Here is a 106,531-nt window from a genome sequence, read left to right on the forward strand (position 1 = left end):
TGGCAACCCACTCCAGTGTTCTTGCCTAGAGAATCCCAGGGACGGGGGAGCCTGGTGGGCTGCCGTCTATGGGGTCGCACAGAGTTGGACATGACTGAAGTGACTTAGCAGCAGCAGTGAAAAAAAAAGTTGTTTAATCTCCTTCGGAATTATGTGAAAACAGGATTTTTCTATCCCTCTTATTCAAAAGCAGGCTTTCAATGGAGTAGGAGTCCCAGGGTCCATCATTTTGTCTGCCTGCTACGGGTGGGCCTTCTTTAATGAGAAGTGGCTAATTCTTACAGATGTGAAAGGACTTGTAAAGTGTCGAGGGTGTCAGACATGTCTTCTTTCTGAGGAACTGTGTGACCCTGAGCAAGTTACCTAGCCTCTCTGAGCTCCACTTTGAAAATAAAAGTGGAAATTACTAATAACTACTTCACGGTTGTGATGATTTGATGAACGTTCATGTAAAGTCAGTTGTTTCACCACCTTGGGAGAAAGTTACGCAGGAAGCATGGAAAAGTCTTTTCAAGACGAAGATAACTTCCATTTCTCCCATGTTTACCTATTTGGTACCAACTTAAACAACCTCAACTGGAGGAGAAGGGTCCGGAGGCTCTGCTTGCCAGGCAGTGCTTACTGCAGCATCCTAGAGACAGTCTAATAATTTTTGCTGTGTGTGAAGTACGTCCCCCTTGATCATCTCACCATTATGACTTTTCTAAAATTGTTTCGTTCATTGTGGAGTCATCTATTTGAATAGTATTGGCTCCAAGGTGAGAAGCCTCGCACCAGTGTACCTGTCCTCAGTAGGTTCTGTAGGGCATTTTGCTGATCTTTACTCAGCAAAGTCACTTGTAAAGTAAAGGGCTTTTCTTAGCCCATCTCTGAGTGCCTATTAAATGTCAAGCATCAAGCATTATTGTGCCTACTTGCGTCCTAAGTTGCTTCCGTTGAGTCTGACTCTACAGACCCCTATGGACTGTAGCCCACCAGGCTCTCTGTCCATTGAATTCTCCAGGCAGGAGTCATGGAATGGGTTGCTTTCCTCCTCCAGGAGATCTTCCCAACCAGGGATCGAACTGGCAGCTTTTTAGTCTCCTGCGTTAGCAGGCAGGTTCTTTTACCACCCGCGCCACCTGGGAAGCCATGATCTGGAAGAGATCATTATTAGTGATATCTAAATGTGCGGGGCTAGCAAACTTCAGGCTCCATTTTTTCATCTTAAAACAGTTTATCATTAAATACAGCCCTTTGAAGCAACAGGGCAGGTTCGCAGACTTGCTGTAGTTCACTATGATGAACTTAGGCAGGCGACCCCAGTGCCCAAACTCAGGCCAAGTTGGCTGAATTGTGAGCCTGGCTGCCGCTGCTGCTGCTGCTGCTTGCTAAGTCGCTTCAGTCGTGTCCGACTCTGTGCGACCCCATAGACGGCAGCCCACCAGGCTCCCCCGTCCCTGGGATTCTCCAGGCAAGAACACTGGGGTGGATTGCCATTTCCTTCTCCAACGCGTGTGTAAGTGAAAAGCGATAGTGAAGTCGCTCAGTCGTCTCCGACTCTTAGCGACCCCATGGACTGTAGCCTACCAGGCACCTCCGTCCATGGGATTTTCCAGACAAGAGTACTGGAGTGGGGTGCCATTGCCTTCTCCTGTGAGCCTGGAGCTGAGGGCAAAGGCCCTCTGGAGAAGCGCGCCTCCTCCCTATCCTGCGTGTCTTTCCACGCTTTCAGAACTACATTTCCCAGCGCCCCTTGCGGAGGAGGCGGGCTCCCTCCGGTTTGTACTACGTTTCCCATGGGGCCCTGCGACCCCGCTCTAGATTTCCTTATCTTCTTGGGACTGCGCCTCCGTCGGACTCCATTTCCCGGAGGCACGCGCGGCACGGCGCGGCGGGGCGGGGCGGGGCGGGGGGTGGCCCGAGGCTGGGGGCGGAGGGCCGCCCGGGGGTGGGGAGGCCGCTGCCTCCCTGGGCCTGCCCGGGCGGCCGCCTCCGCGATGCCGCTGCTCGTGGACGGGCGGCGAGTGCGGCTTCCGCAGTCCGCCGGGGACCTGGTCCGAGCCCACCCGCTTCTGGAGGTGAGCAGAGCCCGGGCGGGGGGCTACGAGGCGGGCCCGAGGGAACCCGCAGGCGGGCCAGAGCCCTCCTCAGCCCGCCAACGCCGGCACCACCAGCTCTTCCCGGAGTCAGGCTCGAAACTTGGCGCAGCCGAGGTGCTGTCGGCACATCCGGAGCCTGGGCTTGAGGCGTCTGTGGAGCTTTTACCTTCTTTGGACCTTACAGGGCATCTGCGGAGGCCCCACTCTTTTTCCAGAAGAGGGGACGGGGGCCCCGAGAGGTTAGGTGACTTGCCCAAGGTCGCCCAGCAGCTCGGCTGGAGGACACGCCGGGACCCCCTCTTCACACATAGGTCGGTCCCAGCCCCCCAACTTCGGATTTTGACCCGTTTAGGCGAATCTGGGCAGCGCCCTGGGTCGCTCCCTCGCCGCGCATCCCCACCCGCGGTGAGTGCAGCGCCCTCCTGGGGTTTTCAGGAAGCCGGAGGTTGTTCCGGGTGTGGGCAGGGGCATCCCGGCGGGTCCCCTGGGCATCTGGCCCTGGGGTGTGGGGCTCCCCGGTATTTTTAGACGGAAGAAAGGGCCCTCCGTGTTTTCCCCCCGCTGGGCTGTGTTGAGGACCACACCCTATGGGAGGTTTTTTTTGTTGTTTCCTGCTTTTGTCCTTAGACCTCTGAACCCTTATTCGATGCATAAGCGGACACTGTTTGGAAAACGGTTTTTACTGTTAAAAAAAAAAAATCGGAACCAAACCTCCCACTTGCCCCAGATCCAGTACAACCCATTTCATGGATTTAAGAGATGCCCGCTGAGCCCCTCATGTGCCTTGATTATGGCTTTTGCCTCTTTCCTTACAGTCAGGGTATGTATAGGGTGGGGATGGTTTTTATGTTTTTTAGCCATTGAGTGGCTCAAACACCATAACTGTTAATTAAGTGCCATACAGGGGAAAACGCCCCTTTTCACTCTGCAAAGTGAATCTCAGGAATCTGGCCAAGTCTGTGGGCTTAGGAAAGATATTCTTGAGGTTTCTTCTGTACCAGTTGGGCGGTGTGTAATGATTTTGTCCAGCAGGCTTGCTTTGTTTTCCTTGATCTCCGCCTCCCCTGGCGAGAACAAGCTTCCTGAAGGCAGAGTATGTGTCTTCCCTTTGTATCCTCAGAGCCTAGGGCAGACCCTGGCAGTGAATTTGTGCTTTGTAAATATGTGTTACACAAATGAGTGAGCAGAATGACCCCTGAAAAATGAGGCAATGTTAATGACAAGGGAAGAGGGGACAACTCTGTGTGATTCTCAACTTAGATTTCAAGAAAGCCATAGTAGTATCAGCCAGCACATACCGGCCGCCCAGCGGACACTGGTCATCGTGTTAAGCGCTTTCCTCCTCGTGCTCTGTCACTGCCACACCATTAACTGCTGAAGCTGGGACTGGGACTCACCAAGGGGAAAAAGTTGCAGCTGCCTAAAGAACGTAGTGACACTCTATATTTATGTCTGTTAGAAAGTTTCTATGAAAAAGTTAGTCCACGGCAGCACCCTAAGTGTGGAGAGAAGGGGAATGAGGTGAGATACCAGGAACCTCTAGAAGGGAGGTTTGGCCTCTGGGGAGACTCGGCCTAGAAAGGCTGTGGAGTGGGGACCAGTTTGCCTTACAGGAGTGTGGCTGGGGTGGGTGGCCTAAGGGGAGAGGGGAGGCATTCTTGCTGGGCCAACTGGACTGTGCCCCCGGCCCCTGGGCAGGGCAGGAGGGGCTCCGAGGGCGGGTGAACTGGCTGGTTTCCCTGGCACAGAGGGCAGGAGGGCAGAATGGGAGGCAAGCCGGAAGAGGTCGGTCATACTTAGGTTGCAGAGGTTTAGATGGGTCGATCAGCCGACACACAGTGTAGAGAAATGAAAGGTTTAATTATTATTTGTTTAATAGCAAGCAGTATCCCCTCGGTAAGAAAAAAGAAGGCTCAAAAAGAAGAAAAAAGAATCTGACTGCAGCCATGCTTCACACTTTGGTGAATAGCCTTACAGAGGTTTTTCTTTGTACATGACGCACTTTTTTACATGGTAGCGTACTGTATCTTCTGTTCTATAAGGTGTCTCTTTTCCTGTGACAGCAGGTTGTAAGTATGCAGTAGCAGCCGTTACTAGCCTGTCTACAGCTATGTTTAGCATAGGATCATAACAGCAGCAACAGTAAGAGCAGTGCTGTGGAGCTCGCCGGGCATCCCAGCCCTAGGAGGCAGGTACTACTGCTGTTCCCATTCTACAGGTGGGGACTCTGAGGCACGGAGGGTGGAGTAAGTTGCCCAAGGTTTTGCATGCTGCGAGAGGTGAACCCTGGCGGGTTTGCCTTTGCCTCTGGAGCAGTGCTGCTCAGTACGGTAGCCATTGGCCACAGGTGGCAGTTTACATTTAGTTAAAATTCAATAAAATTTAAAAATCAGCTCCTCAGTCACACTGGGCTTCCCAAGTGGCTCAGTGGTTAAAGAATCCCCCTGCAGTGCAGGAGACGCAGGAGATGCGGGTTCTATCGTGGGGTTGGGAAGATTCCCCTGGAGGAGGGCAAGGCAACCCCCTCCAGTATTCTTGCCTGGAGAATCCCATGGACAGAGGAGCCTGGCGGGCTACAGTCCATGGGGTCGCAAAGAGTTGGACACGACTGAAGCGACGTGAGCGCACACACAGTCACACTAGCCACGTTTCAAGTGCTCGACAGTCATGAGTGACAGCGGCTGCAGGATGAGACCGAGCGGGTGCAGATGCTGCCGTCCCCGCGGAGAGCGCCCTCGGCCCGTGCGGTCCAGAGCCTCCGCGCTTATCCAGCCTCTGGATGCTCAGGATCCAGTCCCTCAGCATCTTAGGACTTAATGGTCCCATGGAATTCCACATAACGTAGTTCCTGCTTTTAAGCATGCGAGACATTTCTGCTCTTTCCCCTTGAGGAACATTCACAGAGCTGAATCTTTATAAACCCCTGTAATTATCCCATGGAAGGGCTTTTTGAGCAGAAAAGCCCTGTAACAGAACCAGTGTTTTGAAGCAAGGATGTGGGCAGCCATCGCAAGGAGAGAGTGGGTAGGGGAGACCTCAGGGTCAGGACCGGGGAGCAGAGGTGGGGAGTAGGGACAGCCACTCCCCGCAGGCCTGCTCCCAGTTAATCCTCCCACAACCTAAGCAGTGGCCTCGTTTCCCAGAGGATGGGATGAAGCACAGGGGCTCAGGCTCTGCCCAGGTCACTCACTCCAGGACAGGGAGGGGTGCCCCCTACTCCCAGCATTGTCATGCCTTGTATCTTTTCTAGGGGCACAAGTTGCAGGAATTGAGGTGAGAGGTGCATGGGGTTCAGTGGAAGAATTCTCACCTCCCATACAGGAGACCCCGGGTCCTATTCTCAGCCACAGTATCATTGTGCTCCCGTTTCTTGGGCTTCCCAGGTGGCTCAGCAGTAAAGGAGCCACCTGCCAATGCAGGAGATGCAGGTTCGATCCCTGGCTCAGGAAGATCCCCTGGAGGAGGAAATGGCAACCCACTCCAGTAATCTTTGCTGGGAAATCCCATGGACAGAGAAGCCTGGCGGGCTACGGTCCATGGGGTCGCAAAGAGAGTCAGACACGACTGAGTGATTGAACAGCTACAACTGCAGGTGTAAGGGAAGACTGGCCGGAGACAGGGAGGCCCTGTGGAGGGAGCGAGGCTCAGTCCCGAGGGCCGGGCTGGGCGGCGCTTTCATACTTGCTTTCCCGTTTTTGAAGGAAGAACAGACAGAGTCTGGCAGAGGGCTGAGGGGGACTTAGTCGTCCTCTGGGGTGCACCTCAGTGATGGTTGAACGCAGGGACAGTCAGCTACAGCCATGGGCCGCGTTCTGTTGGCGGATGACCCACCAGCCCAGAGTGGTTTCTGCATTTTTAAACGATGAGGGGAAAGAAAGGAATGCTTCCTGACCCGTGAAATATGAACTCTCGTGAAATTCAGTGTTCGGTGTCACCCATGAATATTTTCTGGGGACACGGCCGTTTGTCACGTGTTCTCTGTTGATTTCACACTGAGAAGCTGAAACCGCACGGTCTGCTAAGCCCCAAATATTTACCGTCTGGCCCTTTTCTGAAACAAGTGCACTGACCCCGGGGATAAGAGGACAGTGCCCTCCGATAGGAACTGAGAAATGAGGGTGAGCAGTAGCAGGAGAGCCTGAGGGAAAGGTCTGGGGTTTTGTGTGTGTGTGTGAATCTGAGTGTTCAGAACATTCAAAAAAACTTGAGAAACCTGGGGCTGCTTTTATTTCAGAAAGGATATGAGTTTATATAGTAGGGCTGGGTGCTTTTTCTTAGAGGAGAACTTTGGCTAATCTTCTTTGAAAGTGACAGACCAAAGCAACGTCGCTGTTTTCCCTTTCAGGCCGTCCTCTCTCCTGATCAGTGCGCTTCTGTTTCTCTGGGAAACAGTAGGCGCTGTGTAAATCAGAGACGTTGTGATTTGGGGTTCTTAGGTAAACAAGTGATAATTCATTCCTCAGAAATAGCTTTGCTTTTGGGTGGTGACCCAGTTGTGAAAAGAAGCGGTAAAAATTTGCCTTGACTCCTCCCTCCCTCTCCCCGAAACGAACCAAAAGAGGTGAGTATTAAAGGAATGATTAAAAAAAAAAGGAAATTCTGCATTCTCCTTTATCTTACCTTGAATTGAGGTGAGAAGTGGTATGAAAAGGAAGAGCGCTCACTGCTCTGAGGTGTGAGTTTTTGCACAATCGGCTGCATTTCTTTCTCCTTGACTCGGCCATCGGATCGCACACTGTGCTTCATTCAGTCCTTCGTTCCTTTCTTTTTAGAAAAATATTTTAAATTGAAGTATAGTTAATTTGCGATGTGTTGATTCCTGCTGTATAGCAGTGATTCCATTTTATGTATTTATATTCTTTCTCATATTCTTTTCCATTGTCATTTATTACAGGATACTGACTGGTTCCCTGTGCTACATACAATTAGGACCTTATTTATCCATTCTGTATGTAATAGTGTGCATCTGCTAATCCCCAATTTAATTCCTTTCTGAAGTGGTTCCTCACTGTTTCTCACTGTACTTCCTCTCTGTGACTGCTGCCTCGCTTCTAATTAGTGGAGGTTTATTAGAAGAGAACTCTCTACAACTCATCGAATGGATTGTCATGTTCTGTTCTATCTCTTGTATTTTGTCCAGTAAGCCAGCACTAACCGAAATTAGCCCCAGCTGTGAGGAATGGCCGGCAGCCAGTGTAAGTCTATAAAAATGTTTCCTGGTCTAGACAAGTACCTACATGCTCTGTGTTTGCACACGTGGTTAGGAAATTGTTTATTGAGGAGTTTATTTTTTGTAAGTAAGAAGGAAATTAGGATACATTTTAGCAATGCATCAATTTGACATTTTTGGAAAAAAAAAAGTTTAATTCTCATTAAAGAATTAATTGGGCTTCCCTGGTGGCTCAGACAGTAAAGAATCTGCCTGCAATGCAGGCAATCTGGGTTTGATCTCTGGGTCGGGAAGATCCCCCAGAGGAGGGAATGGCAACCCACTCCAGTATTTTTGCCTGGGAAATCCCATGGACAGAGGAGCCTGGTGGGCTACAGTTCCGGGATTGCGAAGTCGGACACAACTGAGCAACTGAGCGAAGAATTAACTGGCCACCTGAGTTTTCCCTGCTCCAGATTTACTACATAAGAATTTATACAGATACTCGGTGGACACCTAATGTTACCCTACCTTTTCATTAGTTTGCTTATTTATGAGTTCTCTTTTTTGGTTCTCTACTGTAGCCTTTTTTTTTTCTTTTGGGCCACGCCATGTGGCATGTGGAATGTTCCCTAACCAGGGATTCAACCCGTGCCCCCAGCATGGGATGCTCAGCGTCCTAACACTGGACCACCAGGGAAATCCCCTGGTTTTCTACTTTAATAACATAATTACCTCATAGGGCACTTGGAGAATAGAGGAACGACAGCTGGGACAGTTAAATGCCGTGCGTTGGCCTTGTTCCAGCACCATCATGGTTATATTGGCGGCTCCTTCCAGTATTTTCCCCTATGTGTAGTAACATTTTCAGCATTGTCGTACTAATAGCATATTTACAGCTTAAATTTCTGTTTTCCCACTCTTGTGTCTCGCTCTTCAGTTTTACTTTTCTCAAAGCTCCTTTCCCGTAGTCTTCATTGTTGGCGACTGTGCAGTTAACAGCTGTGAGCCGGTTCTGCACAATGGCTTACCTTTTCTGTTGTCGTCCCCAGCTTCGTGCCGTTCCCGGTAACACAGGGATAAGCGCATGGGCATTTGGGGTTATTCCCACAGTACAGGTTTCCAGAGCGGGGATTACTAGGTTGGGGCATAGGGAAGGCTTGGACCCATCCTCATCTTTAAAGAGAGTGAAGAAGGGCTGTCATTTCTGAACCACTCACTCCACTAGTCCATCTGATCCGATTCTCTTTATAGTTGCAAAGAATTGTGGGAAAAGATCTTTGCATCTTATTTCATAGGTTTTAGAATGTTGTTCTCTAGGGTGAAAAAAACCCAGAACTTCCTTGCTTTCTTCATTGTTCCACATGGTAGTGTTTTTATTTATCCCACTGCGTTTTTATTTTAGCCTTTCTGTCAGATAATACACACACCTCAGACCTCACAAGGGTCTGTTTCCACCTAGGGCGCACTTTGGCTCTCTCCACCTATCTAGTTACTCAGTCCTCACTAATTTCCATCACTATTTTATTTTTTTTTTTAATTAAACAGGAAAGAGCCAGACTTCTCAGAGGTCAGTCTGTTCAACAAGTGGGACCCCAGGGCCTTCTGTATGTTCAGCAAAGAGAGCTTGCAGTGACCTCCCCAAAGGATGGTAGGTTAGGAACCAGTGAATTGGGCCTTCTCCCCAAAGGCTAGTGGATATTTTATTTTATTTCTTTTTTAAACAGGCTCCATCTCCATTCTGGGTTCTGATGATGCCACCACTTGTCACATTGTGGTCCTGAGGCACACAGGTATGACGAGAGACACCAGGAAACCGTTCCTTACCTGGACCCACCGCGTGGGACCACGAGCGTCTCGATTTGCGTTTCCTGGCTCCGCTCACCTCTCCTCCGTCTGCATGGCCCCTCCCCGAGGCCCTGGTCAGATGGGTTGGCTGGGCAGCCCAGACGTCTCTGTTTTTCCTTCTTGCAGGCTGTTCAAAGATGAGGCGGTCCGAATGGACAGGCGTAGACCTGGGCTGCGCCCCGTGTTCTCATCGGGAATAACATGAGCCGTTTCACCCTTGTTCTTCAGGTAATGGGGCTACCTGCTTGACACACTGTGACGGAAGCGACACCAAAGCTGAGGTCCCCTTGATCATGAACGCCATAAAATCCTTTTCCGACCACACTCAATGTGGAAGGTGAGCGCCCCGCTCCTGCGTTGCGGCCTGTGGGGAACTTGGCCCCGTCGTGTAGGGGAAGCTGCCGGGGCGCGCGCCCTCGCCTCAGCAGCTGCTCAGGGAAGAGTGGGCGACGGGACTCGGGGCCGGCCCCGGAAGGAGGGTCTGGCTTTGAACCTGCAGCTGTGTGCTCGGTGGCGCGCTCGGCCCTGTGTCCGCCCGTGCCTTGTGGGCCAGCAGTGGAACTCTCCCTTTCTTCAGGAGGTGTTTGTTGAACGTTTCCTGTGAACTAGAACTGGTCACAGGTGCCAGGGGCCTCGCAGTGAACGGGGGAGACAAAACCCTGCCCCGGGGCTCACAGTCCACGGGGAGGAGACGCCAGCAAAGCAGGATGTTAAGTAGCGGATGGGCTGCGAGGAAAAGGAGGGTGGGAACGAATGAAGGGCATCAGCGTTGCAGACTGTGTGCAAGACTGGCGCCCGCCTGGGCGCCCACCACAGCGCCCGCCTGCTCACCAGTGACAGACAGCGTGGTCCCCTCTGCTTCCCACGTGCGGCCCCCAGGCTGGGCTCTCAGGAGCCACGTGGCTACTTACGGGAGCCACGACCCCAGCCAGGCTGTCCGGCTGGTGCTCGCTGTCACCTCCCCTTTCTCTCTCATCGCCAGGCCTGGCAGGCATGGCTCTCATCTTATTTGAAGTCTGGGGCAGCAGTTCACTGGAATGAACTAGCCTAGTCATACACACGTTCTTCAAATCCCAGGGATTTAAGGAAGGCCTCCTCGCTGTCACAGTTCCCCTAGTGGAACACAGACCCTTGCTGGGTCTCTGAATGGCCTGGGCTGGCCTCAACCTTGTGTCCTGTCGGACGCTGAGCCCGGCAGGTTATATAGCTGGACTGGGCTCCAGGCCCAGGGCCGTGGTTCTCAGCACACGGTTATGAGAGAGGATTCGAGGCCACCAGATGCTTCGTGCTGAGCCGTTGACACGGAAGATTCTGGGGCCTTCCTCAGGAGGGTTCTGTCTGTCAGTTGAAGGGAGTGTGAAAGGTGGCTGCACTCTCTTGAGTTCGGGTCCCCAGGTCGAGGATGGGGGTTAGCAGAGAAGTGAGCCTGGGAAACACAGGGTTAACAGAGTTGATGCAGTTTTTCCAGCTATAGGGTTTCCTGGAGCTTTGCTCTGCTGCTGTGCGTGGTGTCTCCCCTGGGAGCGGGCGAGGCCTGCCAAGCTTATTTAACCCCAAGAACACTTTTCTGTCTCGTGCGGCCAGTGTTCAGGGGGACACACTGAGGAAAAAGCTGGTCTCATAGATAAGCATGCGCTTCAGACGCTGACCCGGTTTCCTTCTCTGTAAAATGGAGATGAGACCCCTGTCTCTCCAAGACGCTTGCCTCCTGGTGGCGGAGATGCCCTCGCGCAGGGCCGGGTCAGTCTCGTCCCTCCCCGACCCTGCTGAGACTTTTAAGAGGTTTCTGAAGCATCCCGCTCAGGGCGGGTGAGTAGTCATCTTCTAGACCAGCCTTTCTTACTCTTGCCTCCCGGTGGCATCATGTTTGAGACACAGCGCCCCTGGGCCCCCGGGCAGAACCCCAGTGTGTGCTCCATGGCGTGAACAGGGCCAGGAGCCAGGAGCTGAGGCTCGGGGCAGACCCAGGCCTGCCGGGCCGAGCTGAGCCGTCCCGCCTCTGAGCACACCCTCCCGTCTCTTTGCCAGGCTGGAAGCGCACCTCGTGGGAGGCTTCAATGACGACAGGCAGTTGTCACAGAAACTGACTCATCAGCTCCTTAGTAAGTTCACTTATCCCCTCAAATCTGATAAAAATGTGTACCTATTTTTGCTTAGATGAAAATCTCAATTAGTACAGAACCTGCGAGGGGCACACCTGCTGGGAGCCACCCAAACTGTTCAGCTTGGAATCTTCCATAAACACTGGAGAGCAAAGAGCTAAATGTTTAGAGCTCACAGGATGGGGACAAGGTTTTCCTTCAAAACAGTAGGTGATGCCTCACAGTAAGCCTGTGAATTGTGTGGGAAAAAAACAAACCACCCTCCTGCAGAAATGTTCATGTTAATCTGCAGAAAGTTAAAATAACCCTGATAATACTATTTTTTTCTTGGTTAAATTAGCAAATACCACCATGAGAAAAAACAACGTTGTTCTGTGATTAACCATGAAGCAGCAAGGTGGGCGTACTTCCATCCTGCAGTACTTTGGTGGAGCCTTTGGTGGAACCTGGAAAGCCTTTTGGCATCATGGTCCATCACAGACCCAGTAATTTCTCTTTTGAGAATCTTTTCTAAGAAAATTAATCTGAAATGTGCATAGAGATTTACACCTGAAGGTGGGCAGTACATTATTTACAATAGGAAATCTAAATGTCCATTAGTAGAGGCATAGTTATACATACCATTAAAAAATATTTAACGAAGAGGTTTGAATTGCATGGGAAAATACCATGTACACACAATCAGGATGTGAAACTGTCTGCACAGTGTCCGAGCTCAGCTGCGCACGGGCAGATGCGGCAGGAAGTCACTCACTGTTAGGTGCTAGGATTATTGGCAGGAGAAGCCCATTCACTTACACCTTTAAAAGCCACATACTCCTTATACTCTTCTGTATTTTCCAAATGTTTCATAATGGTCAAATTTTTTTATGACCCATCATCAGGGAAAAACGTTCTTTAGGAAAAGGTTAAAATCTTATGACTCAGTTTGTCCTGCCAGCCTCTCAGAATAGGGAGAAGGAAAGTCTCTGTGGAAGTTTTCTCTGGGCCCAATGCTGGGAGCGCGTCTGACCCTTGGCAGGCAGGGTGCTGGGTGTCCGCTCACAGGTATCTGCCTCCGATGGACAGGCCAGGCTGTGGTCTAAGGGTGGTGGATCCCACCCTCCATCCCCCTCTTGTTCAGTGTATGCTCTGCTACTTAAGGGAACTTTTTTGACATCAGTTTTAAAATTCTCATTGTAGGTGAATTTGACAGACAAGAAGATGACATTCATTTGGTGACATTGTGTGTGACAGGTGAGCTCTGCCATCCTTCCCAGAGCAAAGCTGTAGCTTTGGGGGATGTTTTGCCCTCGCCCTGAAGGCAGGACCTCGCGTCTGTGCCTCAGTTGCAGACGGCACCACGCGTCGTCGGACTGCTGCCCTCCTCCAGCTTTCCCTGTATCTGCTGGCATGGCCCTCCCTGCCCTCCCACATCCAGATCCCGTGCAGCGTCCGCTGAGATCCTGACCGCCCCACCCTCCAAGGGCTCTCCTCTGACCTCCTCGGATTCTCAGCAGCCTCTTCCGTTTTCTAGGAAGGGGTGGGGCCGGTCCTGAGGACCTGCCTCCACGCATGTGGGTGATCGGAGGCTCAGAGTCTGGAAGGGCAGTTTGTTCCAATAACCTGACCGCCCCGGGCTCAGCTGGGAAACGGGACACAGGCCCTTTCATGTTCTGATCCCCCTGCCTTTGCAGGCAGGGGGAGCTCCTTGGCCTCTGTTTATAGAAAATAAAAGCAATTATTTAGTATTTCTTAAAAATTAGATCTTAAAATTCCCTTTTTTTTTTTTAATGTGTTAGAATTAAATGACCGGGAAGAAAATGAAAGCCACTTTCCAATAATATACGGCATTGGTAAGTAGCGTGTTGGGCGGAGGGTCTGTGATCTTACGCTGGTTAAAGGCCGATTCTGCAGCTGGTGGGCCCGGGGCTTTGAGTGTGGCAGAGCCTTAGGCCCAGGTCCTGACTCCTCTCTGGATCTGCTGGGTGAGCCTGGGCAAGGAGCTTACCTTCTCTGACCTTATGTCTACGAGAGAAAAAATTGTCCACATCCTAGACTGTGAAGGGAAACAAGGCAGCGAATAGAAAGCCTGGGCCTTGCCTGGTTAGGGGACAGCTTGATGTCAGTGGGCTCTGCTCCCCCAAGAGGCCCCTCTGTTTTTCTCTAGCCAGAGCTCTAGGGGCTGGAATGGGGCGATTTGAATCTTCTTATACTCAGGGAACTAATTAAGGTTCTGATGGAGAATAAAGAGCCTACAAAGCAAAGTGAAACCATCAGGCTAAAGATGGTTAGCCTGAAAGAAAGCCAGAGTGTCCCTTCCTCCTGTGACAGCCCCTGGGACTCCTGCGGCATTAACAGGCTGGGAGTGGCTGTCTTTATGTATTTGCTGTAAGTATTTATTTGGCTGCATTGGGTCTCAGTTGTGGCACGTGGGGTTTTCTCTTGCGGTGCCTGGGCCTCTCTCTAGTTGAGGCACTACTGAGAGCTCAGTAGTTGAGGTGAGGGCTTAACTGCCCTGCTGCATGTGCGATCAGCACCAGGGACTGAACCCCTGCATTGGAAGGCAGATTTTGAACCACTGTACCACCAGGGAAGTCCTGAGACTGGCTGTCTCTACAGAGGGTTTCTGCCATATTCCTAACGTTCAGTTTATTTGGCAGGGTGTTCACTGCTTTATTCTCTATCCTTTGTATGTCAGAAACAGTCATAACCAACACACACCGCCAGCCCGGGCGCCGATCCCAGGCCACGTCCGCAGCCTTGTCTTGTCAAGGCTTGTCTTCCTTGTCACAGGGCTGAGCAGGGAGGCCTTGCCACGGGCTGCCTGAAGAGATGGCGCGTCTCCCGGGTGGGGGCGGCCCTTGGTCTGGAACCAGGTCTTACTGGGTCCAGCTCGGGCCTCAGCACTTCTCAGTGAGACGCCTGGCCAAAGGGTTGCATTCTCCCTTCCCAGAAAGGGAGACTACCGACACGTAACTTTGTTCAGTCCTATCACGGGCGATGGTATGCGTGTGAGACTTACCGGCTCCTTTTGCCAATTGGAGTCATCCTGTTGTCCCCACAGCTATCAACATCAAAACTGCGGAAATCTACAGAGCCTCCTTCCAAGACCGAGGTCCGGAGGAGGAGCTGCGGGCTGCCCGAGCTTTAACAGGAGGACCAGTGAGTCCGACAGCATCTTGTCTTAACAGGGTGAAGGGAAAAGGGGGGGCATCAAACTCTAAAGCCTTGAGCTTTATCCACCTTGGAAATGAAAAGTTTCTGACGGCTTCTGGAAAGCTGCCCACGATCAGGAACCACCACACACTCACAGCACGTAGAGAAGAAAGAATGTTTTAGGTTAGAAGTGCAAGACCCCAGTTCTCTGCCCTGAAGATGTTGGGGATATATGTGAATCCCCCTGCATCCAGATCCAAACAAAATGAACCCCTTGTACTTTGTAAGAACTTTGCCACTGAAGTTACTGCAAAGAAAGGAGAGCTAAGTGGGGAGAAGAGGCTTTTCTCTTCTGTACTGCAGGTGATGCTGTCCCCAGACGAGGTCACTGGAAAGCAGTTTGCTGGGATGAATTGATGCCCAAAGAATAATCAGATCAGTTTAAAAGTCTGATTGCCTTTCGGTCTTTTTAGTTAGCTAACACCTTCATTTTAAAAGTTAGGGGAAAAAAAATAAGACTTACATGCTGTTTGAGGAACAAGTGAAAAAATCCTTTAAAAACACGTAATGTGAAAAAAACAGAAATCGCATCAGAGCACCCAACAGAAGTCTGCTTGCTTAGGAAAAGCTGCCATTTTCACTGGAAACGTCTGGACCCAGTGGTCTGTTTTGCCAACCCTTTGACATTGTTAGGTTTCCTTTCTCAATGTCTCAGGGAGAACAGTCTTGATTTAGCTAAGATTCAGGACATATTTTAGTCTCAGTAACCGAAATTGAACATTGCTGGTTAAGCTGGAAACTACCATTGGCACATTTGAGAATTCAGGGAATTGATCATTCGGCAAATTTTTACGAGTTGGCTTTTCCCTTCTTTTGAGGGGGCAACAGGCATGTGTGGTTTTAAGCTCCAAGATGACGAGGGGTGTGGACAAGGAGGCGGCGAGGGCACGGGCTTGGGTCAGACACACGGGGTCTGCAGCCCAGCCCTGACACTACAGACACGTGACTTTGGGCAGCAGGCCCATCTCTCTAAGCCTCAGGTCTCCAACCAAAATGGAAAAAACACCAGCTTCCTGCAGGATTGTTGTCAGAACTAAACAAAATGATGTCTGTCGCCCACCAAGTGCAGTACCAGACCGGTGGGAAGTAGTTAAGCGGCAGCTTGTTTCAGTGAGACCAAACTTGAAAGACGCTTCTCTACCAGATAAATGCCTTAAGTTCAAGACACGGGAGCCTGCGTTAAAGGCAGCATTTCCACCGATAACACTCCTTAAATTCTGCCCCTGAAATGTTCTTTTTTTAGATGATTAGCATTTATGATGCAAAGACAGAGCAACTTCGTATAGGACCGTATTCCTGGACGCCATTTCCCCATGTGGATTTCTGGTTGCAGCAAGATGATAAGCAGATACTAGAGGTGAGCATCTACAGGCTGGGCATCTCTCTGGCCCCTGGTTTCCTCATCTGTGGAAGAAGAGTGTATAGACGAGACAACAGCAGCTTTCCCTTCGGTGTCTGTGGAGGGCGCCATTCGCAGACCCTGCTGAGCTGCTCCCAATGTTAGTCGGGGGTGAGTGGATCCTGGGTAGATGTCTACGCAGCATAGCAACAGGCAGCCATCTACTTTGTTCTCGTTAACCCAGCACACCTGTTCCTTATGTAACTTTACAAATTATATATATTTATACAGTGATCCGAGAACAGCCTGATGAATGTGTAAGGAGCACAGAGACTCTTGACAGCTTTATCAAAGTAGGGAACAGAGCAGGTTCTCCTCTCACACCCCAAATCTTGTTTTTCCAGAACCTTTCCACATCACCCCTGGCTGAGCCCCCCCACTTTGTTGAACATATTAGATCTACCTTGATGTTTTTAAAGAAACATCCTTCTCCAGCTAACACACTGTTTCCTGGGAACAAGGCTCTACTCTACAAAAAAAATGAAGATGGCTTATGGGAAAAGATCTCTTCCCCAGGAAGCTAAAAAATAGGAATTACCAAAGAAAGCACCTCTCTGATACAACAGAAGACACCTGCTGGGGGCAGGGAAGAGTGTGAACTTGGAAACTTCCTCCATTGAGTCTGAGGTCTCTCTCCTTACTCAGTGTTTTTCAGATGACTTTAAAATAAAATCTTATTTTGGCAAAGGCATTTGTTTAGGTTTTCTTCTTGGTTAGTATTGAGGCCAGAGGAGAAGCTGGCTTTCTCACTGTTCTATAAGCAGCTATTTCAGATACTTGGGTAAGTCTGGGTAAGTCTTCCTAATTCTGCTATATTAGTGAATAAAGGAAAAATTGTCGTTTAGTTTAAAATGCAGAGGTGAGAATTTATACATCTCAGATTTTTTTTAACCTCAAAATACTTTAGAAGCATCAAATCCAAGCTTGATATTATGTATTTTTAGAAACCTTTATTCTTTTGAAGTTGTTATCCAAAAGGAAGTCACCGTGCCCAATTAATGCTAAGATTTACAAAGTGAACTACTGGGAACAATTTCAAGAACCTTTATTGAAACCAACATTCAAATAGTATCTCAAGGGTGAAATTCTGTTTCAGCAAAACCAATTTAACAATTTCAAATATATATAAAAACATTTAAAAATTAATCTTGTTAAAGGTGATAATTTCCCTTTCCCCCATTTTATCTGCTATACTTCATTGCACCAAAGAAACAGGGAAGACTTGTTTAATCATTTGCACCAGGAAGAAAAAAGGAAAACTGCATTTTGACAAGTGCCAAATGTCAGAAATCACATCAAATCAGAGTGTAATTATAGGCTTAATATGGTATAACTAAGGCTTTCAATTCGACAGTGCCAAACCCCATGTGAATTGCCACCATATTAAGGTCTCCCATAGCTTCACTGCTGGACTAAAAGGCACAGGGGCTGCTGCCGATGGTAAAGGAAGTGACGCAGTACTTAGAAACAGGCCGAAGTTAAGGGTTTACTTCGGCAGTCTTCTGGCCTGATCAGCCTGAGAAAGACTGCCCCTCTGGATCTTGTTTCTGAGTTGGGCCCAAAGGGCTGAGCTGCTGTGAACAGACACTCCAGAAGCTCCCGTGAGAACAGGTCAGAGGTGGACTTAAATTTAGAATTTCAGCATAACGAGGTGCTACACAGCATATTTAATACGAGGCTCTTAAGAGCAGCATCTGTTGAGTTTTCAGATATTAAACATAGAAATAGAAATGAGTACAGTCTGTACTTCTGTGCCAATTTAAAAGCTTTACCGGTATTTAAAAATATACATATATATAATATGGTTGAGAAGAGTCTGTACAGTCACTCTGCATAGAGGAGTTTTAATTTGTTTACAAACAGCATATAAAGGGGACACGGGCTGGCGGCAGAGCAGAGCCAGCAGCGGTGCCGGGTCCAGCCTGAGCTGCCGCCGCCGAGCGGACACGGCCCTGACCCACGTCTCGGGGGCAGCAGCAGCCAGCGGGGGTGCAGGCCAGGGCTTCTGACGCTCCTGTGTACAAGCCCATCACACCCACTCTCCTTCAAGCCAGACAGTCCAGCTGCATACTGCGACCTGATCCAACTGAACACCAAGTAAGACAGACGGCAGAGATCGCCGTCTGTGCAGCAGGGCCCCAGGGAACCCAGAAAGTTCTAGAAAGCTGTCTCACCAAGAACCTACTATGTGCAACCTAGTAACGTCTTCCATGTGTCTGTTTAGAAAGAGAAGCGCAAGTATTTCAAGTGGCAGGCACTTGAAATTCTCGTGTTTTTTGTGAATAAAAAGTGTATGGTAACGGGGGGGAAATGGTATTACTACAGTTGGGTAGACAGAAACAGTAGTTGTTGGTTGTTGTACAACACCCACAAAATCAGACATGTCAACTGCCCTCCCCCTCCCGGAGGCCTGGCTCTCAGGCACGTATTTGTGCGACCATCCCAGTTAAGCACAAATAACAGTAATTTCTCTCACATCAGCATGTGGCACGGTTCACATTTTCAGAATAACTTCATCTTCCCTGAAACAATATTCAGTACAGTCTCCAAGCAAACACTGAGTTTTATCTTAAGCTCTCTGGCTCTTCTACCTGCGGGCGGTCATCTTGCAGGCCCTGGGCCCCGTCCTGGAGAGCTCCAGGCGGCTCGGCTTCCGGAGGGGCGGGCGCCCCTGGGTGTCGCTCATGGCTGTTAGCTTCTGAGGCCTCTTGCCCACCCGACGGTTGCTCCATCTTCTCCAAGTCTTCGATGTGACTGACTGAGCTGGTCTCGCTGATGGCATCCGAGCCACGCAGGGACCTTTTAAATGGCTTCTGGCCTAGAAGATCAATGAGCAGCACTGACGCTTCAGGAAAGGGCTCCCCTGCGGCAGGAGCCAGCTGTGCTCTAAGCGATGTGTGTTTAATCACAGCAGAAATCCCAGGGATCCCTGGCTCTGAAGCATTAAGTGATGAGGCGAGAAATGAGAGCCGATGTGACACTAACATGCCCCCAGCGCCAGGGACCATGAGGGGACCCCAGCTGGGAGAAACTCAGAGGAGTAGACACAGGTTAAACGTGACGCTCCACAGGTGACTCCCCAAGGCTCAGAGATGGCTGAAGGGGCAGAGACGTGTGTGCTCAGTCACTTCAGTCGTGTCTGACTCTGCGACCCCATGGCCTGTAGGCCGCCAGGCTCCTCTGTCCTTGGAATTTCCCAGGCAAGAATACTGGAGAGGGTTGTCATGCCCTCCTCCAGGGGATCTTCCTGACCCAGGGATTGAACCCGTGTCTCTTAAGTCTCCTGCATTGGCAGGTGGGTTCTTTACCACTAGTGCCACCTGGGAAGCCCAGGGGCAGGGACCACTGTTCTTAAATGAAGAGAAATAGAACTTTGGGTTGAAGAACCAAGAAGACAGGAATGCAGGTCCTAAAAGCACTATGGGAGGCCAAGGGCATTTCCCCAGGGAATACAAACACCGTTCTTCAGTGTCAGTGAACTCAGGCATGGGGACTGACGTACCTGGAAGCCTCTGTTTGGCGCGAGTGCCTGTGGGGGTCTGAGGCGGTGTGACCCCTGAGCCTTGCACTTTGTAGACGTATGTGTGTTCTGTGGACTCCAGGGAGCCTGCGGGAAGGGGGCAGGGAGGTGTGGGGTAAGCGCCCAGCGCAGGCGGCCCTGCGGAGGCCCGTCAGCCTCGTTCCCCACGAGCTTCCGGCCAAGGCTCCAGCTCCCCGAGCCAGCTGCTGGTGGCTGAGCTGTGAGTGCTGGCCCCGTGGGGTGTTCCAGCCTCGTCCCCCCGCCATCCTGTGTGCGTGTGAAAGCAGCCAGCCTGCAGTGTGGCCCGAGTGTGCCGGGAGAGCCAGGCCCTGATGGGAAATGTCTTTTAGCAACAAGGAGTGGACGCCTCTTGGCTAAAGGCGGAGGCCTGGCGGGTTGAGAGTCAGATTGTCCCCTGCTGCCCTGTGACTGCATAGTCATCATTTCCTGGGGAATGGCCCAGGTTCGGGGAGCCTAATCCACTGGCAGAACAGCAACTGGGAGTACTCGCTGTTTGAACTAAAATGGCTACAGACTACAGCCTTTCACTTGCCCCGTGCAAAAGCAGCCCTCGACTGGGGCAAAACACTCATGAGAGCTGCAAAGAATATTAACACTGATCGGAACAGAAAGCTGCGTGGGCTTGGACCCCAGAAAGGGAGTCTTCTGGGGCACGGGCACCTGCCTCCGTGCTGTTCCAACTGTTGGGACAGAAGAGGAGGATGAGAGTCCAGGCAGACAAACCTCGCCTCCTCTCCGGTCCTGGCCCAGCGCCTGGTGTGAAGCCTGGGACGCACACACGGCTCCTCATCCCAGGACACCTGGCCAAACACTCCAGATGCGAGAGATTGGGAGGAAGGTAGTCCTACCTGCCGTCAGGTTGAACGTCCTTCCTTTTTGTGATGCTTGTACTGGAGAAAACCAGTTCAGCACGGATCCAACCACGGGGATCTGCCGTAACACCCCCTGCAAAACACAAGCGTTGCTCAAGGCCATGGTCCGGAGGCCAGCTCCCAGCCCGAGTCCCGCCGGGGGCCCAGCCCGGAGCCTCACCTCTTCCAGAAGCCGCTCCTCGTTTGCCTTCTGCAGCTGAACCTGAGCTTCCTGAATTCCTTTCCGAACCACTTCTGTCATGTTTTCCAGAAGCTGTGTTAAGACCAAGAAAGGCGTTATCTGTCCAAGCTGCTTGCTGGGGTTCTAGATTTATAAACACAGCACTGGGGATATTTTTCAAAAGTGTGTTAGTAAATGGCACTTTAACATGTCAGTGTGAAAATATAGCAGAAAATCAAACAGAAGAGGTCAAGACGCTAAAGGAGGCCTAGTGTTAGGCACCGTGGTGACTGGCCGCATTTGCCAGGGAAGAGAACTGCCCCTATGATCTGAACGTCCTACCAACAGGAAACAGACACAACAGGGACTTCCCTGGTGGTCCAGTGGTTAAGAATCTGCCTTCCAATGGAGGGGACATGAGTTCCATCCCTGGTCTGGGAACTAAGATCCCACATGTCTTGGGGCAACTAAACACGTCTATGTGTCACAACTGGAGAGCCTGCACTGCAGGAGGACCCAGTGCAGGCAGAAGGAAAAAAACAAGACACAGTGCTCAACATTCATGGAAACGGAGGCAGAAGTGATACAGGCGGGGTCAGAAAACTTTAAGATGCCCACCCATGAACCAAGAAAGTTGGCTCCTAGGCTCCATTTCAAACCCCTTTTCTTCTGCACCCCTCCTACCAAACATGAGTCAGGCCAGCCTCGCGCTGCTCCCTTTTCCCTCCCTTTGAGGGATTCCTAATGACTCACATATCTGGTGTGGAGAGCGTCCCGTAAGCCTGACAGCCTGGTCCTCTGTGCCAACTGGCCAAGAGCAGCAGGTCTATTACGGGCGGGAAGTTCTGTTACCTGAAGCACCATCCCATCCAGCCCCAGGACCAGCTCTGACCAGCTCTCCCCTGGCCTTGCGGGGCAGAGGTGATGTGAACGCATCTTCCTGAATGTGCATGCACCACCTCACTTGCTCATATACGTCTTTCCCAGGCTGGCTCGTGAGTTCACTGAGGGCAGGAACTGCCCTGGTACCTGCTCAACGCCTGGCTCGCAGGCGGCCTTTAAATACTTGGGGAAAGAATGAATGGACAGACATCACCGAGGGAAGCTTCTTCCTTTGTGACTCCAGCTAGTTGCCCAGGGAAAACCCAAACAAGGAATGAGGCACAGATTACTCTTACAGACCCTTGAGTCCTCCTCGATTTCTCGGGCTGTGACTGCAATGGTCTCCACTAGTTCAGAAATATCGATGTCATCACTCGCCATGCCAATGTAAATACAGCTCTTCATGCTTTTATACTCAGGGCCTGTGGGCAGAAACAACAGACTAACTTGGTTCCCAAGTCCGCTGTCATGAGTCAGACACAGGCCATTCTGTGCACACCACGCGGCCAGGCACGGGGCAGCCTCCCCGAGGGGGTGAGGGCATGGATCTACTGTGGATTCAGGACCCAGCGAGGCTGCGGCAGGGGCAGGAAGCTCTCTCATGCTATGAAGAGCTACACCACTTAAGACAGCCCAACTCCCTTTAGGCCAGTTAGAAAACGACTTCCAAAGTCCATAGCTGACTTATAGGAGTAATTACCCATTTTAAATGTAAGGTCAGATTCCAGTTCATTTAACTTTTTCAGAAGCCCAGCATGGATTTTTTCCCCTTCTGGATCCAATTTCAAACTGCTCTTATCATCATTAGCGTGTTCATACCTATAAACAATATCACATAACAGCACTTCAGTAATCTAAAATAAGTGTCCCTCTAGACACAGGACAACAGGTGGAGTAGAAGCTGCTAGAAGTTACCAAGGGTGTGGAAGGAGACACAGGGCAAAGGAGCCGCTCAGAGGGTCTCAAGAGTGAACCTTAAGAATGTCCCAGGGGAGCCCAAGTCTCCAGGTACATGAAATGTACAAAGAGGGGCATGGTCAGGAAGCCCCATCACTCGTAAGAGGAACAGGAGGCTTCTCTCATCCTGAGAGGGGACAAAGGGACTCAAGACGCCCACTGAGTCAGAGGTTGGAGGGTCTGCCCGCACTGGGAAGTGGTTCTCCGGGGTCAGTGGTACACTAGTAACTTTCAAGTTGGAGCAGAAAGAACACACAGCAACTCCTGCTTCACTGAGCGCGTGCTGGGCCGCTTGCCAGCTGTGCTCTTTTAAATGCCCAGGTCTGGGTGAACTTGCATCAGACACGAGTGCTGTGACTACACATATTCACTTTAGATTTCTCAGCTGGTTCACAAAATGATTCGCCCTCGGTCTTACCATACCTGACAACTCCTATTCCAGGCCAGTTGGGGTCGTCAACGTATAAGAGGCCTGCCGTTGCCTCCACCTCCTGCTTGAACTCCTCTCGCAGCTGCAGTGTACAGGTCAGGACCGGCAGCTTGCTCTGGACGCAGGCCACCAGCTGATCCACATCCTCTCCCCGAGTCCCTAAAACTGGACATGTGCACAGAATGTCAGGGAATCGCTTAAGGAACGGCTGGAAAGGAGGGAACTGTGCTCTCAGTTCCACCATCAGAACATCAGCAGTTCTCAGTATAGCCAGTCAGTTGCAGCTGAGGACTCAAAAAAAAAACAACCACTAAACCCAGATACGTGAGGATATGAGATATCTATGGATGAGAGAGTTGCACCATAAAGAAGGCTAAGTGCCAAAGAATTGACGCTTTTGAATTGTGGTGTTGGAGAAGACTCTTAAGAGTCCCTTGGACTGCAAGGAGATCCAACCAGTCCATCCTAAAGGAAATCAACCCTGAATATTCATTGGAAGGACTGATGCTAAAGCTCCAATACTTTGGCCACCTGATGTAAAGAGTTGACTCACTGGAAAAGACCCTGATGCTGGGAAAAATTGAGGGCAGGAAGAGAAGGGGGTGACAGAGGATAAGACGGTTGGGTGGCATCATCGACTCAATGGACATGACTTTGAGCACACTCTGGGAGATAGTGAAGGACAGGGAAGCCTGGTGTGCTGCAGTTAATGGGGTCACAAAGAGTCGGACACGACTGAACTACAAACATGGATATGGAAGAAGCAGGTGTTAAAAATTCACATAGCCGATGGCCTAGGTGTAGACACATTTTGTTCTTACACAGAAGATAGCATTAGCCCCTCTGATTTAACACACAGTGAAATCCTACCATAGAAATCAAATTTCTTCTTGAAGAAAGACTCTGCTTAAGTCAAGTGATAAACGCTGTATCAGGTTGGAAACACGAAGACAGCCACACAGTTCTATTAACATGGAGGGGAGAGAGGTGTGGGGTGGGCGGAGGGGCAGCAGGCGGGGTGATGGCGGTGACAGCACCAAGTGCTTCTGAAGGTCAGAGCCTGAGGCCTCAGGGTTCACTGCGCCCTCGCTTCCACGATTCAAAAGCTTATGTGATCCAAGCCTCAATACGTGCAGCCTGGGGTGTCCACAGTTACTCTTTCCAGTTCCAGACCCCCTGCTCAGCAGGACCAAAGGCTCCCAGAATGTCCCGAGGCCTCTGGCCACAGTCATGACATGCGGGACAGGTGCCTGCACTTCCCTACTTTGAAGTCTGTGGGAAAAATACCTTTCCAAAGATGCCGAAAACACCTCATGAAAAACCATCAAGCGTTCTCTGAACGTATTTAGATCATCTCAGAAAAAAGCACAATCAGATTTCTGATGCATCTCTATACAGCTTATTTTGAACTGCCTCCTATAAAACATGCCAAGCACCACCCAAACCACTGCATGTTCACAGTCTCACAGTCAGATCTGCACATCACCTCTGTGAGGTGGTGGGGAACAGGTCTGGAGACAAGAAACTCGCTCCAGGCCCCACAGGTATGAAGTGGCCAAGGGGGGACAAGAGCCCCCAGGACTTTCTGTCATAAAAGTCCACGTGCTTTCAGCTCTGTTGCTCTCTAAGAGGTCTACAACAGTGATCTTGACCTTCACTGGCCTGTTTGATGCCCTGGCTCCATTCCAAGTACACTCAGTCAACCAGAATCTCTGAGGTGGGGCTGGGCACTGGGGGGTTTTCAGAGCTCTGCAGGGATTCTAAAGTCACTCTGGACTGAGAACCAGTGAACAGGAAACAAAAGGTCAGAGGACATCAAGACACAGGAATTCGAGTGACTTCACAGATCTCTCTTTGTGAGGAGGTACCCTGGAAAGGGGCTTGTCTACCTAAACTCAGCCAAATGAAAAGTAAAAGCCTCCCCAGGGAGAGAAGACAGCCTCATAGGGGAAAGCGATCAGTCCACAGCCTGGACTCTGACAACCTGGCACCGGTACCCTTGAACAACACCAAAGGTGCCCCACGGAGACCGCTTACCTGCCGCCGTCATCAGAGGGCTGAACCGCACACACGTGCCCTCAACCTCCAGATCCATGACCGTGAGGCCGCTCATGGGCACCAGCTGCTTCAGCTGTTCTCCCAGCTGCAGGGAAAGGGGCAGAATGAATGCACTGTGGCAAGGAGGGCACCCGTGTCTCCTTGTCCACTCAGCCCAGACCCAAGAGGTTCCTGGAGGTGAGTTTCCTTTCATCTGTAATTTTCTTTGAATACTTATGGCACCTTCATTTTAAAAATTGTAAATTTTACATTTTTTCTTACTACAAAAATGTTTGCTATAGAAAAATCTAGGCAATACAGGTAAACCAAACCAAAACAAACAAAACAAAAACGTACCCACAATACACCACTGAGAAACACCTACTGATTGTTGACATATGGTATAACCCTCCCCCATCTTCTGTGCATGGGAGTCTGTTTCTTCCGTTGCTGTTGTGAAACAGGATATACTACATGCTGCATAGTAAGCTGCATTTTTCCATGCAATTCACAGTGACCATTTCCCTTCTGCCATGAACATGCAGCTACACGGTTTATACTGGCTGTTCTGAACTTCACTGTATGGGTGTACCTTATTCACCCGAACACCTAGGTTCAATTCAGTTCAGTTGCTCAGTCGTGTCCGACTCTTTGCTACCCCATGAATCGCAGCACGCCAGGCCTCCCTGTCCATCACCAACTCTCGGAGTTCACCCAGACTCACGTCCATCGAGTCAGTGATGCCATCCAGCCATCTCATCCTCTGTCATCCCCTTCTCCTCCTGCCCCCAATCCCTCCCAACATCAGAGTCTTTTCCAATGAGTCAACTCTTTCAATTTTTTTTTTTTTAGGCTACCCTTTGCAGCATGCAGGATCTTAGCTTCCCATCCAGGGACTGAATGGGCCTGTGCAGTGGAAGCTCTTGAGTCCTAACCACTGGGGGCATGTCTGAGGTTTTGCTAGGGTTGGTGCTGCTCTGATGAACACCTTTACATTGTTTAGAATATTCTTTATACTGAAATCATCCCATGATTTCAGTGTCAAAAGACAGCCAAAGCAAAGTGCCCCACCGAAGGCATGCAGGGTAGGCTTCATGTGCCTTCTGGGATCAGCAGAGCTCCACAGTGCCTGGACCGCAGGCCAGGTTTGGCTTGCTGTCATTCACCCTTACAGGGAAGGAGAGAAACGGTTCCGTGAAGAACCTGTGGGAACAGTGCTGATAGGACCTGCCAGAACTTGTGCAGCCTCTGGGGCCATGGTTTTTGCTTAAGAAGCCCAGGACAAAGCCCCACGCTTCACAGGGGCTCCCCTGTGAATTTCTGCCTTCCTAGAGGTGACCATGCATTATCCCAACCATCCAGACGCAGCACGAAGGGCACGTGACAGCGTTCTTACCCAGCGGTTCAGGGCATCACAGGAGTGCCTCTCCCGGGCGACGGCTGAAGGGGCAGCGCTGGGCGCTGGGATGGCATTAAGTCCTGGGTCTGACACAAAACACAAAGGGGTTTGCCTCTCAGAAACACAGCCAACTACAGCAACCCCCCGCCCCGGCTCACTTAGTGCCCAACGTGAACCTGAGAGAAAAGTCTCAAGTCCTGTGAAGACCAACACGCTCACATCTATTTATACAAATGTAATTCTTAATTTCATTAACACATTTTCTCCCTCAAGGAATTCTGAGCAGAAATCAAAGCATAAAAATGATAAGTCACCAACTAGTCCACAAGCACTGAGCCCTGTGCAGGGGAGTCGGCCCAGCAGCACGCCAGGCCTCACAATGCAACGGGCCTCCTGCGATAAACGGTCAAGGTGCCTGCTCGTGCCAGGCGCTGTGCAGGGCCTGGGGTTAGGATATGAGGCAGACAAGGCTTTTGTCAGGCTGGCGCTTATGTTCTACAGGAGAAACAGCATAAAGAAATGAAATCACTAAATACTGTTGTCAGGGCCTTGAAAGAAGGTGAGGCTCTGAAACGACATGAGGGAGTCAGTCACCTCAGACAGGACAGGCAGGGAAGGCTCCACGAGGGGGTGGGCACTGCGGGGACCTGAAGGCGGGCAGGAGCCAGGAGGACGAGGGGGGCAGCGGTGCCTCAGAGGAGACCAGTCTGACCGAAGCACAGTGAGCAAGAAGAGGAAGGCGGAGAGAAGGGGAGGGCTTGGACTCGCAGGCTGCGTGAGGCCTGGTCCAGAGCCTGGACCTCATCCATTGGGCACGGGAAGACACGCAGGCTATGGGCAAGGGGGTGACAGGAAGTGGAGAACGGTCTGGAATGGGGTCCATGGCTGTTGGGTGACACCTGAGAGAGCCTTGGACTAAGCAGGGCACCTTTGGGACATTATTTACAAATAGAGATTCTTGAATCCGCTTACTGAATCAAAACACTTAGGAAGGAGGGCCCCAAATTCTGTTTTCAAGAGACTCTCTCTCCTTCATTCCAGCAGTGGTCCAGGGACTGGCGTTTGGAAACCACTGGTTTAATCACAGCAAACTGTCAGTAAAGTGCTAAGGCAAATAGGCCTGGAATTCTTGTGAACCTTATTACATTTTTTTGCAATGATGACAAAATTTTAGCAATAAAAATATTTTGGACTACCTAGTTAACTTGAAGTCATTTAACACTCAAAGCCCTTACACTCAGAAAAATAACCCTCATTTAAAAATCACCTACCAGAGCCCGGTAGTTCCTGGAAAAATCTGAATACCACCACTGGGGAACTGAGCTCATCTTCCACCTGAAACATGGAATCCAGTTATTACCAAGTGATAGTAAATTCCAAACACCTACAAAGTCAAACGGTGGGCCTGGAAATTTGGCTGCAGATGTTGCCCTTAGAAAGCATGCAAAAAGAATCCCCTGGTGGCCCAGTGGTTAGGGCTCAGCGCTCCCACTGCCAGGGCCTGGTTCAGTCTCTGATCAGGGAACTAAGATACCACAAGCTGCGCAGCAGGAAAAAAACCAAAACACCAAAACCAAGAAAACAAACCAAAAAACCCAACCACCACCACCGCCACAGCAAAAAAACCACATCAAGTTCAAAGGTTAATTTCAGTTGCTAGAGAAACAAAAATCAAAGGTTTAGTAAAATTCTTAGAAATAATTATAAGCCAGTCCTGAGAATACATTATAATATGTGCCACTGGTACACTGAGAAGCAAAAGGAAATTTTTGATGGTTATGGATAAACATGGGTCCAACACGAAAGATCAAGAAAGGCAAGAAAAAAGTGGCACTAGAATCAGTGAGAGAGTCCAAGCTTTCAAGAATCCAGAAGTGAGGCCACCGCAACCAGGACTGACTGGAGCCTTTCCTACTCATCCTGTACTCATCGTGTGAAACTTGCTGAACAGAAGGCAAGTCCTGCTGGCGTGTGGATAACCGCAGTCTAGAACTGAGGCTGTGTTTCTCTAAATCACCGAAGTGATACTTACATTCAGGACAGGCATCAGGCAACCATCTTCACTAACAGATTTCCTAACAGATGAAGACGGCCACTGCATTGACTGCCCAGCCCGAGGTTGCCTGTTCTCCACTGAACAAATGCACAGTCAGCCGTCAGCTTCCCCTTGGGGGCAGGACACAGAGGGAGCGTCAATGCCCTCGACAGACGGTCGTGTTGGAGGAGGGGGTGGGGGTAGAGGGAGAGGGGCTCCCCAAGCATTCAACAACTCCAGCACTACAATTCTAGTCTTGAAACCTATTTCCCAAGGCGCTGGTAGGGCCACGCCAGGACATGCTAACTGGGGAGACAGGCCCAAGACCTTCCCCACTAAGCTGTTCAAAGGGAAAATGTGTGTGAGTCCGATTAAGCAACAGGTAGATTTGAATCTGCCAATTATTTATGGAGTCAATTCTTGTGCTTTCATATCTACTATCTCTTTTAATTTTCACATAAACAAATAAATCTGTTATCTTTAAAGTCAGAGTGGTTTAATATTTATATAGAATGGAGTAAGCATAAAAAGTAAATGGTAACAAAGTGACAAAACTCTACATTCCTATTTTCAGAACAAGGTAGAGTTTGAGTGCCAAGACTTCTCTAGTCTTCTGTTTCTTACTTTTTTGAGCCCAGTGGCCTCAATGTCAGTGTGCATAAGAAATACTGTACAGGGCTATATATGTAGAATTCTGGTTCTGGCCACATGGTAGACCAAGCCAATACTGAAGTCATCAATTCTAAATACCTGAAATGCTTGATTAAATGTAATCAATAACCAAAAAAAGTTCAAATCATTGTTAGGCTCACAAAACAGGTGAATCCGGAAATAAGAGAAAACAGAAAGAATATTGTAAGCTGAGCTGCAGGGCCTGGGGGGAGGGGAGCACAGATGGGGCCTGGAACTTAGCATTAACATCTAAGGTCGTGGGTTTTTAAGCCCATGTGAGGGGTAGTGCTTAGTTTACATAAAGCCAGGACCCTTGAAAAATGCTCTTCACGAAAAGAGAGAAAAACTTCACCCACTGATCAGTAAGAAAGCTTCACTCTGCCTAAGGCTCTGCAGAGAGACACAAAAAATTCTTTCATGAGAAGAAAACATCAGGTGTGTTCTGCACCTGTGTGTGACGTCCCCTGTGGGACTCCTAAAGCTGGGAAACCAACATAAATAAATGGACCCTGGCAAGTCATACGAGAGAAAAAAATCTCACTTGTAACATAAAAATTATGTAACACAGGAAGCAAGAGTCAGCAGACACAACTGAGAGGACGATATGTGGCCCCAAAACCGAGACTGGAACAGCCATCGGAAACACATGGCGATCACGGTGTTTAAACACAGAGACAAAGGACCAGAATCCTTGCTTTAAAAGATGATTATAAAACAGAATAACTTGAAAAAGAACTGAAAAGAATATTGCAGAATGAAAGAGGTCACTGGAAGTAAAAAGCTCAGTGAATGGGTTACACAGCAGATGAGACGCTGCTCAAGAATAAATGACTGAACTCAAAGAAGGATCTGAAGGGAGGCACCAGAAGGCAGAGAGAGAGAGAGATGGAGGCGTCCAAGAGACTGATGGGGGTGGAGTGACAGGTTCAGTATGCAGCTCGCTGGTGTTCTCGAAGGGATGACATATCTGAAAAAATTAACTGTACGGGATTAAAAAAAAAGAAGAATCCTCATGTTAAATCAGCACAAGTCCCAAACAGGACTGAAAAAAAAAACCCTCACTTAGATGTATCATGGTCAAAGTGGCAGAACAATAAGGATATAAACATGAAACGATGCTCAGTCCCACGGAGGCATTCTGGAATTCTCGGGCGTAATGGTGGCAGTGTGAGAGTTTCCCCTCACAGGCCGACTTTAGAATCCACTCCAAGTGCTTGATAAGAGGCCAGTAAAACAGCAGCCTTATCAGAACGCAGTTGCCGAGGAGACTGAACTGGCACCCTGCAAAAGTGGGTTGCGAGTGCCACCCCTGGCCCTGGCGCTGGAGGTGCTGAGCTGGGGAAGTGGGTCCTTGTTTCTGCAATGGGAGAGGCTCCTAAAGGGCCCTCCAGATGGGAAGGAAGAAGGTCGTGGGCGCTGGGAGAAGGGAGCGGCTATGCAGCAGAGAAGCTTTCCTGAGATACCCTGGGGTCAAGTCCTGGCTTTGCCACATACTAGTTCTGGGACTCGACACACAGCTCATTTGAGCCACAGAAACAGACACTGCCGCTCGACCCCAGAGGCTTACTGTGAGGGTTCACGAGTCAGCACCTATGAAAGCACCAGACAAAGGCTGTAGCAAGGAGCAGAAGACAATAATCACTTCCACCTTATGGTGCCTGACGGCCTCCATTCTGCCTTCCCATACGTTAGCTGATACGCCCCTCCTAACGAGCCACCGAGGCAGACGAATCCATTCTCCTCTAACTACCCTGAGACAGAGGGTCCACTGGCGGAGGACACAGGCTTTGAGAGTGCACCCCAGCTCTACGCTGCTTCACCACTTCCTTATCCTGTCTGTGCTTTAGCTTCCTCCCCAGGTAAAAAAAAGGAATAACCACTGCGTCCAACTCACAGAGTCTGTGTATTTATCCACACTTGAACACCTATTGTATGCCAGGTACCACACTAGGCGTAGGATATAAAGTCATGAACAGACAAAAGTCTTTGCCTTTACAAGGCTTCTCCAGACAAAAACAGACAAGGAACAAACACAGCCCACAATTTCAGGCAGTAATAATGATGAAGGAGAAAACCCAGAGCACAGAGAGTGATGGATAGTGGTGGGTGTTACTCTGGTGGGGTGGGGTGAGCCTCTCTGAAGAGGTGATATTTGGGAACTAAGATCTGAAGGATAAGAAATTGGTAATGAGAAGAATTAAGGGGAATAGTGTTTCCAGGTATGGGGAACAGCATGTACAAAGGAGATCTGTGACAGTTAAATGAAACAGGCATGGAAGGGGGACTTAGTATCACGCGTGCTACACAGTAAGCATGTCACAAACAGGAGCTGCAGTGGTGCTGGTGACGATGACGACGGTGGATTACTGACAGGAAGATGATGACGGCGACGACGGTGGACTACTGACAGGCCACAGTGCCTCATGGTGTTTGCCAGTGACTGTCCCAGCCATTGGAAGGAGGAAAGGAACAGGGTTATGCCTGGGCTGTATGTGGCCTTACAAAGAAGTCCAAACCAGCTGGCAATTAGTGAGCAACATCAGCTCCTCCTGGTTTGCAGGAGAATGAGGAAGGAGAGGAGTGAGGAGGAGCCCAAGAGGGCTCAGCAAAGGAGCGACAGGAAATACACAGGCCCAGCACTGCCTGTAACCCACCAGCGTGCTCATTCCAGTCCATAATTTAGTCTCTCTGTTTGCAATCAAGAGTGTCCAACCAACATACCTTCACCGACAGCTGAGCTCACAGGCTTGGGAGGTTAACAGAATGAGTCAGTGTCACAGGGCCCCTGTGGCACGGCTGAAACTGGAACCCAAGTCTCCTGACTTACATTGATCCTCTGCTTCTCCGGTGGGGCCACTATCCCCTTCCAAGCTAGGACTGGAGTCACCTCAGGTCAAGTGAGTAGCTCCCAGCTCCTACTCAGAAGGCAGTGAGGGGAGCAGCCCCTGATCAGCACTCAAACCAAACCATGTACTAAAGTGGACACAAACTGCACTCACTTGAACCCCAAATAAACTCAAATGTTAGTTTTAAAGTTAACTATACCCTGTAGAATTGTCAAAGAAAAGCCCCTTCATGCAAATGCTCTCTGGGATCAGAGGGCTTCACAAAGAGTGGCCCAAAGCACTCTTGAGAGACAAAACGATTTTCCACTTGAGGAAGACGGGTGTTCTAAAAATCCCTGGACAGGTGAAATCAATGGTGCTTATTACATCTTTGTGCAATTTTAAATTTTAATAGAATAAAAACTGTGAATGGACTATTTGAAAAGCACTGTAGGTGTTCAAACAGTGTATGGGGCAAATTTCTAGGCTTTCTGCTAACTGCAGAATTAGGTCATCGGGACATGTATGACTTTCCCAAAGAATGGTGGTTAACTGGAGCTGCACAATTCCATGCACATGCACCAAATCTGGAGAAAATCATGCTAAGTCACTGAAGGTAAAAGTTACTGACTGTAAGAGACAGACCAAATTATATACTGTACCAAGATTTTGATGTGGTTCACTTTCTTCAAACTTTCTTGCAATCGTTGACTCTGCAAATGACAAAAAAAACAGTTTCATGTAATTTCATATTAAGAAGTAGTTTTCATAAGGGTCTTTGCAAGTCTGCAAATAAGGATCTTGGGCAGATAAAGCCATCTGCGACTTGATGATTTCTAAATTTGGCTGCCAATTTTTCCATTTCAACATCTGCAAATATTCCCCAATATGCCAGTTACAATTACATTTAGTGATTCCAGAAAAGCTTTTTCTAATTAGATATATGTGAATTTGTCATGTTAGCAACATAGAGGTCATTCATTCATTCAAAAAATACTGAGTGCAAGGCACCAAAAACAAAATTAAGCAAGCAGACTACATCAGACTAAAAAGCTTCTGCACAGCAAAGGAAGTCATCAACAAATGAAAAGGCAGCCTATGGAACGGGGGAAATATCTGCAAATCATTTACTTAATAAGGCGTTAAAATCCAAAGTGTATGAAGAACTCACACAACTCAATGGCAAAAACCCAAACTATCCCAATTAGAAAATGGACAGAAGACCTGAATAGACATTTTTCCAGGCAAGAGGCACATGGAAGGATAAAGATGCTCAACATCGCTAATCATCAGGGAAATGCAAATCAAAACCACAATGCGATGTCGCTGCACACCTGGGAGAACGGCTGTCATCAAAACGACAAGAAACGACAAGTGTTCACAAGAACATGGAGGAAAAGGAACCCTGTGCACCCTTGGTTGGAATGTAAATTGGCGCAGCCACCGTGGAAAACATATGGAGCTTCCGCAAAAAATGAGAAATAGAACCACCATATGATCCAGCAATTCCACGTGGGCTATCTGCACTGAAGAACAGGAAAATACTAATTTGACAAGGTATGTTCACTTCAGCATTATTTACAATAGCCAAGATATGTAAACAACCTAAGCATCCATCAAAGGATGAATGAGTTAAGATGTTACGGCATATAATAATACACACACACGCACACAACGGGAAATAATCAACCATAAAAAAAGAACTAAAGCTTGTCATTTGCAACAACATGGGTGGACCTTAGGGCTTCCCAGCTGGTGCTAGTGATAAAGGACCCACCTGCTAATGCAGGAGACATAAAGACAAGCGTTCAATCCCTGAGTTGGAAAGATCCCCTGGAGGAGGGCATGGCAACCCACTGCCACATTCTTACCTGGAGAGTTCCCATGACAGAGGAGCCTGAAGGGCTACAGTCCTTAGGGTCACAAAGAGTCGGACACAACTGAGCATCTTAGCATGCACACACGGGTGGGCCTTAAGGGCATTACTCCAAGTGAAATAATTCAAACAAAGACAAATACTGTATGATCTCACATGTAAAATCTAAAATGAAACAAAGCTGATAGAGAGAAGACTGGTCTCTGCTACAGGTGGTGGCTGGGGGAGGTCGGTGAAGGGACTCAAAAGGTAAAAAGTACAAACTTGCAATTGTTAAAAAATAAGTCATGGGGAATATAGTCAATATTACTGTAGCAATTTTTTTTTTTTTGCCATGCTGAGTGACATGCAGGATCTTAGTTCCCTGACCAGGGATCGAAACTGAGGCTCCTGCAGTGGAAGCGCAGAATCTTAACCACCAGACCACCAGGGAAGTCCTGGAAACTAATTCTTAATATGCTATCACTGGACCTTATATTTTGGGGGAGCTGCAGAGACCAAATGAGAGCCTGCATCCACGGTGCCCCCTGGTGCCACATAGTGGTTGGCACTGAGTGTAAACGCTCTGGAACTGCTTCCCATGAAGACAAAGAGGAGAAAAAGGAAGAAAAAGAGGAGGAGGACACTGATTTTTGCTCAGGGAATGTGAGGCCTGGTGTGGACTACAAGGCAGGACGGGACATGGGAGACCACACCTGCTGAACCTCTGTGGACTTTTCACACATGCGTTTTTAGCTACATGAGTCAGCAGCGGAGGCCAGGCCTCAGGAGGGTTTGCGACGCACTGTGGTGTCTGCTGGCAGGTAGATGCCAGAGTGCAGGGACCTCAAGTGTCTGGTGGCTAATGTCATCATTATTCTCTTGTACTCTGTAAACCAAAGGGAGCTGAACACCTCTCCCTGGAGTGCCCCAACCTTCCCCAAACTAAGTTACCATGGCAATGAAGGCTTCTCCTTCCGAAGAACCAAACCTCAAGATGAGAGCCAAGAGCCCCATGAGAAAATATTTTAAAAAATGGCTTCTGTAAACATAATGAGCATGAATCTTAATATTACTTAATGTAAAAATGAAACTACTTAATTTAGAATGTTTATATTTCATTAGAAACTCATGTTAAAATATCCTATTATAACAGGACCCCTATTACAGTAATATGAAAATACTAATTTTTCTTAAATATAAAAATGACACAAAGATGTACGAATTCCAATAATATATTTAAAAGAAAGATTTATTTTTTCCTGTTTTTGGCTGCACCCATGCAGCATGCAGGATCTTAGCTCCTCAACCAGGGAAAACAAAGATTTATTTTTAAAACTATCTGCATACCTTACCATATGATTAGGCCCTACTGTGAGAGCTTTACCTGTACGAACTCACTAAGTCCTCATGACAATCTTTCATTACATCATCACCTCTATTTTACAGGTGGGAAATCAGAGGGACAGAAAGGTGACATCATGCTGTAGACTTAGGTAGAACTCAGCTCTCAAAAACTGCGTACATAAGGCATTTTTTGTTTTCTGAACTGCAACATAATTATATAGCTTTCACAATTAGAACACCTCAAACAGAGAATTAGAACTGTCCCTAAAGCTTTGCAATTTGGGAGCCCAAGCCAGCGGGTGTTAAAAATATCCATGCCAGCCTTACTCCCCCAGCCATCCTATTCTTTTACCCTCAAGAGTCGGTCGGTCAAGTGGAATGCTTATCCCAGCCTCCGCATCCTCCTCCACTCCTTGGATGTCACCGTGACTTCTTTTCTCCCCCATGCTGACAGCGGCATTCATTTTAATCTGATTTCATTTGGACACAAATGCTGGGACAGCCCCAGCAGTCTCTCCCAGAACTTTGAACAAGAAACCTATATATGCAGGACAATTAGTCTGCTTGCTTATGAGAAGGGAAATCCAGACAATGAGGTATTGAAGGCAGGGTAAATCAGTGAAGGATTTTTCTGTTTCTGCCATGGAGCATCTGTGACTTGTGCGAACTTCAGGTTTCCACTCACCAGCTGACAGGCATGCTTGATCCTCTCCACAATCCCATCAAGTCCCAAGTACTGTAAAGACAACCACAGTGGCAGGGCACGGAGCTTGTCTGCTGGCTTATTTGATGTAAGACCGGAAACTAAAGTCTAAAAAAGTCAATATAGGTTTATTACTTCAAGCCAATGAAATCGCATAGCAGAACTAACCACTTTCCATTTACTACGTACTTAGTTTGTGTCAGATGCTATGCAGGCACTTGGCTTGCATTAGTCATTTGATCATCAAGCAACTCCATGAGCCAAGTATTCTAGGCAACTTGGCTCAGAGACCTTGCTTTTTTCAAGGGTCCGTGGCTAACATGTGGCAAAGCCGGGATGAGAATCCAGACAGGCTCATCCCAGAGCTGGGGCTCTTAGCCACTCAAGAGGCAGCCCCTTCCAAGGCTGTTCTGAGCATCCCCAAATACTTGGCCAGAAACACATGAGCAAGGCTTAACTGTTTAAGAATCACTGAAAACTTATTTCACAGTTGCCTATCACTAACTGGTTCACTAACAAGAACCATCACTACGCTTTTAAGAACTACATCATTTTGTAACTTTTTAGACAATGTGGAGGATCAAGAGCCTTAAAATAATCTTAATTCCACTGTGGGAATCCAGTCTAAGGAGTAATTTGAAACACGAGTGATGCTCATTATTTCAGTAACAAAAATTTGAAAACAGCCTAAAAGTTCACAAATGGAGGATGACTGTGGTACTTAAATGATGGAATATTATACAGTGATAAAAGTTTTTCATACACATGGGGAAGTATGGGGAGAATAAATAGAAAAAAAAATATATGGCATAGTTTCCCTTATGTAAAAAAAATTTTTTTAATGAAAAATCACAGATGTAGCATTAAGGAAGAGATGTACTTTTTCCTTTTTCTGTATTTTGCCCCCAGACTCAATGACTACTCGCCACTCCCTAGTCCCTCCCAGTGAGAGGAAGCTTACCAAGGCAGGATCGTCATGCTTATAGAGGGTCACGGCCGGAACAGCTGGCAGACCCAGCCACGGGCCCGGAGTCAGCGTCATGCTGCCACATTTGGTTGCAGCCTACCACAGAGAGAACAACTTCCTGTTAGACTACCAGGATCCAGTCAACCCAGCACCCTCTTCCATGCATGAAAACCATCCAGGGTTAAGTGATTTTAAATGCCTTCTTAAAAACACAGTATCTAGTAAATCAACAACATACCAGCACTGAAGACGAGACATAACCTAGAGCCAAGGTTGCCAGATTCACACTGGAAGAAAAAACACAGACCTGAGAACTAATTATTTACTGCTGCTTATTCACTAAGTATGTACTTATCCCCCACCCCCGCCCCAGAAAAAGAAAAACAAAACAGGGCTGTGCTGTTCCACGCTGACATTTACATGTCTTTCAGCTGTGTTGGTAGCATTTGCAATAGCAACATAAAATGTGGTACATATATCATACAAATTTCAGGAAAACCTGGAAAATGCATTTTAATTAAAATGTTTCAGGGGATGGTTTCTACTTATCTAGTGTAATAAGTGTCTTACTTTCTATCTTGGTAGGTATTATATCCAAGTCATCACGCTTCCCAGAGGGACAATATTAAGCAAAGCATCATGTACGTATGATGTGCTAGAAATGGACCCCCAGGGCTGCCCCACATCCTCCCCGCCTTTTGTCTTTGCAGCACTCCAGCAGCCTTCTGGGAATCCACTTTCCACCTCCTCTGTGAGACCTCAGCCTCGAAATCACCTAAACTATCAGAGAATTACATTTCCCTGGCCACAGCAACTGGCTCAGCATGAGACTCCTGGAAGGATTTCTGACCCTCTGGACGCAAAGCTGGAAAGCGGCTGGAGTTGCTGCAGCTACTCTGCACCAGAACAGGAAAGGCTATCTAGCTCCAGACGGAGCCACCACGGAGGAAGGTCAGCCAACGTGGTGCTACTGCTGATGCTAACATTGGTCTGAGTTATGGGAGCCAATAAGACCTCTTTATTATCTGCAACCCAAAGAGTCTTTGGGCTTCCCTGTGGCTCAGCTGGTAAAGAATATGCCTGCAAGGTGGGAGACCTGGGTTCAATCACTGGGTTGGGAAGATCCCCTGGAGAAGGGAACGGCTACCCACTAGAGTATTCTGGCCTGGAGAATTTCATGGGCTGTATAGACCATGGGATCGCAGAGTCGAACATGATTGAGTGACTTGCATCTTCACTTTCACTTCACCAAAGAGTCCTTAGAGATAAATGTGACAACAGAGTGAGCTCCTCCCAGGCACTCTGCAGGCCCACCGAGGACCCACACTCCCCTCCACTTACCCCTCCACGTGGAGCCATATGCCGTATTGCTCACAGAGCTCCTTCAAACGCCCGATCTTATCTGTGTGCCCCACTGCTGCAGTTCCTAGGATAAAACATCCAAGAAAGGACACAAATATTTCCTGAGTCTTTACAGCATGATAAAAGCTTCTATATACATTATCTCCCTTTGAGAGAAGTAATATATCTGTTTTGTTGAGATTTTCCTTGTAAACTGGCTTAAAATCAACCACTGCAAGCTGATTATGCAAGGATTATTCAAGTTTTGAAAAATAAAAAATCAAGCTTGCTGTCAATTTAAATCCTCTCTCTATATATCTATGTACACTAATTTTCTATGTACTTGATCTGTTGTTTCAGAATATATTCAAGTTTCCCACCAAGACTGTGGGTTTGTCAATTTGTACCAGTATTCTATCAACTTTTCCTTTATACATTTCAGTTATATTCATAAGCATTTATATGTATTATCTCTGAGTAGATGCCATGAATTATCACTATGGAGACTATTTCATCTCACAGCAACCCTGCTATAGTACTTTTGTTCTGTCAGCACTTGCCCAAGATGTGTGTGTGTGCTCAGTCGTGTCTGATTCTCTGTGACCCACAGGACTATAGCGCGCCAGGCTCCTCTCTCTGTTCATGGACTTCTCCAGGCAAGAATACTGGAGTGGGTTGCCATTTCCTACTCCAGGGCATCTTCCCAACTCAGGGACTGAACACTCGTCTCTTGTGTCTCCTGCATTGACTGGCAGATTCTTTACCGCTATGCCACCTGGAAAGCACTTGCCCGAGATACCCCTTACTTTTTGTCACTTTCTGGGTTATTTTTATTTAGATGTGTCCTCTATAAAAAATAGAGGGAGACCTCGGTTTGATCCCTGGGTTGGGAAGATCCTCTGGAGAAGGGAATGGCAACCCACTCTAGTATTCTTGCCTAGAGAATTTCATGGACAGAGGAGCCTGGCAGGCTACAGTCCATGGGGTCGCAAAGAATTGGACACGACTGAGCAACTTTCACTTTCTTTCCCTTTCTATAAAAAATAATATAATTTTTTTAACCCAGTATGAGGGGTTCTTTGTTTAAATTTAGAAAGCACTCTGAAGTCAGCTTAAACACATTACACATGTTGACCCACCCCTTTGGTGACATTTACATGGCAGGCTTTGCTGGGAAGACCCTCTTCACAGAACATGAGTAAAATGAAGAGTCAGCATGCTCCCAATTGTCCTAAATTTCCAATTAGCAGAAGCCACCTAGTAAGATTTCAGATCTTCACCAACTGATTCAAGGAACACAACTAAGACAAGTGCTTCTCTTGCAGGGGCTGTGCCAAGGAAAAGGCTGAAAACTCCACCTCCCAAACCCAAACCCATCTCAAATTAAAAAAAAAAATCTTAAATGACACATTTGGTTTAGCCAGAACAAAATCAAAGGCCAAGGCATGGGTTGGGTCACATGAGCCATCAAAACATAAGGCACAATGCTGTGTTTAAGCAACTGGAGGCCAGATTCACATTCTCTTCATCTTGTGGCAATGTCAGCTGGCTGACCGCTGGGATGCGGGGTCTGGGGAACGCAATGTGGTCCCACTGGTAAGTCACTCAACTGCATGTAAACTGAAGCCCCTCCCATTTGTTAAGTGATTGATAGTACATTGGTTCTGTTTCTATTTAAATATATATACACTAAATCAGGCAGAAGAGACAGTTTTTCTGGTGGCAACAAGGTGGATGGATGCTTTTTCTGTTTATTATTGTTTTTAAATAACCGACTTCACTGATTGAAGTATAATTTATGTACAATAAAATCCACTCATTTATGTGCGTGTGGTGTGCTGAGTTGCTTCAGTCGATTCAATGAATTTTGACAAATGTATACGGTGTGTAACCAGCATCACCCCAAAAGTTCCCTCATCTCCCCCTGAAGTTTCACTCTTCTCTCCACTCCTCACTGGCCCCAGACAACTGTGATCTGTTTTCTTTGCTGTCATTTTATCTTCTTAGAGTTTCATATAAATGGATCATACACTATGTAACTTCTTTTATGTCTGGATTTTGGCACTTAATTAGCATGCTTCTGAAATTCATCCATGTTGATATGTGTATCAGTAGTTATTTTCATTTACTGCTTAGTAACCCATGATTTGTTTATCCTACAATTTATTCATTCACCAAGGGAGGGGAATCTGGGCTGTTTTCAGGTAAGAACATTGCATCTCTTCAGCAGCCTAAGAGTTTCAGTTATTCTGCATTCTCACTAGTGTTTGGCACTGTATTATTTTATATTCTCCATTCTAACAGGTGTATAGTAGTAGCTCATTGTGGTTTTACTTTGCATTTCTCTAATGACTAATGATGTTAAGCATTTTTTTCGGCACTTATACATTCATATATTTCTTTGGTGAAGTGTCTACTCAAATCTCTTGTTCACTCTAAACACGGTATTATTTATATCTGTAATACTGAATTATAAAAACTTGTATATTTTGGATAGAGTCCTTTGCCAGGAAAATGTTTTGCCACTATTTTCTCCTAGTCTGTTACTTGCCTTTCCATTTTTTTAAACATGTTTTTTTGGATAGCAAAAGCTTTTTTTTCCCCCTTAATTAAATTATAGCTGATTTACAGTGTTGTGTTAGTTTCAGGTATTGTTCAGGCGCTAAGTCATGTCCGACTCTTTTGTGACCCTATGGACTGAAGCCCGCCAGGTTCCTCTGTCCATGGGATTTTCCAGGCAAGAATACTGGAGTGGGTTGCCATTTCCTTCTCCAGGGGATCTTTCTGACCCAGGGATCAAACCTGTCTCCTGCTTGGCATTCTTTGCCACTCAGCCACCTGACAGCAAAGTCATTCTTTTTCAGATTCTTCCATTAAGGTTATTACAAGATATTGAATATAGCTCCCTGGGCAGCAAAGCTTTTACTTTTTGATAAAGCCCAATTATGGTTCTGCCTTTTGTGTCCCTAGAAATCTGTCCTCAGTCAAGGTCATAAAGACTATGTTCTTCTAGAAATTTTACTGCTTTGGCTTTTATGTTCAGGCTTATGAACTATTTACAATTAACATCTGCATGTAGAGTGTGGTAAAGATTGAGGTTCAAGTTTTCCTATTTGATATCCAATTGTTCCAAAACCACTGATGGAAAAAGACTATCCTTTTCCTTTTCAATTACCTTTGGCATCTTTGTTAAAAAAAAAAAACTAAGTGACCATATTTCTATGGGTGAGTCTATTTCTGAACTCTATTTTCTTCGGTTAAGCTCACACTGTCTTATCTGCACCTGTATAGTAACTCTAAAAGTCAGACAAAGTAGGTCTTCCAGTGCTGTTCTTTTTCACAATGATTTTCATCATCTTAGACCATTTTATGTCCATATAAATTTTAGAATCAGCTTATCCATTTCTATCAGCAAGGAGATCCAACTGGTCCATCCTAAAGGAAATCAGTCTTGAATATTCATTGGAAGGACTGATGCTGAAGCTGAAACTCCAATACTTTGGCCACCTGATGTGAAGAGCTGACTCATTTGAAAAGACTCTGATGCTGGGAAATATTGAAGGTGGGAGGAGAAGGAGACAACAGAGGATGAGATGGTTGGATGGCATCACTAACTCAATGGACATGAGTTTGAGTAAGCTCCAGGAGTTGGTGATGGACAGGGAAGCCTGGCATACTGCAGTTCATGGGGTCGCAAAGAGTTAGACATGACTGAGCGACTGAACTGAATTGATCCATTTCTATAAGAAATTGGAAGTCTGCTACGGTTTTGATATGGATTGAGCTGAATATATAGATTAATTTGATAGATAATATCAAGTCATTCAACCCATGTTTATGGCACACTGTTCTATTTATTTGGGTCTTCTTCAATTTCTCTCAGCAACATTTTGTAGTTTTCAGTGTATATATCTTGCATTATTTTGTTACTTTTATCCATGAAGGGTTTTTTGATGCTATTATGAATGGCCTTTAAAATTCAATTTCATAGCAAATGAAGCAACTGACAAACAACTAATCTCGAGAATATACAAGCAACTCCTACAGCTCAACTCCAGAAAAATAAATGACCCAATCAAAAAATGGGCCAAAGAACTAAATAGACATTTCTCCAAAGAAGACATAAAGATGGCTAACAAACACATGAAAAGATGCTCAACATCACTCATTATCAGAGAAATGCAAATCAAAACCACTATGAGGTACCATTTCACGCCAGTCAGAATGGCTGCAATCCAAAAGTCTACAAGTAATAAATGCTGGAGAGGGTGTGGAGAAAAGGGAACCCTCTTACACTGTTGGTGGGAATGCAAACTAGTGCAGCCACTATGGAGAACAGTGTGGAGATTCCTTAAAAAACTGGAAATAGACATGCCTTATGATCCAGCAATCCCACTGCTGGGCATACACACTGAGAAAACCAGAAGGGAAAGAGACACGAGTACCCCAATGTTCATCGCAGCACTGTCTATAATAGCCAGGACATGGAAGCAACCTAGATGTCCATCAGCAGATGAATGGTTAAGAAAGCTGTGGTACATATACACAATGGAGTATTATTCAGCCATTAAAAAGAATACATTTGAATCAGTTCTAATGAGGTGGATGAAACTGGAGCCTATTATACAGAGTGAAGTAAGCCAGAAAGAAAAACACCAATACAGTATACTAACGCATATATATGGAATTTAGAAAGATGGTAACAATAACTCTGTGTACGAGACAGCAAAAGAGACAGTGATGTATAGAACAGTCTTATGGACTCTGTGGGAGAGGGAGAGGGTGGGAAGATTTGGGAGAATGGCATTGAAACATGTAAATATCATGTATGAAATGAGTTGCCAGTCCAGGTTCGATGCACGATACTGGATGCTTGGGGCTGGTGCACTGGGACAACCCAGAGGGATGGAATGGGGAGGGAGGAGGGAGGAGGGTTCAGGATGGGGAACACATGTATACCTGTGGCGGATTCATTTTGATATTTGGCAAATCTAATACAGTTATGTAAAGTTTAAAAATAAAATAAAATTAAAAAAAAAAAAAAAAAATAAAATTCAATTTCAATTGTTCATTGCAACCTTGATAGATTTGCTTATTAGTTCCAATGGCTGTTCTTCGTGGTTTCCTTAGGACTTTCTATCTTACAATCATGCCATCTATAAATAAAGACAGTTTATTTCTCCTCTCTAATCTGTCATGTAACTATTTTTGTCATGTCATGTATGTCATATAATTATTTTTCTTGCCTTACTGCACTGTCCAGAACGTGAAGTACAATGCTGAATAAAATTTGGTGAGCACAGCAGAAAGCGGTAGTTGACTTGCTATCTCAAATGTGGAGATTTAAGTGTGACATTTAAAAATTCAATTTAGAAAGGAAGCACATGATGGAGTAGAAAAGCACTTACATCCTAAATGAAAAAGTATATACACACAAACAAGAACTCCCAAAACAAACCAACATTTTACTATTATAATTCTCACCATGGTACCATCTACCTCACATTCTTAGGACTGGATCTCTCTAAGGCTAAGTACCAATCTTCTTTTTTTTTTCCAATCCTCTATCTTGTATGTTCAAAATGGAAGATTCAGGTTCATGACACCTACCAGCATTTGCAACCAGAAGCAAGGGCAGTTTTCCTCGTTCTATGTCATCTTTAATCAGTTTCTCCAGGAAGGCAACATCCTGGGATTGAAAGAAACGACAGAAACGTGAGGCAACCAGCATAAAAGCTGAACAAGGAAAAATGGCAACTTCTGAATGAAGCAGGTACTCTCACAATTTATCAGTTCTTTTGTACACAATTTTCCTTTTTATCCCTCTAATTATAGATGAGAAAACAAAATCATTTTACTTGAAGATTAACTAGAAAACTCAGTTAAATGAAATTAAAGTTAGAAACTACATACACAAAACCAACATTTCTCTACTTTAAAACATTTACGATTTTAAAAATTCTCTTAAACTGGCCACTTGCCACTACAAAAACAGCCAAAAATGTATCTCTAATGTTATGCCAACAAAGGTCCGTCTAGTCAAACCTATGGTTTTTCCAGTAGTCATGTATGGATATGAGAGTTGGACCATGAAGAAAGCTGAGTGCCGAAGAATTGATGCTTTTGAACTGTGTTGCTGGAAAAGCCTTTTTTTTTGCAACTCTTTGCCCCCCTTCCCCGCCTACAACTGTTTATTTTCTTTCCTGCAGTCTTGGTTGCAGCACGCGGTGTTTTTTTTTTTTTGCTGCAGCATAGGGATCTAGTTCCCTGACCAGGGATTGAACCCAGGCCACCTGCATTGGAAACATCAGTCTTAGCCACTGGACCACCAGGGAAGTCCCCTAGGGAAGACTCTTGAGAGTCCCTTGGACTGCAAGGAGATCAAATCAGTCCATCCTACAGGAAATCAGTCCTGAATATTCATTGGAAGGGCTGATGCTGAAGCTGAGACTCCAATACTTTGGCCACCTGATGCAAAGAACTGACTCACTGGAAAAGACCCTGATGCTGGGAAAGATTGAAGGTGGGAGAAGGGAATGACAGAGGATGAGGTGGATGAGGCACCACCGACTCAATGAACATGAGTTTGAGCAGGCTTCGGGAGTTGGTGATGAACAGGGAAGCCTGGCGTGCTGCAGTCCATGCAGTTACAAAGCATAGGACACAACTACGACTGAGTGACTGAACTGAACTGAATGTTATTCAGTGATGTATCTAAACCAGAAAACCTAACTACCTTGAAAAAGAAATGCAGAATCCTAAACCCATCCCTTCTGCTTCTGACTTCAGTATGGAAAGCCTTACCACCTGTATGTCTGAAAATAAGCAGAATCCAGTCCCAAGGATTATGATAAACAACCTTACTTTCAAAATCTGCCCATTCATAAATCCAGGTAACAGTGACAACCATTTGAAAGAATGGTTTAGAAGGAATTTCTGATGGTTAATTGAACTCCATGTTTCTACTTAAAGCAGGTGATACAGTGATTATAAGACTCTTTAAGAGCCAGGTGCCGCTCACCTTTCTGCCAGTCACCCTGTGTGGACATTCAAACCTGGAAGCATGTACTAGGCAATGGGAAGATCTAAGCAATCCATGAAAATGGTAATAATTATCTGGAGCCCAGCGAACAGAGCCACGATTGAAAGGAAGACACAGTTTCAAAACACAATTCTTTCTTATTTTATAAACTTATCATCAGAGCTTACCACTATATTTTACCATTATAAACTTTACCATCAGAGCTTACCATCTGATGCTGGGATCCAAACACAGTGTTACAGGGCACTCGACACAAGCAGGGAAAGGGCAAGCCAAGCTGTGGGAAGAAACATGCAACTTCACAAGAAGGACCTCTGTCTCCATCCCCTTACATCCCCAAAAGAATGTGGTTCTAAGTCACAATTATTCTTTTAAAACAATCCCTCCCTTAGGAACACTTAATATTATAAATATATAGATGTTAAAGTATATCTAGAGAGTCAAGCCAAAAAAATCATGTGGTGGAGGAGGGTGGGGTGGTAAATTTCCAGGAGCTGTCTTCTAAGAGCATACAGACAATGTAAAATTTTCTAAATGAGTCAATTGAATGAGTAACTATCAACTCATCTTCTAAATGAGTACCTAATCTTTGCTGTATTTTAGAATATGCCAAAAAAACAAAAAACTTTTCCAAATGGAGAAACAAGCTGAGCCTTTAGCATTTTGGGGGGTAATTTAGGATCTCCCCTCTAAGGATTAGTGGTAAATAACACTGCCTAAAGGTATTCAAAGAAAAAACGTATTTATGGGCCCACCCATTCCTAAAAAACAATAAATATGGACCAACAGATGTACATATCTCAAGAGAAATGAAGTCAGTGTTATAAAGACAGTAATTGTCAAATAAATTTTATATTCTTCATTTTTAGCTTCCAAATCCTTAAGGAGATTATGTTTTAGGAATTTTTTAACATTTGAGCATATTGCTCTATATAACTAAGACTTGTAAGCCTTTATAGACCAAAAATTTAATGAGCATTTTATTCACATTTTTTTTCCTGTAAAGAATCTTTGCTCTAAATTATGAAAGTGAAACCCAAGTAAAACACATGATAAATAATTACAGAAATTAAAAGTGAAAATGTCGTCTCATTCCCCCCACCCCTCAGACCCCCCAATTAAGCCACAATCTGTCACTGTTGGGCTTCCCTGATGGCTCAGACAGGAAAGAATCTGCCTGCAATGCAGGAGACCCAGGTTCAATCTCTGGGCTGGGATGATCCCCTGGAGAAGGGAATGGCAATCCACTCCAGTATCCTTGCCTGGAGAATCCCATGGACAGAGGAGCCTGGCGGGCTACAGTCCATAGAGTCACAGAGTTGGACACAACTGAGTGACTAACATTACCCCTGTTAATAGGTTAGTATAGAACTTTCCAGATATTTTCTAGGCAAAAATATAATGTATTTATATATATGTATTTTTCCAGGTATAAAAAAATATGCACATTAGCATGTACATACTTTTAAAACATGAGCGGCTGCCACCTGCCTTTCCCACTTTTCCTCACACATTTTTTTGAAGACTCGATTGCTGTCCCAAGATAGCTCTGAGCCCCTAAGAGCCTGGCTCACAGCAAGTATTCAATAAGTAATCTGTTTCATGTTTCTACAGAGGTATTATAAAATTCCTCATTTTGTATATCTTTAAGAAGAGGGCACGATTTCTTTTTTTTTTTTTTTTTGATGTGAAAACGGGTAAAAATACTCTGTATTGCCGACCTGATTTAGTCCACTTAGGTTAATATTTGTTGTTGCTGATTAGTCACCAAGTCGTGTCTAACTCTTTTTCAACCCCATGGACTATACCCCGTCAGGCTCCTCTGTTGATGGGATTCTCCAGGCAAGAATACTGCAGTGGGTTGCCATGCCCTCCTCCAGAGAAGAGGAGAACACAATTTCTTGCCACCAGTGACCAAGGTTCAGAATCAACTCAACTCCCGAGATTCCCCTATGTAACTTCCTGGGGACTTCTCCATCTTACAGAAGACAATCCCTCCAATTCTATGGGTTTTGCTTTAAAATGTTCTTGGCCAAGAGGCTTAACAAGTTCTTGACTCAAGGTAGCACCCTAATCAAGCTTTCATAAACTCCAAAAAAGGGTAATGCTCTTTGATCTAATAATTCTAGACTGGCTCTGAAAATCCATCTGAGGAATACAACTCAAAGTATAGAAAAAGCTTTATGCACAAAGATGTTCATAACAGCACTATACAAAGAGAATTTCCAAAAAATGGTCATAAAAAGCCAAAGAATACAAACACTCTAACTGCCCAAAAAGAAAAAACAAAAAATTGAAATACTATACACTCACTTGAAGGAATATCATGAAGGCATTAAAAATATACTTTACTTTGAAGAACTGATAAAACATGATACGCGCCTGTTACAACAGTAAGTGAAAAAAGCCATGTATAGCCATGTAAAAACACACATGCCCCCTGACTGATCCAAGTCTGAAAAGAAATAAAGTAAAATGTTGACTGTGGTTGCCTTTGGGCAACTAAAAAAGACATATACATCTCTCTAAATTTATTAATACACATTTACATATAAAAATGATAAAAGCATGTAAGAAAATCATCTTTCTTTTCACTCGAAAAAAAAGCGGCTAAAGAAATAGGTCAACACACTTGAAAAACTTCTAGGACAGAATAAAGCATCGTTTCTTTAAACGCTCGCCCTTATGCCACATTACCTGATTACAGAGGTACTGGCCCAGGCCAGGCCTAGCAGCAGCACTTAGATAGATCACAGGCTTCCTGTTGTATAACACGTTGAACCCATCCACTACGAAGTCTTCATAACGGGAATGGATGGCAAGCCTACAGATCTTTGCGAGTCCTTCTCTTTCTTCTTCGTGGAAATAAGCACAGCCATTTTCATACCTGTTAAGAGACACTCACATGTCAGTATGTTCTTACCTCTGATTTTATAAGTCCCAGTCTTATAACCATGGAAGTAAATCTTTTCTCAACCTAGAAACTGTCACCCAGATCAGTCAAAGGAGATAGGAATCACCCTCGTCTCAGGAGGGCTGAAAACTCACGGCAGCTGGAGGTTATAAAGAACAAAGGCAATGACCCTTCATCCACGCTGAGCTCCTGCAAGATAGGAACTAAGAAAACCAGTAGGAAATAGGAATGCCTCAGATATAAAAAGGCTGAAGATCATGGATTAGCTTACTTCACCAGAAAATCAGCACTGGATAATGTAGGCATGGTTTTTAGTAGTGTCAGCCCTAAAACGTCCAAAGTAAGTAAAACTGTCAATAACGCTAGTCAGGCTAAGTTTTGCTTTTGCTATTATCTGCTTGGAAACTTTTATTCTTCTCCATCTCTAAAGAGAAAGAGAGAGAATTACCATTACAGGTGTTGGATTGTTATTAGAAGAAAATTTCTCCTTTGCCACACAGGCAAACTCATACTCTGCCAGGCCAAGCGCCTTTCCACCATCTGAAAATCAGTCTCCCAAGTTATTAAACGTTCCAATGTTAGGTAAACATTCCTTTTCCATAAAAGTAACAGCATAAATAAACACAAAATACCACTGGTCTCGTATCTTCTACTGACTCCTTACTCTGCTAGAATTCCTTAATAATGACTATTTACCACTGTATAAAGCAAATTTAAATTTCCCAACACATACTCATCTTCCTCATGACAGCATTTCCTTTCTACTAAAACACAGCTAATACTTTAAATAAAAATACTCGAATCCAGGGACCTCCCTGGTGGTCCAGTAGTTCAGACTGGGGGCATGGGTTCAATCCTGGCTTGAGGAACTAAGATCCAGCATGCCACACAGCATGGCAAAAAAGAGAGAAAAACTCCCCCAAACTTGCCTCCATTTCACTGCTACATCTTCTATCAACAGGTGCCAACCAGGAATCTTCTTTCTCTTTCCATATTTTTATTTTTTTTAAATCATGGAAGTATGATAACACATTTACAGGAGACTTAGAAAACACAGAGCAAAGTTACATATAGTTCTACTATATATGGTAACAAATAAGAAACTGTGGACATTATTCAACAGTACAGGCTCATGTTCTCAGCTCTTCACACGTATTAATTCATTGGTTCATTTAATCCTCACAACAATGTCATCAAATGGATATTAAGGCTATCTCCATTGCACAGATAGGGAAACTGAGGCATGCAATGTTTAAGTAACTCTTCCGAAAGGAAAGGGAAGAGGCAGATCTGAATCTAGGTAGCACAGCTCCAAAAAAGAGACTTCTCACAGTCTATATCCAACTCATAAATGTCTTTACCGGAAACTAAAAACTTATTACCTGAAAATTCTGCAGAGCCATAAGGTAGTGTCTGAAAGTATCCTAGTAGTAAGTTTTCTCAGCTTCTCCTTATCCAGAGTTGAAATGTAAGCTCCCAGACTATGCCCCAGCAAAGATATATGACCTTGTTCTCCAATATTCTGAATTCTGTTAATCAAAAATATTAGATTTAAAAAAAGGTATTAGTCTAAGCATAAATAAATAAAACTTAGAGACACAGTATTCCACAAAAATTTCTGTCACATTTGAAATGCACTTAATGGCCTAGCAGGCAGAAATTGAGACAAATTTAGAAAATACAATGTGTAATAAGGTATTAATAGCTTAGGGGGAAATTTTCCTTCTGAATTCAAGTCCTAGGAGATGAATATCCTTTTTATTGAATACCAACTAAATACACAAACTGTTTTTAAATAATTTTCTCCAAATAAGTTTTTTAAATTAAATACTGGCTGTAAGAACTATAGAGAGTAGAGCTGAGATAAAATGTGCAGAAAACAATTTAAGAATCAATAGATGAAGATCAATTCCCGGCATTAAACAGCTATTTATAACAGTTCAGCAAATTCAAGGGGAACTAGGTATTGCTTTGCATACAATTAAAGTGGATAGACTAATTTCCCTTATAAAAAATAAATGTAATAATGAAAATGACAAAGAATCAACAGGATTCTGGGCAGAGACAGTTCCTAGAAAAGGAAATATAAATGGGTCTTAAAACATACAAAAAAGACACTTAACCTGATTTCTTAAGAAAAATGCAAACTAAAACTATGCTGAAATATCATTTCTTACCTATCAGACTGGCAACAATCCTTAAGTTTGCTAATACCCTTGTAGGCAAGCGTGTGGGGGAAAAGGTCCTCTCAAATACAGAGTGGGAATGTGAATAGGCACAAGTCCATGAAGGGAAATTTGGCAATATCTGTCACATTTATAAATACACAAACTTATTCAGTCTAGCAATCTCACTTCTAGGACTTCAATCTCCAGAAACACTACTTTGAGGAAATAACATATGTACAAAGTTACTAGCTGCAGGAATGTCTGTAAGGGTAAAACATGAATGAGAGACTAGTTAAATAAAATATGGCTCATGCATTAAGACTGTGTGCATTTTCGGTCATATCCAACTCTTTGCGACCCCAAGGACCATAGCCCACCAGGCTCCTCTGTCCATGGGATTTTCCAGGCAAGACTACTGGAGTAGGTTTCCACTTTCTCCTGCAGGGGATCTTCCCGACCCAGGGATCAAACCCACGTATCCTGCACTGCAGGTGGATTCTTTACTGCTGAGCTACCAGGGAAGGCCCAGAGCAACATTGCTGCCAAGTCGCTTCAGTCGTGTCTGACTCTGTGCGACCCCATGGACTGCAGCCCACCAGGCTCCTCTGCCCATGGGATTTTCCAGGCAAGAGTACTGGAGTGGGGTGCCATTGCCTTCTCCCAGAGCAACATTAAACAGCTCTTAAAGGAGAAAGGGCCTTGTGTACTGCTATTCCAGGAACTTCAAGACATAAATGAAAAAAGCAAGACACAGAACAACGTGCAGAGTATTTAGGTCCTGGAAGCAGTAAGCATAAACATCTGGCTTGGGTGTACGTATACATGAAGTATCTCTGAAGAATACACAAGAAACTGGCAACTTATCTCTAGGAAGCAGAAAAGCTAGGGAGGGAGAGGTAAGAAGGAATACTGCCTTTGCATATATACCTTTTCTATCTTTTGAAATCTGAACCAGAAGAATGCATTACTTATTCTAAAAAACACTGTATTTAAAACACTTAAAGAGAAAATAAAACTAGATAAATTGCTTGATAGATGCATAAATGGAATTAAGATAAACAGATGATTCACAGATGGTGTGGCTTGCCACCAATGAATTCAGCTGCAGTACTTCTCAGCAATCAAAAGCTCAGGAACAGAAACAGCCAGAAACAGAAGCACACAGCAGTTACCCTCTGGCCCCTGCGCCAGCCCCTCCCTAAGACACAAGACCATAAAAATGACAAGGTTTTAGTAAATGATTTCCTTTTACAAAATACATTATCTAAAACACGTCAACGTCTCCCTGAAGGAAGTGAATGTTGCTGTAAGTTTATATACAATCTGGAATGAAATAAGGCTTATTATTGCAGCAACTTGTATGAATGTAATCAGTATCAAACCCAAGAACACATGCACTTTCAAAGAGAAGCTGCCAAGCGTTCTCCATTACCGGGTGCTCTGGGGCTGCTCGTCTTCATCTCCGTGCATCAGATTCTGAACCAACTGGAGGATGCTCACCATGTCCTGTCCGCTGCGGGACAGAAAAGCAGCTGATAGACGGGGAACAGCACACACCACCCCCTCCCCTCACCACAGTCTCCCACTATTTCTCTTGTCCAAACTAGCTTTGATGTCTTTCTGATACAACAGAAATAATGTGTTTTGCGATACAGTATACACCATCTTCTTTTTTAAAAATAAACCCTAAGTTATCAACTGAATTCTGAATATAACCATACATATATTAAAGTATTAGTTGCTTAGTTGTGTCTGACTCTTTGCAATCCCATGGACTGCAGCCCGCCAGGCTCCTTTGTCCATGGAATTCTCCAGGCAGGAATCCTGGAGTGGGTAGCCATTCCCTTCTTCAGGAGATCTTCCCAACCCAGGGATTGAACCTGGGTCTACTGCACTGCAGGCAGATTCTTGATCATCTGAGCCACCACGGAAGCTCCTTACTTGTGACTAATATTCTACCTGAATGTAAATTTAATTTTTAAAAATTTCACTAGCTTTAGCAGTATTTCTCTACCAGTTCATCTGAGTCTTGGAGACTACTTACTAAGCATATTATAAAGGTCAAAATAGTCCTTATAAGCTGCTGGAAGATCACAAAAGCAGCAAGAATACTCCAATACCACTGGGAGTATCTAAGTTTCCCTCCATGTGGGATTCTTGTCTGTTTGTTCTTACAGAGTTAAACATGAAATGCAGGCATCGCTTATTACCACCTCTTCCCCAAACTGGAGCAACTGGAGATTTGCTTAGAGTATAAACAGACTTACTTCTGTCCAAGATACGTTTTTAAATGCTCGTTACATGAGGAGGTGGAAACATATGAGAAGAATGTGAGTGGTGCAGTCGTTAGCAATGACAAGGTGACTTGCAAAACATGTGATGTCAAAATGCTACCACTCTATTAATGAGAAGGTGACATAAAAAGTTCTTCCTTTTGAAAGACAATGTCCCCAAACCCATCTTCCTCAAGGTGCTGACCTTCACATGTGAGGGACTCTGGTCCTTAGACTTTATGTGGAGATGAAGCCAGGTGGTCTTCAGGAAACCCTATGTTACAGAGCTGTGAGGACGTCATTAGTCCATGAAAAGCACTGAACTCTGCGCCTGGGAAGTGGGATCTCGGGTGCGGCCATCAGCATCATTAGTGTGAGCACCCTGGACTGGCGTCACTGATGCACTCCCACTCAGAATTACAGATGCTCCTGGCAGCATCTCTTCTAGGGAAACTTATGCAGGATGAGTAGAACCCTGTAATTCCCTTCAGCAGGCCTGGGTGAGGAGACTCAGAAGATCTGGTTCCTGTTCTCAGCTGGAAAATGAACCTCACTCACAAAGGACTTCCAGTCGGCACCCTCCATCCACTGGGATCCTTCCTCTGTTCTTTTGCAGCCCTGAACGTCTTTACGTTCAGGTCAAAGGACGACTTAAGGGAGTTGCACTGTTTACCTGTGCACAGTTTCCTGGTTATAAAAAAATAATAAGTTTGTCCGAAGGAAACTGGGCCAGGACTTACATTCCAAATTAAGCGCTAACATCCTGTACAAACTGTTGGCTGGACAACTACTTATTTTCCTGATATTTTCCCTGCTACTTCAAACCACAAACATTTGACAGATTTCCTTTAGCTGCCAAAAAATAAATCACTCTACTAATAAATGAGCTGATGCTTTCCTTTCATTTTCCTTTCCTTACTATATAATACAATGGTAAATCTTATCAAGTTAGAACAATTCTCACAATAAAGCTCAGTCTACCAAACAGATTGCTGGTTTCAAGGATGAAACAAGTATGGTAGTTGAGTTATATTATGAGTCTGTATATGCTTCTAAGAGGTTGTATTAAACTCTGAACGGGGAAGGGGGAGAAACAGTAGGTATAGCAGCATCACCAACCAGCCAACAGCATTTCACTTTTCTGATGTTACACTGCATAGAACTCTCAATTTGCTTTGTGTTCATTAAAATTGTAAATCAGTGATGGCAAAATCTTGGTTTAAAGAAAATGTACACCCCACGTAAAGGTGCTTATCTGTTGGGTTTTTTTAAACCTTTTATTTACTACTGGAGTACAGCTGATTAACAATGGTGTGATAACTTCAGGTGGACAGCAAAGGGGCTCAGCCATACATATACATGTATCCATTCTGCCCCAAACTCCCTTCCCATAACACTGAGCAGAAGTTCCCTGTGCTAAACAGTAGGAAAACGTGCTTCTCTTCCTTGCCACCTACCTGCCTTGCAGTGGCCCTGGAATATCCCCTGATAGGAGCTTCTTTCCATTTTCCTCCTCTGTTCTTCTAATTTAAAGGAAATAAAAAATTGTTATATTTCTAACATTGGAGCATGAACATGTGACAATGTTGCTCATAAGCTCTAGTAACTGATGTGGGATTTGAAACACACATTCCCCTACCCCCACCCCACCCCAGCCCCCCAGGCTGGGCTATAGTTTAATTTCAGGAAAAGAATACAAAAAAAATAATAATACTTCAACCCATTTCTTGTTTACTTAACGTACTATATGACCTGAATATACAGTAAGAAGCATTTCTAGAGTCAAGTTAATATATTAAGTAAATTTTAATAGGCCAAAGTGAAAATTTTAAGTCCTGCCTCTCAATTTCAAAATCCTTTAATGATAAAGCACCGTCCACTCAAGACAAACACCAATTTTAAAGTCAGCTGCAGCTAAGCATGACGTTCTGAGAGCAAGAGGTGTCTTCAACAGCAGGAAACCAGTGCCGCCAGTTTCGCAGCAGGTTGAGCACGTTTAATGGGGTCACGTCCGTTCCGCAGGCTCACCTCTGACTGTCCTCGAGCATCTTCATGGCCTCCTTCAAGTTTTTCCCCATTTCAGCTAGAGTAGGGTCTGCTATCTGGAAAAACATTTTTCAAAAGGTTAAATGTTAACAACCTTCTATTACTTCCACAACAGAGTTAATCAAGAAAAAAACTAAATTTTAAGTCCATTTTCTTCTGGATTTATGATAACATACTTGGGTTATGAAGCACATGCTTGATGTCAAAATTCCAACAGTACAAAAGTCCCAGCCCCCGGGAGGCCGCTCTTGGCACGTGCCTCTCCAAGCCTCCCTCTCCTCACACACGCTCCTCCACACTGCTTTTTTCCTGCTTTACAGTGAGCACGGTTCCACATCAGTAGGTCTGCTTCACTCTCTTTAGCGGTTACACCTTTTTGCATCTGATGGATGTATTACAGTTTAACAGTCCTGAATTAATGGACCTTTGGGGTTACTCGAGTTTTTCACTATTAGAAGAAAGTCCAGAGAAGTACAAATAGCATACTATTTGTTTTACGGCTGAAAAATGGGGCTTCCCTGGTGGCCCAGTGGTAAAAACCTGCTTGCAATGCAGGAGATGTGGGTTCGATCCCTGGGTTGGAAGATCCCCTGGAGAAGGAAATGGCAACCCATGCCAGTGTTTCTGCCAGGGAAAGCCCATAGACACAGGAGCCTGGAGGGCTATAGTCCACAGGGTCGCAAGGATCGGATACTGCTCAGCGACTAAACCACCACCACCAAGCTGAAAACTAGTCCCCCAAAAGATGTTCATATCCTAATCCCTAGAACTTGTGAATGTGTCCCTTCTGTGATGAAGTTGTGCAGATGTGATTCAACTGTGGTCATCCAGGCGAGCCCTAAGTGCAACAGCGTGAACCAACACGAGAGAACTGGAAGGAGACCACACGTAAACCCAGAGAGCAGGCGATGTGCTGCCAGAGCAGAGAGAGCTGAAGACGCTGCCCTTAAAGCTGGAGTGATGGCGCCACCAATAAAGGCAGGGTGGCTGGCAAGCAGCAAGCTGGGGCAAGAGAGCAAGGGGCACCCCAGGGCCTCTGGAGGAGTGCGCCCCGCCATCCCTTGATGTCAGTTCAACAACAATGATTTCAAACTCTGGCCTCCAGAACTGAGAGAGAATACATTTCTGTTGTTCCGAGCTACCCAGTTTGTATTAACAGGTTACAGCAATCACATGAAACGCTTACATTCAAGAATTTGCAAGTGCTTCTAAAACCTCCGGACACTTACACAAACTCGTAATAGTGACGTCTCCAAAGAATTTATCATTCATATCCTTTTGGATTTTAGTACCAAGTGTACATCTACCTCCCATCCAAAACATAGATGGAACTAAATTTTTAAAATTCTCACAGAATTAAAACATTCACTCTTTCTTCTTACATCTCCGTAACAATTTTTAGGGAGACAGCCTTGTTGCCATGAATCTCTATGTAGTATGAGTTGTTATAAACAATTATAGAAGCTCTCTTTTGTTCCCCTCTTAATCAAGTGTACTTCAAGTGTATTTATCTGCATTTTCTTCCTATTGTCTACTGTACCTAGTAATACTTCATCTTACGTAGATGTGCAATGAGTATTACCTTCAGTATTGCATTACCTCCTCAAAATTGTGTTCTTTTTCTTAAAGAAATGCTACTGTTTACCAGTGTGAGAATACCGGGGTGGGTAGTCATTCCCTTCTCCAGGGGTTTTTCCCAACCCACGGATCAAACCTGAGTCTCTCACATTGCAGGCGGATTCCTTACCATCTGAGGCACCAGGGAAGCCCCAGTATAAGTATCAGAAAATGTTAAATCAAGAAGGGACCTTAGGGGTCTAGTCTAGGAATCGCCAACCTGCATTCTTTTGAGCCTTAAGACTCTTGGGAAGAATTTAGGGAGAAGGGGCTCGGCAGCCACCTGGAGCTTCCAGCTCTGCTCCCCTTTAAGGAGATCAGCTCTGTTCTTAACAACAGGGTTTTGAGTCAAGTTTTCAAAAAAGGAAAAGTATAGCATGAAAGCCTCTGTTTCCAGTCTAACATTTTAATTACTTATAAAACTTACTCGTTTTTGCCTGCACTGCTCGGCAAGTGGGATCTTAGTTCCCCAACCAAGGACTGAACCAGTGCCCCTGCAGTGGACGTGCAGAGTCCTAACTACTTGAGCGCCAGGCCAGGGGAGTCCTGGTGTCATATTTCAGAGAGGGAACTAAGGCTTAGAGAGAAGGACAGTGACTTGCCTAGGCTCATGGAACTAATAAAGACGGAGAGCTGCCAGAACCCTGGTTTCCTGATCTGTTTCTGCCTCTATTACATCACACTGATTCTACAACAGGTTAGAAAAGAATCACATAGCCACATCTGACCTGATTTTTACAAAAGAGAAAAAGCACTTAAAAACAAAAGGCATTTCCAATAAAAATCACAATTTAAATGTAACCACAAGGTGGGTGACAGAGCAATCTAAAAGGGTCTCCTTGTTCTTCCTTAACAATTCTGAGTAGGAGGAGGAACAAGATAATGGTCAAGAGAAGTGATCTTGCTCCCCGGTCTGCTGGTCAAGGTCCTTACCACCCACATCTCCTGTGACACTCCAATCTTTGAGCATCTGGCCAAATGCAAAGACAAACAGTTTTCTTGATCAATCACTCTTCCCTGTTTCATGCTTATAACATCTGTCCTGTCTGAAATGTCCCTGTGCCTTTTATCTACCACTGCTGCTGTTAAGTCATTTCAGTCGTGTCCAACTCTGTGTGACCCCATAGACAGCAGCCCACCAGGCTCCCCCATCCCTGGGATTCTCCAGGCAAGAACACTGGAGTGGGTTGCCATTTCCTTCTCTAATGCATGAAAGTGTAAAGTGAAAAGTGAAAGTGAAGTCGCTCAGCCATGTCCGACTCTTAGCCACCCCATGGACTGCAGCCTACCAGGCTCCTCCGTCCATGGGATTTTCCAGGCAAGAGTATTGGAGTGGGGTGCCATTGCCTGATAACCACCTGTTAAATCAGGATCCACTACTTTCAAGAAACCCTTATGGATAAAATCACTTTCACTTTTTCACATTCCCTCTAATGATATCGATACCATTTTTTCCTAAATCAAACATCCGGACTCACTGCCTGACAAATGACTGTACTAATATTTATGGGGACAGCAGGATGAAAGGCTTGAACCTAAGGCCATTCTAATATGTAACTGCCCAATTTCTCACATCCCTCACTGTGAACTGTGTTCCAGGTGGTCTTCCCAGCACAGGTATTCTCAGCCATTCAGACTCCCACTGATTTTGCCTTCTCTTATAGGCCTCAAGGGCTTCCCTGGTGGCTCATTGGTAAAGAATCTGTCTGCAAGGCAGGAGATGCAGATTTTATCCTAGGGTTAGGAAGATCCCTAGGAGAAGGAAATGGCAACCCACTCCAGAATTCTTGCCTGGAGAATCCCATGGATAGAGGAGCCTGGAGGGCTAAAGTCCACGAGGTCACAAGAGTCAGACACAACTGAGTAGCTAAACAACAATAGGCCTAAAATGTCTAAAGTCAGCCTGAGTCTTGGATTGCCATATTGCCTCTGAAACCCGTCAGGAAGGCACAGCATACTGGATATCAACATATTGGCTCTAAGTTCAACACAGCTAACTTTTCCTATAAGATTGAACAGATTTTTCAGTTAAGAATAGACAAAGTAGTTGACTTAAGAAGCTGCTTCATATGAAAATACTTATTTTTAAACACCAGAGTCACATGTGATGATAAGACACCGACACTAAAAGAGGCAGGAGGGAAGTGCAGCTTCATATTTCCCCATCTGAGTCTCTCTCTCAAGAACACACACTCATTGAGTGGAAAGGCTGACATTTAAATTGTTCTTGCTCCTACTCTCTTTTAGGGAGTGAAGTGGGGGCAGGGGGTGGGGTAGCAGATGGGTAAGGAAAATAGCACGTTTAGTTAAATGTGAATAGAATGTGACTCCAATGCTATAGACCTGCATGGGCTTGTTCTGTTAAGAGGATAATCCAAAATTTTAAATGTTACCCAGCTGCAGGATATCGGGCCTTAAGTCAAAGAATGCTCTAAGAAAAATATTTATCAATTGGTTACTCAAAACTAAAAGCCATGCCTCCATACACTTCTACTGAGGACAGTGACTACTTTCTTCTTCCCATTTCCCAACCTCAATACCTGTTACAGGGCCAGACAAAGGACTTGTGTGATAAATGTTAATAAACAATAGCAGGGCAACAGCCAGACAAAACCAAAATGAGTGAAGAATTAAGTTGAATAAAGATGTCCATCATTCAGTATTTGGAAGAAGACTGTTTTACACTATTCAGGGAAGAAAAAAATAGTATTCTATGCCAGGTTCCTGGGGAAAATGTCATATTTTTCAACCCTTAGCACCTAACACAGGGTCTGGCGCAGAAAAAGGACTCAATGAGATTTGTGATCCTTAATTTACTGAGATCCCTCATTATTAACACTTACTGAATTGCTCTCTATATTCCGGGCATCATCTAATTAACACCTTTATATACACTGTTTTTGTTTATTCGCTAAGTCAGTTTGACTCTGTGACCCAATGAACTGCAGCACGCCAGGCTTTTGTGTACTTCACTACCTCCTAGAGTTTGCTTAAACTCATGTCCATTGAGTTGGTGATGTCATCCAACCATCTCATCCTCTGTTGTCCCCCTTTTCCTCCTGACCTCAGTCTTTCCCAGCATCAGGGTCTTTTCCAATGAGTCAGCTCTTCATATCAGGTGGCCAAAGTATTGGAGCTTCAGCATCAGTCCTTCCAATGAATATTCAGAGTTGATTTCCTTTCGGATTGACTAGTTTGATATCCTTGCTGTCCAAGGGACTCTCAAGAGTCTTCACCACCACCACAGTTCAGAAGCGTCAATTCTTCAGCACTCAGTCTTCTTTATGGTCCACATATGGTCCTGACATCCATATATGACTATTAGGAAAACCATTTATCATTGACTATACGGACCTTCATTAGCAAAGGGATGTCTTTGCTTTTCAATATGCTGTCTAAGTTTGTCATAGGTTTCCTTCCAAGGAGCAAGCATCTTTTAATTTCATGGCTGAAGTTACCATATGCAGTGATTTTGGAGCCCAAGAAATTAAAATCTGTCACTGCTTCCATTTCTTCTCCATCGATTTGCCATGAAGTGATTACATACTTTACTTCCTAGCAAACTCAAAGTTACAGAGTTAGCAGGCTACAGAGCCAGAATTTAAAACAAGGTCCGAGGATTTCCCTGGCACTCCAGTGGTTAAGACCCCAAGCTTTCGATGCAGGAGGTGCAGATTTGATCCCTGGTCAGAGAACTAAGATCCCATATGCCTTGAGGTGTGGCCAAAACAAAAATTTTTTTAAAATATAACAAGGTCTGAATTACTCTAGAACCAGTGCTCTTAACCACTAGGCAATACTGCCCCTCAATTTCATCAAATAAGAAAACAAAGCAACTTGCACTTTGAAAAAGCTCTTGTCTCAAAATCATAATTAGAGTTAAGTAAGGTCTCATTTTAAACGTAATCCTTGTTTGATTGATGTTTTCACTTAGATAAATGTTAGTTTATCAGAAGACTCTCCCTATGGGTAAAATTTCTAATCTACAACAGCCTCAACTAGATGATCATAAACTTATTACCCAAACCAGAGCATACTTAAGAGTCAAGGCAGTACTATTAATAATTAAGCCAGGACAGCAGGTACAAACTGGGACAGTCCTGGGCAAACCAGGATGTACAGTTACCCCAGCCTTCACTACACTATTTACTTCCCATCTTAAATCAGTATTCCACCTAGTAAAGGCCAGGCCAATGTTTGCCGTGCCGGCTGTTCATGAGTTACAAGGTAAAACCAAAGACAACATACAATTCAAAAGCAGCGCACTGCAGTGCAGGTACTCCCCATGGCACTCTTCTCAATGCTCAAGATCGCACAGTATTGTTACGAGACATCTTTTCCTACCTATAAACAATATATTTTCCCTCATTTAAATCTTGAGTACAGGGGCCTGATTAAAAATTGGGGGCCAACTAGAAACAATTCCTGAAAAAAAGCCCCTTTATTAACAAAAAAAGCAACAGAGTCTAACCACCCCCCCCTTTTTTTTTTAACACAAAGGGGCTGCTTCCTCCAAAACTTTATTACGTAGATGAACTTACTGGACAAGATAGGGATATCTTTGACTCTAAGACAGAGTTCAGGATGAAGGAGGTTAGTAGGCAAGAAGACACTTGAGGTTTTTTAGACTCCTTATTGTTGCTGTTCAGTCGCTCAGTCATGTCCAACTCTTTGCGACCCCATGGGCTGCAGCATGCCAGGCTTCCCTGTCCTTAACTCTTTCAAACTCATGACCATCAAATCAGTGATGCCAGCCAACCATCTCATCCTCCATCATCCCCTTCTCTTCCTGCCTTCAATCTTATCTAACCATCAGGGTTTTTTCCAATGAGTCAGCTCTTCACATCAGGTAGCCAAATTATTGGAGCTTCAGCATCAGTACTTCCACAGAATATTCAGGGTTGATTTCCCTTAGGCTTGACTGGTTTATCTCCTTGCTGTCCAAGGGACTCTCAAGAGTCTTAGGGTGGCAGTGGTGGTTCAGTCGCTAAGTCGTGTCCAACTCTTGCGACCCCACAGACTGTAGCCCGCCAGGCTCCTCTGTCCATGGGGATTCTCCAGGCAAGAATACTGGAGTGGGTTGCCATTTCCTTCTCCAGGGCAAGAGTCTTATACAGCACCACAATTCAAAAGAACCAGTTCTTTGGGGCTCAGCTTTCTTTACAGTCCAACTCTCATATCCATACGTGAAAGTGAAGTCTCTCAGTCCTGTCCAACTCTTTGCGACCCATGGACAATCTAATCATCCCTTTTGAAGTCAGTTGGCGTTTAGTCTGCTTCCTTTCCATCATCTTTTCTGCGGTCTTGAAGCAAGCCAACCCAGGCTGAACATGAATGTGGTGTTTCAAGATGCTTTTCTAGGAAAGGGCCCTGGGGCCAACATGCACTTCTGCGTTGGATTCCTAGGGTCTCCACTCAACTGGTGTCCTTCAGCCCTCAAGAGGCTTGAAGCAATTATACTGTTTAAAAACAGAGCCCAAATGTGCAACAAAGCATATACAGAGTGTGTATATCCACTGGTTCACTTTCTAATTACAAAACCACCACATGTACACTATTGAAAATTCAGAATCCGTTATTAAACTGTTACCCATTAGACTGCAAATTTGTAAATTATATTTCAGCTACGGCTGATTCTGTGTAATGAAGTGGATTCCATATTTTTGCTTCAATTATGTCTAACAGAGATGCATGGCATGGCTTAATGCAATTTCAAAGCTCCTAAGGAGAACCATTTAATTGCTCATGTGGTAACTGTCAGAGAACCAGACAGCTCATTTTGTAAAACAAGCCCTGCCATTCATTCTTTTATAAGCATTTTTTAACAATGACTTTTATACTGGTGGATTTCCATCACTCTCAGTGTGGGATATTAAAATAGTCTGCCACTATCAAAAGAAGAAATAGTATATATGTAATGTTAAAATATCACTAAAATTCTCACAACTTAAATGTTAGAGGGAAAAAAAATTGAAAGTCAAATGCAAGATAAAATAGTAAAGGAGGTCTGTAAGTAACTCTCAACTTTTCAAAGTTGTAGGAAACCAAATTTATTTGGAAGATAAATTATTTGAATTAACAGGGAAAAAAATACTTATTTTTGCCTCTGGCTAGAATTATATCAACTCAGTTATGAGGTAATACTCCTATTATTTGGAATATGTTATATTTTTCATTTTATTCTATTTCATTTTTCTGAAAAACTGCTGGTCATGATCTGCTAAATTGATCTGACATCTCATATATAGGATGTAACCTGCAGTTTAGGGGATGGGGACTCACACCATTTTAATGGATGTCACTGAAAATTCATATCTGGTAATTAGTAACAGAATAAACAATCATTTGTTAATAGACAAATTTTATTAACTGAGAAGTTGTTTGTAATAACCTTTCAAAAATGGACACTAGAGCAGAAGAAGAATAAAATCCCAGGGCCAAAGATTTGGGAACCACTGCTCTCCAGGGCTTCCCTGATGGCTCAGAAGTTAAAGAATCTGCCTGCAATGTGGGAGACATGGGTTCGATCCCTGGGTTGGGAAGATCCACTGGAGGAGGGCATGGCAACCCACTCCAGTATTATTGCCTGGAGAATCCCCATGGATAGAGGAGCTTGGTGGGCTACACTCCATGGAGTTGCAAAGAGTCAGACATAACTGAGCAACTAAGCACAGCACAGCTCTACATAAAATTTTTTCAGCTTTCAAGGTGCTTAATTGAGGCCTTGAACACATTTTGTTCAATTAAACCAGCCCACCAAAGTGTGACCCAAAATTATATTATTCACTTTCACATGAAGGACAGAAATAAAGGACAGAAATGATATGGACTTAACAGAAGCAGAAGAATACACAGAAGAACTATACAAAGATCTTAACGACCCAGATAACCATGATGGTGTGATCACTCACCTAGAGCCAGATATCCTGGCGTCCGAAGTCAAGTGGGCCTTAGAAAGCATCACTACGAACAAAGCTAGTAGAGGTGACGGAATTCCAGCTGAGCTATTTCAAATCCTAAAAGATGATGCTGTGAAAGTGCTGCACTCAATATGCCAGCAAATTTGGAAAACTCAGCAATGGCCACAGGGCTTAAATGTCAGTTTTCATTCCAATCCCAAAGAAAAGCAATGTCAAAGAATGTTTAAACTACTGCACAACTGCACTCATCTCACATGCTAACAAAGTAATGCTCAAAATTCTCCAAGCCAGGCTTCAACAGTATGTGAACCATGAACTTCCAGATGTTCAAGCTGGATTTAGAAAGGCAGAGGAACCAGAGATCAAATTGCCAACATCTGCTGGATCACTGAAAAAGTGAGAGAGTTCCAGAAAAACATCTATTTTGCCTTACTGACTATGCCAAAGCCTTTGACTGTGTGGATCACAACAAACTGTGGAAAATTCTGAAAGAGATGGGAATACCAGATCACCTGACCTGCCTCCTGAGAAATCCGTATGCAAGTCAATAAGCAACAGTTAGAACTGGACATGGAACAACAGACTGGTTCCAAATCAGGAAAGGAGTACGTCAAGGCTGTATATCGTCACCCTGTTTATTTAACTTATATGCAGAGTACATCATGCGAAATGCCAGGCTAGATGAAGCACAAGCTGGAATCAAGATTTCCAGGAAAAATATCAATAACCTCAGATATGCAGATGACACCACCATTATGGCAGAAAGCAAAGAAGTAAAGAGCCTCTTAATGAAAGTGAAAGAGAAGAGTGAAAAAGTTGGCTTAAAACTCAACATTCAGAAAAGTAAGGTCATGACATGTGGTCCCATCATGGCAAACAGATGGGGAAACAGTGGAAACAGTGACAGACTTTATTTTCTTGGGTTCCAAAATCACTGCAGATGGTTGACTGCAGCCATGAAATTAAAAGATGCCTGCTCCTTGAAAGAAACACTATGACCAATCTAGATGGCATATTAAAAAGCAGAGACATTACTTTGCCGACAAAGGTCCACCTAGTTAAAGTTATGGTTTTTCCTGTAGTCATGTTTGGATGTGAGAGTTGGACTGTAAAGAAGGCTGGGCACCGAAGAATTGATGCTTTTGAACTGTGTTAGAGGAGACTCTTGAGAGTCTCTTGGACTGCAAGGAGATCCAACCAGTCCATCCATCAGAAATTAGTACTGAATATTCATTGGAAGGACTGATGCTCAAGTTGAAACTCCAATACTTTGTCCACCTGATGTGAAGAACTGACTCATTTGAAAAGACGCTGATGCTGGGAAAGACTGAAGGCAGGAGGAGAAGGGGATGACAGAAGATAAGATGGTTGGATGGCATCACCAACTCAATGGACATGATGAGTAAGCTCTGGGAGTTGGTGATGGACAGGGTGGCCTGGCGTGCTGCAGTCCACGGGGTTGCAAAAATCAGACATGACTGCATGACTGAACTGAACTGATGTGACTATACACAACTGCCAAAACTCAAACTGTGTGTTTTTAGTGCATATAAATTGTTCCTTAATTTTTAAAAAAGGAGGGCAAATTGAATGAGTTGACTGAAAAGAAATATTCAGCAAATAACAATACAAGTGGTGACAAAGTTCACAAATGGTGTATGAATAATGGCTATTTTATAAATGCAGACCGAAACCTTCAACATTTGCATTAGACACTTTAGTGACTTTTTTAAGTCACTACACAGACATTACCACAACTAAGTCAAGCGTGGTGGTGGTGGTGTAGTCCCTCAGTCATGTCCAACTCTTGCAATCCCACGGACTGTAGCCTGCCAAGCTCCTCTGTCCATGAAATTCTCCAGGCAAGAATACTGGAGTGGATACTCAATCCCTTCTCCAGGGGATCTTCTTGACCCAGGGATCAAACCTGGGTCTCGTGCATTGCAGGCTGATTCTTTACTGCTGAGCCACCAGGGAAACCCAAATCTACTATATTTCAATTAAAAACAAACAAATCACTACCTTTCTTCACTACTCTTCCTCAAGGCAATCAGATAAAGCTCTGAATTAATGTTTTTAACATTCCACCTACTCTTCAGCTTTCCACAGCTTTCTAAGCAGGTTTAATTCTGGATAGTGATAATCATGCAAGTATCAACTCTCCAAACACCATATATTTTCCTCCCAGGTGAAAACATAAGAGATAAACATAAAGAATGCCTGCTGTCTAGCACTAAACAAGTACCCCAAATACTACACATCTCTGAGAAGCAGAGTTTCTCAGCAGCAGCAGCTGCTCCACGAACACAGCTGTTCCTTACGGGTTAACCATGAGAGATGACAGGGACCCTCCAAGAGGACAGAGCCCCTTGCAAACCTGACTTTCTCACTGGGGCCTCAGTTTCTACATTTCTAAATACTTTTATGTAGTGCCAACAGAAAAGAATTTAATTAAGAACCAGGTACTTTCATCTGTTTGTCTTTTAAAAATTGGACACTCTTGGAAAATCTTTTCTTTTTAACTATCACAGACTCTATGCCTGAGTGTGTGAGAACATGAAGACATCCTGTACTTACTGGCTCATTAAGCAAAATACTTTAGTTGAAAAGGGATATACAAATGTTGCATAAGGTGTTAGTATGTAACCTTACAAATCCCTCAAGAAAAGAGGCAGAAAAGAACAGATAGAAAAAAGAAGGGGGCAAAAATACACAAATAAGAGGGAAAAAATCTGGTATCAGTAGGGATGAAATACAGTGACACCAGATCAAATCTGGCATCAACAGATGTATGCACAAGGAAAAAGGGCCATCAATTCACTGCCATAAGATACATGCTGGGCAGGCTTCCCTCGTGGTTCAATGGTAAAGAATCTCCCAGCTAATGCAGAAGACACCGGTTTGATTCCTGGTCTGGGAAGATCCCACATGCCACAGAGCGACTAAGCCCGTGAGCCACTGCTGAAGCCTGTGCGCCAAGGGCCCGTGCTCTGCAACAACAGAAGCCACTGGGTAAGAAGCCCGCACAGAACAGCTAGAGAGCAGCCCCCTATCGGCGCAACTAGAGAAAAGTCCGCTCAGCAAGAAGACCCAGCACAGCCAAAAATAAATACATAACTAAATTAAAAAAAATTTTTTTTAAGATACATGCTGGGAAGACCAGGGATCCAAAAATTTCAAAAACTGTATTCCAAGAGACTACTACTTCTGGAGAATCAATTCACTTAGACATTTTATCATGAGTGCCAATAACTACAAGGAAGGAAAAATACCACAACAAGCAAGCTCTAGTTCTAAAAAGTTTACTAGTTGGAATCACACAGAATCACATACTTAACTCTGGAACAAACAAGAAAACCGCCTGAAGAAAAGCATGCTACAGTCACCTGAAAAAATAAGTCACTGAGACATGCTTCTTTAAGACAGTGTTTCCTAGGACTTGGTGGGGGGATCACTTCAGAAAGATAAAGATATCCATTGCCCTTATCAATACAATTACTTCCAAAACTGAATTGGAATTAGGCAGATTTAATGTTGTCAACCTTATCTTACTAAGAATTCTCAGGAAAGGAAACCATCAATTCTTGAAACCTCTATGTATCTTTAGGCCTTTACTCAGTAAAACTGTGACTCTGTGAATCTGCTAATATTCAGCTATTTCCAGGGGCCAAAACCAGCAGTTTCATAGGACTCCACCCAATACAATGCCTAGTCTAATAAGCAATTCAGTCTCACTAGGTTATGGAAAGCCTTAGAGCAGCAACATGTTCAGTGTCACCGAGTTGCACCTTCAAATTGAAGGGTTTAGCTTGCTGTTTCTACTTTTTATGCATATAGCAAAAAGATCTTAGAAAAGTTTACTGCCCCTCAGTTATTTGAAACTCAATGCCTTTTCCACAGGCATTAGAAAACATTTTTTAAAAAGTAGATAGGGCCCCAGGCTGGACTCAAGAACTATCTAACATTAAGGCAGCTAAACACTTAACATTTGCCACAGAGGAAACAACAAAAACAAAAACTATTGTGATAGTAACAGAAATTAAACAAATATTAAACTCAGAATAATTTTATAGCCCTTAAATATTGTTTGGAGAGAATGCATTTGATTTTAGCTAGATAAATTTCTGAAAGGAAGTTCTGGATATTTTCAATGTGATTGGAAGCATACAAATATATATATATATATATTTATATATATATGTATCTTTTAATATCTGATTTAACCTCAAGAGACAAAATGGCTTCTTTTCTCTTAATTTATATTCTACCAGCACTAACATTGGGAGCTTCCCTGGTAAAGAATCTGCCTGCAAAGCAGGAGACCCGGGTTCAATCCCTGGGTAAGGAAGATCCCCTGGAGAACGGAATGGCAACCCACTCCAGTATTCTTGCCTGGAGAATCCCATGGACAGAGTCTGGCAGACTACAGTCTGTGGGACTGCAAACAGTCAGACACAACTGAGTGACTAACACACACTTAAGCAGTAACATTAGGCACAAATATAAAGGAAAAAATTGCATTATATTTACATTTAGAACAAACCTAGAAAAGTCGTGATTCTGAACTAAGTATTCTACCTAAAGAATCTCTTCCACATAAACTTTCCGGCCACTCACTCAATGCCCTTTGTTTCTTAATTCCTGTGCTTCTTTTCATCCCTCTTCGCTATACAAAGTGCTTCCCTGATAAATCAGTTGGTAAAGAATCCGCCTGCAACGCAGGAGACCCCGGTTTGATTTCTGGGTCAGGAAGATCCCCCGGAGAAGAGATAGGCTACCCACCCCAGGATTCTTGGGCTTCCCTTGTGGCTCAGCTGGTAAAGAATCTGCCTGCAATGCAGGAGACCTGGGTTCGATCCCTGGGTTGGGAAGATCCCCTGGAGGAGGGAAAGGCTACCCACTCCAGTATTCTGGCATGGAGAATTCCATGGACTGTATAGTCCATGGGGTCACAAAGAGTCAGACATGACTGAGCAAACTTTGACTTGCTATACAAGGCTTTGCCTAAACTTGTATGTCCCTTACTGTAACCTCTTCCAGAGATCATATCTTATGCATCTTGTGTCTCTTTCTGAACTCAGCACAGAGCTTTGACTGTAGATGACCAGCAATAAAAAACCTGAAGTCAAAGTAGGTTTCTGCTCTGGGTGAAAACATACGACATTAAGCTCAAGCAACTGCTATCTATAATTATAACTCAAAGTCCTAGATAAGGTGGAATACCCAGGCCTGGGAACCATCAATAGCTCTACTGCTAACTATTGCACATCTTGAATAAATTGCATCTGAAATCTTGAATAAGCCAACAGATGTCACAAATGTATAGGATCAGGAACTCTGCGCCATGTTTCCTTGATACCCAGCATTTAATAATCATTTACTGCCCTAGGCACCATGCACCTACATGCAAAACCCTCCATCACAATAATGCGGAGGTCCGCTTTAAATGAACATTATAGGTGATCATCTCCTCACGGAAGTCTTCCTTTTCTCTGTAAGAGTGGGATCCACAAAGGCATATCACAGAAACTGCTCATTTCAAGTTTGGGTCACGGGGGGCTCTTTCTGTGAGCATTTAAGTAAAGAGCAGGGATAAAAATTCCGATAGTTCTTATCAGTAATGATCAGCAATGTTCCCACCATGCAGCTCCTGCTGCTCCTCATAAACAGTGAGGCGGGAACAGAATTTTCCACAATCAAGTCCAAGGGGTAGGGGGCACTTAGCTCTGGATGAGCACAACGATCAAAAATGGGCTTGGTAGTAATTATTTAGGTTAGAAACAGGCTCCAAGTTGCCTCTCTTAGAACCAAGAGTTAGATATACAATAAATAAATTGGCCCCACTCTACCCCACTGTCCAACAGAACTTTTCTGTGGCAATGGAAATGTGCTATTGTCTGTGCTGCGCTACAAACCACGTTGTGACTGCTGAACGCTTGAAATGTGGCTCGTGTGACTGAGGAACTGAATTTTAAACTTACTCAATTTTAATTAATTAGATTTAAATTTAAATAGCCAAATATGGACGGTGCAGCTCTAGATTCTCTAAGTCAGTGGTTCTCAACCAGAAGGGATCTCTCACCCCCAGGGGACAACTGCCTCGATTTGAGATGTTTTTGGTTGTCACACTGCGGGGGAGGAGATGCTCCTGGCATCGAGTGGGTAGAGGCCAGGAATGCAGCTGAACATCCTACAGTGCACAGAATGGCCCCCATGGCAGGCAATGACCCAGCCCAGCGTCGGGGTGTCAAGGAGGAGACGTCTGCTCTAAGTTTACTCGAGGCTGGAACTAAAGTAAATGCAAAACAAACTGCAATACACCTTCTCTAAACATAATACCCAGGAAGAATGAGTTTTTTTCCCAAGCAACAGGAAAAGGTCTGGGCTGTTCTACAAGTTTAAAGTAGCAGGTTTTTACTAACAGGTGTATGTAGGTGTGCTGAATACCTCATTAAGATCTTCAGCATCCGTGTTATTACTTCCTGTGGCATTTTTTAAACTTGGACCAACATTTTACTTAAACATAAGTAAACACTGTGACACTCGCTCCTTATGAGTTCGACATACAGTATTGACAGTTTGAGGCTCCTGCTCTTCTAGTTTGAATTTCTTGCCCCTTGAATTACACTGGGCTTCCCTTGTGGCTCAGTTGGTAAAGAATCCGCCTGCAATGCGGGAGACCTGGGTTTGACCCTGGGTTGGGAAGATCCCCTGGAGAAGAGAAAGGCTACCCACTCCAGTATTCTGGCCTGGAGAATTCCATGGACCATACAGTCCATGGGGTCGCAAAGAGTTGGACATGACTAAGCGGCTTTCACTTTCACTTTAATTACCCTATCTCTAGTTTTTCTGGACATCGGTAATTTCGAATACAAAAAGACAACTGATATATTGTGAAAGAAAAATCAAGGCAAGGAAAAGGCTCTGTCATCACAGGTTTGCAGTCTGAATATTACTTAAAGAAAAAGCAAGGGTACAAAATTACATTTGGACCAAAGGAATGTACTGAGTGATCCTATTAAACAATGATAGCACAGTACAGTGTACAGTGAGAGAGATTACTTGAAATTTTAGAGGATGGGTATTAAATAACATTGTGGTTTCTGTAGCTAGTATTAATTATGCAGGGATCAGTTTAAAGGGGATCATTCAGAACTGCTCAAAAAGTTATTTAATTTACACATACTAGCAATGTAGAATTTAACACAGAATCCTCTGTTCCTCAAAGAAACCAGAATAATGTGCACAATGCAATGTTTTACTTTGATGCAAACTATTTTTCAGAACACAAAATCCTCAACATTCATATTACAGCAATGCTTTTTCTTTTCTGCCCACTTAGCACCAAGAGAAATTGTTCATTACAAGGAAAGCCCTCTATCGTTTCAAGGAATATAAAAATAAGACACAGTACTAGTTCTGAAAAACTTACATTCAGAATTTCCACACTGGCCAAAGGCAGAGACTTCCAGCCCACACATTCTGAATTCCTAAAAGATCACTGTTTAATTGTTGTGAATGTGCCAGGCTTAAGCATGTTGGAGTTTCAGTACCTCTTCAGATATTCATTTGAAGAGCTTAGATCTTTTATCGTCAATTAACACTTAGGGAGCAAACACTGCAATAAACTGATCAAATACCAAAAGAGTAGTACGTAAAGCAGGATTCCAACTCACTCTTTCCTAGATTTGCCTGTAATGAACTATTCCTGGAGGAAAACACTCCAGTTCTTTCGGTTTCTAGCTGAAATGACACAAAGCTGCTCCCATCTTCTTTATGAAATTGGAAAGGAAACAACACTGAGGGGACATTGTTAGCATCATTTGGTATTCACCCACTGGCGTTTGTATTCAACTACTGGTCCACATATGCTGTAGACCTGGGGGTTCTCGGTCTCGCCGGGGTTCTCGGTCTGGGCACTACTGATAGTCTCTGGCATGGTGTCTGTCGGGAGCAATGTCGCATGTTAGCGGATTCCCTGGCCTCTACTCACTAGGAACCAGCAGCCCCTCCCTAATTCCTGGTTGTGACAACCAAAATATGTATCCAAACGTTGACCAAATATCCCCCAGGGTGGGGAAAACTGCCTGGTGGTTGAGAAACACTGATTTAGACTGAAAACTCCAAAAAAGGTAGACACTGTGTTCATCAAAAGCCTGGAAAGACTTTGTTCCTAGCCAGAAACATTCACCACAGAGGCAGTGGAAGAAAAACATATTATCTTTGCCCTTTCTTGATTCCTTCCACCCAATTTATGAAAAATAACCAACGTGTAGGCTAAATCACAGTGGGCACGTGAAGACCTCTGGCTCAACTTGTAGTTAACTCCCTTCAACTCGTCAGTGACAAGTGAACAAATCTACAGCAGCTGCTGCATTGAAAAAAATGACCAAATATTTGCCAGTTCAAAATTAAAATAAAGCAGTCTTAAAACACTACCATCGCTCCTGAACCCCACATCACTGAAAAACCCGGTCAGGACAAGCAGACTCCCAAGCTTAGTAGACAGAAGGACTTCGGAGGCGGGGAGAAAGTCAAGGTCTGAAGGTAGGGATCCGTGAAGAAACCCAAGCTCTGGTTCTCGTTTACCCGCCCTAAATTCGGGACAATTAGAATCCATTTCACATGCCAGAGCGGTCAGCCAGGTATACCACGCTGCTGTTCTCCCAAGAGGAGACCAAAGGAAAACGCTCCTTCCAGTGGTTTTCCGACTGACCCCAGGGTCTCCCTTGGCCACAAAAAGGGGGAACCAGAAAGTTGCGCGGCAGCAGCATCGCCCCAAACGAAATTCACCATCTGCAGAAGCCCCACCCCTTTCTGGACCTCAGGGGTCTTTAAACTACTGCATCAGAATCACGTGGGGACCTTGTTTAACCCACAAATCCCAGTCCCGCCCCCCTGAGGTTCGGACTTCGGGGCTGAAAATCTGGATTTTTTTTTTCTTAACCAAGGGCCCCAGGTGATTCCAAGGCACGCTAAAGAAGGCAAACTCGGAGACCGCAGACAACCTACAGGTTTGCAGTTGGCTCCGAAACAACTGGGGCTTCATTCCAGGCGCTTCTGGGGCCGCAGACTGCTGGCTCTGTCATTCGAGAGGGCGAGCCGAGCTGAGGCAGGCCCCAAGGTCGGCCCCGAGGCCCCCGACTGGGCTCCGGGTCGCTCGCAGCCCCCGCACAGAACCCGGCCCCGAAGACCCCTCCCGGTCCACGGGGACCCTAGAGACCCCCGGGCTCCGTGACGTGACCAGGCCCCAGCCGCGAGGGCCGAGACGGACGCCCTCGCAGCCAGGCCACCTCAGGCGGGCCCGTTGGCCCACGGCCCCCTCCTGGGTCACAATGGCAGCTCCCGAGCGGCAAACAGTCGCCCCAGAGGAGGGGGTCTCGGGCCGCCGCGCCACGTCCACCCCCAAGCTACGGACCTTCTTCTCCAGGGACGCGTCCATGGCTGAGGCGGCCGGTGGAGCCCGAAGGAGGCCCGGCAGTCCCAGGCGCTACTTCCGCCTCCCGCGCCCCGCCGCCGTTTCCACGCTGGCAGCGCTGACGTCCAGCGCGCCCGCGGCGGGTAGGGCCGAGATGAGGTGGAGCTGCCCGGCAGCGCCGCCGGGAGGGGAATGCGGGTCTCGGGGTGCAGGGGTGGGGCGGGGGCGGGGCGCGGCCTGCGTGGGGCGGGACGCGGCGAAAAGGGGTGTAGGGGCGGGGCGCGGCGCGGAGGGGCGTGGCCTGTGGGGCGGGGCGAGGCGCGGAAGGGCGGGGGCTGCGTGGGGGCGGGGCCGTCCAGGCTTCCGTTCCTGGCCGTCACGCCGGCTAGCCCAAATGGTCCCAGGTGAGAGACTGTGGCGCCGTTCCAAACGCTCCTCAAAAAGCCTGTCGGAGGCGTCAGGGTAGAAGTGTGATAATTACAAGATATCAGTCAAGTAGAAAATGCTGGAGATGCTAGTAAACTCACCGGCCCTTCCGGGCTTAGTCTTCCAAGCTCCCCTACTATCAACATCCCTCAGGAATGGAACAGGCCATTCCACCACAGTTGGGCGCAGCATCGGTGGTTTCCTAGGTGCTAAGGGCTTCCGCGGGTTTCAAGTATAGGACTCCATCGAGAGTGCCGGCTGCTCTGAAAAGGCCCTCCCTGGTCAGAGCTGTGGAATTTGTCTCAGATCTTGCCGCAGAATTTTAGACGGGAACGACTTTTGAGACAACCGGCACAGTCTTTTTCTTCATGTCGGGCCACAATTATGACTTGTGAGATAATGATAATAATAGACCAGCGGCTGCTCTTCCATTTTATGCTACATCAGCCTTGTGATGTAGAGATCATCATTATCCCGGTTTTACAGTGCCAATCTAGGTAGGATCCCAGCGCCTGTATGCTACACGTATGCTGCCTCTATAACCGCTCCCACCCCTGCTGTATAATCATAAGGTATTTCCAGGGAATGATGGAGGACATGCTGCTGCTGCTGCTGCTGCTAAGTCGCTTCAGTCGTGTCCGACTCTGTGCGACCCCATAGACGGCGGCCCACCAGGCTCCCCCGTCCCTGGGATTCTCCAGGCAAGAACACTGGAGTGGGTGATGGAGGACATAAATGTCCTTATTTTTCCCTGAAAACGAGAGAAACTGAAATGAACTAGTCTATCGCTGTTGCAGTCCGGAAAAGCAATTCAACACTAGAACACCGATGATATTACGACCACAGAAACATTCATTTTCTCTCGTTTTGTGCACCTCTTCTGAAATATGTGTAAATGACTGGGTCGCATTCAGTGTAGTAATTACATTGTTTGAGCTCTCTAACTTGCATCAGATAAATTGCCCAGTTAATAAAATTATGTTCTACCAAAAGAAGGCTTGTGTGTAGATTTAGAGTGTACAGTGGGAACCATTAAGGTTCTCTAGACAGCTCTGCCTGAGAAGGCAATGGCACCCACTCCAGTATTCTTGCCTGGAAAATCCATGGACGGAGGAGCCTGGTAGGCTGCAGTCCATGAGGTCGCTAAAAGTCGGACAGGACTGAGCGACTTCACTTACACTTTTCACTTTCATGCATTGGAGAAGGAAATGGCAACCCACTCCAGTGTTCTTGCCTGGAGAATCCCAGGGTCGGGGAAGCCTGGTGGCTGCTGTCTATGGGGCCGCACAGAGTCGGACACTGAAGCAACTTAGCAGCAGCAGCAGACAGCTCTGCAAACAAAAAAAAAATGATAGATTTATGTCTTCCAAGATTTAAAAGTGGAATGTACCTCTGCTTGAGCTAAACAACTCTCCTTTTCAAACGTGTTATCAAACAGAAAAGTTGTTATACCATGAACACCTATATGCCTATTCTACAGTGAACATTTACCTATATTTGCTTTATAAATATTGTATTTACATCAGTATCCATCTGGGGCTTCTCCAGTGCCTCAGTGGTAAAGAATTTGCCTGCAGTGTTGGAGACACAGGAGATGGGAGTGATCCCTGGGTTGGAAAGTTCCCCTGGAGGAGATCATGGCAACCCACTCCAGTATTCTTGCCTGGACAGATGAGCCTGGCTGGCCTCAGTCTCAAGCAGTCTGAAGTAAGCAAACAGACTGAGTAAGCAATTCATCTTTCTATCCATCAGTGCATCTTATGTTTTGATACATTCCAAAGTTGCAGACCTCAATACATTTCACCCTTTAACACCTCATCCTTTGGATATCATTAAAAACTCCTAATTTTTAAAGCCACCTCCAAGTATCTGGATTATATTAAAAAGTAGATTCTACAAAACAAATAATAGAGATGTGAAATTTATTGATACATTATCTGTTTTAAAAGTAGACTTTAAAACTCAACATGAAAAAGTGGGAATAATTGGTTCATTCAATATTTACCCAAATACTTATTGACTACCATCTTGGACAGTCAGGGGCTAGACATACAAGAATAAGGCAAGATCCTGCTGTTAAGAAAATACAAAGGCAGAGGTTTTTACTTTGGGACCTAGGAGGAGGTCTGTGAAATTCCGGAAACTATGCCCCAAATTTTGCACCAGTGCATTTTTCTGGAGAGAATGAGCATAGCTTTCATTTTATACTCAAGTCACACACACACACACACACACACACACCTGGAAAAACAAATTAAAACCATTTGGCCTATAGATAGACAGATAAATTATAATACAGCATTCTATGGGCTAGTATGAAGAAAGGGTACAATGAGAAAAATATTGTAGGAAGTGAGAACATGAAACCACTCACTGTGTGGAAAACTGAGCTTATACATTCTGATATAGACTTTTCCTGATTAATAGACAAAAAGCAAATCAAATAAAAGAAGTTTGTGGTTATTTTTCCCTTTGGATCCATTCATATGGTTTTTGTTATACCCTGAATAATATTTACATACCCACAATATGGGTTTCCCTGGTGGCTCAGATGGTAAAGAATCTGCCTGCAACACAGGAGACCGGGGTTCAGTCCCTGGGTTGGGAAGATCCCCTGGAGAAGGGAATGGCAACCCACTCCAGTATTATTACCTGGAGAATTCCATGGACAGAAGAGCCTGACAAGCCCATGACTGTCAATAAAGTCCATGACTATTTGCAAAGGGTTGCAAATAGAAACGACTGAGCAACTAACACACATTATACTGTAGTTTTTAAGTCTTTAAGTTTTAGAATCAACCAAGTTTCATATATGGAATATATATTTATTATTCATCATTGTTGTTCAGTTGCTCAGTCATGTCCAGCTCTTTGTGACCCCAGGGACTCCAGCACTCCAAACTTCGCTGTCCTTCACCATCTCCTGGAGTTTGCTCAAACTCATGTCCATTGAGTCATTGATGCCATCCAACCATATCATCCTCTGTCACCCCCTTCTTATTCTGCCCTCAGTCTTGCCCAGCATCAGGGTCTTTTCCAGTGAGTCGGCTTTTTGCATCAGGTGTCCAAAGTATTGGAGCTTCAGCTTCAGCACCAGTCCTTCCAATAAACATTCATGGTTGATTTTGTTTAGGATTGACTGGTTTGGTCTCCTTGCAATCCAAAGACTGCAATCCAAGGGACTCTCAAGAGTCTTCTCCAGAACCACAGTTCGAAAGCATCAATTCTTCAGAGCTTAGCCTTCTTTATGGTCCAACTCTCACATCCATATATGACTACTGGAAAAACCATAGCTTTGAATATGTCAAAAGTCATAGACCTTTGTCTATAGACTTTTGTCTTTGGACCTTTGTTGGAAAAATGGCATCTCTGCTTTTTAACATGCTGTCTAGGTTGGTCATAGCTTTTCTTCCAAGGAGCAAGCGTCTTTTAATTTCATGGCTGCAATCACCATCTGCGGTGATTTTGGAGCCCAAGAAAATACAGTCTGTCACTGTTTCCATTGTTTCTCCATCTGTTTGCCATGAAAGTGATGGGACCGGATGCCATGATCTTTGTTTTCTGAATGTTGAGTTTTAAGCCAACTTTTTACTCTCCTCTTTCACCTTCATCAAGAGGCTCTTTAGTTCTTCTTTGCTTTCTGCCATTAGGGTGCTGTCATCTGCGTATCTGAGGTTATTGATATTTCTCCCAACAATCTTGATTCCAGCTGTGCTTCATCCAGCCTGGCATTTTGCATGATGTACTCTGCATTTAAGTTAAATAATCAGGATGACAATATACAGCCTTGATGTACTCCTTTCCCAATTTGGAACCAGTCTGTTGTTCCGTATCCAGTTCCAACTGTTGCTTCTTGACCTGCATACAGGTTTCTCAGGATGCAGGTAAGATGGTCTGGTGTTCCCATCTCTTGAAGAATTTTCCACAGCTTATTGTGATCCACACAGGCAAAGGCTTTAGTCTAGGCAATGGCACCCCACTCCAGTACTCTTGCTTGGAAAATCCCATGGATGGAGGAGCCTGTTAGGCTGCAGTCCATGGGGTCGCTAAGAGTCGGACACGATTGAGCGACTTCACTTTCACTTTTCACTGTCATGCATTGGAGAAGGAAATGGCAGCCCACTCCAGTGTTCTTGCCTGGAGAATGCCAGGGATAGGGGAGCCTGGTGGGCTGCCGTCTATGGGGTCGCACAGAGTCGGACACGACTGAAGTGACTTAGCATAGCATAGCATAGCATAGGCAATGAAGCAGTAGATATTTTTCTGGATTTCCCTTGCTTTTTCTATGATCCAACAGATGTTGGCAATTTGATCTCTGGTTCCTCTGCCTTTTCTAAAACCAGCTTGTACATCTGGAAGTTCTTGGTTGACGTACTGTTGAAGCCTAGCTTGAAGGATCTTGAGCATTACCTTCCTAGCATATGAAACGAGTGCAATTTTACAGTAATTTGAACATTCTTTGGCATTGCCCTTCTTTGGGATTGAAATGAAAACTGATCTTTTCCAGTCCTTTGGCCACTGCTAAGTTTTCCAAATTTGCTGGCATATTGAGTGCAGCACTTTAACAGCATCATCTTTTAGGATTTGAAAGCTCAGCTGGAATTCCATCACCTCCACTAGCTTTGTTCATAGTGATGCTTCCTAAGGCCCACTCGACTTCATACTCTAGGGTGTCTGGCTCTATGTGAGGGATCACACCATCATGGTTATTCAGATCATTAAGACCTTTTTTGTATTGTTCTTCTGTGTATTGCTGCTACCTCTTAATATCTTCTGCTTCTGTTAGGTCCATATGGTTTCTGTCCTTTATTGTGCCCATCTTTGCATGAAATGTTCCCTTGGTATCTCTAATTTTCTTGAAGAGATCTCTAGTCTTTTGTATGCTATTTTCCTCTACTTCTTTGCACTGTTCACTTATGAAGACTTTCTTATCTCTCATTATTCTTTGGAACTCTGCATTCAGATGAGCATATCTTTCCTTTTCTCCTTTTCCTTTAGCTTCTCTTCTTTTCTCAGCTATTTGTGAGGCTTCCTCAGACAACCATTTTGCCTTGTTGCGTTTTTTTTTTCCTTGGGGATGGTTTTGGTCACTGCCTCCTGTACATGTTACAAACGTCCATCCATAGTTCTTTAGGCATTCTGTCTTTCAGATCTAATCCCTTGAATCTATTTGTCACTTCCACTGTATAATCATAAGGGATTTGATTTAGATCATACCTGAATGGCCTAGGAATTGAAGGCAGGAGGAGAAGGGGACGACAGAGGATGAGAGATGGTTGGATGGCACCACCGACTTGATGGACATGAGTTTGAGTAGGCTCCAGGAATTGGTGACGGACAGGGAAGCCCAGCATGCGGAAGTCCATGGGGTTGCAAAGAGTCGTACATGACTGATTGACTGAACTGAAATTGCCTGTAAAAAATAGATTGAATCATTTTTACTACTTTAAAAATTTGAGAGAAGCCTGCAGTCCCTAAAGGTGACTTGAGGTGGCGACCCTGAGACTATTTGTATCCCAACTTACTTCGTTAGTTATACCAAGTTCACTAACAAAGTTTTTCTTTAAAAACTCTTATTGTTAAAATGTAGAAAACAACTTAAAAGAAATTAATTGTCATTGACTTAAAGTTATTACCAACCTAGATAGCATATTCAAAAGCAGAGACATTACTTTGCCAACAAAGGTCCGTCTAGTCAAGGCTATGGTTTTTCCAGTGGTCATGTGTGGATGTGAGAGTTGGACTGTGAAGAAGGCTGAGCGCCGAGGAATTGATGCTTTTGAACTGTGGTGTTGGAGAAGACTCTTGAGAGTCACTTGGACTGCAAGGAGATCCAACCAGTCCATTCTAAAGGAAATCAGCCCTGGGATTTCTTTGGAAGGAATGATGCTAAAGGTGAAACTCCAGTACTTTGGCCACCTCATGTGAAGAGTTGACTCATTGGAAAAGACTGATGCTGGGAGGGATTGGGGGCAGGAGAAAAAGGGGACGACAGAGGATGAGATGGCTGGATGGTATCACTGACTCGATGGACGTGAGTCTGAGTGAACTCCGGGAGTTGGTGATGGACAGGGAGGCCTGGCGTGCTGCGCTTCATGGGGTTGCAAAGAGTCGGACACGACTGAGCGACTGAACTGAACTGAACTGAATACCCTGTAAGCTTTACCCCCAATGAAAGGAGCCTTCTCAGACACCCTATAAACAATCACACCTTCTCAAACAATCCTAGTTCCCTCCCAAGAAAAAATAGCCATTTCCCATATTTATAGTAATCATTCACTTACATTTTCTTTGCAGTTTTATCACCCAAAGATGCACTCCTAACCATTGTAGTTTAGCTTCATCTTTAAAAACAAAAACAAAAAACACCTATTCATATCTGTATCTTTTTATCTCTTTTAATCTACAGGTTTTCCTATATATTTTTCCTCCTTTGCAATTTAATTGTTGAAGACCCAGATTATTGTTCCAGATTTTCCTTAGCCTGGATTTTCCTCTGTTCAGTATATTTCCTGCAGCTTAGCTGTTGAATGTAGGTTTAATCAGATTCAGATTTGAAATCTGCAGAAAGAATTCAAAGACGGTGTTGTTCTCTTCACCAAGAGGCACTCAGTATCTGGTTTTCTGTCTTTTTGTGTTGTTAGAAGGCTCTCAGTCATGTCCGAATCTTTGCAACCCCATGGACTGTAGCCTTCGAACCTCCTCCATCCATGGAATTTTCCAGGCAAGAGTACTGGAATGGGTTGCCATTTCCTTCTCCAGGGGATTGTCCTGACCCAGGGATCGAACCTGATTCTCCCGCATTGCAGGCAGACGCTTTTACTGGCTGAGCCATGATTCTTTAACTTACAGTAATTCTGACCTCAATGGAAGAGCTGTGAATTTTTAAAATACCATATACATTTTTACATCTGAGGAAGGTTTTTCAAGAGTATAAATCCAAGCTATGATTTCATGTCACCGTACTTTCCATTTTTAAGATTCTTGTCTTTTTGTTTTATTTTTAAATTTTATTTAATTTTTTGGCTGCACTGGGTCTTCATTGCTGTACGTGGCCTTTCTGTAGTTGCGACAAGCTGAGACTACTCTAGTTGTTGGGTGAGGACTTTGCTTGCTGGAGGACTTCTCCAGCTCTAGAGTGCAGGCTCAGGACTTGTGATGCCCGAGATTAGTTGCCCTGAGAAATGTGGGATCTTCCTGGACCAGGGATCGAACCTGTGTCCCCTGCATTGGCAGGTGAATTCTTAACCTCTGGACCATCAGGGAAGTCTGTCATGTTTGTTTTGACATAACTTCAGACTTATGTACAAGAAGAGTACAAAGAATTTTTGAAAACTCTTCACCCAAATCCCCCAAATGTTAACATTTTACCATACTTGCTTCACTGTTCTCTCTTAAACCCACACATTTTTTTTCCCTGAATCATTTCATAGTCAGTTGCAGATGCTACCCTTGGTTTCTCAACAATTTGATGTATATTTGTGAAGGACATCCTCCTTCACGACCACAATATAAGCACCAAAATTAGGAAATTAACATTGATACTACAATATTTTCTAATCAATAAACTCTATTCAGATCTTGACAATTGTCCCAGTAAAGTCCAGGAAGGCAGAAGTCTAGAATAATGCATTCTAGAATAGTTCCTCCGACTTTGTGTTTCACAACAGTGAAGGGTATAGGCCAGATACTTTGCAGAATGTCCATCAATGTGAGGTTTCCATCTACTTTTAGAAGGTCCTTATGTTGATATTTCAAATGCGTAGTGACTTTCTTCGTACAAATGTCCAGAGCCTCACCTGATATAAAAATAGATTAATGTCTTATTATTCACAAATCTCAGGTAATGAATAATCATGTTTTCTTCCCCAGAAGCTTGCAAAAGATTATAAACTATTCTTTCAATGGTAGACTTTTAAATCAAAGGTGTAAATATTGAATTATGCCCAGACCAGCTTTTCCTTGGTTAGTTCTATAGCATATTTTCACAGCTCATATTCTAGACCCAAGTCAATTGGGGTCTTAAAGCTGTGCAAGTGAAAGCTCCTTGGACGAGTTGCTTAAGCTCATGATGTTTTGGTTTACTGATCTGTAAAATCCAGGTTATAGTTAACCTTCCAGTGTGCTTTAGCATACATTTGTATGCTTTTTTTTTTTTTCATCAGAGAACCACGTCAACAAGAACTTCTCCTTGGACTCCCATGCCTTCCAGTTACTCTCATGGTCTCAGTTTTCATGACACAAGCACCACCAACTCATTTCTTTTTTTTGTTTGTTTGTTTGTTTATTTTTGGCTGCACGGGATCTTACGTTGCTGCATGAGGGCTTTAACTGCGGTGCATGGGCTTCTCATTGCGGTGGCTTCTCTTGTTCTGGCTTGTGGGCCATAGAGCATGGACTCGATAGTTGTGGCCCACGGGCTTATTTGCTCTGCAGCCTGAGGGATCTTCCTGCACCAGGGATGGAACCCATGTCATCTGCATTGGCAGGTGGATTCTTAAACACTGGACTAACAGGGAAGTCCAACCAACTCATTTCAATCTAGTTTCAGCTCCCTTCACCCAAGCAAATCTCATCCACCCATAGAATCTTCTCAATCCATTTTACCTCATGTCTCAGCTACATCGGATCCAGATAATCACCCTCCTTTTGCAACTGAGACTTTTCTTGCTTCCTAAAGTATCAAACTCTTGGTTGTCCTCTCCTCTCTGCCCTTTCTCAGTCCTTCTTCCTCTACCTAACATATAATCATTGGATTTCCTCAGCATTCATCCCTAAAGTCCTTTTCTTACTCTATACATTCTCATCCTCCATTATTCACTTAATATCTCAACAGCTTGTTTTTCAAACTGAGAGTCACCTCATTAATGGGTTGTGAAATCAGTTCACTGGGTCATATCTAGCAAAAAATCAAATGGAATAAAAAACATCAGAACACGTGGTATATGGAATAAGAATAGTTAGGAGAAACTCCAAATATCCATCAACAGAAATAAATTGTGGTCTGGCCATACAATGGAGTGGAATATTATACAATAGTAAAAGGGAATAAAGCACTGGTGTATGGAATAGCACATAGTAGGAATCAGCAAACTTTTCTGTCAAGTGCCAGACAAAGTATTTTAGGCTTTGTGGACCATTTGTCTCTGTTGCAGCTACTCAACTCTGTGTAGCATGAATGTAGCCATAGATAATACATAAAGAAATGAGTCATGACAGTGTCCCAATAAAACTTTATTTATAGGCACTGAATTTTGAATTTAATTATTCTGATTTGTTAAAGTTGTTTGAAAATATAAAGCCATTCTTAGCTCTTGGGTCTTTAAATAAACAGGCAGTAGGCAAGATTTGGCCCTTAGGGTATAGTTTGCTGATCACTGTCATAAATGAATCTCAAAAACATGAAGCTGAGTGAAAGAAGCTAAACACAAATTAATACAGATTTATATATATTAATATATTATTATTTATAATATAATAAATATATTATATTTATGAATATATCCTTTGTGATTTCATTTATATGAAATTCTAGACAATGCAAACTCATCTATAATGACAGAAAGTCTGGGGCCAAGGGTCAAAGTGTTTCCCCAGCGTCTCAGGGGTAAAAGAATCTGCCTGCCAGTGCAGGAGACTCAGGTTTGATCCCTGGGTCAGGAATATCCTCTGGAGAAGGAAATGGCAACCCACTCCAGTATTCTTGCCTGGGAAATCCCATGGACAGAGGAACCTGGGGGGTTTAAGTCCATGGGGTCACAAGAGTCAGACACGACTAAGCGACTAAATAACAACACGGGGTCAAAGGGAATTGAATGCATGGGGTACTAGGGGACTTTTGAGGGTGGTAGAAATGTTCTGTATTTTTAAAATGTCTATTTATTTGGCTGTGCCAGGTCTTAGTTGCAGCACTCCAAATATTTTCACTTGCAGCATGCTGAATATTTTTACTTGCAGCTTGCAGGATCGTTAGTGTGGCATTCAGGATCTAGTTCTCTGACCAGAGATCAAACCCTGGGCCTCTGCATTGGTAGTGAGGCGTCTTAGCCTATGGGCCACCAGGGAAGTCCTCAGTGTGCCTTTAAAAAGGCTTTACTGAGGGATTTTCCTGTTGGTCTAGTGGTTAGGACTCCACACTTTCACTGCTGAGGGCCAGGGTTCAATCCTTCATCTGGAAACTAAGATCCTGCAAGCTGAATGGTGTTGGGTGGGGTGGGGTGGGGTGGATGGGGTGGGTGAGGGGGGTGAGGGGAGTAGGGGCGGGGACTTCCCTGAACCCTTTGGGGAACTCAGGTTTTGAGGGAGGACATGAGCCACCTGGTCTCCAAGCTTGGCCCTGCAGTAGACTTTTCTCTGATCTAAACTCTGAAGTTGATGTTTGTTTGGCCTCACCATGCAGCAGGTACTCAAACTTGCCATCAGGAACAATCAAGTTCTCTGTTAACAACTCTGTTCTCTGTTCAACAGAGAAACTGGATCCTCTGCTTATAAGCCTTCCTTGCTGCTAGAATAAAGCGTATGTCCTTCACATGGCCCATAGGTGTGGTATTACCCTTTTCAACCTCTTTGGTCTCAGCTGTCATTCTTTGGGCAATACTTACAAGTCGTCAGTACTTATAGGCACCTATGTGTTTCCTTCAATGTACTTAGCATAACTGTAATTAATTAGTTATTTAATGACTGTCTCCCCTCATAGACTACGAATGCAATTTCTGTAAAGATGGAGTCTGTCTTAATCTTATTTTGTCCCTAAGGATTAGCAGATAAGCTCTAAAAAAAAGTTGTGGAATGAATGGATGAATGAATGAATGATGAATCTATATGGCATGATGTGCAGATTTTATTTCTAGACATTTCCATTATTTTCAATCTGGTTTTAATGGGTTTATTTATTGCTCAGTTGCTAAGTTGTGTGCAACTCTTTGCACCCCATGGATTGCAGAATGCCAGGCTTCCCTGTCCTTCACTGTCCCCTGGAGCTTAAAGACACTTCATCTTCCAAGTGGCGATTTTTACCTCCCAAGTCTGGGCAGGCCAATGTCTAGGATGGAGTGGGTGTTCAATGAGTAGTTACTGAATGCCTTGATTCAACAAATATTTTCTGAGAGTCCACTATATGCCAGGCAGTATTCCAGGAACTGGGAATACAATGACTGAAAGAGATTTTTAAAATATATTTCTTTATTTTTGGTTGCACTCAGTCTTCGTTGCTGTGAGTGGGCTTTCTCTAGTTGCAGCAAGTGGGACCTCTCTTGTGGAGCACAGGCTGCAGGCACAGGGGCTTCAGTAGTTGTGGCTTTCAGGCTTTGTAGTTGTGGAGCACGGGTGTAGTTGTTCTGGGGCATGTGGAATCTTCCTGGACCAGGGATCAAACCCGTGTCCCCTGCATTGTGGGTAGATTCTTATCCACTGTACCACCAGGAAGTCCTTAAAAGAGATTAAGCCTCTGCATTTGTGGATCTTAACATTCTTTAGGAATGGGATAATAACAAATGGCTCTATAATATATTTATTTTAGGTATCATAAAAGTAAATTATGAATGAATTCATGCCTCAGGCTTTAAATTTGAAATCTTTGTTCTAAAACATTGGAAATACCTATTCAGTGATAACTAGCTGGAAATAAAAGAAAATTAAGCAAAAACCAACTTACTACTACCAACAGTTTACTAATTGTTAAGACCCTAAGGAAGATGTTTCCAAGCGTTTCTGTTACTTAAAGGACTTTTCTTTGATGTTTGAGCATCTCTGGAAATTCACATTTGACCATCAGCTAATTATCACCGGAGAAGCATTCGGCATGAAGTCTTAGAAAATTTGAAGCAGATATTTTAACATTGATGCAGCCATAAGAAAAAAAATTTACTAACATTGTATGTAATCTTGTTTTAAATATTTATTTATTTATTTTGATTATGCTGGGTCTTGGTTATAGCACTTGGGATCTTCAATCGCAGCATACGAACTGTTTAATTGGAGCATGTGGGGTCTAGTTCCCTGATCAGGGATCCAGCCTGGGTCCCCTGCATTGGGAGCATGCAATTTTAGCCACTGGACCACCAGGGAAATCCCTTTACTAAGATTTTAAACTATGTTAAAAGAACATTTAAGATGTTCTTTTCTTTTTGTTTAAGATGTTCCAAGTAGGATTTTAGAGTATATTGAAATTTTAGGTGACATTGTAAAAAGGTGAAATAGTATAAAATGGTAATTTTACCTTTCATGTGTCTCAGATTTATATTTTATGAAAGAATTCAGTCTTCTCTAACATTTGTTATTGCTGTTCACTCGCTAAGTCATGTCTGACTCTTTCATTGTATGCCCCAAAAGAATAATGAACAATGACATTAACAGACAATATAAAAAAAGAAAAATGTGTGTAGATGATGATACACATGAAAAAGTGTCAACATTACTAGTGATTAAAGAGTGCAAAAATCAAGTGAGATTTTTGCCTGTCAAATTAAGTGGGGTTTTTTTTTGTTTTTTGTTTTGCTAATAATGTTAATCTGCTGCTACTTAGAGTAGAAGAAATACTCTCATGCATTGCTGGTTGAATTTCAAATTTTTATGACACCTTTTATAGATTTCAGTTACATTCAACTGAGTGCAGTTTGCAATTCACTAATAACAGAAAACAGAGAAGGCAATGGCAACCCACTCCAGTACTCTTGCCTGGAAAATTCCATGGACAGAGGAGCCTGGTGGGCTGCAGTCCATGGGGTCGCGAAGAGTTGGACACAACTGAGCGACTTCACTTTCACTTTTCACTTTCATGCATTGGAGAAGAAAATGGCAACCCACTCCAGTGTTCTTGCCTGGAGAATCCCAGGGACAGCGGAGCCTGGTGGGCTGCCGTCTATGGGGCCGCACAGAGTCGGACACGACTGAAGCGACTTAGTAGTAGTAGTAGTAACAACAGAAAAACCTAAAATATACATATCTTTTGTCCCCCAAATTCTGCTCCCAGAATTTTAAACTAAAAAATCATTAAGTTAAAGGCTTAGCTATAAGAATGTCATATCAGCATTGTTTATAATGATGAAATATTTTAAACAATCTATATATTCGATAATATAATGAAAGATTGGTCATTATGGTAAACTTGGTCGAAACACACCTTTCCAAACAATGATGTAGATAACCTACTTATTGACATGGAGAGATGATATGTTGACTCAAAAAGATATCTAAGAAAATATCATGTATATTATAAACCTATTTTTTTAAGGAAAAGTATATGAATACATGGGCTTCCCTGGTGGCTCAGTGGAAAAAAACCCACTTGCCAATGCAGGAGACGTAAGAGATGTGGGTTCGATCCCTGGGTTGTGCAGATCCCCTGGAGAAGGAGATGGCAGCCCACTCCAGGATTCTTGCCTGGTAAATCCCATGGACAGAGGAGCCTGGTGGGCTACAGTCCATGGGGTTTAAAAAGACTTGGACACGACTTAGCAACTAAACAACAGCCGCAACATATGAATACATAGAAAAGGCTATTAAAATCAATTAAAATTGGAAACTGCTTAGCTGTAGAATGTTAATTTTCTTAATTTGATTTTTTTCCCACACATGTTGTAGAGTCACTTAAAAGGAGAACATTAAATAGTACTTGTGGTGGTGGTGGTGGTTTAGTCGCTAAGTTGTGTCCGACTCCTTCGATTTCATGGACTGTAGCCCGCCAGGCTCCTCTGTCCATGGAATTCTTCAGGCAAGACTACAGGATTGGGTTGCCATTTCCTTCTCCAGAGGATCTTCCCGACCCAGAAATCGAACCCTGGTCTCCTGCATTGAAGGCAGATTCTTTACCGACTGAGCTATGAGGGAAGCCCAAATATTTGTGCTATTTGTTAATTTATAATCTCCTTACTCCAAATCCATTCTTTTTGCCTGGTTTGCAAAGATGAATCTGGGCCCTTTATAAATATGTGTCCTTTGACAGCTTGGCACGATGTTATGTTACATTTTGTCAGTAGAGGGCGCCGGAGAGACATTACAGGAAGAAAGAGTTTTGCTTCTAGGTTCTTACTGGTGGCCTCTCTAGTGCTGGGAGCAGCTTTTCTTGCTGCTGCTGCTGCTGCTGCTGCTGCTGCTGCTGCTGCTGCTGCGTCACTTCAGTCGTGTCTGACTCTGTGCGACCCCGTACACGGCAGCCCACCAGGCTCCCCCGTGCCTGGGATTCTCCAGGCAAGAACACTGGAGTGGGTTGCCATTTCCTTCTCCAATGTATGAAAGTGAAAAGTGAAAGTGAAGTCGCTCAGTCGTGTCCGACTCTTGGCGACCCCATGGACTTCAGCCTTCCAGGCTCCTTTGTCCATGGGATTTTCCAGGCAAGAGTACTGGAGTGGGGTGCCATCGCCTTCTCCACAGCTTTCCTTAGATGTAAGGAAAAACTCACTCCTATGTCTCCTACTCTCAATACTTTACTGTTGATACAACACGACTCCACTTCTAACAGATGAGAGGGTTTTCCACTTACCTAGCAGTTCTGTGACGTCAGCTGGGTGTGATGTCCAATAATTTAATTCTGACACTACCTGGGCAAGTATCAGATCCCGTAGGTTAAGGCCTCAGTCCCACAAGACTTCTTCCCACTTCAGACACCAACCACGAATGTAGGTTGTTTCCCTATGTTCCTGACCAACCGGATATAAATCGGAGTTTCTCACAACCTCCTCCTTGGATCTGATTTATTTGCTAGAGTGACTTATAGAACTCAGAGAAACATTTTACTTACTAGGTTACCAGTTTATTATAAAAGGATATAATTCAGAAATCAGTTCAGTTCAGTCGCTCAGTTGCTCAGTCGCATCCGACTGTTTGTGACCCCATGGACTGTAACATGCCAGGGTTCCCCTTCCATCACCAATTCCTGGAGCCTACTCAAATTCATGTCCACCGAGTTGGTGATGTCATTCAACCATCTTATCCTCTGTCGTCCCCTTCTCCACCTGCCTTCAGTCTTGCCCAGCATCAGGGTCTTTTCCAAAGAGTCAGTTCTTTGCAGCAGGTGGACAAAGGATTGGAGCTTCAGCTTCAGCATCAGTCCTTCCAATGAATATTCAGGACCGATTTCCTTTAGGATGGACTGGTTGGATCTCCTTACTGTCCAAGGGACTCTCAAGAGTCTTCTCCAAAACCACAGTTCAAAAGCATCAATTCTTCAGTGCTCACCTTTCTTTATGGTCCAACTCTCACATCCATACATGACTACTGGAAAAACCATATCTTTGAGTAGACAGACCTTGGTCGGCAAAGTAATGTCTCTGCTTTTTAATATGCCATGTAGGTTTGTCATAGCTCAGGAATAGCCGGATGGAAAAGGTTCATAGGGCAGGGTATGTGAGATGGGGCTTGAAGCTTCCATGCCCTGGGAAGGGACGCACTCTTCCCCAGATCGCCACATGTCCACCACCCAAAAGCTCTCTGAATCCCATCCTCTCGGGGTTCTATGGAAGCATCATTACAAAGGCACGATTGATTAAATCACTGGTGATTGCTTCAATCTCCAGCCCTCAGCCCTGGAGGTGAGGCGGGACTAAAAGTCCCAACCCTCTAATGTTGCAATTGGTTTCCCCTGGCAACAAGTCCGGCCTTAAAGGCAGTCCAAAAGTTGCCTCATTAACATAAACTCAGTTGTAGTTGAAAGGGGCTTGTTGCAAGGAAATGGCAACCCACTCCAGTATCCTTGCCTGGAAAATCTCAGACAGAGGCGCCTGGACAGAGGAGCCTGGTGGGCTGCAGTCCATGGGGTCACAAAGAGTCTGAGCGACTAACACACTTGTTGCAAATAACTAGACACTCTTCCTTTCAGTTTGAGGACTCGGAAGCTATTTCAGGCACAAAGTACAAAACTGTAGACCAAATATTATAACAAAGTGATGCTCCCATTGCTCTTATCACTCAGAAAATCCAAGCATTTTAGGAACTCTGTGCCAGAAATTGGACACAAATCAAATAAATATTTCTTATTATAAATCACAAAATCGTTGGGACTTCCCTGGAGGTCTGTGATTAAGACTCCGCTCATCCAGTGAAGGGGGTGGGGTTCAATCTCTGTTTGGGGAACTAAGATCCCATATGCTGCACAGGCAAATTACATAAATCATTTTTTTTAATGCTTAAGAAAATCACTGTATCACACCCTGGTACTCACTCTGGTGGTTTTCCTGGTGGTTCAGCAGTAAAGAATCTGCCTGCAATGTAGGAGATGTGGATTCCATCCCTGGATCAGGAAGATCCTCTGGAGAAGGAAATGGCAACCCACTCCAATATTTTCGCCTGGAAAATCCCATGGACAGAGGAGCCTGGCAGTCTACAGTCCATGGGGTTGCAAAGATTCAGACACGACTGAGCAGCTAAACAACAAACTTCCAATGAGGTCCCACAACAGTTTACCCTAGAAGGCAGATCTCCAGCAAATTCCACTGGCTGGCAGGTCCTTAGAGCAACTGATTTCTCTGCCATTGGATTTCAGCCCTAAAGGGTAGGAAGGGTTCTTCTTGGCTGTTTTATCTCAGTCCTAGGAGTAGTGGCTGGTCCTTATATCTGCTATTTCTGTATTCTTTAGGGTTCTCTTGTATTCAATCCCTCATCATTTGAATTTACCATTAACAATTCTTTATACAGTTGATAGTCATATTTGGTGATTCTGTATTTGCAAATTCACCTACTTGCTAAAATTTGTTTGAAAACCCCACAACCAATACTCTTGATGCTTTTGCTATCATTTGAAGACATGCACGTGCTCAGAGAAGCAAAAAATTTGAATCTTCTAACTTGCACATTCCCAGCTACAGTCAAACAAGGCGATGCTTGACCTTTTTGTTCTCTCCTACTGCAGGTATCCTTTTCACAATGATTCCTACATTTTTATGCTTTTTGTTAGGAATTTCACTGTTTTAAATGGCTGAGCTTAATTCTACAGTGCTGTCTAGTGTTCCTAAATGCAAAAAGGCCATGATGTGCCTTCTGTAGAGAATACCTAGTTTTGTTCAGGCAGGAGTTATAAAGCTGTTGGGTTGAGAGTTCAGTGTTAACACATCCACAATGCATATTCAATAAAGTGTCCTTTGTGTTTCAACAGAAACACAAAGCAAGACTTTGTATTGATCAATTGGTGAAATGTGACCAGAGGCTGAAAGGAACCTAACCCTGTAATTCCTCTAGGAGAAAGGGTTAGCATTTGCTAGTTTAGTGCTTATAGCAACTTTATAGAATGTAACTAATTCGAGTAATAAAAATCGACTATATCAAACTTTCCCTGTTCTAATTACAATGTGATTTCTCTCTCCTGATTGGATCGTTCAGAACACTAACATCATCTTTAAACCATTATTCCACTAATTAATTATTTCTTCCACATATTAGTAGAGTCATACCTTTCTTTTGAAAGTAATTGAAGTTTCAGAGGTTCAAAAAAGCATAATTGGAGGAGACAACTCTCTGAAATGAATTCCACCTTTTATGTGGAAATTCTTAATTGCATATTTGAATATGCACTATCATTAAAGCTGCCTCTAGTGTTGGGTTTTTCATAATTTCAGATTTAAAAACATCTCTTCTTGACATATTTTAGGAGAACTAAAAAGGTATTTCTTTCCCCAAAGCTTAACAATAAAAAATTAGTGATATAAATTTAATTGGCTGCCCTATTATTCCACACCAACGTGGGCAGAATAGCCACTGAAAACAAAGCTGGTGAAACTGTGCCAGAGAAACCCTCTATTTCAAATATTTCTTTCAAATGGCACAAAGTACCAAGTCTCAGGTGAACTCTCTGATGTCCATCATTCCTATTAAGAAATCCATGGCCCCATTTTCATATTCTCTTGAGGTTAGGATGGAAAGTGGAAGGTGTTCCAAACTTCTCAACAAGAGCAAGGGATGGATACAACTCTCACCTTAGCACTTTATTTTACTTCCACCCAGACCAAGCCACCAGCTTCCCTGGTGGCTCAGTGGTAAAGAATCCCCCTGCCAATGCAGGAGACATGGGTTCGATTCCTGGGTCAGGAAGATTCCCTGGAGAAGGAAATGGCAACCCACTCTAGTATTCTTGTGAGGAGAATTCTATGGACAGAGGAGCCTGGCAGGCTACCGTCCATGGGAACACAAAAGAGTTAGACATGACTGAGCAACTGAACAACACCAACAACGTTCATTTCAGTTCAGTTCAGGCACTCAGTCGTGTCCGACTCTTTGCAACCCCACGGGCTGCAGCACGCCAGGCCTCCCTGTCCATCACCAACTCCTGGAGTTTACTCAAACTCATGTCCATTGAGTCGGTGATGCCATCCAACCATCTCATCCTCTGTCCTTCTCCTCCCGCCTTCAGTCTTTCCCAGCATCAGGGTCTTTTCTAATGAGTCATTTCTTTGCATCAGGTGGCCAAAGTATTGGAGCTTCAGCTTCAGCATCCATCCTTCCAAAGAATATTCAGGACTGATCTCCTTTAGGATGGACTGGCTGGATCTCTTTGCAGTCCAAGGAACTCTCAAGAGTCTTCTCCGACACCACAGTTCAAAAGCATCAATTCTTAGGCACTCAGTTTTCTTTATAGTCCAACTCTCATATCCATCCGTACAACAACGTTAAGAGGGTCTGAAAACAAGCATATGGAACTAAGCACTTTCAGATAACTGGTGCCAATGTCAAGGAAGTAAGAGCTGCCTAGGTCATAGAGACAGAATTCTTTTTATGCATATATGAATTTATTTATTTTTGGTTGTTTTGGGTCTCCGTTGCTGGATATGGGGTTTCTCTAGTTGCAGCAAGCAGGGGCAACTCTCCTTTGCGGTACATGGGCTTCTCATTGCAGTGGCTTCTCTAGTTGTGGGGCATAGACTTTAGAATGCATGAGTTTCAGTAGTTGGAGTGCATGGGCTCAGTAGTTGTGGAGCACTGGGCTTAGTTGCCCTGAGGCATATGGGATTTTCCCAGACCAGGTATCGAACCCACATCCCCTGCATTGGTAGGCGGATTCTTAACCACCGGACCACCAGGGAAGTCCGAGACAGATTTCTTAGGTGTGGTTTTTCCACATTAGAGCTGACATGCAATGATTTCATGGTGGGATTGCTTCATATCATTTCTGCTAAGAGGAGAAATTAAGGCTCTGGTTGGAACTAGGCTTGTATCTTCTTCTTTCTAACCTCCTCTCTGGAACTTTTTCAGCTAGAGTACCCATTCTTTCTCTCCTATGGACATTCATGTAGTGAAACAGAGCAGGACTCTATGATCCTTGCCCCCCACCCTGTCTTCTGCCTGCCTTTTGCCTGTGGAAAACTTGAATCAAAGAACAAGTTTAATCAGAGAAGTGAGAAATGCTGAAACAAAAACAGTCAAAGGAGACTAAGTAATAATAACATTCTCATTAAGTATAGTCAAGGACCTTTAGTTCTTTCTCAAGGGCTATAGATAATATTCTGAGCCATATCCTGTGAGCTGTCTTATAGATACCAGAATACCAGGTGGAGAAGTTAACTACATGATGACCAGACTGTACCCAGGACTTGAGCTGCACAATTCTGAGAACTGGCCAGAGAGAAATGGGAACAAGTGCACCCCGAAACTGAAGATTAACTGTACCTAAGGCAACCAAGGTGATGCTAGTCAGGCCACTGATGGCCAATTGAACATGACTGCTAGAGATGACTGTGCTGTTTCTGCATGTACGCTCTGCCCCACCCACCAAATCTGTCTATGAAAGCTCTTACCCTCTGCTTTTTGGGGTTGATGGGGGAATCAGCCTTTGGACAGATGTCTGCCACCCTCTCCCTCCTCCTCCCCCACCGCAATTGCCAGCATCTGAAATAAAACAAAATTTCCTTTCCATCAACCTGGCCTGTTTACTGGCTTTTGAGTGGTCAGCAGCCAGACCCCCATGCATACCTTTCAGAAATAGGGCATCAGCAGTGGTGGTACCTCCTCCCCCACCTCCATCATTTCAACCCCACCCGCTGGAACCCATCCAAAGAAAAGTAATTTTTAGAAAAGAAAATGATATTAACATTTACATAAAGCATAGCTCTTTTTATTCATCTGTAATCACACTAAACAAAAACCTTGTGTTTACTGGGCATACCCAGCTTCAAATCAAAGCACCCCCTTCCATTCAGATCAAGGCTGGAGAAATTCCATTAAGAAAGAAGACCTCTGGGGGTACTTCCCTGGTGGTCCAGTGGCTAAGACTCTGTGCTCCCAATGCAGGGGGCCTGGGTTCAATCCCTGGTTGGGGAACTAGACCCTGCATGCCTCAGCTAAGAGATCCCGCGTGACACAAGGAAGACCGATGATCCCGTGTGCCGCAACTAAGACTTGTTGCAGCCGAAGAAATAAATAAAAATAAATATTAAAGAAAAAAGAATGGACTTCTCTGGGGGTCCAGTGGTTAAGAACTCACCTGCCAATGTAGGGGACATGTGCTCCATCCCTGATCTGGGGAGATGCCACGTGCCTCCAGTAACTAATCCCTCGAGCCACAACCAATGAAGCCCACCCACCCTAGAGCCCTTGCAGCACAACAAAAGTCACCTCAAGGAGAAGCCCTCGCATGGCAACTAGAGCGTAGCCCCTGCTTGCCACGACTGGAGAAAGCCCAAAGCAATGAAGACCCAGTGCAGCCAAAAATAGATAAATAATAATTTTTAAGAATGAAGGGGTCTGGGCTGAAGGGGTGGGTGGGTGAGAAAATGTTGAGAGAAAGAGGATTAGATTAGAGTTTTTGTTGCCAACCTCATTTCAGGTGACAAGGAGTCAGTCTCTGGCTTAGTAGCCACACCCTCAGAAACAAAAGATGTCTCAGAGGTGATATTGAAGGGACTGGAGGAGCTTCCATGACCTTTTCTGAAGGTCATGGTTTTTTTTTTTTTTTTTTTGAAGCTGATTGCTTCCTTCGTTTGTTGGAAAACAGACCTGTTGGTCTTGGAGCCTATTCAGCACAGTAAACTTTTGTCAGCAGAAATTTCCAGATTAGTGAAACAAGATAGAAGATTTTAGACATTGCAGCCCAGTTGATGGTTCTTATTAAGTCCTCATTCATTTAAATATAATGAAATAATAATGGTTACAATAAGCTTCCCTGTAATCATCTTAATGTGTATTTAATGTGATCCTTAGTTGTAAATTGAAGCTCAGTTCCCACATCAGTACTTTACTCCCTGCTGAAAGAGCTCCTAACAAAACTCTTTTCCATTTTAACTCAGCACTACATTCCCTGGTTATCCTCCACTGTTCAGGGATATTAATGTCCCGTAAACCTGTTAATTCATTATTGCCAGAGGGCTCGGAATCACAGCTTGCACAGATGATGAAGCATCAATGGAATGAATGAATTTATCTCACAGCATCTCTTCTCCTTTGAAGGCCAGGCAAGTTCTTTAGCATTTTTACCTAATTAGATTGTCTTTAACTGCTGCATTTTTTTTTTTTATTGCTTTTAAGAAGAGACAAGTATATACTGATCTACATAAAACCATCTCAACTTTCAAAATATTCATTGCTCTTCCTTTCAACTCCCATTAAGTAAATATGTTGAGCTCTTTCATAAACATCACCATAGATTTTTGAGGATATTTGCCTCTCTCTATATAGGTTGTTACCAATCCTCAGCCTCACTGGCTTTCTGTGAGGAGAAAAAGAATTCATGTATTAAAGTGGTTAGTAGAAAATTGACACATGCAGCGAACTCTCCAAGAATGTCAATCCCAATAGCTGTGTTTTAAAAATACAGGGTGCCTGGACTTCCCTGCTGGTCCGATGGCTAAGACTCTGCACTCCCAGTGCAGGGAGCCCACGTTCAATCCCTGGTCAGAGAACTGGATCCCACATACCACGACTAAGCACAGTCAAATAAATATTTTAAAAAACAAAGCAGGATGCCCTTGAGAGTTCCCTGGAGGGCCAGTGGTTAGGACTCAGCACTTTCACTTCCCAGGCCTGGGTTCAATCCCTGGGCAGGGAATTAAGATCCCATAAGCCACAGGGTGTGGCCCAAAAAAAAAAAAATTAAAAATAAAGGTACAGGCTGCTCAATTCACTTCAAATTTCAGATGAACAGTTAAAATTTTTTAGTGTAAGCATGCCCAAATACTGCACCAGGGTATATACGTACACGAAAAATTATTCATTGTTCATATGAAATTCAAAATTAAATCTGCATCCTACACAGAAGAACTATACAAAAGATCTTCATGACCGAGATAATCACGATGGTGTGATCACTCACCTAGAGCCAGATATCCTGGAATGTGAAGTCAAGTGGGCCTTAGAAAGCATCACTACGAACAAAGCTAGTGGAGGTGATGGAATTCCAGTTGAGCTATTTCAAATCCTGAAAGACGATGCTGTGAAAGTGCTGCACTCAATATGTCAGCAAATTTGGAAAACTCAGCAGTGGCCACAGGACTGGAAAAGGTCAGTTTTTATTCCAATCCCAAAGAAAGGCAATGCCAAAGAATGCTCAAACTAACGCACAATTGCACCCATCTCAAAAGCTAGTAAAGTAATGCTCAAAATTCTCCAAGCCAGGCTTCAGCAATATGTGAGCCGTGAACTTCCAGATGTTCAAGCTGGTTTTAGAAAAGGCAGAGGAACCAGAGACCAAATTGCCAACATCTGCTGGATCATGGAAAAAGCAAGAGAGTTCCAGAAAAACATCTATTTCTGCTTTATTGACTATGCCAAAGCCTTTAACTGTGTGGATCACAATAAACTGGAAAATTCTGAAAGAGATGGGAATACCAGACCACCTGACTTGCCTCTTAAGAAACCTATATGCAGGTCAGGAAGCAACAGTTAGAACTGGATGTGAAACAACAGACTGGTTCCAAATAGGAAAAGGAGTACGTCAAGGCTGTATATTGTCACCCTGCTTATTTAATTTACATGCAGAGTACATCATGAGAAATGCTGGGCTGGAGGAAGCACAAGCTGGAATCAAGATTGCTGGGAGAAATATCAATAACCTCAGATATGCAGATGAAACCACCCTTATGGCAGAAAGTGAAGAGGAACTAAAAAGCCTCTTGAAAGTGAAAGAGGAGCATGAAAAAGTTGGCTTAAAGCTCAACATTCAGAAACTAAGATCATGGCATCTGATCCCATCACTTTATGGGCAATAGATGGGGAAACAGTGGAAACAGTGTCAGACTTAATTTTTGGGGGGTCCAAAATCACTGCAGATGGTGATTGCAGCCATGAAATGAAAAGATGCTTACTCCTTGAAAAGAAAGTTGTGACCAACTTAGATAGCATATTGAAAAGCAGAGAAATTACTTTATCATCAAAGGTCTGTCTAGTCAAGGCTATGGTTTTTCCTGTGGTCATGTATGGATGTGAGAATTGGACTATGAAGAAAGCTGAGTGCCGAAAATTGATGCTTTTGAACTGTGGTGTTGGAGAAGACTCTTGAGAGTCCCTTGGACTGCAAGGAGATCCAACCAGTCCATTCTGAAGGAGATTAGTCCTGGGTGTTCTTTGGAAGGAATGATGCTAAAGCTGAAACTCCAGTACTTGGGCCACCTCACACGAAGAGTTGACTCATTGGAAAAGACCCTGATGCTGGGAGGGATTGGGGGCAGGAGGAAAAGGGGATGACAGAGGATGAGATGGCAGGATGGCATCACCAACTCGATGGACAAGAGTTTGGGTGAACTCCAGGAGTTGGTGATAGACAGGGAGGCCTGGTGTGCTGCAATTCATGGGGTTGCAAAGAGTCAGACATGACTGAGTGACTGAACTGAACTGGACATTCTACCCGGAAACCCTAATCCCTCCCCTACCCTGCTTTTCAGAAAATTTCCCAAATTTTGCTCTATTTTTCTCTCTAACAAATTTGGTTAAGAGAATTATGTAGGAGTCATTAGGATGATTCCCTTTTTTTTTCTTAACGAAGACCACAATTTCCTCTAATTTAGGCAGGAATTAGATTTTTTTTTTCCAGAAAAAAATCATTGTGAACACAAATCCATGCCACAAGCACATAGTTTAGTGCCTGGCCCATAACTGTGCTCAATAAATACTGATCAACTGAATGAATGAATGAAAGATTGCCTGGGTTAACAGCTGGTCCTATCGCAGTTTGTTGAGATATGGGTCCTTTGATTTCAGCTGATGTGATCAATTGCTGTTAGCAATTGAAAGGATTACAGAGAAGTAAGACATGAATAATAGCCCTCCAAAGATGTCCCAGGTGTTGCAGTGGTAAAGCATCCGCCTGCCAATTCAGGACAAAAGAGACAAGGGTTTGATCCCTGGATCAGTAAGATTCCCTGGAGTAGGAAATAGCAACCCACTTTAGTATTCTTGCCTGGGAAATCCAATGGACAGAGGAGCCTGGCAGGCTACAGTCTCTAAGGTTGCAAAGAGTCAAACAGGTAAGATCTCAAGATGTGGAGGTTAAACTGCATTATCCAGGTAGGATGAATGTGATCACAGGGGGTCCTTCTAAGAGGAAGAACAGATGAGTTGGAGTCAGAAAAGACTATGTGATGATAGAATGACAGAGAGAGAGACTGGAAGATGCTTCGAAACTGACTTTGAAGACAGAGGAAGGAGCCATCCAGGAATGCAGAGGGCCTCTAGAAGCTGGAAAAGGGAAGGAGATGGATTCTCTTCTAGGGCCTCTGAAGGGAAGGCAGTCCATGGGTCCATTTTAGACTTCTGACTTCCAAACCTCTAAGACAACAGATTTGTGGTAACTTGTCACAGCAACAATAGGAAAAGAATAATACAAGGGGGATTTAAGTAATAAACAAAGGTGTGTGCCAGGAACCTGCCTAGTGGAGACAAGTTTGACAAAAGATTTACTTGGAACCAGTAACAAGGAGGAGGAGTGTGAAGGGATGAAGATCAGTACATGAGCAAATAGCAAAGGTCAAAGGACACAGAAATTGGCAGAGTCCCCCAAACTGAAGAGAATGGGTGGATTAGTCGGCTAGGGCTGCCAGAACAAAATACCACAGACTACGTGGGTTAAACAATTTATTTTCTCACAGATCTGGAGGCTGGAAGCCCAAGGTCAAAGTGTCAGCTGCCTTAGTTTTTTCTGAAGCCTGTCTCCTTTGCTTGTAGGTGGCCCCCTTCTCACCCTGTCCTTACATGACCTTTCCTCTGTGCATGCACTGCTCTCATGTCTCTTCCTATGTCCAAATTCCCTCCTCTTATTAGGACATCAGTCAGATTGGATTGGGGCCTAGCCGAAGGGCCTCATTTCAACTTAACCATCTCTTTTAAGTAGCAATTCCCTGGTGGCTCAGATGGTAAAGCGTCTGCTCACAATGCGGGAGACCCGGGTTCGATCCCTGGGTTGGGAAGATCCCCTGGAGAAGGAAATGGCAATCCACTCCAGTACTCTTGCCTAGAAAATTCTGCGGATGGAGGAGCCTGGTGGGCTACAGTCCATGGGGTCACAAAGAGTCTGACACTACTGAGTGACTTCACAACTTCACAACCTCTCTTAAAGCCCTTTCTCCAAAGACAGCCACATTCCGAGGTACTAGGGGTTAGGGCCTCAACCTATGAATTTTGTGGGGACACAATTCAGCCCACAAAGTAGGGCTGACAAATTGAGGAACAAACTGTAAAATAACTGGTTAATGCTCCTAGTTGGCAACTAAGGTGCTCTGTAACAATTCAATGCAATGCAAAGTGATCCAGGATTAAATGCTAGTCCTCGTAAAAGGACTTTAGTGGGACTGCTGCTGCTGCTGCTAAGTCGTTTCAGTCGTGTCAGACTCTGTGAGACCCCATAGACAGCAGCCCACCAGGCTCCCCTGTCCCTGGGATTCTCCAGGCAAGAACACGAGTGGGTTGCTGTTTCCTTCTGCAATGCATGAAAGTGAAATCCCACAATTGGCAGTAATTTGAATATGGTCTCTAGGCAGTTTATTACATCAGTGCCTGTTTCCTTGTTCTGACGATTGATTGTGCTATGGTTATGTAAGATGTCAATATCTGGGGAAGCCTGGGTGAAGAGTATAGGGGAACTCTGTACTACTTTTGCAACATTTCAAAAGGTCTGGCATTATTTCAAAATGAAAAGTTAAAAATCAAAAATTAATAATTAACCAAAATAGGGTAAACAGAAGAGAGAAAGAGAGAAAATGAGAATGGAATTGGATGTGACCATGGAGGAAGGAAAAATGGAGAAAAAGAAGCAAAGAGAAAGTGACTTCCATGAGGTCAGAGGTTACACCTGCTGTTTGGGTTTCCAACGACCCCTTGCTTCTGGGAACTCAGCATATGTTTTGGGAGGTAATATTGAGGCATAGCCTCTGAAGAGGATTGAATCCCACCTCACATTCAGAAAAGGCCTCAGAGGTTAATTTCTGACATTGTCTCCAAAGACTGGTACATAGTCAGTGCTCTGTATGTGTTGAAACTGTGAATCTCTTGCATGTAAAAACATTTAAAATACACTACCACCTTGGTAATCGAGTTTTGGTATGCCCACTTTTCCCCAAGCTTTTCCTTTTTTAGACTTTTTTTTGGGGGGGGGGTTTGTTTTTGAGGGATAATTCACATACCACACAGTTCACGATTCATTCAATGGTTTCGTTACCATGCAATCGCTGCTGCTACTGCTGCTGCTAAGTCGCTTCAGTCGTGTCCGACTCTGTGCGACCCCATAGACGGCAGCCCACCAGGCTCCCCCATCCCTGGGATTCTCCAGGCAAGAACACTGGAGTGGATTGCCATTTCCTTCTCCAATATGCTATCGCTACCATTACCTAATTACTAGATATTTCATCACGCCACAAAAGAACCCCACACCCGGTTAGCAGTCACTTCGCACCCCCACCCGCCCCGCTTCATCGCCCAGCCCCTGACTAGTCTACTGTCCGAATGGATTTGCCTGTTCTGGGCATTTCTTGCAAGGTATCAAGCATTTGCGGACCCACCAAACATCAAAAGCTCAGCCCCAGGATCGCCAGGGGCCACGGGATTGGCCGGCGAGGGTTGGGTGTGCGCGGGGCGCCCAATCGCCTTCGAGCATCGGAAGGAGGTAGGTGCAAGTGGCTGGAGGCGGCGCGCCGGCTGCCCGGGCGGAGGGCGGAGGCGCGGGAGCCAGCGGCCTGCGTTCTTGGGGTGCCTTGGGAACCGGCATGGTGAGCTGGTGGCAGGCGCTCACGCGCGCCGCCGGGCGTTACCCTTGGCCAGCGAACGTACTGCTTTACGCCGGCTTCTTCTCGGGCGGCGACGCGCTACAGCAGGTGCTGCGGGGCGGCCCGGCCGACTGGCAACATACGCGGCACGTGGCTACCGTGGCCGTGGCCTTCCACGCGAACTTAAACTATGTGTGGCTGAGCCTGCTGGAGCGCGCGCTGCCTGGGCGCGCGCCGCGCACCATCCTGGCCAAGGTGCTGTGCGACCAGGCTTTGGGCGGGCCGGTGTACGTCTCTACCTTCTACGCCGGTGAGGAGCCGGGCGGGGACCTGGAGGCGGAGCTGGGGGACCGGGTCGGATCTGGAATTGGGGGACTGGAGGCAGGGGCTTCCTGGGGCTGGGACGGAGCAGGAGCCTGGGGCTCTGTGGGGACGGGGCATGGGCTGGAAACCCTCCCGTGGGGACCAAGGGTTAGGAGACCGGGAGGGTGGGGCGAGAGCGGGAGATCGAGGAGTGAGGACCGGGAAGTCTGGGAACCATGGATTAAGGGGATTGAGGGGAAAGAAATTGAAGCGTGGTTGCTGGAGAGGCCTGGGATTAGGGCGCGAGGAGCGCATTTGGGACGCTGGGGTTGCAAATAGTCTGGGGCTGGAAGTTTCAGGGGGCCCTGGGGTGTACGTAGGCCGGAACTGGGGGAGGCAGGAATGGAGATCCATTTTTCCCCTAAAAAAAAAAAAGATCCACGGGAATATCAAGGAGACCCCCAGCTCGTTAGCATAGCCTCTGCGATCCCTGTGACTAGGTTGTGGGGCGGTGGGTGGGACGGTCCGGGGTGGGGTGGGGGGAGGCGGTCCTGCTCCTGGGAAAATTCACGCCTGGGGCTGGGGCCTCGTTTCCACTGGAGGGATAAGCCTTTCCAACACGAAAACAAAATGTGAGGGGATTCAGGATGGTCGGGGCAGAGACAGGGGAATCTGAGGTCCCGCCTAAGTGTTCAAGTGTTAGTCGCTCAGTCGTGTCCCGACTCTTTGTGACCCCATGCACTGTAGCCTCCCCAGGCTCTTCTGTCCATGGGATTCTCCAGGCAAGAATACTGGAGTGGGTTGCCAATTTCTTCTCCAGGGGATCTGCCCAAACGCAGGGATCGAACCCAGGTCTCCTGTATTGCAGGCAGATTCTTTACCATCTGAACCTCCAGGTCCCACCTGTTTCCCCCCAGAATGTGTGCTCAGGGCCATTCTCCTGCTTTTGTAACAAGGTTTACCTGAAGGGAGTCCCACTCCCACTTCAAAACCCACAGATAATGTGAGAAGACCTTGGACCCCTGTTATGAGAGGACTCTGTACCTCTGAGGGTGCAGGGAGCCCCTCTCTTCAGAAAGTGCACCGAGGAGCCTGAGGGCCTACCTTTGGGAACCTTCCTTAGCGCCCTAAAATTCTAAAACAGTGGAGAGGGCTCTGCGGCCTTCATCTTCATAGCATTTTCTATCACCTGGAAAGGAGTGAGCATGGGAGGGGCACCCATCCATTAAGAAAATTCAAGAATCCTGGGCCTGGCCTTAGCATTGGGGATCACAGATTCCCCCCAAGGGGTCATGTCAGTGCCTGTTGGTGCTTTCTTCTAAACGGGTGGAAGTGATCAAGTTACCACTTTGAAGGAACTTGCACTGCCCCATGGATCTCATTTTGAGGACCAGAGTCGCTCACAAATTGCACAGGAATCATTCCTGATACAGTGCCAACCACAGGGTTGACAGGGTCCGTGAGGTCAGGGCCTAGAGGACCTGAGAGCAGGAGCTGCCTGGTTTACCAGAAATCCGTGCCTTTTCCCCGGGAGTGATGTCCAGGCCAGGTTTGTGAAGTTTCCTCGTGCCTGCTGCGGCAGTGGCCTTGTACTATGGTGATGGGGTGGAGGGTGGTGGTGTTGGCTTTTGGGAATCAGATTCCTGTTTAATTCTCAAAATTAAACAGCAACGCAGGTACCATTATTCCCATGTTACACATGAGGAAGGGGCTTCCCTGGTGGCTCAGATAGTATAGAACCTTCCTGCAATGCAGGAGACCTGGGTTTGATCCCTGGGTCGGGAAGATCCCTGGAGGAGGGAATGGCAACCCACTCCAGTATTCTTGCCTGGAGAATTCTATGGACAGAAGAGCCTGGCGAGCAACAGTCTATGTGGTCACAAAGAGTCAGACACAAATGAGTGACTAACACACACACACACACACACACACACGAGGAAACTGAGGCTCATAGGAGAAAAAATGATTTGCCCGAAACAAACACAATTCATGGCATGGTCTTCATCTCCCCGGGGATTGTCAGTATGCCTGAAACCAGAAAGATGCTACAGCCACAGGGCTGCTGGGGCTTGTGAGTCAGGCCCAAGGACCCTGAAACAGATTCCTGCCCATGGGGCTTCTTTGTTTTTCTTTTCACAATTCTAGACCCTGCTTCCCTCTCCTCCTGTAAAAATGAAGTCGGGGAGGTAGAAGGGGGGTATGTTGGATGTCTGTTCAAGGCTCTTTAGACTTGGAAATTGCCTGTCTTAGATGATCCTTTGTGCTGGGCCTCCCTTGGAAGCTAGAATAGCTGTGATTATGAGATCTGGTTCAGAATCCACGCCTGGGTTGCTCCCTGAGCGCTTTTCCTCCTTTGTAACTTGACCATCCTCAGCCCAGGGTTATGAAAGAAAGGACATAAAATGCTTAGGCCTTAGTTACTGCCGTGTAAGTTGAGTATGGTATTACCAATATTAGGCTCAGTTTTCTTATAAGTCCTGTTCTAAGAATCCCCTGCAATTGACTTAAAATACTTTATTTCCCCATCCTCCCAATCAGAGTTGGGGGAGAATTTTTAAAGCGCTCTTATGTTTACATCCTTCCTAAAATAAGAGGGTTTTATTCTTTTCCCCAGACTTCCTTTTCAGGGTTGCTGAACATCAGAGTTTTCCACATGTTTTTAGGAGCATTGAATTGATGTTCCGCTTTCAAATTCCAATTCAAAAGCCTCTTTAGATGGGAAATCTGAGGTTGCTAGAACACCCAGGGTCTGGCAGCCTTTCTGTAAAAGGAAGAAATTAATTTTAAAAAAATTTAAGAATTTCAAAAAATCTTTTGAAAGGAGAGGAAAAATGTCACCAATAGTCCCACTCTGATTATATTGAGGTTTTTGTGAATTCTCTTACAGTTTTTTTTTTTCTAAATAATTCTGCTATAACCTCATACCCTGCTATTGTCACTTCATATTAATCATCACTTTAAAATGTACCCAGTTTTAGAATGCAGATTGTCTTCTGTGTTCACTGTTGGGTCAGACGGGACGTACTGAGTGAGTGATATTGGAATAGAAAACTCAAATGTGAACTGTTACACAGTATTCTTCCTATTGAATCTTATTAAAAATAGGTATGAGTATTCTCCAAGGAGAGGATGACATATTTTTGGACATGAGACAGAAATTCTGGAATACGTATAAGGTAAGACAGACTTCTGAAAAATACAACCATGATCTTTCTGTATCTTTTTTTTTTTTTTTTAATATTTATTTATTTGGCTGTGTCAGGTCTTAGTTTCCACAGGGGATCTTTCACTGTGGTTTGCAGGCTTAGTTGCCTCAAGGCATGTGAGATTTTAGTTCCTCATTAGGGACTGAAACTTCCTCCCTGAACTGGAAGGCAGATTCTTAACCACTGGACCACCAGCGAAGTCCTTTTTTGTATCTTTTTAACATAAAGTGAAAGTAAAGTCACTCAGTCATGTCTGGCTCTTTACGACCCCATGGACTGTAGCCCACCAGGCTCCTCTGTCCATGGGATTCTCCAGGCAAGAACACTGGAGTGGGTTGCCATTCCCTTCTCCAGGGGATCTTCCCGACCCAGGGGTCGAACCCAGGTCTCCTGCATTGCAGGCAGACGCTTTAACCTCTGAGCCACCGGGGAAGCCCCCTTTTTTTTTTTTTTTAACATAAAATACATTTAAATAAAAATATTCTTAAATTAGGGCTCCAGATGGTTGACACAAGGGTACAGTGTTTTGACAGATCTTAAATTGTTTTAACAGTTAAAGGAGAAGCTTTAAGAATGTCTATATGTGCCTCTGAATTTTATTCAATGCTCACAATGATTTCTGCCATTCTTGTATTTATTCTTGTTAGTGATTACAGTGATTTTTGGAGTCAAAGAAGTTATTGCAAAATAGGAATTGTAGAATGTGAGTGGCTTAATGGAATCATTGCCACTTTTAGAGCTGATGTTTCCAGGTATGCATTCTGCTGGGTCCCTGTGAAATGAACCTTCTTAATATCACAATGGTATTTACAGAAAAGGAAAATGTTTCTCAGGGCTTGAAACAAGTCACCTCTGGTACTGTATACTCAGTTGTTGTTTAATCGCTAAGTCATGTCTGACTGTTTTGCCACTCCATAGACTGTAGCCCGCTGGCCTCCTCTGTCCATGGGATTTCCCAGGCAAGAATACTGGAGTGGGTTGCCTTTTCCTTCTGCAGGGAATCTTCCCAACTCAGGGATCAAACCTGTCTCTCCTATGTTGGAAGGTGGATTCTTTACCACTATTACCTGGGAAACCCCAACCAACATGTTAAAGCCTGTTAAATCCATCTTAAAAGCTAAATTTATTCTCTAGCATGAAGTAGCTAGAATACATTATTAGAAAATCACCATAAAGTAGGTTTGGTCTATAGTTTCAAAAATTCATTGATGACCCTGTGTTTTATCAGTATTTCCCTGAATCATTTGCGTGAGCAAACAGGAAAACTGCAATATATAAATATATGTTGTTAACAATGATTTGAAAGTAGTTGTCTTCCAGAATTGGTCCTCATTCAGGTAGACTTTTCTATAGTCTAGATGACTATAACTAATAAAAATCTTTATGCCTGTGCCTAACAGCTTTCTGTACAACTTCCCACCCTCTTCCACTCAAGAGACCATAAGTAGTCTAATTTAATCTGCTTAGTTCGAAATATACTCCCACCTCCACATTCTTCCTGTCTGGTATTTCTCTTTTAAACCATGTTTCATGTTTTTATTTATTTATTTATTTTGTTGTCTGTTTTTTTTTTTTTTAATGCTTTATAGAACAAACGGTCTGATTACTTTGTGCAATTTAAAAGCATCCTAATAAAGTTTTCCTTTATTCCAGAGTGGTCTGATGTACTGGCCTTTTGTACAGGTGAGTTTCAAACTACTGAGAATGCTAATTCGTGGGTTTGGTTTACACGGAGCACTCACAGATGTGTTCTCTCTGTTACAGCTGACCAACTTCAGCCTCATTCCCATTCGCTGGCGAACAGCTTATACTGGACTCTGTGGTTTTCTGTGGGCCACCTTCCTCTGTTTTTCTCAACAGGAAGGTGATGGCACCTTCAAATCAGCTTTAACTTTCCGTCGTATCAAGGGGACAAATGAAGTTGAAAAGCCCTCAGAGAAATGACAAGTCAAGAACTCCCTGAAAGGGACTCATTTTGTCCCCTTAAGTAAGCACAGTGAATTGCCTGCAGATAAAATACTCTGCTTACCAGTTATGTGCTCCCTTTTGAAGATTTACTTTCCTATAGACCTGACTGCTTTTTAATTAGCAATGATAACTTTCAATTTTATCCACATATCCTTTTCCTCCCCATTCTAATCTGGAGCTATTAATTCTCTAATATTTTCACCTCTCTAATGGTGGTGGTACTCAGTTGTGTCCGGCTCTTTGCGACCCCATGGACTGTAGCCTGCCAGGCTCCTTTCTCCGTGGAAGTTTCCAGGCAAGAATACTGGAGTGGGTTGCCATTTCCTACTCCACTTTGACTCCTCTACTACCTTGGTTAATATCAATGATAATGGCAAAATGGCATTTTATAATCATTACTATTTCTGGTCTAATATTTTATTGCCAGTTAATGTAGAAAACCCCTATTTTGATGGTATACATCTCTTCTAAAATCTCAGGTTGTCTCCTAAACACTTTTGGATCTGATTATTTTTTATACCAAAAATAGTCCTTACAGTAAATTTTTGTTTACACCACATTCAATCAGAAAGTTTGAATAAACAGATTACCCCCCAAATATTGTATAATAATTTATTGTTATGCTAACGTGAAGGCTCTGCAAGTACATTTTATCTATTAAAAAATAGTGTATCTTTAGTGGTCCTGAATAGAGTATATTTTACTGATGTTTTCTCTTTTTATAGTTTTTAAGGTTTTGTTTTTCTTTTTTTTGGTTAATGTTTTTTAGTTTTTAGTATATGCACTTCATTAAATATCCCATTTCCTAGATATATGAAATGTACAAAATATTTGTTTTTAAAAAGAAATATATTGAATGAAGTTTCTGGAAAAAAATTAATAAGTTTTCTTCTGGAAGAAAGAACTCAATTCCATAAAGTTTCAGGGAAAATATTTATCCCGAAATTCACACTGATGATATATATTTTTTAAATTACTGCTTTAACGTAAGTCTTTATAGGTAATTTTTAAGGTTGACATGAGAAATTCAATCCAGTTTTTCATTTCTATCTTCAAAGTCAATGGATTTAAAAATTAAAAATGGATTTTAAAATGTGATTATTTTAAGAAGTTTGAGCAATTTTCACCCAAGAATTGCATCATTATTCTGTTGTTTCCAATGGAGTGTTTCACAAATTTAAAGATGTTGAACATTGTGATGTTAATATATTTATCTTGAGACTTTATATTTAAGATTAATTTAAGCTTGTTTGCCTAAATATTTAAGCATATAATTTATATAACTTGTAATTTAAATTTATATGTCATAAATATATGACTTTT

General features: G+C 44.6%; 3 protein-coding genes and 1 long non-coding RNA gene across 8 annotated transcripts; 2 read left to right on the forward strand and 2 right to left on the reverse strand.

Moving 5' to 3' along the window:
- Positions 1–1,902: 1,902 nt before the first annotated feature.
- Positions 1,903–16,468, forward strand: NTAN1 (N-terminal asparagine amidase). Of its 4 annotated transcripts, none has more exons than XM_055562607.1 (10): positions 1,903–2,060; positions 8,779–8,881; positions 8,958–9,023; positions 9,307–9,415; positions 11,107–11,180; positions 12,363–12,416; positions 12,962–13,015; positions 14,227–14,324; positions 15,622–15,735; positions 16,122–16,468. In XM_055562607.1, the coding sequence occupies exons 1-10, from the start codon at positions 1,980–1,982 to the stop codon at positions 16,299–16,301; spliced, it is 933 nt and encodes a 310-aa protein (XP_055418582.1). In that variant the 5' UTR covers positions 1,903–1,979; the 3' UTR covers positions 16,302–16,468. The 4 variants fall into 4 exon arrangements, with proteins under 4 accessions (XP_055418582.1, XP_055418584.1, XP_055418583.1 ...); XM_055562610.1 differs by lacking the exon at positions 1,903–2,060 and adding an exon at positions 7,222–7,276; XM_055562608.1 differs by lacking the exon at positions 8,779–8,881 and having other exon boundaries at positions 1,997–2,060.
- A 239-nt stretch (positions 16,469–16,707) lies between these two features.
- On the reverse strand, positions 16,708–72,406 carry PDXDC1 (pyridoxal dependent decarboxylase domain containing 1). Its single transcript, XM_055562606.1, has 23 exons — positions 72,199–72,406; positions 54,226–54,299; positions 53,655–53,720; positions 51,357–51,437; positions 49,139–49,285; positions 47,540–47,729; positions 45,051–45,119; positions 43,411–43,489; positions 37,801–37,885; positions 36,698–36,746; positions 36,454–36,555; positions 35,475–35,600; positions 32,250–32,300; positions 27,327–27,390; positions 26,053–26,141; positions 24,657–24,762; positions 22,613–22,784; positions 21,933–22,051; positions 21,533–21,654; positions 20,351–20,443; positions 20,167–20,263; positions 19,280–19,384; positions 16,708–18,595 (listed from the first exon to the last, which is right to left on the reverse strand). The coding sequence occupies exons 1-23, from the start codon at positions 72,220–72,222 to the stop codon at positions 18,342–18,344; spliced, it is 2,364 nt and encodes a 787-aa protein (XP_055418581.1). The 5' UTR covers positions 72,223–72,406; the 3' UTR covers positions 16,708–18,341.
- A 7,791-nt stretch (positions 72,407–80,197) lies between these two features.
- LOC129637829 (uncharacterized) lies at positions 80,198–93,255 on the reverse strand. Its single transcript, XR_008707592.1, has 3 exons — positions 93,029–93,255; positions 92,343–92,433; positions 80,198–80,423 (listed from the first exon to the last, which is right to left on the reverse strand). It is a non-coding gene; the product is annotated as an uncharacterized LOC129637829 (long non-coding RNA).
- A 6,344-nt stretch (positions 93,256–99,599) lies between these two features.
- MPV17L (MPV17 mitochondrial inner membrane protein like) lies at positions 99,600–105,272 on the forward strand. 2 transcript variants are annotated; one of them, XM_055561954.1, is made up of 4 exons: positions 99,637–100,041; positions 103,140–103,210; positions 104,894–104,923; positions 105,005–105,272. In XM_055561954.1, the coding sequence occupies exons 1-4, from the start codon at positions 99,732–99,734 to the stop codon at positions 105,182–105,184; spliced, it is 591 nt and encodes a 196-aa protein (XP_055417929.1). In that variant the 5' UTR covers positions 99,637–99,731; the 3' UTR covers positions 105,185–105,272. The 2 variants fall into 2 exon arrangements, with proteins under 2 accessions (XP_055417930.1, XP_055417929.1); XM_055561955.1 differs by lacking the exon at positions 103,140–103,210 and having other exon boundaries at positions 99,600–100,041.
- The last annotated feature ends 1,259 nt before the right edge of the window (positions 105,273–106,531 follow it).

The sequence above is a fragment of the Bubalus kerabau genome, chromosome 23, assembly GCF_029407905.1.
Source record: "Bubalus kerabau isolate K-KA32 ecotype Philippines breed swamp buffalo chromosome 23, PCC_UOA_SB_1v2, whole genome shotgun sequence".
Lineage (NCBI taxonomy): Eukaryota > Metazoa > Chordata > Mammalia > Artiodactyla > Bovidae > Bubalus > Bubalus kerabau.

Excerpts from the sequence above, each read along its gene's own strand:
- NTAN1 (XM_055562607.1), top strand. The coding sequence starts at position 1,980 with ATGCCGCTGCTCGTGGACGGGCGGCGAGTGCGGCTTCCGCAGTCCGCC. Across the intron at positions 12,417-12,961 it reads GGTGACATTGTGTGTGACAG|AATTAAATGACCGGGAAGAA; the intron begins GTGAGCTCTGCC and ends TTAATGTGTTAG. Across the intron at positions 13,016-14,226 it reads TCCAATAATATACGGCATTG|CTATCAACATCAAAACTGCG; the intron begins GTAAGTAGCGTG and ends TTGTCCCCACAG.
- PDXDC1 (XM_055562606.1), bottom strand. The coding sequence starts at position 72,222 with ATGGACGCGTCCCTGGAGAAGAAG. Across the intron at positions 45,120-47,539 it reads GCCAGTACCTCTGTAATCAG|CTTGGCTTGCCCTTTCCCTG; the intron begins GTAATGTGGCAT and ends TTCTTCCCACAG. Across the intron at positions 36,747-37,800 it reads ATATGGCTCCACGTGGAGGG|TGTGAATCTGGCAACCTTGG; the intron begins GTAAGTGGAGGG and ends TTTTTCTTCCAG.
- MPV17L (XM_055561954.1), top strand. The coding sequence starts at position 99,732 with ATGGTGAGCTGGTGGCAGGCGCTCACGCGCGCCGCCGGGCGTTACCCT. Across the intron at positions 103,211-104,893 it reads AATTCTGGAATACGTATAAG|AGTGGTCTGATGTACTGGCC; the intron begins GTAAGACAGACT and ends CCTTTATTCCAG. Across the intron at positions 104,924-105,004 it reads TGTACTGGCCTTTTGTACAG|CTGACCAACTTCAGCCTCAT; the intron begins GTGAGTTTCAAA and ends TCTCTGTTACAG.